Raw genomic sequence first — 117,075 nt, forward strand, 5'->3', positions numbered from 1 at the left:
GTTGAGGCTTTTGCTGGGAGCTGAGTGTGGGCAGAGCAGCCTGCAGGAGCCCCAGTCCTGGGGTGGACAGGAGATAGGTCTCCTAGCCTCCCATTTTACAGATGGGCAACTGAGGCCCAGAGAGGGAGGGGCCCAGCAGCCTGTTCAGGAACACAGAGCATGGAGAGTGGAAAACCCAGGCCTCTGGCTCCCAGGCCTGTGAGCACCTCTCTTCCCACGGAGGCCTGTAGCAGGCCCAGGGGTGGGCAGGCTCTGGCCCCTCCCACTCTCTCCCTGATGACATCAGTGTTCTGTTCTCCCTGCCACAGTTCCTCCTGATTTTCCGCAAGGCAGCAGCCGGGGAGCTGCAGGAGGACAGTGGGCTGCACGTGCTGGCCCGCCTCTCTGAGATTGACGTGTCCACCGAGGGTGTCAAGGGGGCCAAGAGCTTCTTTGAGGCCAAGGTAAGGAATTGAGGGCTGTGGGGTTCCCTGACCCCACTTGAGGATGGGGGTGGCTGGGATCCACCAGGACCCTGAGTTAGCAGAAGGATCAGCATGTCCTCTTCCTGTCCCTGCTGAGGCCACAGACAAGAGGTGGGGAACTGACGCCTATCAGGGCCCATGTCGTTCCTGGCTTCTGTCCCCTCCCATCCAGCTTGTGATCCTTTCCAGCTTCCCCCGCTCCCTCCCCCAGGGCTGGGTGAGGGGTGTGTATTCTTGAAGAGGGAACAAGGACCACTTTGAGATGCCCCTGCCCTGGCACACAAACCCACTACCCACAAAGGACTGGGCTTTAAAAGGTGGGACCAAGAGATAGCAGAACAGGCCCAGAAACACAGCACTGGTTCCCAGGGCCTCTCAGAGACACTAGCCCTGCCAGCCCCAGCCTGGAGGGAGTGTGATGGCCCCCAGAGGCCAACTCCAGGCACGACAGGTTCAGGTGGAGGGGACAGTGTGGTTCCTGGATCCTGTCTCGTCAGGGCCCTGAGGCTCCTGCCTGTTCCTGCTTCTCCCCGTCTTCATGTTGGCCAAGAACATCCCTTCTAAAGGCCTCCTCCCACCTCCTTCTGGGCTTCTAGAATTGATGGGATGTTTCCGGGTTCAGCTGGGCTTCCCAGGACAGAAGCAGGATAAGAATAGCTGCTTCAGAAGCTCCCAGTTACGGGACCCACACTCTGCAACAGCCACTGAATTTATCTTATCGCTTTTAATCCTCTCCATGTACCTATGAGGTCAGTTATTAATCACCAGGCTCTAAATATGGGCTTCCCTGGTAGCTCAGTTGATAAAAAGTCTACCTGCAGTGCAGGAGACCCAGGTTCAACCCCTGGAGGGGGAAGATTCCCTGGAGGAGAAAATGGCAACCCACTCCAGTATTCTCGCCTGGGAAATGCCATGAACAGAGAAGCCTGGCAGGCTACAGCCTATGGAGTCACGAGTCAGACGTGACTTGGCGACTAAGTCACTACCAGGCTCTAAATGGAAGAACTGAGGCTCAGAGAGGTGACTGAAGTGCGGAGTCAAAGTTCTGGATGGTGGGAGGCAGAGCACTGGTTGGGGTGGAATGGAGGGCAGAGCCGAACTAGAAGAGACCCCAGAGAGACCTCCTCCGGTCCTGACCACCTGACTCCCCCCCGGCCCCATCCCAGGTCCAGGCCATGAACGTGTCCAGCCGCTTCGAGGAGGAGATCAAGGCAGAGCAGGAGGAGAGGAAGAAGCAGGCGGAGGAGATGAAGCAGCGGAAAGCGGCCTTCAAGGAGCTGCAGTCCACCTTCAAGTAGCGAGGCTGCGCCCCACCATGTGGCCCCAGCCCTGGCGCCTAGTCCAGCCGGCGAGGGTGGCAAGGATGGGCAGACCGGAGGCCCAGCTTGATCCTCGGCTCTGCCCGAAGGGACCATGCTAAAAAGCTACAGATGTCTGTGAACAAGCCAGCCGAGGGGGTCTCCCAGATCGGCCCGGCCTCTCCCTGCTCCCTCTACTGTTCCTGAGGCCGTGACACCAGCTGCCCAGACAGTCCTGCCCCTCCGCCCCCTGGCTGCCCGCTGCCTCCCCCAGCTGCGCCTGCTCCCGGCTCTAGGGCGCGCCCTGCTGGGGGGGCTGCCCTCTACACACACACTCCTCTCCTCCCTGCGCCTCCCCTTGTCCACCTCGTCCCCACCCCAGAGGCCAGCTGCCCTTCACCTGCAGCCTGCACCGCCCCCACGGCCCTGGGGCCCCTCCCTAGACTGGGCGAGCGACAGAATCACAGCCCCATAGAGCTGATCAGTGGCACCCGGCTCCCCGCCCCCTGCACCTATTCCTGCAGCCCTGCCTTCTCTCTCTGCTGGAATCAAGGAGGGGCGCTTCTATCCTAGCCAAGGGACCCAAGGCCCTGGCCCACCTGCCCATCCCCCTGCCCCCCAGCTGACATGGAAACCCCAGCCAGGCAGGGTGAGGGGGCATTTCTGCCAATCTACCTCACGGGCCCACATTCTGCCGGCTATGCCATGGATCATGGGCCGGGAAGGCTCTGGGGGCAGAAACACCATTCCTTGGTCGCCCCCTCACCCCACACCGGCCCACAGCAGCCAGAGGGTCCCGGGAGAAGAGGGGGCAGGGAGAAGAGCTTGGCCCCTTCATGGGGAAGGAAACCAGCACGCCTCCGTTCTCCAGGAGGTGTCCAAGAAGTGCTTTAAGTGGTTTGCACGGACCAGGTGGTTGGGAGCAGGGGGCCTGGCTGGGCTCTTTCACGCCATCCTTCCCCGAATGACGTTCACCGCCTTGGCACCAGCGATGGGAACCTGTCCCGTCACACTCACCCCCTGAGGGTGCACGGGGACCCCAGCCCCCCCCTGCCCCGTGCCGCTCCCCAGATGGGCCGTGGCCAAGCCTGTGCCACCAGCCAGGCCCTACACGGCTCCCCATGTGCGCGCTCACGTGTGTGCGTGTCCGTGTGTGTGCGTGTCTGTGTCCGTTGCTGTGTCGTGAAGCTGTGCCCGTCCCCCAGTCCAAACAAGTGAATGGCCGCTGAGGCCACAGTTATGCAACTTTCTGTGCGTGTCATGACAGCGTCACTGCTTTTTAAACTCGATAATTCTTTATTTTAGTAAAATGCCCCAAGAGTCCAGACAACTCCTCTTGGACTTGCAGAGGTTTTATTTTTTTGGCCTTAGAATCTGCAGGAATTAGGAGGTACTGACCCCCATGCAGCAGCCTTGGCCCTGGATTGCGTTTGCCTTAGCGGATATGTTTATACAGATGAATATAAAAAGTTCTTTTTCTTTGGGCTTATTGCTTTTTTTCTTTCCTCCCATCTCACCAAAAAAAAAAGCTACTTCTTCATTCGGTGGTACGATTATTTTTTTTAACTAAATAAGATAAAATTCTATATTCTTATGTGTGTGTGGTTCTTGTTGGGGTGGGAGAAGGGAGGGGCTGGCAAAGGAGTGGACAGGGCGAGGTCACCTGGGTATGGGGGCAGCATTTGCTCAGGTGGCTCCCATGTCAGAAGCCAGGGAGAAGAGGGGACTCAGGACTTCTTCCTAAGGGGAGAAGTTGAGTTTGATGCTCACATGGTGTCACCAGGGACTCGTCTAAGCTCTTTTTTAAAAGGAAAATCTACTTGTTTATTTGGCTGCGCTAGGTCTTAGTTGCCACACTCGGAATCTTTACTTGTGGCATGCAAGCGCTTAATTGCATCATGTAGGATCTATTTCCCTGACCAGGAATCAAACCCAGGACTCCTGCACTGGATGCATGGAGTCTTAGCCACCAGACCACCAGAGAAGTCAGTGTATCAACTCAGTTAATCCTCACAGTCAGCCCATGGGAGTGGGGCAGTCTTTCTCAGATAAGAACAGACCCAGAAAGTTTTCAAGAGACACAGGCAAATGGGGCGGCTCCAGCCCGTTCAGTCCACAGCCCGTGTCCCTTCCCATTTAGCCACCCTGCCTGCCAAGTTCATTCGAGGATATGCACCAGGAGTGGCACCAAGGCCACAGGGATTCTGGACTAATGCACCCGGGAGCCCCGCCAAGACTCCCTCACACTCAGAGACACTCCAGGCCTCCTCCGTTACAGACTGGGATGGTGGGGTGATGAGGAACAAGCTGGGGTGCCCCTATAAGAGGACTTTGAACAGATTAGGCTCCCCCTGGGTCTCAGTCTCCCCATCTGGTCAACGTGAGGGTGGGCTAAGGTCTCAAGGTCTTCCCTTCGGTTTCGAGGTAGGGCGTCCCCTTTCCCAGGTACTATCTGGTGAGGGGGGACGGGCAGGATTTTGAGATGATGTTGTACATCGCTGCCCCTAGGTGGACATAGGTGGTACTACAGCAGCCTAATGCCCTACGCCTCTGCCTTCCTGCGTGGAGAAGGCTTCGTCCTTGAAGTGCTATTTCCTGAGAAAGGCCACCCCACGTGCCACCTGTGGCCCAAGATGCCATTAACACTGCATTTGGGTGAAGCATTGTCCTCAATTGCCTTCCCAAGGGAAGAATATCAGAAGCCCTGACATCCTAGCAAAATGGCCTCAGAGCTGAGAGGATACAGACAGGAAAGGGAATTCAAGCCCCAGAGCCCCGGCCCAGGTGGCCCGGTGATGGACATGGGCCTCGAGCCCATGGAATGTGAGATACATGGGCCGCTGGTCCCACGCCAGGCCCTCCACCATCAGATGCAGCTGGGAGGGGCCCTAGCCTCAGCCACCATGAGAACCCCCTCTCCCAGCCTAGGCAGGGGCCACGAGAGGAATAAGAAGTCCTGAAGGGATTAAGGGACCAAGAGTGGGGAAGGGAGATGGCTCCCCAACCCCCAACCATGTCCTGGCCTCTCAGTAAGCCTCCCCACCACCAAGTCCCAGCCCCCAGCACCAAACACCGAATCCCTCACTCAGTGCCCCAACTCCCTACTTTCACTTGGTTTTGAGGAGAAATGCTGCCAGCCCCAGGCCTGCCTGCTTAATGGGCCCCACCCAGGATGTAACAGCTGCCATCCGAGAGTCCTGTCCCAGCAACTAAAAATAATGGGCCCCCATCCTGGCACCTGCCCTGTTTCTCAGGCTCTCACCACCGTCCTCATTGACTCCCAACCTTGGCATCGCTTCTCCTAACACTCCCCACACCCCCAAGCCCAGCCTCTGCCAAGTCACTCCTGTTTACTTTTCCAGCACAGTCTGGCCCTGAGTGGCTGGCTGACATTAAATGCCCTCATCCTGGGAGGCCCCACTTCAGGCCCTGGAATACACGAGGGCCAGCAGTATAGGATGGGGTTACAGCATCCTCATCGCCTCAAGTCCTTAAGTTCATTTGGGGTTTTTGTTGTTGTTGTTGTTGTTATTTTTAATTTTTTATCAAAGTATAGTTGATTTACACTGTTGCACCAATCTCTGCTGTACAGCAAGGAGACTCAGTTATATACATATAGGCATTCTTTTTTATATCTTCTTTTCCATTATGATTTATCACAGGGGACTGAATATAGCCCCCTGCACTATAACAGAAGGGCCTTATTGTTTATCCATCCTATATGTAAAGTTTACATCTGCTAATCCCAAAGTTTCAGTCCTTCCCTCTCCCACCCCCGGCAACCTTAAGTCTGTTCTCTATGTCTGTGAGTCTATTTCTCCTTAATAGATAGGTTTGTTGATGCCATAGTTCAGATTCCACATATAAGTGATATCAGGGTATTTGTCTTTCTACTTACTTCACTTAGTGTGATCATCTTTAGTTTCATCCATGGTGCTGCAATAGCATTATTTCATTTTTTTTATGGTTGAGCGGTATTCCATTGCATATATGTCTTCTTTATCCTTTCATCTGTCAATGGACATTTAGGCTATTTCCATGTTTTGCCTATTGTGAATAATCCTCCTGGGAAAATAGAGCTGCGTGCATCTTTTTGAATCTCAAGTTCATTTTGGACATGGAATCTGCAGAAAAGGGACCCTTTCCCCCCTGTGCCCATCAAGCTCCCCCACCCCAGATTAACGCACTCTCGTTCGGGGCTCCCAGACCTTGGCCCAGAACATTCAAAGGAACGTTTATCACCTTGCCCAGCGGGGAGCTCCAGCGGAGCTGAACAGGGTCTTATCCTCTCTGTGGCCCCAGCCCTAGCACAGAGCCTACACACAGGAGCTGCTCAGCTGGTGCGGGAGGATTGAAGGAACGAATGGCTTCTGTGTACCTACTGAGTCAGTGCCTCACAGTCTGGGCAAGCAAAACACACAGCTTTAAGTTAATCCAACTCCAAGCCCTCTGCCTTCCAATCGCAGCAATCCACTCCCCAGGGCACCCCTCTGCAGATATTCACTAGCCCTCCTGCGGCTGTTTCTTCATCTCGGTGGTCAGAAGACCAGTGGTCTTCTGGTGGTCAGCCAGCCAAGTGTCACCACCAGAACTTTCGGCATTTTGAGCCCCTGGAATGATGGCATTCTCTGGCCGGTGGTTTTCCCTGCATCAGGACCAGGTCAGGAGGGGCTGGCACTAGCCACGCACACTAGCCATGCACACTAGTCGTGCACCAGAAGCAGCTCCCACCTCTGCCCAGTTGCTCCCAGTGAAAGAGCATGGTTAAATAACACCCATGACCAGTAGGCCCAGCTCAGAAAACAACTTCCAAACAGCACATGGAGGAGTTCAAAGAAGAGAAGTCAGGCCTCGGGACAAATGAAGTAAAGCAACTCTCCGAGGTCAAGGCTGAACCCAAACTGCTGAGGCTCCAGGTGGAATTTTGGGGCATCCAGAGTAGCACTCAACCTTTACATCTAAATCATGGAATCTAAGATCTGAAAAGAGCCCGAGAGTTCATCTGATCCTACATGCCCATTTTAAAACCAATAAAATATTGTAAAGTAATTAACCTCCAATTAAAATAAATAAATTTATATTTTAAAAAATAAAGAAAGAACGAACGAGAGACTGAGGGCCTTGCAGGGAGACAACTAAGCTGGCTCCAAGTAGGAATTTGGCCAGCCAAAACCTTCCAGGGTATGCCAGGGCCTCAGCCTCTATCCACAGCCAAGGGGGAGAAAGTGCTGCAGAGCAGGGAGAATCCCAAGATCCGACAGATTTAGTTGAATGAGGGAGAAAGAAAAAGACAGGAAGTAAACAAAGAGCTATAAAGACAGAGAAGGAAGCAGTGCATCATAGCAGTTTTGGGCCCTAGGCTGACATCTGAAAGGCTGACTTCAAACCCTGTTGTACAGCTAGCTGTGTGACCCTGGATGGTCACTGACCCTCTGAGTCTCAGCTTTGTCACATTTAATCAGCAGACAAGAGAATCTACTGCATGTTGTTGGGAGAATTAAGGGACTGCAAGAGTTACTGAGCATGGCAACCAGCACAGAGTAGGTGCCTAGTAAAGGACAGCTAAAAAGAATGAGTCAGGCCAAGCAGTGTGATGGGGCCCCCATACCTGCAAATGCAAGAGTTGGCTCTGTCTGGATATTTGGGAAATCCATGCCTCCAAGCCAGCTCCATCTCTGCCCAAATTAAACAGTAACCACCCAAGGTCAGGGAAAAGGCCTCGGCAGAACAGGTTTCTTCCAAGTGGTGGCTCGGCCTTGATGAGGTGGGCCCACCCCCACCTGCCTATAAGTGCTGCCCTGGCCACCGCAACATTCACCTGATTCTAAGCATTCACAACATGTTGGGCATCACGGTCTTCACCACGCTCCTGGCCTACGGTAAGCTGAGGCTCCGTGACCAGCTGCAGCCATCAGGCTGTGAGCTTGGACAAGGATAGCGGCAGGGGCCCTCTGCTCTCCAGGGCTTTGGGAAAGGAGCTTTGGGGTCCAGTGTGGGTCCAGTTACTACTGATCAGCTGTGTCAAATGAGCTATTTGCCTGCTGGGCAACTCTGCTTCTGTATCTGCGAAACAGGGCTGATGATCTGACCTCCCCAGGTTGAGGATGAGCAATGAGGTGCAGAAAGATGTAGCATCAGCCTGGGGGAACAGAAGCTGCCTCATCCCCGGGCACCCCGGGGACCATCGGGGGGTCTGGTCTTCCCAGCTGGCTCAGTGGTAAAGAACCCACCTGCCAATGCAGGAGACCCAGGTCCAATCCCTGGGTTGGGAAGAGCCCCTGGAAAAGGAAATTGCAACCCATTCCAGTATTCCTGCTTGGGAAATCCCATGGACAGAGAAGCCAGGTAGGCTACAGTCCATGGGGCTGCAAAAGAGCTGGACACCATTTAGCAATTAAACAATTTCGGGGCCTACCTTTCCTGGGATCAGCATCTCTCCTTTGGGGATTCTGTGTTGGCACAGAGGATGGCAGCTTCCTGTGTTGGCAGCCTTCTCCCAGATTGAGAGTCAAGGAACGTGACTCGAATGTCACTCTCTCTCAGCAGGACCTAAACAAGCCATATCACCTCTCTGAAGCTCACTGGCTCTTTTGGCAAATAAGAGCACTTCATTAAGAGTCCTCCAGTTGATAACAACAGTAGTAATAATAACAATAGCTGCTCCTGTGTATTGCATGCTTACTCTGTGCCAAACGCTCTGCTAAGCCCTCGACATTCAGGAGCCAATTTGATTTTCCATCAACCTTGAGAGGCAGGGTCTATTAATATAGACCCATTTTACAGATGAGGACCCTGAGGCACAGTGAAGTTCAGTATCTTCTTCAAGATCACATGGCTGGTTAGTGGTGGAGGCAGAATTTGAGTCCGAGTATGCCCAGCACTTGCTCTTGACCTTTCCACAGCTAAGACAATCTGGAATTCTGTGGGTTCCATGTTCACACATCCCCGCCACGCTGTAGCCTCAAAAGGGACAGCAGGGTAAGGATGGAGAACCCAGGTGTACCTGGGCACTCACACCAAGCCAGCCTACCTTGGTGTTTCCTTCAGTGATTTAACTTTCACTCTATACCAGATCTTTTGCTCAACTCTTCATATGCATCATTTAGTTCTTAGGACAAACTTACCAGGTTAGTGCTATTCTACCCATTTCACAGAAAGGGAAGTTGAGGCCCAGCAAACTCAATGGCTTCCCCAAAGTCTTACAGGAAAATTCAAACCCAAGTCTGCCTAGTCCCTAAATGTGTGCTCTTTCCACCTGTCCCTTCCTCAATGAGATACCAGCCACATTCACCTGTGCTCTCCCTCTCCTGTCTCCCCAGCCTCCAGCTGCGGGGTCCCCATCTTCCAGCCCAACCTATCAGCCCGCGTGGTGGGAGGAGAGGACGCCATTCCCCACAGCTGGCCCTGGCAGGTAAGCTCACTGCAGCGGGTGTGGGAGGCAGGGTGGAGAGGGGCATGGGGAGTGGGCCCCTAGGGGCTGACACGGCGTCCTTCCACATTCTCCCCCGCAGATCTCCCTCCAGTACCTCAGGGATGGCACGTGGAGGCACACCTGTGGCGGCACCCTGATCAGCCCCAGCCACGTGCTCACAGCTGCCCACTGCATCAGGTGAGCCAGAAGCCACCCAGACACCCCGCCCGCTGCCCTTCCAGGGCACACACTCCAGACACGGGGACAAGCAGGCTACGCATATCCAGTAACTCAGTTGTCCATTTATTCATTCAACAAGTATTTAGTGAGCGCCTACTATGTGCCAGGGAACGTGGGAGTAAAAATGCAGTTTGTGCTCTCAAGGAGCTTATTACATTCTAATGGAAGACAGTGACAGGCCATCCAACAAGTAAATATGTAACAAAATAAGTGGTAGTGAAGAAAAACAAAGACGCAGCAAGAGGATAAGAAGTAGGAGGGGTTCGATTTTAAATGACATGACCCCGGGAAGAGCTCTCTGAAAAGGGGATGCTTGAGTCAAGATCTGAAGAAAATAAAGGAAGAAATCTCTGGTCTGGAAGTAAGGTGTCACAGATGGAGGGAAGAGCCGATGCAAAGGTCCAAAGGAGGGAGTCCATTTGGTATGTTTGAGAAATAAAGTGGAAGCCAGTGTGGTAGGAGTGGATTGTGTGAGGGGAGAGGAGGAGGTGGCTAGAGGGGAATACAGGTGAGATAGTGCAGGCCAGCAGCAGTGTGGACTAGTTCATCCTCACAGCATCCCTGGCAGGTGAGTTTTAAGATTATCTCCACCTTACAGGAGAGGAATTGAGGCCCGAGCCTGCCCACCCAGCAGTTAGAACGGACTTGACTCCAAGACCAGGGTCCTTACCCCGTGCCCTAGGAAGGGTCAATGGGGTGAAACGTGCCTTCCCCCAAATGAGTCCCACAATGACCCCGAAGCTGCATTACCAGAGCCCCAACGTCCCTCTCTACCCTGCCGACCAGTGGGGGCAGGACCCTGACATGGCCCCCTTGCTCTGTCCAGCAACACCCTGACCTACCGCGTGGCCCTGGGGAAGAACAACCTGGAGGTGGAGGATGAGGCAGGCTCCCTCTATGTGGGTGTGGACACCATCTTTGTCCACGAAAAGTGGAACTCCTTCCTAGTTCGGTGAGTACCCAGCTAGCCATCACACGCCCCCTAGGGGCAGCTCAGAAGAAGAGGAGGTCCCTGAGCTGGAGACAGAGCTTGTCCCTGGGCCCCGTCCTCACCCTGAACTGCCCGCAGATGATGACTTTACACAAAATAGCAAAATGCTAAGAGGAGACGGACACCCCTCCCATTCCCATCATTGACCAAGGGGCTCCAGAAAGTACACGTGGAATAAGAATCCCGGGGCCCCCATGGTATGTTACCTGAAGTCTGTCAGCCAGGGGATGAGCCAGCACTCCCCATTATTGATGCTCACTGCGTGCCTGCCCGCATTGCAATAAGCACTTTACATGCCATCTCTTATTTAATCCTCACAACAGCCTGAGACAAGAACGCGAGGATCAGAGAGGTTAAGGAATGTGTCTCAGGTCACACAGCCCACTAAGTGGCAGAACCACAAACCAAACCAAGTCTACCTAGGGTTGTCCGCTTTCATTCGGGTGACACGGAAACATTCAAAGTGGAATCTGCAAGTATTTTTACAGTCGTAATTTCCAGTTTGCTTTAGCTTAATTTCGGCTGATACGGTGGTTCAATTACAGTGGCTCAGAAGGCTTCTGCTCTTGGCACTTCTCTGCTAAGGCTGTCGTGATGTGAAGACACAAGTAGGGGAAGGAGCTACACCTGCAGGGTGGGTGACGGGATTAGAAAGCAGATCTTTCGTTCCCCAGCATCTCTGTCCACCAGTAAAACCTGGCAGTCCGGGATGTGTGCAGAGGAGCCCTGGTCACCCTTGGCCTGACTCCCAACTCCCAGGCCAGGCCTCTTGGCATTTGCTTGGTGCACCAGGCCCTCCTGTCATTCACCACCTCCACTTTGGATTCCAGCAATGACATTGCCCTTATCAAGCTGGCAGAGACTGTGGAACTGAGTGACACGATCCAGGTGGCCTGCCTGCCAGAGGAGGGCTCCTTGCTGCCTCAGGACTACCCCTGCTTCGTCACTGGCTGGGGCCGTCTCTACAGTGAGTATAGCCCCTGGCAAATCCTGAGCGTCTTCCTGGAGGAAGCGGCTCCCACAGTAAGCATGCCACCCACATTTGCCCACCAGCTTCCTTTCTGCCTTAACATTTTCACACCTTCTTAAACTGTGTAATGATGGCTAATATTTATTAAGCACATGCCATGTGCCAGACACGCCAAGTGCATATAAGGGATGCTATAAGGATTAAATGGACTAAAATTTGTCAAGGACTTAGAACAGGGCTGGACATCTACTAAGTGCCATGTAAGTGACTACTGAATCAATGAAACTAACCATTTTGGTGTAGGAGATTAGATCATATACCAAGTATATTCCAGTGAATGGAATTCTCAAGTAAATTCCAGCTGAATTTAAAGGTTAAATGCAAATAAATGAACCTACAGAAGACTTAGAGGAAAATGGAGATCAGTACTTGGAAAATTGGGGGCTGAGATAAATCTTTTAACGTGTGACTCCAAAGGTAGAGAACTACAAGGAAACCATTGACAATTAAAACCCCAGAACATAAATTAAAAATAAATGGTAGTTATTTCTTGAGGGTTTTCTATGGGTTGGTTTTACCCTTCCGACCCTTTGAAGGGTCTCTAACCCAGTTTGGGACCATTGGCTCAGAGTCTTGCCTCTCAATAAAAGGCATGTGAGTATGTCCCTTAAAGTCTTGCCAGAACTTGCCTGGCCTGGCCCAGCCCCATTTAGCCCTCTGTTCCCTGAAGGCCTGGGGCCAGGGCTGCCTGGGCTGCCTGCCCAGTCACCACCCATTCTCTCTCCAGCCGACGGCCCCATTGCCGCCGAGCTGCAGCAGGGCCTGCAGCCCGTGGTGGATTATGCCACATGCTCCCAGAGAGACTGGTGGGGCACCACAGTGAAGGAAACCATGGTCTGTGCCGGGGGTGACGGAGTCATCTCAGCCTGCAACGTGAGTGTCCAGACTCTGCACCCCAGCCCTAATGCAGATGGCCGAGTGCTAGGGGCAGGGAGGAGAGCAAAGGAGTGAGAAGTGGGGAGACCCCACAAGGAACCCTCTCCCTGGTGGGGAGACTGAGTCCCGGTGGGCTCAGGGGACTTAGGAAAAGCTTGTCACTGTCCCCCTGCCCCTCCCCCACCAGAACTACAGCCAGAGCAGGAAAGCTGAAAGTCAGTCTCCGGATCCAAGTCCCAGCCCCACCCCTTCACAGCTGCATAGCCTTGGGCAGGCCATTCAACCTCTCCGAACCTCAGTTTCCCCATTATAAAATGGAGCAACAGTAAGCACAGGGCTGCTGTGAGGACTAAATGAGTCTGACGCGTGTAGAAGAGACTTCATTCAAGTCTGGGCACACGTTCCATCATACTGTCAACTCCGTCGGTCCAGGGAGACAGAGCATTCAGGGAATCTGACACAGAAGCAAGAAGCCTCCAGGGAAATCAGAGACTGTCCCATTTTTAAACACAGGACCCTTTCCCCATTTCCACTTCCCTCACTTTCCAGGGTCCCCTACACAACTCCCAGCATCTTCGCCTCTCTGGGCAGCTCAGACACAGGCATGGGACACTGAGGCACAGAGAGGGTTCTCATCATCCCAAGATCACACAACAAACCAAGACTTAATCTGATACTTTAGGGCTCCCCTAGGATAAAGGTCAAGTCACTCCCAAACCATATCTTCTCTGCCTCCCTCACTATGGACAAGCTGAGGCCAAAACAGGAGGTACCAAGGCAGAGAGGCCAACTCACTTGCCCCACTCTGACCACCCCATCCCACCCCGCTGTGGCCCAAACCTTCCTCTGACACCCACCCCATCTGCTGCAGGGGGACTCGGGCGGCCCCCTGAACTGCCAAGCCGAGAACGGCAACTGGGATGTGCGAGGCATTGTCAGCTTCGGCTCCGGGCTGGGCTGCAACACCCTCAAAAAGCCAACGGTCTTCACCCGTGTGTCTGCCTACATCGACTGGATCAACAAGGTGGGTGCACCTCCCAGGCCTCCTTCCTCACTGCCCGCCCCTCACCCTCACTTGCCCTTCCTTCACTTGTTCCTCTACTCATTCCTTCATTCACCTGCTCAAGAAGTATTGAGTGTTTACTGCATGCAGCCTTGAGTCGGGTGCAGTAAAGGAAATGGCCATTGACTCCCCAACCCTTTAATCCATTTGCTTCAGCCAACACTTCTGTCCCAACCCTAGGCTCCCCACCAGGGCTCCCAAAGGTGAAATATGGCCCCAACACAGGAGAGGGGGTGGCATGGATGAACATCTATCTTTTGAGGAGGGACAGGGGGTCACTTTGGGAGCAGGCAGTGTCCTGAGCCCACTTGCACGGTAGTGGGAAGTGCCGAGGGGGCCAACCCTGGGGGCAGAGGCAAGCCTGGCTCGTTAAGGCCTGGTACTACCTGCTGTGTGCCCTTGTTCCTTCCCTCCTGGCTGAGACTCATGCCACCCTGAGTCCCTCACTGTTCTCTGCTTCTCCAGAAACTGCAGCTGTGATTCATCCCCAGGAGCCCAGGCCACAAATCCCAACAACCACAATAAACCTCTCTCCCCCTCAAGCTGACTGCTTTCTTTTTTTTTTTTTTAATTTATTTATTTGGCTGCTGCTGCTGCTGCTAAGTCACTTCAGTCGTGTCCGAGCGACCCCATAGACGGCAGCCCACCAGGCTCCCGTGTCCCTGGGATTCTCCAGGCAAGAACACTGGAGTGAGTTGTTGGCTGCACTGGGTCTTAATTACAGCACTTGAACACTTAGTTGCAGAATGTGGGATCTAGTTCCCTGACCAGGGATTGAACCTGGGACCCCTGCATTGGAAGCTCAGATTCTTAGCTCCTGGACCACCAAGGAAGTCCCCTGCCTTCATTCTTGATTCTCATGTCCCCTGAGGGTTCGGAAGCTCTCTGGGAGCTGCCCCTTCCACACCAAGGATGGAAAGACAGGCCGCCTCATTCAGGCTGGTTTGGCCTTGAGGGGGAGCTGTTGGAGGCGCTGGGGGAGGAGGCGATCCCAGGAGGCAACCTGGTGCCTGAGGGGACGTGAGATTTGCACCCCACCCCCCACCACACACACACATCTCATAAGCTGTGAACCACCACACCCTGGTCAAACAGCAGTGGCTTCCACATGTAGTCACAGCAGGTCAGAGGTGGGCAAGCTTGCACTGCACTAGACAGGCAGGGAAACTGAGGCCCAGAAAAGGAAGAAGTTGGGCCAAGTCACAGGAAGAAACGACCCGTAATGCGCAAACAAGAGGCTCAGCTCAGGCTTCTCCGGTCCTGAGGCCACCTGGAGGGCATGTGGGGCCAGAAAGGCGAGGGCCCAGTGTCCAGTGAGGTGGTCCACGTGGGGCCCCTGATCCCTGACCGCAGTGTCCCTAGTTTAGGGCACTCCTGAGGATCGCCAGGGCTCCTAGTCCAGGGCTGATCTAGGAGGGAGGTGCCCCCACCCCAACCTCTAAAGTCTTCCTAGGAAAACCTTCAACTAGGACTACCTCTGGTTGGTCAATGAGTTGCCCAGTTTCCCCACCAGACTTTGGTTCCTGGAGGTGGGGACCATGTCCTCCCACAATGCCAAGCTCATTCTCAAAAAGTATTTACTCAACAAGCAATGGAGGCTACAAGAAGCCCAGCACCAACTCAGCCCTGGGAATCCAGGGAGAGTCCAAACAAGACCACTGTTCTGCAGGAGACAGACCCATAAACAGATCACTGAGGTCACTGTATAAGTGTGAAGGTAGGAATACAGTCCAGGAGCACAGCTAAGGGACACTTAAACCAGTGTCAGTTGGTGAGAGGAGTCCAGGACACCTTCCTAGAGGCGGTGATACCCCAGGCTGAGTCTTCACATTTGAACAGACATTTCCAAGCACAGAAGATGTTGCTAGTTGCTTGACCCAAGGGCCCCTTGGTCCTGCTTGACCTCCTTCTTTTGTAGTTGTCTCTATATTGGAAGATAGATGTGCTAAACATTAATACTATTTGTCCCCAAGTCCCTTACAATTATAATAATGAAGTAATAACTAACATGTACTGAATACTTGCTATGTGCCAGGCACTGTTCTACAGGCTTTACATGTATTACCTCACTTAATCCCCAAAACAATCCTAAGATATAGTCTATTAATATCATCCCCATTTCACAGATGAAAAAACTGAGGCTAGAGATATTTCATGACTTCCCAAGGTGATTTAACCAGAAGGTGACGGAGCTGGGATCCAGACTTTGTTAATCTGGCTCCAGAGCCCATGCTCTGGATCACCAAGCTCTACTGCCCTGTGATGAATATGAATGTGGATGTGATACCTGGAGCTAAAGCAGCCATCTTGTGGCCAAGAGAATTACAGAGATATGAATTCATATATCATCAAGCTGCAGATCTGATGCCAGCAACCATTTTCTGAATATCAAGTTTTGTGGGAAAAAATAAATCTGCATTTGTTTTAAACACTGCAGTCAGGTTTTCCATAACTTGCAGCTCAGCACACACCTAACTGACACTCTTGGGGATATCATAAGGGGTCACTACTTTCCTGGCTAAGGGAAGGGCATAAGCAAAGTCACGGTGACTGCTCGGAAGGATCTCGAGGCAGCAATTTCTGCTACAGCATAAGGCACGGAACATGGATAGGACGACCAATGGTCCTGGTACCATCCAAGAGCTGCACATACTTGACCTCATTTATACAATAATCTTGACAACCTTGATAATTATCCCCCTTTACAGATGAGCTAACTGAGGCTCAGAGGGGGGTTTAAAAACTCATCGAAGGTCACACAGCTAGTAATGGGGCACCAGGACTTAAACTCAGGTGGTCTGACTCCAGAGCCTGTGTGACTAACAACCATGTTATTCTGCCATTAATCCCCAACTCTCAAGGATTCTCTCACACAGATTCCTCTAAAGGCCATGCCAGGGACGGGTGGAGGCTGTGAGTGTGCTGACAATCCTGAGCAAAACTGGCAATTTAGAACTCAAATAGAAACCTGAGGAGAGAGTTATTGCTCACAGATGTTCACAAAGGCCTTCACCAGCTGTATCAGCTACTTCCGGCATAATTAATAGTGCTGCATAGCAACCAACCACAAACTCTCAGTAGCATCCAAAGACAGGTATTTATTGCTCACACACTTGGGTTCAGCTGGGAGTCAGTTAGGTGGCTTATTTTGGCTAACTGTCGATTTGGGCTGGAAACACTCATATGTTTAGGGGTCAAGTCTGGGTTTAACTGGGGAAGCTCAGCTCCACAGGGCTCTCATCCTCCTCCCAGAAGGCCATTGCAAACCTGCAAGGCAAATGGCATGGATAAAGTGAGAGGTGAAGAATCAGAGCCATCCTGGAAGTCTCTCATACCCTCACATTATCTAAGACACAAATTAATAGCATGAAATATGGCAGAGCAGAAAGGAGGATATTTATTGGCTAACAAGCAGTGACAGCAGCTGAGTCACCTAACCTCTCTGAGACTCAGTTTCCCCATCTGTAAAATGGGCACATCTTCCACCTCCCTTTGGAAGCCAACAGAAGCTTGTGACAGGAGGCATCATTACTACTACTGACCTCATACCTGGACCCCCAAGGGCACATCTGCCCTCTCCCTTTTATTCCTTAGGAGGGGGAGCTTTATTCCCAGCAGGCCCTGGTGGCCAGTTCCCTAAAACTCACTCATCAAGTAGGACCACATATCTGCAAATGTTCACATGCTGATAGGCCAGGGGGCATGTAATGGCAGAGAATAAACACAGAGCATCTTCCCAAAGCACCGATTTCCTATGAAGATTGTGTGGGAAGAAAAAAAATGCACGTTAAGATAAACCCAGCTGTGTGATGAAATAAGCTGCAAAATTCAGATCAAGCTTTCCAGGTTAAGAATGAAACTTCCCAGACATTTGCTGTTGTGACTGCCATATGCTAGACCCCAAATCATTAATCTACTGAACATCAGAGCCTGAAAAACAAATCTGTTTTGTAAATAAAGTTTTCCTGGAAAACAGCTATACCTATTGGGCTGCTTTTTGTCATATAACAGCAGAATTGTTGTAACTGAAACCGTATGGCCCATAAGCCTAAAACATTTGCTGTCTGGTCATTTGTAGAAAGAGGTTGCCAACCCCTGATCTCCTCAGATTCTTTGATGGTACAGTCTGAATAATTCTGTGCTATTCTGATATCTGAGGTCTGCAGGTCTCAGGGCTGAAAAGCAAACATTTTATTGCACATTGACAATTCTCAGTGTTCTAAGTGAATAAACCATTGTTTAATTCTAACAACAACCCTAAGAGCTGGATAAGATTTTTATTATTCTATTAGATAGGTGAAGAAATTGAGTTAGATGAAACTTGCTCTAGCTCAGGTCTTCTCAAATTTTAACAAACAAGAGAATCACCTAGGTATCGAGTTAAACTGCAGATGCTGAATCAGCAGGTGTGGATACACGACTCTGCATTTCTAACCAGATCCTAAGCGATGCGGGTCCAAACCACTCTGTGAGCAGTAAGGATCCAAACCAGAGTCACTACCCAGAATCATAGGGCTGCAAACCCAAGTCTCTAACCCCTGAGCATTGGATTTCTCAGAGGAACCCTTATAAATGAGTCATAAATCTCATGAAATTTCATGTCTGCATCTCCATGGCCCCACTGAGACCTCAAGGACACAGCCCAGGTTAGAACTTCACAGATTGCCTGGTTGTCCATCAACATATAAATGGGGACTGAGCCCCAGTGGGAGGAAGTGGGTTATAAAACTCATCTGTTCTCCCAGCCTCTATTCCCTCTCCAGAAACCTGGATTATTATTTTGGTGCTGTCCCTCCCCCACACCTCCATCTGGAGCCTGGTGCCCAGATCCAGGGGTAGGACTTGTCCTCCAGGTCCTAAACCTGGCCAGTCCACACATGCATCCTGTGGTGTGGGAACTACCAGGAAGCTCTCGCTCATTCCCTGATGGGTTTGAAGATGAGTGATGTGAGGCTACAGCAGCAAAATGGAGGGGATGGTTTTGCTCTCTAGAATACATTCAACAATGAGTACAGACGCTTCTGGTTGTCACAACTTGGAGGAGGAGGGAAGAGACTACTGGCATCTAGTGGGTGGGAACCAGGACTGCAGCTAAATATCCTTCAAGGCACAGGATTGTACTTCACAGGATTCTGGGTCTCATAACAAAGAACCATCATCCAAAATGTCAATAGCACCACAGTTGAGAAACCCTGGACAAGAGATTCTGTAACCTTCTTGTCCCCGTAGGACAACCTGGAGCTCCTACAGGCCATGTAATGGAGCCTGAAAGTGGACTCTCACAGTGAAAAGCAGAGACAAAAGACAGAGATAAACTGAGTGCTGGGGACATCACAAGAGCCCTGGATCCAGCCATGCCTGAAACCAGCCCTGCTCCTGGGCTTTTCCATCTTGTGTCCCAGCGAATGACTCTTTGGCTTAAGCCTATTAGATGAAGATTTTTGTCACTTCCAAACCCTCCCAGAAATGTGATGAAATAGGCTGGGCATATGTCCTTCTCTGTGTTTCATTCATAAACAGCCCCAGGCCAGAGGACCTGTGTGACTTGCCCAAGGTCACACAGCAAGCCCATGGCATGTGCCAAACCGGTATTTGTTCAGTGACCTCCTACAGGAAAATCTTATTTTTATAGTAAAATAAACACAGATACATGGAACAGAATGGCATATTCACATTAATTCAAGATAAAATAGGAAACTTCAGAAACAGTTTGTTGTTGTAGTGACTGCTCGACTACAAACAAGAGCCCAAACTGTTAAAGAAGTTAGGGATGGAGTTGGGACTAGAACCCAGGTATTCTGACATCTAGGGCAATGGGATTCTACACCCCAGGCTCCCTCACCCTCCTCATGATTCTCGGCCAATTACAAATTTTTCTCACCCGTATGACAATCCTATAATACAGGCCTGGATTGTTATTTAGGAAACTCAGGCCCAGTGACTTGTCTGTCCAAGCTGTAACACTCAGTTCTGACTCAATGAGGACTTGAACTCAAGTCTTAACAGTTCAAGTCCACTCTCTGCTCTGCCTTTCTGGCTGGGCAAAAGATAGACTCTGTGGTCACAGGGCAGGTCTGCCTCACCAGAGCCTGGCCTTCCTGGAACTGTGCTCTGATCATAAGCAAGGAGAATGAAGTTTTAAGGAAGAACAAGAACATCCATCAGGAAACCCTCGCTCCTTTTTCCCACCGATGCACCCTGCTACCCACCAAACACAAGGGGCTTATTGCAGTACTAGGAGGACTTTTGAAATGCCACCTTCAGCATCCTCAAGTAAAGGAGCTTGGAAATCAGACCAGCCTATGTTGGAATCCCCCTTGTGCCACTTTAGAAGCTGTGTAATCTTGAGCAAGTTCACTTTACCTCTCTGAAACTCAGCTTCTTCATTTGAAATATGGGACCTTTTGCTAGATTTCATAAGACTTAGGTTAGGTAAGACATGTGAGTGCATCTGACATGTATTTTGGGTGAGTGTCAGCCTCCTTTTCTAAGAAGTTCCTGCTTTGACCTCATTTGGAAGTTACTGGAGAAGTACAAACTGCTGTGGTCCTTGGAGGAGATGATAAATACTCTTGACCCATCCCAATAAAGCCCTCCTCAGCTGCCCATTCTGGGACTGCCCAACCCCACCTGTTCAGGTCTAGTTTGTGCTTCTCCCATGTAAGCACATTTTTCAAATCCTCACCATATCATTGCAAAACAGACTGGGCACGCATTTCTCCCCTTGTTTCATAGACGGGCAGGCCCCAGGCCTTGAGACTTCTGTGGTTTATCCTAGGCCACCCAGCAAGCTGAGGTATGGCCTAGAACAGGCTTCCTCAACGTTGGTGCCACTGACAATTGAGGGGGAATGGTTCCTCGTTGTAACAGGCCCCTGTGCCTTTGTGGGATATTTAGCAACATCTCTAGACTCTACCCACTAGATGCCAACAGTACCCCATCCCCAGCCATAACAACCAAAAATGTCTCTGGACATTGCCAAATGTCCCCTTGGTGGATAATACCAGCACCACTGAGAACCACTGGCCTAGAACTGTTTGTTCAGCATGCAACCTAATGTTTTCTATGAATACACAACTCCAAGGGCCAATATTTTTCTTCTTCTCACAACATATAACATAATCTGTTGAAAGTGGATAGAACCCATATTTCAACATCCCCATTTGGCATCTTTTTCCAAGTATTTCCAGGGTGTCAATTAGGGAAAATGGAAAAAGAATATTGGCCACGGGCCATTTTTCCATTGGGCTTTGAGAAAATCCCCATCTTGAATTTTCCTAGTATATCTCTGTCTGATAAGCCCACTCATAAAACCAGGGCCTTAGCCAGGACCACACATATAGGACTCCTTACGGACACACCATGATCAGGGCCTTACTACTGTCTACGCTGGTGGCTGGAGGTAAGCCCTGTCACCCAGAGGCACTTTTCCAGCCTCCTGGTGGAACTGGGGATGGGATCTCCCTGTACCCGCTGGGCTCAGTCCTGTGGTTGTAAGAAAGCTGGAGTGAAATTTCAGAAAAGAGCAACAAAGGGTAGGACTCTACAACCTGTAAGGATCCTTCCAGAACAGGGATTCTCTATTTGGGGGTTGGGAATTCAGGAAGTGTGGGGTAAATTGTTTGGGTCACTGCTTCCTGGGTTTACAACCCTTTCTCTTTCTACAGCTCTCAGCTGTGGGGTCCCCACTTACCCACCGCAACTGTCCAGAGTGGTTGGAGGTGAAGATGCAAGGCCCAACAGCTGGCCCTGGCAGGTGAGTCCCCCATACTCTACTTCTTGCCTCCTTGTCCTTACATACATAACATCAGCCCTTTACCCTCCGCCACAGGGTCTATTGCACTGGCAAAAATGAGGATTGGTGGGGACTCAAAGGGCAAGATGGGGGAATTCAACAATAAATAATGCATTTCTCTGCCCTTGGTCAACCTTGGGGGTGGAAGGAGAGGGGCCTTCTCTAACATGGATAAACATCTGCCCTAGCCCACAACCCATCCACACAAATTCACAAATACATTCTTTCTGTTAACCAATCAGATGCCTGCTTACAAATATACTGTTATCTGAAGATCCATTCATCACTCTATGCAAATATTTCTTGCTTTCAGGAACCAATCAATGCTATTTTATACAAATTAATTCTTGACTACAGGCAAATCGATGTTACCAATAAAGTAAATGCCTCCTTACCTTGAAATAATTCTAACAATAAGGTGACTAAAAATGCTGGGTGGGGCACAGGCACAAATTACTAGGACCTGTTAGTGGTAGGACTCATGAAAGAAATATGTGAGGCTTACACTGACATTAATAAATATAGTAAAATCTCTCTTATCTGACATGACTGGGATTGATTAATAGGCTCAGTGGTAAAGAATCCGCCTGCCAATGCAGGAGACCTGGGTTCAATCCCTGGGTCAAGAAGATGCCCCAGAGAAGGAAATGGCAAGCCACTTCAGTATTCTTGCCTGGGAAATCCCATGGACAGAGGAACCTGGTGGGCTACAGTCCATGGGGTTGCAAAGAGTCGGACACGACTTAGTGACTAAACAACGAATCGAAAGATTGGTTATAGATAAATTATTAGAAATCACACATATCCTTTAACACATATTTTAATTGAAAACTTATAAATACGCATTTAGTCACCAATCTATCTTGTATAAATCCCCACAATATATCATCTGTAATTCCATTTCTTTAAAGTAGAGTCACTGACTATGAGATACTCAAGAAGCAATCTGACAGCCCTTCCAGATTGTGATGACCTTTTTTTCTCAGTTTTTCAGTTTTTTCATCTATGCTTAATTCACAGCAATTTTTTAAAAGTCATGGTTATCTGGTCTCTTCCAAGCACTTACCTTAGTTTCCATGTAAATCACAGCTATCTTTTAGAACCCATATTTCATTGGTTACATATTTAATTAATACACATGATTACAATATGAGTACAACTGGCATACACAGGTTTGGGAGCAGAAAGGTTGAGTGGGGTGAGTTTACAATGTAAGGGAGTGCTCAGAGCACCCATGCAGCCATCAGTAGGTTTCATGGAGGGAATGCAACATCCATTCATCTTCCGTTCAATTAGGAGAGCTTCAGTCATAGATAGCGACGGACAATTCACAATTTATGTATTGGATTGGCCACAAGATTCATTCAGATTTCTCTATAAGATGTTACCAAAAGAAAACCCAAACGAATTTTTCAGCCAACCCAGTACTTAGCTCTGTGTACTTTTGCCAGTTCTTCTACTTTTCTCACACTGCCACAATATATTTTTTCTGGGAAGTTGGAAGAGGGGCCCTATACCTCCCCCTTAAGTAGAGGTCACCCTTGTGCTGAGAATCAATCAATGCTGCCTACCAGAATAACTCCTCACCCTTTGGACCATTTGCTCCACCTCTGTACCACTTGCTGATACAAACGTATCCTTGCCTTGGGAACCAGTTGATGCTAGTCTTAGAAGGGTCTCACTACACTTCCTGCTTGTGCTTCCCTAGGAGATTTTTTTAATCAGGATGGGTGGGCAGGTCAAGCAGGGTGGGGACCAGGGTGAGGCAAACGAGGCACTCACTTTGGGGGCAAAAGTTAAGGAAACGCCACAAAACTCAGTAACCAAAATGAATTTTTAACGCAATATTTTTTAAAAAAATCAAACTTTATCATAATGAACAAAATATCAAAATTTTAAACAAATATAATTTGCTCTACATTGGCTGAGGGGTCTCTTCTGTTCCACACTCATCTCAAGATTATGATTCTAGGTCACAATCCACTAGACACTGGAAAATAAAGTGCTAGATGGTTTAAAATTAAAGTAGGGTGTGTAGGACTTCACTGGTGGCCCAGTGTTTAAAACTCCTCATCTCCACTGTAGGGGGTGTGGATTCTATCTCTGGGAGGGAATGAAGATCCCACATGCTGCAGGGCATAGCCAAAAAAAAAAAAAAGATAGTAATAAAGTAGGATGTGTAAAGTTTCCACATAGATTCTGGAGCCAGACTATCCATGCTATGGTACATACTAGTGTACAAGTGAAGCAACTCAATCTACCTTTCTCAGTGAGTAATATTAAAAATACACGGCACCCCTTATGATGTGGACCATGTTGTACAAATTTCTATTCACTGCCTTATTTTATTCATCTGTAAAGTGGGAATAATAATAGTGCTTCATGAGATTACTGTGATTGTGATGTGAGCTTATTTATACTCTGAGCTCAGAACAGTGTCTGGTATATGGTAAGTGTTCAAATTATTAGACATTTAAAGTGTTAGCGATTATGATTATTAATAATCCCAAGAGCCCCAGACAAGCATTATAATTCCCATTTTCTAGACAAGGCAACTGGGGCTCAGAAAAGTTATATAATTGCCCAAAGTGACCCAGTTAGCCTGGGGGAAAGTGCAGAGTCAAATTTGGTTTAACCTTTGCTCTTGTGGCCACACTTTGCTGCCCACAAATTATATGTTTACACAGTATTTCAAATTTTCACATCGGTAGGATGATTTCAGCCTATTTAGAGATTTGGGCGTGGGGCATCCTTTTAGGTATCTTTTTAATTTGGTCTAATTTTAAGCATTGTTTTTAAAAAGTCAGTTAATCTAAGTCCCCTTAATGTGAAGCAAACAAGATGTCATGGGGATAATCAGAAATGATGTTTGGAGAAAAGCAGCATCACTCCTGCTTTTCCTCCACAGGAACCATGGTCAGAGCAGGCAATGCTCTGCTGTCACCTCCCTCCTTTCTATATGGCCTGGGCAGGGACTTCAAGGGGAAGGAGATGGGACAGCTTCCACAGAGACCCAAATGGTGCCAAATGCAACCACCTTCAAGTTCCAATCCACACCCATTAAACAATCAAATCTAAGTGGAAACAAGTTTTTCTTTAAAGAAAAAGTTGAGGAGTCGTCAGGGGTAAAGTGCACTTAAGTATTTTCATAATCCTACGAGTGGATTTAGTCTTCAAGGAAAAACTGAAGAGCAATAGGCGACAAGTTCGGCAAGAGAGACCAGACACTTGCCCTGGTGAGTCCATTTTCATTCATTCACTCATTTTCTGATTAACTCACTTGTTCAACTTATGAAGGACCCACTATGAGACAGGAACTGTTCTAGGCACCTGGAATACAGCAGTGGAAATAAAATTCACAGAGCTTATATTAAAGTGGGAGAATGAGAGTATCAACCACTGAATGGGCAAATTCATAGCATCAGGTGATGACAGACACTATCATCAGGTGATGAGAGATGAAGAATAAAACAGGACACGAGGAAAGAGCTGTGCATGGGTGCGTAAGGATACGCATGTACACTTGTGTGGACATGAGTGTGCATACCCTTAGATAAGGTGGTCACAGAGAACCTCCCAGGGAAGAGCACAGACCTGCAGGAAGTGAGGGAGAAACCTATGCTAATACTTTACAGAAGAATAGTTTGGGCAGAAGGAAAAGCAAATGCAAAGGCTCTGAGGCAGAAGTGGGCTTGTTGTGTTTTCAGAACCTCGTGGAGGTCACTCAGTGTGGCTGGAGCAGAAAGGGGAATGAGAGCCTGTAAGGTGAGGGTGGTCGTGTAGAACCTTGTAGGGCATTGTGCAGTTTGGGGTTTACATCGTATGAGAGCAGAAGCCACTGGCAGTTCAGAGCAGAGGAGAAACATAATTAAGCTCACATTTTAAAAGGATCATTCTGCCCACCGTGTTGAGAAATGGGGTGAGGAAGGGGCCAAACCGAGATCAGGGACAATACATAGGAAGCTACAATAATAACCCAGGTGAGATGTGAAGATGGTGGGGACCAGCAGTTGAGGTGGTAGGAGGGAGGCGTTCTGTCCACATATTCTGTAAGTAGAGCTGGTGGGATTTGCTGGTGGGTTCGAATGAGGCAGATGAGAGAAAGAGAAGCATCAAATTCACTGCCAAGAGTTTTGGCCTGAACAGCAGGTACAGCTGGTTTGCCATTTACCAAGACAAGAAAATTTAAGGAAAGCACAGATTCAGGGAGTGGGCAGAAGGGATCAAAATTTTGCTTTACACATATTAAATTGGAGGAATATGTCCTGAAGAAATAGCTCCCAAGAAAGGAAAAATCCCAACAAGTCGCACTACAGAAAGATGTTCAAAACAATTACTTCTTGGACTTCCCTGGCAGTCCAGGGTTAAGACTCCCCACTTCCAATGCAAGGGGCGTGGCTTCCATCCCTGGTTGGGGAACGAATATCCTACATGCCCTGCAGCACAGCCCAAAAAAATTTTTTTAACTAATTACTTCTTAATAGAGTTTTTATTTGCATTTTTGACATTTTGTTCATCATAGATTTTTTTGTGTTAATTTTCTAAAGATTATTAAAATGTCATGTAGCTGGATTAGAGTTTCTTCATGCCCCCTTAGATTTTGCACCTGAGGCGAGTGTCTTGCTTGCTCAACTTCCCCTTACCCCACTGCCGGGGCTGGGATGCTGCAGAGCGGAGGGCCCGGCCCTTTCAGCTATGGGATCACCTGTGCTTCTTCCCAGGTCTCCCTGCAGTACAGCTCCAGCGGCCAGTGGCATCACACCTGCGGAGGGTCTCTGATAGAACAAAATTGGGTCCTGACAGCGGCCCACTGCATCAGGTAATTGCTATTCCCCCGTCTCCCCGCCTGCTCACCCTACTGGCCAGCACTCATCTCTCAGAGTTAGAGCCCGGATGGCCCAAACCACCCCATATAAAGAAGCATCGCACATAACCACTTCCTTGGCCAAGAAATACTCTCTCTTTGATCTATAGTTCAGTCTGTTGGTAGACCCATATATACAATATGGATTGCCCATTCTGTGCAGGGCACTGAGGGGGACTATGGGGAGGGAGAGGCCCATCTTCTGCCCTTTTGGGGCGAACTAGATATGGCCTCTGGATCTGGAACTGGGTTCACTTGAGCTACTTGAATGACTTCTTCAAGTCTCAATACCATCACCTGCAAAAAAGCAGATAACAGTATTTGCAGTAGTTGTAGTTTAGTCGCTCAGTCGTGTCTGACTCTTTGTGACCCCATGGACTGTAGCCTGCCAGGCTCCTCTTCCCATGGGATTTTCTAGGCATGAATACTAGAGTGGGTTATCATTTCCTTCTCCAGGGGATCTTCCCGACCCAGGAATCAAATCCGTGTCTCCTGTGTTGGCAGGCAGATTCTTTACCACTAAGCCACCAGGGAAGCACCCATCGGTATTCAGTGTGGATTCAATGAGATGATGCATTAAACGGGCCAGCATAGAGTAAGTGCTCAATAGAAGTGAAACTAGCACCATTATAAAGGCCCACAGGGAAGGGAAAGGCTCTGTGACATCCATTGTTCACCTTGTCCTCTTCCTTCCCTACAGCCTCTGCTTGGCTTACCCAGGCTGGCGCTCACTGGAGTTTCCACTGGGCCAGTGGGACACTCATTGTCAGGGGTGGTCCCTTCTCTCTACCTAATTTACAAATTCTATGAGGTGGGGGGGAAATCACAGCGGTCTGGGGTTCAGGAGTCCTGCTTCTACCTCTGAGTTGTACTAACGAGCTGGAGAGTAAGACTTTGGACCAGTTAGTCCTTCCTAAGCCTCAGGCTGGCCTCCTAGGTGGTTCAAGGGTAAAGAATCCGCCTGCCAAGGCAGGAGACACAGGAGATACAGGTTTGATTCTTGAGTCAAGAAGATCCCCTGGAAAAGGAAATGGCAACCTACTGCAGTATTCTTGCCTGGAGAATCCCGTGGACAGAGGAGCCTGGCAGGCTATAGTCCATGGGGTCACAAACAGTCAGACACAACTGAGCAACTGAGCACGCACTCACGCATGCAAGCCTCAGGTTCCCCATTTAAAAGCAGGAAATGAAGAGTTAAACTAAAAAAAAAAAAATGGCCTTGGGAACTTCCCTAGTGGTCCAGTAGTTAAGACTCTGTGCTTCATTGCAGGGGGCACAGGTTCGATCCCTGGTTAGGGAAGTTCTGCATGCCATATAGTTGTGGCCAAAAAAGATAATAAAATTTTAAAATTAAAATTTAAAATGCCCTTTAAGTTAAATGACTGTGGTTATCTGTATCCATCTTACTTCTCCTATAGTAATATAGAGCTTATATTATTATAATTTTATTTTATATTATAGTTTACAGTTGGTATCATATAGTTGTAATTACTGTTTTGTTGTAGTTTTTATGTTATGTTGTAACTAACCGATTGCTCCAAGGAAAGAAAAATTACCAATGCCAACTAGTGGCTCTTGGAGCAGGAGCTGGCTCAGGTCCCCCAGCACCGTCCAGAGCTTGGTTTCTAACTAGTACATTCATTGGGGTGTCCCAGCCCATAGTGCTTAGAGAGAGGAAAGGACAGCCCAGAGCTCACCTTCCCTGCCCGGCCCCCTCTCCCCCAGCTCCTCCAGGACCTACCGCGTGGTGGTGGGCCGGCAGAGTCTCTCCACCATTGAGCCTGGCTCACTGGCTGTCGCAGTCTCCAAGTCCGTGATACACGAGAAGTGGAACTCCAACCAGCTCGCCCAAGGGTGTGTTCTGTCTGGGTGCACTTTGGGCGGTGGGTTGGCAGGGACACAGACTGGGGGTGGGCTATCTCACAGAAAGCAGTGGGTGCTGTCCCATCCTTTGCTCCTTCTGGAGGGAGCGGGGAGAGATTCTCAGCCCCAAAGAGGCCTGCGCTGGCATGTGACTAGGGTGGCGGGGGGAACCTAGATCTCCTGTCAATTAAGTCTACAAGGTTCCGGTCCACCCCAGGCACTCACTGACCGTGGATTTATTCTGTGCCAAACCCTGAGGACACAGAGATGGGTCTACAGGCCCTACAACTGGGAGTGGAGTCCATGAGCAGAGTGGGACATGGTCCTTCCTGCCTTCCTCCACCCTGTACCTTCTCCCAGCAAGATGTTTTAAAAACAAAGACTCCCTGAAACCCTGCAAAGCAGCCTTGGTAACAGACACAGGAAGCTAGTCAAGGGTTCAGAGCTCTGCAAAACCCTAGTGATGGCTCCCCAACCAGCAGGGAGACTCTACTCCCCAACTCATTAGACGAACCCATGCCACCCCATGCTCACCCTGAGCCTTTGGTGACCATCCCCCAACCCATGTTCCACATACCACACTGAGTGCTGGACGCATAGAGATGCATAGGTCACTGCAGCAGCTCTCAGGGTGCCCATGGCCAGAAGTGTGGCTGTGAGGCAGTGCAGGGGGTGGTTAAGGAGCCTGCTGGCTTAGATATGAATAACGACCGTGTGGCATTGCTGACATCTCCCCACCAGGGACAGAAAGTTATCTTCTCTTTTCCTGCTTCCCCATCACCATCCTGGAACCCAGAAGTATCCATCATCCTCTCCCATCCCCCAAGAGCACATCTGCAGTTCCAGAAGGGCCTTTAGAAAGAAGTACCCCAGCCAGCTCTTCAAATTTGCATCCTTTAACCACACACAAGGCCTCTTCTGCAGCCCAAGATGCCACTCTTGAATGGCTGCCCAGAAAGCTCACTCACCAAATCTTCCAATGACGCTGCATCACAGCCCAGGAGACAGCAGAGGATGCTTTGTGGCCGTAACTCTCTGCGCTCTTTCATCTGGGCAGCCTGCTGTGGTCCAGCACTGCTGATGGCTCACAAAGGATGCAAGGAGTCTGGGAGTCATAAGGCAGTCTCTGCCCGCAAAGGGGCTAGTCAGCTAGATGAAACACACACAGACAAGACATTGGAAAGCCAAAAAATGACACGGAATGTGTCCAGAGAAGCTTTAAGAGATGGGAAGGAGATGGCTGGGCAGAGAGTGGAGAGAGAGATTTTTAGCTACATATGGCCTCTCCATGTGGCCTTGGCTTCTTCGTGGCACAGAGGTTAGGATCTAAGGAAAGAAATCTTGAAAGATCATACAGAAGCTTCATCTCTTGTCATGACTTAGTCTCAAAAGTCACATGGTGTCACTTCCTAAACATCACAGGCCCCCCATCCCCACCCAGGGGGAAGAAACTGAAACCCCCAGCTCTCAATGGACAAAGTGTCAACATCACATTGCAACAAGCACCAATAGGTGGGAGATCTCATTGCAGCCATGGTCGAAAATGTGATTGGCCAATTGCTAAAGGTTTCCTAGACAAGGACATGAAGTTCAGGGATAAATCTGACAGCAGAGCTCAAGGTGGAAGAGAGAGTGAAGAATAAAGGCAAAAAATCCTTTTGGTCTGAACATCTGCTGTTTTCTAAACCAAACACAGGAAGTACAAGGCCAGCATGGACATCACCAAGCAATAATGGATTTATTCCCTGCTGATCCTGAAAAGAACTCAGAGTCCTTGTCAACACAGCCTGCCAGGCAGCCACAACTAATCCATCAGAGTGGACTTTGCAAGACAGACTTACTTGCCCTCTCTGTTTTAAACAGTCCCCTGAAAGGCCTTTAGGAATTTAGGGCTTCAAGCTCCACCAGGGACAAAATACAGTCCTGGGGGGACTTCTCCAGTGGCCCAGTGGTGAAGACTCTGCCTTTCACTGCAGGGGGTATGGGTTCAATCCCTGGCAGGGGAACTAAGATTCCACACGCTGCTGAATGTGGCCAAAATTTTCTTTTTAAATACAATCTTGGGGTTTAACCATAGCTGCTCCCAATCCCTCGTAACCCCAACAGCAGGAAGAGTCAGCATCAGTCCAGCCATGGATGGGGTTCAGTGATCCCAGCTGGGGCTAGAATCAGAAATATAACTGGGACAGAACCAGTCAACCCTCTAGTTATGCTCCACTTCTTTTCCAACCCAGGAACGACATTGCCCTGCTCAAACTGGCCAGCTCTGTCCCCCTGACTGACAAGATCCAGCTGGGCTGCCTGCCGCCTGCCGGCACCATCCTGCCCAACAACTATGTCTGCTACGTCACGGGCTGGGGAAGACTGAAGAGTAAGTGGGTGCTGGGAGCCCCATGGCTCCTAAGGGAAGGGGGCGATGTCACCCCAGTTCAGTGAGGGGTTTTCTCTCCGCTCATTATCCAAGGAGTCTGGAAGAAGTGCCTGCTGCCTTGGAGAAGAAGGATAGTGTAGACAGATAAGGCCTTCCCAGGTGGCTCAGTGGGTCAAGAATCCACCTGCAATGCAGGGGATGAGACGCAGGAGACAAGCGTTCATCTCCAGGGTCGGGAAGATGCCCTGGAGGAGGGCATGGCAGCCCACTCCAGTACTCTTGCCGGAGAGTCCTACGGACAGAGAAGCCTGGTGGGCTACAGGCCACAGGGTCGCATAGAGGTGGACATAAAGCGACTGAGCACACACACGTGCGTGCACACAGATAGGAATTCAGAATGCCTGGGCTCAAATCCAGGTCCTCCACCTATTTGCTGTGTGGCCATGTGCAGATTGCTTAGCCTTTCCACGCTGAAGCTTCCTCATTTGTAAAATGGGGATAATAACAGGCTCTGTATCACAAGGTTGTCGATAATCCATGGGAAGCACTTAGACCAGTGCCTGGCACACGGTGCTGTGTGTTACCCGTTGTCACTGTCACCATGACTACCTGACATCTGGCATAGAAGTCCCTCCTATGGCCCAAAGCCAGGGCCTAAAATAGCACTCACTCTGTGACCTCAGGATTCTACAGCTCCACAAAGCTCCTGGGGCCCTCATCAGAGGACCTTCCCATCTCAAACCTCACTTGTCGAGTGCCGCCTTACCGTGCCACTCAGACCCTGAGTATGTGTGGGTCTCCCTAAGGGTCAGAAATCCAATGATAGTAAGTCACCAAGAAGGAGCAGAGGACCTGCCTTCCCCTTGGGAAATCACCAGAGGTTTGGAAAATTCCAGGAAGGCCCATGAAAGTAAGTGACTATTTTTTCTCATAATGACAAACCTGTAAGTGACATTTTTTTACAGAGGTACATCAACACACATACACTCAAATTGATATCACCCTCTTGTCTGGCTTATCTGCAAAAACAGGACTCATGGACACTTAGCAGAAGTGAGAAGTGGAGATGTATCTCTTACTTATTGAGATACAAATTCAGCCACTGGTTCATTTATCAGAAAACACCCAGGGAGAATGTATTTCCCTGGAGGCAGCAAGAGCCAGGGAAGGGTCCAAGTGCTTGACTTTATTCCCAGCTATGTTGGCCACTAGCTGCGTAACCTCAGGCAAGCCATGTTGAAGCCTCAGTTTCCTCATCTGTAAAATGGAAATACCGTTGGTGAACATTTAAAGAGATGTGAAAATGCCCATACACTTGCAAAATGTAACACAGGTTGCTGCTGCTGCTGATGCTAAGTCGCTTCAGTCATGTCCGACTCTGTGCGACCCCATAGACGGCAGCCTACCAGGCTGCCCTGTCCCTGGGATTCTCCAGGCAAGAACACTGGAGTGGGTTGGCATTTCCTTCTCCAATGCATGAAAGTGAAATGTGAAAAGTGAAAGTGAAGTAACACAGGTTAGAATGGAGTTAATTAGAGTGCTCTTGGGAAAACCGCTTAACTTCTCTTGGCTTCAGTGTCACACCTGTCAAAACAGGAATAAATATCATGAGGATTAGCATAGCATTTGAAAAGCCTAATAAAATGCAAGTGAAGAATACTATTAAGCCTGGCCGTTAGTAGCAGTGGTGGTAGTACTGAAAGTGTGATGGCAGTGTCATTGCGAACAATTAGGAAAGCTCTACTTTCAACACATTCAAATATTTTTCCCAACCTCGGGCTCCAAATGCCAGCAGGCTCATTGTTATATTATGTTAAGTGGTAGAAATCCATGGAGCCAACTCAGTCAAAAGGGGAGTTTGTTTTAAGGATTTAAGAAATTCAGTGCTCACCTTCAGCCACGAAATTAAAAAATGCTTACTTCTTGGAAGAAAAGCTATGACAAACCTAGACAGTGTATTAAAAAGCAGAGACGTCACTTTGCTGACAAAGGTCCATACAGTCAAAGCTATGGTTTTTCCAGTAGTCATGAACGGATGTGAGAGTTGAACCACAAAGAAGGCTGAGAGACAAAGAACTAAAGCTTTTGAACTGTGGTGCTGGAGAAGATGCTTGAGAGTTCCTTGGACAGCAAGGTGATCAAACCAGTCAATCCTAAAGGAAATCAACCCTGAATTTTCCGTGGAAGGAGTGATGCTGAAACTGAAGTTCCAATACTTTGAACTCCTGATGCAAAGAGCTGACTCACTGGAAAAGACCCTGATATGGGGCAAGATTGAGGGCAGGAGGAGAAGGTGGCAACAGAAAATGAGACAGATGGATGGCATCATCAATACAAGGGACATGAGTTTGAGCAAACTCTGGGAAATAGTGAATGATAGGGAAGCCTCACATGCTGCATTCCATGGGGTTGCGAAGAGTCAGACACAACTAACTGAACAAGAGACTCAGTCAAGGGCAGAGAGAGCCAGGCTTAATGAACAGGAGAAAATTGGACACCGATTGTTAGAAACTCAGGAAACCCTCTCTCAGAATTTCTTTTCTTCATGGGTCTATTTCATCCTTCTCTCCCTAGAAGAAAATGGCGGCCAGTACCAACAGCTCCCAGATTTATATCCTCTCTGGCTGGGATTTCTTAGTCCCAACCCCAAATTCCCAGGAAAAGGAGCTCATTGGCTTAGCTGGAGTCAGGTGTTCACCCCTGCACCAATCAGCAGTGGCCAATCAACTGTGAGGATACAGTGTAGGCAAATTGGCTGCTTCTATGGCAACCCTATAGATGGAAGGAAGGGAGAGGGACCAAAGGAAAAGGGGCTGGGCAGAAAATTCAGTAGGCATCCCCTACTTGCTTTTTCCCTTTGTCGCTGTAACACCTTCTCTCTTGTCTCATGCAGCCAATGGAGCTCTTCCTGACATCCTGCAGCAGGGTGAGCTGCTGGTTGTGGACTATGCCACATGCTCCCAACCTAGTTGGTGGGGCAGCACTGTGAAGACCAATATGATCTGTGCTGGGGGAGACGGCGTGACCTCCAGCTGCAATGTGAGTCCAGAAGTCACCGCCCCCACCCACCCCCCACCCCCCGCCAGCAAAATGGAGCTGAAGGTGGGGAGAGTCTTTTGGGGTCCTAGACTGTATCCTCCCACCTGCCGGCAGAAGTGCTAGGAAGCAGCTTCACATGTTTGAGACCTTGACCTTTGTCCTTGCAGTCTCCAGAAAAGATGTTTTGAGATTCTCCTTGTAATAGTGTCTACCCTCTCACTGCTGGAAGGTCCTGCCTTGAGTCCCATTGAGGCCTCTCATTACTGTCATCACTTACTCTTTCCTCTGTGTAGGAAGAGAGACAAGGGGACCTATTTGCTGAGTCAGGATCTTTCCGAGATGATTTCAAGTTTATCTGTTGAATTAACCCCATTCATGATGGTCGCTTCAGGGTAGCTACGACACAGCCTTTCTAGACACACCATCTTAACCAAACAGACTTGCTATGTGGTGGGCTTTGCAACATGAGCACAGGGCAGGAAGGAGCCTCATGTGTCCTTCAGTTTACACTGGAGACCTCCACTTTCTGCCCATGCAGCCCGGCTCCAAGGAAACTCCCTTAGTGGGAGGAAACTCCCAATGGTGGTGGAGTGCATCAATTTCTAACTCAGGGACACATCTCAGCTCCTTCACTTATTGCCTGTACAACCTCAGACTGAGGGGTTTTGCTTTTCTCTTCGGTGAAATGGCGTGTGTGTTAGCCGCTCAGTCGTGTCCAACTCTCTGCGACCCCGTGGACTATAGCCTTCCAGGCTTTTCTGTCCGTGGGATTCTCCAAGCAAGAGTACTGGGATGGGTTGCCATTCCCCTCTCCAGGGGATCTTCCTGACCCAGGGATCGAACCCAGGTCTCCTCCATTGCAGGCGGATTCTTTACCATCTGAGCCACCAGGTAGCGATACTTACCTCGTAGATTTTTGTAAAGATGAAATGGAATAAGGCCTATAAAGTGCTCAGCACCACTCCAGGCACCCAGGAAGAGCAAGGGCTAGCTCCTATCAGTATTATGGTGCCATCTTGAGCTGTGACTGTGAGGGCTGGCCTCAGGGAACTTGGCAACCCACATGGAACAATATCAATACACTGCCAATGTGTAAAACAAGGGCTCTGAAGAGCAGCCCCTGCCCCTCCCACGCCCCTGCCCAAGCCCCCAGGCCCCTCCTGGCACAACTCTGTTCTTCCCCAGGGGGACTCCGGTGGGCCACTGAACTGCCAGGCAGATAACGGCCAGTGGCAGTTGCACGGCATAGTCAGCTTCGGGTCCTCCCTCGGCTGCAACTACTACCGCAAGCCCTCTGTCTTCACACGGGTCTCCAACTACAATGACTGGATCAATTCGGTAAGAACTGGACAAGCCGTGAGACCCACGGGCCCTGCCCTCCCCTGGCCCAGTGAGGGCCATGCCCACCTAAGTTCTAAGAATCCCCTCCCTCCTCCTGAAAGCTAGAAAGTGCAGACTTGAGCGACCTCCACAGGGTTCCCCATGGGCCTTCACAGTTTCTGTGTAAGTTGAGTGAAAAGGCATGTAGAGGAGAGCTTTGTCCAAAGAGGTTGAAAATAAAGGTTTCCTCCAGCATTAAGAGCAGTTTTCCTAGGATTCATGGAGTATTTTACTTCTCTTTATCTATGTGTAAGCCCAGACCCTACTGCCCAATGCTACATTTATCTGCAAAGCCCAAAACCCAATCATTTGAGTCCCCCACAGCCTTAATTGTTCGAAACTAGTCCTTCTAAAGGGGTTCCCCATAATTTTAGCAATTAAAGAGCAGTGTTAAACCTTAATGACCCCAATTAAGTGATACATCAGAGTTAGTTACCTCCACTGTAACTTTACATTTAATTTTATGTAGAACCTCTGATGTAAAATATCATTGCAATTTTCTTAGATAATTACAGGAGAGGTAAGAGATTTTCAGAGGCAAAAAGACTTCTTGAATTCAGGAAAAGAGAACCAAACCATTTTTTAAAAAAGCTGAATCACATGTTCTGGGGTTACATGTGTGCTGTGCTGTGCTGAGCTTAGTCACTCAGTTGTGTCTGACTCTTTGCGACGCCATGGACTGTAGCCCACCAGGCTCCTCTGTCCATGGGGATTCTCCAGGCAAAAATACTGGAGTGGGTTGCCATGCCCTCCTCCAGGGGATCTTCCCAACCCAGGGATCGAACACAGGTCTCCTGCATTGCAGGTGGATTCTTTACATCTGAGCCACCAGGGAAGCCTTGGTTATATATTCAAAAAGCCATATCTGTGTTAATGGGGAAAGATCTACTATAGGTTATTTTATAGCCCAAAGTAACAAGACTAATATATGTTATTTTATTAGCTGGTAGATAAAATTTTTCTAAATGTAAGCAATGCTTGTTTATAGTGGTAGAATTTTTCATTAAAATCAAACAAGTTTAAAACGTAATAAAAAATAAACCAAAGGGTCCCCCAGATATTCTGTAGGGTGGCCAATCATCTCGGTTCGCCCTGGACTGGGAGGTTTCCTGGGTGCAGGACTTTGTGTTTCAGACCAAGACAGTCTGGGTAAATGGAGCTGAGTTGGTCCCACTACAACTGTGACTGTGTCCCCAAAGAGCTTGATCCTGTGAGCTCAAAATCAGTTCCTCACAAACTTCCAAACCAGCTCAATTCCTATTTTTTTTTAAAACAATGGATAAACATTCGTTTATAATGAAAACCAAAAAAAAATTGTATTTAAAAAAAAAAAACAAGCACCAATCTTGGGAGCTGCCATGGATATAATCAAGAGTAGGTGGAAACAGCCAGAACATGGAGAGATGTCACAAGAAGGGCAGGCCTGGGGGGTACCTGGGGGAGGGATTAAGGTGTCGTGCCTGATGATGGATGTTTGGGCGAGGTGGGAAGAGGAGGACACTGTGCTGATTGGGGGCACTTTTCTTTTTTTCCCTTTTTTGTTTGCGCTGGGTCTTCCTTGCTGTGCACAGGCTTCCTCTAGTTGCAGTGAGCCGGGGCTGCTCTCCAGTTGTGATGTGAGAGCTTCTCATTGCAATGGCTTCTCTTGTTGCAGAGCATGGGCTTCCGTAGTTGCAGCACATGGGGGTAGCTGCCTCTCGCATGTGAAATCTTCCTGGACCAGGGATCGAACCCACGTCCCCTTCCATTGGCAGGGGAACACTTTTTTACCCACCCCCCCAGCATTGCCACCACCTCAGTTTGCTCTTCTGTAAAACGGGACTTGAACTAGATTAAGACTCACTCACTCTTTTAGGAGCCAGAACAAGTGGGAGTTGTAGTGTCAGAGCTCTCAAAGAAGGGAAAGTTGGCATCTGATTTCATTATTTTAAGTTGAATTTACAGAGAGCTGTTTAATTAAACCAAACCAACGCTCCATTATAAAATCAAATATGACACCACAGCTGTGAGCATGCGGTCCCAGGAGGAAGACAGCACTGTCAAATGGGCACTGTCAAAACAAGCAGGTGGCTGTCTCCGAGTTTTCCCATTAATTCTTGCCGGCTCCTTGCTCATTTGTCTGTCTGTTGGCGTTTCTTTTGCCAACAAGTGGTTATAGGCACCAGAGGTTCCAGAAAAGTTTGTTAGAGAAAAGATAAAATCAAGAAGAGAGTGGCCATTAATTTACAAGGTTTTTTTCAGTCAACTGGGGAAAAGCTATGATCTCATCCTGGCAGAGGAAAACCCGAGTCTGACTTTGGAGGTACCACCAGCATTTCAAAGGAGCCTGGCCCAGGACGGATTAGATGGGAGGATAAGTAGGGTGTTTCACAGCCAAATCCAAGGATGCTCTCCAGCCCCAGCTGCTGTGTGAGTCACCAGGCAGCTGGCCCTGGCAGCACCTTGGGGGCCCCAAGCAGGGACTGGGAGCAACTGTCCCGTCTTCTGGTCCCAATATCAGCTGTTCCCAGCCACAGACACACGCACAACAGAGCAGGCCTCAGCTGAAAGCCTGATGTCAGAGGGAATCAACAGGGACAACAAGGCTTGCGAGGCAGCTGGGCAGGGGTCCTGCGTTCCTGCAGGGTAGGCACATGTGCCCGTGACAGGTTCCAGGAGCAGCAGAGCCAAGCTGCCAGCTGTCCTCTGGGGGAGGCCACCCCAGCAACTGCAGAGGGGCCCGTGGAACCTTGCAGTGGTCCCAGCCCAGGGGCACACTGTGTGCAGCCTGGAGTTCTAAACCCAGACAGGTGACAAACTAAGGTCAGGAGCTACCAAGTTGACAGGAGACAGGTGGCCGGGGGCGTTCATCCTTTCAACAGATATTAAATGAATCATCGGTATTCACCAGCTTTATAATACAGACTCTTGGTAAAAAATATGAAAAGAAAATAGGAGTGTATCAAATCAAGAAGTAGACACCCCTCACTTGCATGACACCTGCAATCCCAGCATCCAGAGATAATCATAACCAACACTTGGTGTGTGGTCTTGATTTATTTAGGTTCATCTATAAAACATTTATATATGTACATATAAACACACTGTCTTCTAACCAAAAATAGGATTTTACTTCTCATACTGTTCTGCAACTTGGTATTTTCACTTAACACCATATCACACTATACATGAGCCCATATATATCTATTCATTCTAAGTAAGATTCCATAGTATGAATATAATGAATGAAGATTTCATCTCTTTCCTATTTTCCCCTCTCACATGGCGGCAATGAACATCCTTGGACATACATCCTTGCACTGGTCAGAGTCTCTACGTTACACAGATCCTGCAGCATCAAAGGATCATGGAGTTGGCACATTAGAATGTTTAATAGATGTCAAATAGCTTCTGAAAACGGGTTACAGCCCCTTCCACAGTGCACAACAGTGCCTGGCAAACAGCAGCAATTGTTAACAATTTCCGGTCTCTTAAATCTTTTGAGAAACAAATCACATGTACAGATATGCCCATAAGTTCCCAGCCCCACTCCACCTCCACCCTGAAGCCCAAACTGAAATGCTTGGCTAAGACTCCTTTTTTACAGGAAATCCATTTAAAGCTGTGATGACATCTTTTCTCCCAAGCGTCATTAGAGCTCCTCGGGAGAGCTGCTTCAACTCCGGCTGCCCGATTCACACAGGCAGCGCAGGGTCGGGAGGGAGAAAGCTGCGAATCGGCACACAAGGCTCTGCTCTGCTGAGTTAATCTGATTATTTCCTTGTGTGTCCTGCAGGTGATTGAAAATAACTAACCACCAGAAGTCCCTGGGACTGTTTCAGACTTGGAAAGGTCACAGGAGAAAAATAACAATAAAGTGACAACTACTTGAATCACATCTTGGTGAGAGTCTTATTAGCAAACCGTACTCATGTCTAGGGCCCTGAAAGCAAGAAACAGGCTCGGGGTCTTTAAGCTGAGCTTACAGGCTCAGCAAGTGGGTGGGGGACGAGGGGGACGAGGGTCCTGAAGCCAGGAAGACACAGGCTGGACTCAAGAAGGCCCAAGTCTGGCCATGTCTCTCCACTGGTTAATTGTGTTCCGTGGACAAGTGGAGGTTAAGTACCTCCCCCAACACACAGCTCCCACCCCAGTCACTTCTTGGGATGGGGTAGGGGGTTCAAAAGAAGTAAGAGCTGGGAAAATATTTCCCAAAAAGCCACAGTCTCCTTTATATAAGAAACAATAAAAAGTTAGAGCAAAATAAGGGGGAAATGGGTGAAAGAGAGTCCATATTCAACTTTTTTTTTTTTTAAAGAACACTGCAATATAGAAAAATGATAATTTTTAAAATTTCACTTAGGATTTACAGATTCTAGCTCTTCAGATTCTGGTAGCCTTAAACTGATCTAAGAGAGATGCTGGTTTGTTTGTAGCCAAAATTTCCTGTAGATCAGTGGTTCCCCAGTAGGGGTCTATGAGGAAGATTTGGCAATATCTGAAGACACGTTTCGTTGTCCAGACTCAAGAGAGGTGGGTGGAGGCCAGGCTGCTCAACATTCCACAGTGCACAGGATGGCCCCACAACAAAGGATTCTCTGGCCCCAATGTCAGCTGTGCCGAAGCTGAGAAGCCCTGATGTAGAGAAAACACAGGGGTCACAGGCCACAGCCACTAGCCATGAATGGGTCACGGGCAAAAAGCCCCATGGTGTCCATGGCGTTCTGTTCCTCCTCCTCCATCGCTGGTCATTTGGCTCCAACTTGGAAGCTACTAGGACTGTCTGCCGCCCATGGGGAAAGAGCAGACCCTCTACAGGCTACAGAACCCTCCAATGGATGTCAGCCACAGTTGTAGGAAAGTCCAGGCCTTAGCCACAGCCAGAGCTGGAGCAGGAAGGTTTCAGGGTGAACGGTAAGGTAGGGTGAGGGGTCCTGATCTCATTATGTTTTAAAGAAAAGTTTTTTCCGGAGGAAATTAAAACAGCCAGGGATCTGTTTGTAAATTCCTTTCACTGAAACAGCATTAGCGACCTGTGAAAACACAACCACAGGGAGGCCTGTGAGTTCTCTCCACCGAAGGAAGAATTCCAAAGCAGGGCTGCGGGGAATGCGCACCGAGTCAGAACTTTAAAAACAACTCTAGGGACTTCCCTGGTGGTCCAGGAGTTAAGACTTCACCTTCCACTGCAGGGGATGCACGTTCGATCCCTGGTCAGGGAGCTAGGATCCCACATGGCCAAAAAACCAAAACAGAAAACAGAAGCAATGTTGTAACAAATTCAATAAATACTTTAAATATGGTCCACATCAAAAAAATCTTTAAAAAATAAAATAAAACAAAAAAATGGTTCTGGCTGCAGCCTTCTTGAGTGTGTGTATACGTACGTGTATGTGTATACGTGTGCTGGGCAGGGGGTGGAGATAAGGGAACAAGCATCTCAGTTATAAGTTTAGAAAAGTCAAAATTCATCATAAAAATAACAAAATAATGCCATTTGCAGCAATATGGATAGACTTAGAGATTGTCATACTGAGTGAAGTCAAACAAAGACAAATACCATAAGTGAAGTTGCTCAGTCGTGTCTGACTCTTTGTGACCCTGAGGACAACAGCCTACCAGGCTCCTCAGTCCATGGAAATTTTCCAGGCAAGAGTACCCGAGTGGGTTGCCATTTCCTTCTCCAGGGGATCTTCCCGACCCAGGGATTGAACCCAGGTCTCCCACATTGCAGGCAGACGCTTTACCGTCTGAGCCACCAGGGAAGCCCATATACACATTACTATACATAAAACAGATGACCAATAATTGCCTACTGTATAGCACAGGGGACTCTACTTAATACTCCGTGATGGCCTATGTGGAAAAAGAATCTAAAGAAGAGTGGATAAATGTACGTATAACTGATTCACTTTGCCGTTCACTTGAAATTATTAATAACACAACATTGTAAATCAACTATACTCCAATAAAAGTTTTCTAAAAAGAAAATTCAAAATTCAAAAATTCACAATATTCAAGTCAGATTAAAAGGTCTACATGAAGAAAAGTTGAGAGAAGAGACGGGGCCCAGGAGTCGAACACATTGCTTAGCCCTGATGGGCCCCCAACTGCCTGTGAGACTTTCTCCTCCACGGCCATGGCTCATGGCACCCCGGGAGTCCTGCCAGGGATGGCCCTGCACCTGCTTTTCTCCTCTCCTCTGCTCAGCAAAGCTCAGAGCCAGAGCCTCCCCAGGAGGAAGGAGTGGTCGGAGACCTCACAGCCCCTTCTCATGGCACAAAAAACCTGAGCAGAGCAGGAGGGGACCCCACATGTTCTGAGCCCCTTGGAGGAACAGCCACTCTGAGTGGGGCATTGTCCAGCCATGCTTCGCTCTTCTCACCGGGGCCTCCCAAGTCAGGAGATACTAAAGGGATTCCTGATTCTTGAGGGTCAAGAGTGAAGACTACACAGAGGGGCAGAGGGTACAGCCCTGCAACCTGCCATCAGGGGCTGTGCTCGGGTACTGGGCCATCCCACACTGGCAATGAGGACTGGCTCCATCAGTGGGGAGTGTGGGAGGTGTCAGCCTGGCACCTCAGAGGCCAGGGAAGGCTGTCTTTGGCATAACGAGCAAATGTCACTGCAGGCAGCATTGCTGTTGGTTGTTTTAGTCACTTAGTCGCGTCTGACTCTTCTCAACCCCATGGACTGCAGCTTGCCAGGCTCCTCTGTCCATGGGATTTTCCAGGCAAGAATACTGGAGTGGTTTGCCATGCCCTCCTCCAGGGGATGTTCCTGATCCAGGGATCGAATCCACATCTCCTGCATTGGCAGGTGGATTCTTTAGCACTGAGCTACAAGGGAAGCCCCACTACAGGCAGTAACTTCGTGCACTTACAGAAGCAAAAGCATCAACCCTCAGGGCAAGCCTTTGGCTTGCAGAAGAAATCTGTGGCTTGGGCTTGGGGTCCTGCTCACTCCCACCCTGGGGAGGACACACTGGCCCTCCAGCAGCCTCACCCTGAGGAGGAGGGTCTGAAGGTCCTCACAGTGAGCCCACTGCTCAAAAATGCTGTCCAGGGTCTCGATGTACCAGGAGCCGCTCTTGGGATCTCTCCAGGAGACAAAGCCTGTGGAAGGAGAAAGGCTGAGCTTCACTGGGGAGCCACCCTCCCCATGTAGGTGGGCCCACCCCTAGACTTTGACTGATGTCCATAGCCCTCCAGAGCCTGTATCTCTGGGCTCTGCGTGATCTTATTTCATCCTCGCCACTACCCTGTGACTTTGGTTAGGGTTCTTGTTTTCCCAACAAGGCAATCTAGGCTTGGAGAAGTCAGGTGAGTCTTCCAAGGGATAAGAAAGAAGGAAATAAACATTTGTCACACCTGCTGTGTGCCAGGCACTGGGCTCAGCAGTGGGCCAGCCACCTTGTTAAAATCACCATGATGATCCCCAAGGTAGTTAATATTCCCATTTTAAAGATGAGAAGACTGAGGCAGGGCCAGGACAAGGGTGAGGAGACCGAGGCACACCGAAACAAGGGTGCTTGCCTCCTTCCATTGTGTGTTCTAGGCACCTTGACTGCCTCGCCCTGAGCTGAAGCTCAAGAGGTGAAGTAACTTACTCAGGGTCACAGAGGCAACAAAGCGGCAGAACCAAGACTCACACCCAGGTCTCTCCTTCACAGCACTGCTGCCTCCAGGGCAGATGAGGGGACTTGCCGGCCAGAAGGACGAGGTCTCTGGATCCGCTCACCTGGGAAGGTGGAGTAGGACACCAAGATGTCGCTGGGCGTGGGCAGACTAGACACGGCATCTGGCTCGTCAATGGAACGTGGGCCTTCCTGGAATGGGGTAGCATCCATCTCAGGGTCGCTACTGGGGGTCTTATCTTCAGGGGAAGTGGAGGCCACCTCAAACCCATGGTCCTTCTGCTCTGCAGGAAGCGGAAACAGACACAAGTTGTCAGTGAGACACTCAGACCAGAGCTCCCACTGCTCTGTGCCACCAGCCCTGAGAGGCCTGATTTCCTCTGGAGCCAGGGGCCTAGTGCCGGGCCAGCATGAGCAGGAAGCCTAAACAGGAGCTTTACTTTTACTAAAACAAAATTTCTACATGTTCATTCAATAAAGTCGGGGCAGCGGGGAGCAAGAATGCAGACATTTTAAAAACAGCAAAAGAAACCAGTTAGAAGATATACACGCCAAGGAACTAGAAACAGGTGTTCAAACAAGAACTTATGTAGCAACATTCATCATATTATTCACAGCACACAAAAGGTAGAAACCACTCACGTGTCCAGGGACGGATGAATGGAGGTATAAACATCCAATAGAATATTACAAGCTTAAAAAGGGATGAAATATGCATCATAATACAATGTGGATGGGCCTCCAGAGTGGGCTAAGTGAAAGAAGCCAAATATCAAGGGCCACATAATATCCTATTTATATGAAGTATCCAGAAGAGGCAAATCCAGAGAGAAGAAAGCAGATTAGTTATTGTTAGGAGGGGGAATGGAGTGACTGCTACCGGGTATGGAGTTTCTTCGGGAGGAAGATGAAATGTTCTAGAATTAGATGGTGATGATGTTCCCACAACATCTTGACTGTACTGACAACCACTGAATTGAACAATTTTAATCAGTTAAAATGGCTGATTTTATTTTATGTCATTAAAGATCAAGTCACAGGCTTCCCTGCTGGCTCAGTGGTAAAGAATCAGTTTGCCAATGCAGGAGACACAGGTTCAATCCCCGGTCTGGGAAGATCCCACATGCAACTGAGCCCATGCACCACAACTATTGAGCCTGTGCTCTGGAACCCAGGATAACTACTTCATAACTACTGAAGTCCAGACACCCTAGAGCCCAGCTCTGCAACAAGAGAGGCCACCTCTATCAGAAGCCCATGCACCGCAACTAGAGAATGGCCCCCCGCTCACTGCAACTGGAGAAAGCCTGTGTGCAGCTACGAAGACCCAGCACAGGCAAAAATTAACAAATAAAAACTCAAGTCACAACAGGGAGTTCCCTGGAGGTCCGGTGGTTGAGTTACCACACTTTTATTGCAGGGGCAAGGGTTCGATCCCTGATTGGAGAACTAAGATCCCACAAGCTACACCACCAAAACAAGAGAAAGAAGGCCCCTAAAAAGAGCTTCAGTAAAGACAGGCAGAGGGTGGAGTGGCCCAGAGGCTTCTGGAGCAGGCAGCTGTGATCCAGTCTCCCTTGCAAGAAGGGAGAATAGTCCTGCAAGGAGAAACGGCACCTGTCAGGCAGGTAGGTCCCAGGGCAGGAGAGCGGGAGGATTTGTGTGGCTGGATCCATGGTGGGTAACAGCAAGGAACGAGGGAGGTCACGGTTCACGGGACAGAGATAGGACAGATGGCTCTGGAAACCCTACAATAACCCCAATGTCGAGTGACCTCTCACCTGAAGCTCAGAAACTTGGTGATCTGTCTGTGATCTCACGGCTAATATGCAGGGGACCAGGACTCCAGCCTACATTCTTCTGGCTCTCAACTACCCTGCTGCTTCCCATGGGGGCCCCCCAAGCCTGCACAGGGGGCTTCTTAGATCTGTGAAAACTGGACTGCTATCCCAGGTCACTGCTTTCAGTTGTCTTCTTGACCAAGATTCTGGAATCCACCCTGGGTTCCGGGAAAGACTTGAAGTGGCATGGGGAAGGGCACCTGGGATGGAAGGGTGGGGCTGTGGCTGGGTCCGCCCAGGGCAGCAGGGTGCAGTGGGGGAGGGGGCACTTCAGTGAGGGGGATGCCACAGGAAGGGCTGAAGGCGATGGGGCGGGCAGAGGGGCGGCCTCTGAAAATGGAGCAGAGACAACGGGCTCCAGGAGGGGAGGATGGGGACAGAGGAAGAAGGGGTCCAGACAGGGGATACCGGCTGTGTCTCGATTCACGCATCATCCTCCTACAAATCTGAGGGGGAAGACCTCACCTACGGGTTATGCAGGTAAGGCACTGCTTTCTTCTTAAGGAGCCTCACTGATTCAAAACTCCTGCGAGGAAGCCTGACTTCCCATGAGAATAGACACAGTGGGACGAGGAGCCATTCCCTCAGGACATAAAATCCACAACCACTGTCGTCCATAATTCTTCCTTTCTGGCCTCTCAACATGACCTCCAAAGTTCTGGAGGGGTCACCCCCAAATCTCAGGCCCCTCTGCTCTGGCCAAGTTCATCACACGGCTTACTCACTGACATTTCACACCAGAGTTACTGACTCTGAGTTGCGTTCTTCCACCTTGGTGCCCACGCTCTCTCTTAATGAAGGGGCAGATGACATTTAGAAGATTTTTAAACTGTTTTAAATTGCAACAACAGCGAATCTTAAAATAGCAACACGAGTCACCAAAACCCAGGGCAGACCAGTTCAGAGACATGTAACAGCAGGGCACCTCACCAGACACTGGCAGAGATCCGCAGCCTTTGGGTATTTCTGGTCTCAGCTGATGGTGGCGCCCTCACGTGGCAACAGCGTTAAATACATGATCCCGCGACATTAACACAGGGGGCGAAGCAGGGACCCGAATTTCAAAGGTGGCACCTTAACACTGCTTTCCAGCTCTGGAGTTCTCCTGTTCTCAGTTAGTTGTTTGGTTTAGTTTTTATTGGTGGGAGTCTACATTACTTCAGATTTTGCTCACAGATATTTTTATATGGTTTTATTTCTAAGTCAAACAATTAGAAGGCACAAAAGATGTAAGCATACTGTGGGCTTTGTGTCAGGCAGGGGCCTAGCTGTAGGGCAGGTGGGACTACCCTGCCCTCAGAGGGCTGACCAAGGGATGAGGCCATCTCAATACTAGGTGAAAGTGCTAAGACGAGGGGCTACAGGAGAACAAGGGCCAGAGAACCCTGACTCTGTGCAAGGAAGGGGATATTCAAGGAAGACTTCCTGAAAGCAGTGACAATAAATTGTAACCAAAAGGATGGATGGTTAAGAGTTGGCCAGGAGATAAGGCAGAGGGATGGCACATAGGAAGGCTGAGGAGTAAGCCAGAGGACCTTGAGCAGTGCTGGGGTGGGCACTGGGGGAGGCAAAGAGGTCAGGGCCAGTTCACCTGGAGATGACCTCATGTCCCAAGGACACACAATGTTCTTCTCTTCCCTCTTTTATTTTATAAGAAAACCAGGTAATGGTGAAGTAGGGCTCAGGTTTAAAATCAGACATATAGCAAAGCTACAAACAATCTAAATAATCCTTAAAAATTACTGACTCCCTAATACCTAAGCCTTTGAGAATTCCAACAGTTAATCCAGCAGTGGCTTCCCTTTCTCTGTAACAGTGGGAGGGGGGCAGGTTGATGGAGGTCAGGAGAATGACAGGAGGTAAGGAAAATGAAAGAAGTTTCCTCTTTCCTCTGTGTTGTTTGTTTTCACCAAGTCTGAGGTTGAAGTGGCCACAGTTGAACGATGCATCATGAGATGCAAACCTCTAAAAGTTAGACAGGGTTCAGGCTACTCCAACTAGATGGAGGTGCCACTTTCGGACAGCAGTGACCATGTTTGGGAGCCCCTGGATGCCTGGATCGACCTCTACTTTCCCACTAGCCTCATCAGCAGCGATGCTGAGGACTGGCTTACCTCCACCACAGGCCTGGATGAAGAAGAGCTTGGGCTTCCCTCCCAAGCTGGGGCAGCCAGTACCATTGAAAGTGTTCACAATTCTCTCGACGGACACAGGACATCCGTCTGTGCCATAAACAGCCCCTGGGAACTGGAGGTGGCTGGCCTAGAAGACCAAGAACTCTGGTGACAAACCCAACAAGTTACCGTAGGAATCCAATGGCCTGTTTGTGCAGAGGCTTTGTGGGGACCAAGCATTTAGAAGGTTCCACCAGGGGCACAAGGCTGAGTGAAACACAGCAGGTTGGTCCTGGGCAGCCTCAATTCCAAGGGTCTCAAACTCACATGCCTATAAGCATCAGATAGCCTAACTCAAGAACACTGGCCAGCCTCCTCTAGACTGGTTGTTCTCAAAGTGTGGTCCCTGGACCAGCAGCATCAGCATCACCTGAAAACTTACAAGACATGCAAATTCCCACCCAGACTTCCCAAATCAGAAACCTGGGTAGTGGGGACCAGAAATCTAGCCCTTCAGGTACCTCTGTTACAGCTAAACTGAGAATGACTACGCTAGAACAATTCCTCTTAAACTTTGTGTTTACAAGGGTCTTGTTAAGGTACAGGCTCTGAATGAGAACCTACATTCTCCTGAGCTGCCAGGCGATGCCCATGCTGCCGTCCAGAGGCCACACTGTGAATGAAAGGACCAAAGGGGTGGCCCCAGCCCAGCCACAGGCCAGAGTTTTGCTCTTTGAGGATAAGGGCCTGATGGGTCAGACCTTTGTGGTTTTTCAGGACAAGCTGAAAATCATGACTTCCGTGCTACAGTCGCCAGTTTTGAAAACACTGTACAATCCACTGGGGTTGTTACCTCTGCTCTGTCCAGCCCCTCAACTGAAAAGATGAGGAAACTGAGGCCCAGAAAGGGGGAGAGTCTTGGCCACCATGACCCAGCACATTAGTGGTCAAGGCCAGAGTGGGTCCCAGTGTCCCAACTCATAGCCAGCACCAAAGGGCCCAGAACAACATCCAGCAGGACCAAGACAGGAGCTGGGAGCTCTTGTAAGCTGTGCCCGGCTCAGAACAAAATCCAGCTTACCTCTTCCTGCCTCTCCCAGATGGTTTCTCCCAGGGTCGCAGCCCTTCCACCCAGGAGGAACACCCAACTCCTCAGAGGGCCAAGTGGCTTCTGAGAAAACAGCAGGAGGTGGACAGGGCCCTGTGGCTCTCCCCACAAAGGCCAGGGGGTCTCGGACACAGGAAGGGACGAGGTTCCTGCAGGGCCTCTCGGGGCAGCCTTCCTGGGCGCCTGCTAGAGAAGCTGAGGCCACCAACCTGACAGCCGTGAGAGAGGATGACCACCACACAGCAGTCCAGAGCGCCGTGGTCCCGCCGCGCCAGTTGAGTCAAAGCCTGGACCATTTGCTACAAGAGAGGGCCGGGGGTGAGCCCGACCACTGATGGATCAGGTCCTCATCCTCGGCCAGTCCCCTGCTCCCAGGGCCAGTGGTGAAGTAAGGACAGTCACAGTGATCTCAGGAGAAGATAGGGAAAGAGATGCTGGGCTGGGCACTCTTTATCTCCTCCTGCAATGTCCCTGGTGGCTCAGACAGTAAAGAATCTCCCTGCAATACAGGAGACCTGGATTCGATTTCTGGGTCAGGAAGACCCTGGAGGAGGAAATGGCAACCCACTCCAGTATTCTTGCCTGGAGAATTCCATGGGCAGAGGAGCCTGGTGGGCTACAGTCCATGGAGTCGCAAAGAGTCAGACATGACTGAGCGACTAACACTTACCTAACCCAACCGCAGGACATGAGCATGGGTCTTGATTTATAGATAGAGAAGCTCAGGCTCGGGAGTCACGCGGGGAGTGGGGGAGTCAGTCCTCAACCCGGGTCTCCGAGTCTGCAGCTCTCGCTGGTAACCACTTAGCCACACTGCCTCGTGCGGTCCTACAGACTGAAGGGCTCGTCTTGGGGAGTAGCTGGCTTTCAGGGGCCCTCTTTAGGACACTACCCCATGAGCCCCCGTTTCCGTCCATGCATAGGGCCCGTACCTTGGCCGTCAGGTCACATTTCACCTCCACCGCAAACTGCAGCAGGTGGAAGCGTCGCTGCATCCTCTCACAGTCGATGTTGGAGCCCGTGCGGGTCATGAGTCCCGACTCGCGGCAGAAGTTCACGTTGTTGATGATCAGGCAGTGGCCGCAGGGGTCTGCGTTCAGGACATAGGCCTGCCCAAGCAGAGGGACCAGCATAAACCGGGGTCTCGCTGCACTCCTCGGGAGAGAAGGCGACCCCCTGGGTCTCACCATGGGGAGGGCAGTCTGGAGAGATGGGACAGAGCCCGCAGTCTGCCTCCCTCTGAAGCGGGTGTCTGGCATCCACACCACACACACGCAGCTGTGTGACACATGATCAGCTAAACCTGGGACAGAAGATTAGCTCCCCTCAGAGTACTCAGGATGGAACCGCTAGCTGAGAAATCCAGCTCCCCTAGACACTGACCCCCAAAGGACCAACAGGTCGCCCAGTCCTGGAGAGTACTGACAATCGCGTGATCAGCTCTGCTGACAGACTCCTGCCCAAGTCACCCTTGGAGAGTCTGAGGCCACTTCCTCTCAAGGTTCAATGTTTCTCTAGTAATTCTCTCTCACAGCAGCCTGGGTTTTTTTTGCTGTTCCTGGTGGCTCAGAGGTTAAAGCGTCTGCCTGCAATGAGGGAGACCTGGGTTCCATCCCTGGGTAGGGAAGATCCCCTGGAGAAGGAAATGGCAACCCACTCCAGTATTCTTGCCTGAAGAATCCCATGGACGGAGGAGCCTGGTGGACTACAGTCCACAGGGTCACAAAGATTCGGACACGACTGAGAGGCTTCACTCACTCACACTCACAATATTTACGCTTATATATTTCTTTGTGTGACTAGTCTCCACTAGGCTGATGGCTCCACGAGGGCTAGAAACTTGAGTGGTTGGTTCCCAGGTGTCCCAGTGCAAAGTCCAGGCTGACACAGGGAAGTCACACAATAAATACTGTGACTGAGACAGGGAGTGACTTGGTCCAGGATAGGTGCCCCAGCCGATTCTCATACTGACTCTTCCTTAGATCTAACCCAACTTCACAGATGAGGAAAGAGCAGGGTGAGACAATCTGCTTCAGGAGAGCTGTACCAGGGTCAGGGTGCTATAGGGGGCTCAGGACTCAGCTGGGCTGAGCTCCTGGGGCTCCTGACACAGCTGCAGGAAGGACCTGGGAAGCAGAGAGCGGAAGAGCCGAAAGCCAACACAATCGGCCCCAAATGACAGGAAGACTCACCAGATCGGCATTTCCCTTGGCTCTGTCCTGAGGACCTGGAGAGAGAAAGAGGGAAAACGTGAATGTCAGGGCCCAACAGGGAAGGGACAAGGGACCCTGTGAGGACACCTCCCACAGAAACGCAGAAACGCAGAAGAGCAGGAACGCGGGAACTCCCGGGGACTGCTGGTGAGGTCAAGTGGCACAGCCACCTCGGGGAACTATTTAGAAGTTTCCAGGGGTTTCCCTGGTGGTACAGTGGCTAAGGATCCACTTGCCAACGCAGGGGACCCAGGGTTGATCCCTGGGATGCACCACAATGACTGACGACTGTGCACCTAGAGCCCGTGCTCCGCAACAAGAGAAGCCCCTGCGAGGAGAAGCCCGTGCGCCACAAGAGCAGCCCCTGCTCGCCTCGACTAGAGAAAGGCCACGCACAGCAATGAAGACCCAGCACAGCCAAAAACAAATAAATCGTTTTTTAAGACTTTTTTTTTTTTTTTAAAAAAAAGAAGTTTCCAATAAGGTTGAACACACACCTACTCTCTGACCAGCAACTCTACTCCCAGGTACAGATCCAAGAGAAATGACCACAGTGAGCCCCAAACAACTTGGCCATGAATGATCATCAAAGCCTTATTCATACTCCCCGAACTAGAAACAACCCAAACATCCATCAGCAAGTGGATGGGTAAGCCAACTGTGACACAAGTATACAAAGGGACACGACAGAGCTTAAAAAGGAAGGAGGTACATGCAACGCCATGGATACCTGCAAAAACACCACTCCGAGTTTTCAGACAGCCAGCAGAGTGCACACGGTGTGACTCCATTTACGTGAAATTCTAGAGCAGAGAGACAGGGAAGCTCCAGCTCTGCTCCCTCTCTGTGGGATCCAAGGAGGCCAGCACACAGTAAACTGAAAGTGAAAGTCGCTCAGTCATGTCCGACTCTTTGCAACCCCATGGTCTATACAGTCCATGGAATTCCAGCACATACCAACTAGCTGAAGGTCCTCACCAAATAGCTGAATAATGAATAAAGGAGTAAAGATGTTATTTTCCTTTCCGTATCAAAAGAGTTTTCATTTCAATTAGCAAGAAGTCAACTGACCACCAGCCTACAAGGTTATGGGACTTTTTCTTTTTTAAATAAATAGACATGGACCATCACCCAGTCATGCCAGAGACTATACTCATGATCCAACCATGGTGCCATGCATCGCTCAGAGCGGGCCTGGACAGCTATTCTTTTGCCAGTTTAAAAGTCATGCCATATATGCATTTACATTCCATCTTTTAAATTAGAAACGGTTTTACCTAGCCTGAAGACTCCCATTAGACCACAGACTTATTCTTAAACAACTGCTCATTTCCAAAATTCCACTGCACTCCCAAAATACCATTATCTACTACTGAAAATACCATTTTCAGTATTAGAAAATGCCAATACTATGGAACATTACAAATGTCAATACTACAAATACCAATACTACTGAATATACCATTATCTACTACATATCCAGACGTGAGAACTGGACCATAAAGCAGGCTGAGCACTGAAGAACTGATGCTTTTGAATTGTGGTGCTGGAAAAGACCCTTGAGAGTTCCTTGGACTGCAAGGAGATCAAACCACTCAATCCTAAAGGAAATCAACTCTGAATATTCATTGGAAGGACTCATGCTGAAGCTGAAGCTCCAATACTCTGGCCACCTGATGCTAAGAGCCAACTCAATGGAAAAGACCCTGATGCTGGGAAAGATTGAGGGCAAAAGGAGAGGAGGCAGAAGAGGATGAAATTAGATACTGACTCAATGGACATGAACCTGAGCAAACTTGGGGAGATAGTGAAGGACGGGGGAGCCTGGTGTGCTGCAGTCCATGGGGTCACAAAGAGTCAGACATGACTTAGCAACTGAACAACAGCAGCAAGTACTGCTGAAGAATGTGTTTATTTCCTGAACTGGCAGTAATGATCCACAAAGTGAGAGAGTAACACCATCAAAACGGCAGAATAAGAGTTTTCTACCACCTTCATTCTCCCAAAGAACACTGATTTTTGACAATCACCCACAGATAAGAATGCCTTTGTGGAAGTCCAAGAGTCTAGCAGAGAAGCTGCAGTATACCGTTGGTACAAAATTCTAATTACATAGGACACATTGAAGAATAAAGACTAGAGGAGACTGCTCCTTCTTCAAATTCAAAGACAGCAACACAAGACTTTGAGGAATATGAAAAATTAAGGAAACAAGATACCACCAAAAACACACAATGGAAATCTATGATTTGCCCAATAAAGAATTCAAAATTGTTGTTTTAAGGAAGCTAAGTGAGCTATAAGAAAACATAGAAAGACAATATATATACCCAGAAGTGGAACTGCTGGATCATACAGTATTACTATTTTTTTTCAAGTATTAGGGCTTCCCAGGTGGCTCAGATGGTAAAGAATCCACCTACAATGCGGGAGACCTGGGTTCAGTCCCTGGTTTGGGAAGATCCCTAAAGAAGGGAATGGTTACCCACTCTGGTATTCTGGCCTGGAAAATTCCACGGACTGTATGGTCAATGGGGTCACAAAGAGTTGGACACGACTGAGCGACTTTCACTTTCACTTTCATACCTGAAAGGTGCTGAGCAAGTAAATCTTAAATGTTCTTACCACATATACAAAAAAAAGTGTTAATTATGTGAGTTGATGGATATGCTAACTAGCCTTAGTGTGGTCATTTTTCCATAATACATCCAAGTATCGAATCATCACCTTAAACTTACACAGTGTGTTATACATCAATTATATCTCAATGAAGATGGAGAAGTTTTTTCAATTTTTACCTAAAAAAAAAAATCTACAAAGCAAAGTGATTGCTCTTGAGAGGTCCACAGGCCACAGCAACACATAGAGGGAGTAACCTGATAAAGGCACCAGAAGAAAGAGGTAGGGGGGAGTTCCCCAGTGGTTGACAAGAGTTCATTCCAGGAAGATCCCACATTCCTCGGGGCAACTAAGCCCATGTGCCAAAACTACTGAACCTCGAACCCTAGGGCCCAAGCCCCACAACAAGAGAGGTCACTGCAATAAGAAGAGTAGCCCTCACTTGCTGCAACTAGAGAAAGCCCCGAGTGCAGCAAGACCCAGCACAGCCAAATAAATAATTTTTAAAAAAAGAAAGAAAAGAGGTAAGGAAGGCTCCAGGCAGCAGTCACTGCACTAACAAAGGCAGGGAGGGTTCTAGTCCCACACGGAGGATAAAGCAGTCAGATATAACATGCATGAAACCCACTTCTCCCAAAATGACAGCTTCCAAGGGGACAAGAAGCACGTATGGGCACGTGTGTGTGCGAAAGAATCAGTCGGCCTGAGCATCACTGAGCACATGCCCATGGCTCCCGCAGAGAGAAAAGGCGGGAGACACAGCCCCTCTGCTGCCTAAGGGAAGAAAGGGTAGATGTCCTAGTGCTGGGCCTAGGCAACACAAATCACACACGGACACTTCCCTGGTCGTCCAGTGGCTGAGACTCCAAACTCCCAATGCAAGGGGCCTAGGTTCGATCCCTGGTTGGGGAACTTGATCCCACGTGATGCAACTAAAGATCCCACATGCCACACTCAGTAAAGTTAACCTTTACTACTAATATTATTATTAGCATCCATACCATGGCAATGGCCAACTGGGCAACCATGAAATAGAAAGTGCTAGGTCTCCACATGCTGCCATGGAAACAAAGCCCTAAGAAAAAACCACATGCGCATCAACAAGAGAATGGTTAAATAAACTGTGGATGATTCAGAATAAGAACTACCTCGCAATGAAACAGAATTAACTTCTGATACACACAACAGCATGAGTGAATTTCACAAATATAATGATGGCAAGAGAAGCCAGACTCAAAGAGTACACAGGATTTCATTTTCACTGAAGTTCAAGGACAAGCAAAAGGGATCTGAGGCAAGAGAGATCAAAATAGTGATTCCTTTGGAAGAGGGAAGAATGGGAATAGACTGGCAAGAAGTACAAGAGAGTCTTAAAGGACACCAGAATGCTCTATATGGTAATAATCTGGAGTGTGGTTATCTGTGTGTTGCTGTTTGGTCGCTAAGTCATGTCCAGCTTTTTGCAGTCTCATGGACTGTAACCCACCAGGCTTCTCCATCCATGGGATCTCCCAGGCAAGAACACTGGAGTTGCCATTCCCTTCTCTAGGGGATCTTCCCCATGCAGGGATCAAATCCACACCTCCTGCAGTGGCAGCTGGATTTTTTACCACTGAGCCACCAGGGAAGCCCAATTGGGCAACCATCCAGCTGCAGTCTTTGGATTTATGTATTTTACTGGATGTAGATTTGTGACCACAGGCAATTATTTCACCTCCCTGAGTCTTGGGTTCCTTATCAACAAGAATGGGTCTAATGATGCCCTGCCTTGCAGGGTTGTTGTGAGGAGAGGAGGTAAGGGTGCGTACAGCGCCCACTTGAGACAGACTCTAATAGACGCCTCCTTCATGCCCCCAAGCCTGCGCTATTCCACTTGACTCACCTGGACCCAAAGGCAAATCACAAACACTAGATCGATCTGGAAACACTGATCAAAACCCATGACATGAAAACCAGACTTCAACACATGCTTTTCAGAGGAGGGGCTCTCCTGAACCCCTACCGGAATATTCCACCCATCCCCTATGAGTACACAGAAAGACAACACCAAAATTAGCTATACCACTGGTCACTTGTCAATGACCGCTTGGTACACCCACCCACCACTCCCTCTTGGTACTCACAGACATCAGTGAATCCTCCAGAACCAATGCCCCCTGGCCTGGGTACCTCTGGTCTGAGAACCTCAGGCCTGAGCTTGGCTGGCCAGAGCTCCTCCGGCCCCAGCACCACTGGAGCAAGTTTTCCTTGGCTCGGCTTTGATGGGTCCTGCTTCATCACTCTCAGCTCCTCTGGTTTGAGGCCCTCTGGTCCGAGCACCACCGGCTTGAGATCCAGGGGTCTGATGGCCTCCACATCCTGTTTTGCTGCTTGTCTGCTGGTCTTCAATAATGAAGCCAGAGTGTCCTGGCCTGTGTCCTCCAAGCAGGAGATGAACAAAGGAAGGGCCTGACTCCCTCGAGTCTCTAGATCTAGGATCAGCTGCCTGGCCTGATCACGCCGAGATCCTGAGCCTGCCCTCTGTTTGGAAAGAAAGACATGTCACTATTATCCACACACTTTGCTGTGATTCTCATCCTGACTCCCCAGTTCCCATCTACCTAAGTCTAAACAATCAGGCACATGGGCAAAAATTGAGCCTGAGGTTACTCTGAGCATAGGCCACCTGCCAGTCTTCATTTATCTATTCAGTCTCTATGTCGGGGATGTCTACTGTGTGCCCAGAATGGGCCAAGTGCTGAAAATGCAGGAGAGAACAGTCTGTCTTCATGGAGTGACTTCTAGTGGAGGATATAAACAGGAGTTTCCCTGGTTGTCCAGTGGTTAGGAGTCTGCCTGCCAATGCAGAGGACACAGGTTCAATCCCTGGTCCAGGAACTAAGATCCCACATGCCACGGGGCAACTGAGCCCGTATGCCACAGTTACTGACGCCCACATGCCCTAGAGCCTGTGCTACACCACAAGAGAAGCCACTGCAATGAGAAGCCCATGCACCACAACTGGAGAGTAGCCCCCACTTGCCACAACTAGAAAAAGTCCATGCATAACAACAAGAAGCCCATGAACTGCAGGGAGAGGTCTCAGCCCATGAGACCCAGTGCAGCCAAAAACAAAAACTGAAAAATAATGGGGAAAGAAAAAAAAAAGACAGTGACACAGCAAAGACAGAAATGCCAGAAGGAAAACCACATGGGGCTGGAAGGGCACAGGTGCACTCAACCCAGACTTGGGAAATCAGGGAAGCCTCCAGGAGGGGCTAGCTTGCTTGAGCCCCCCGAACACCAAGAAAGGAACAGTGAATTCAGAGAAATGGAGATGAAGTTGGGTGGGAGAGAGATCTTTGCACAGTCATGCCAAGAAAGCTGTGAAAGCTACGTTAAGAGAGAAGTGACAGTGTCCGATCTGCCTTTTAAAAAACTCATCCTGGGGGCAAAGTGGACAATGGCAGGGATGGCCACAGCCACGGTAGGTGGTGGCAAAGACTTGCAGCTGGAATGGAGAAAAGTCAGAGGACAGACAAAAGAAATGAGGGGAAATCCACAGACTTGGGCATTGATTGGGTGGACTGTGAAGTTGCAGGAGTGGTCGAGGTTGACAAGTGTCGGGATGGTGAGATCAGAGGAGATGGAGCAGGAGGAAGATGCTGGTTATCTGCTGGTTCTCTTTGGAGGCCCATCTCTGGGCAAGTTCCACAGGGATAAGATACCATCCTGTTCGCAAATATCCTACAGCAGTGTGATCCAAGAGAATTTTTCATGACAATGGAAATCTTTATCTGAGCTGTCCAAAATGGCAGCCATTAGTCACATGTAGCTACTGAGCACTTGGGTCATGTGACTAAGGAACTGCCTTTTCTGGGTTCAATTTTAATTACTTCATATTTACATTTAAATAGCCACATGTGACTAATGGACACTACACTGAATAGCACGTGCTTCAGTCAAGTCCAGCTCTTTGCAACGCTATGAACTATAGCCTGCCATGAGATTTTTCAGGCAAGACTACTGGAGTGGGTTGCCATTTCCTTCTCCAGGCGGTCTTCTTGATCCAGGGATTGAACCTGTGTCTCTTATGTCTCCTGCACTGGCAGGTCATTTCTTTACCACTGGCACCACCTGGGAAGCTCCTTGAATAGCACATATTTGTACTATCACTGAGATGATTAATTTTCACTAGCGAAAGTTGGCTACATGCCTACTTTTCTACAAGTAAGTCATGGGGTTTTGATCTCTCTCAATGTTTACAAACACTCACAGACATGTGTTAAATACATCATTTCATTTAGTCCTCCTCAACAACCTTGTAAAGAGGTTAAATTACAATTACCCCCACCTTAAGGATGAAGGAAACTGAGTCTAAGAAAGTGGCTGCAACTTGCTAACATGTAATATGTCACAGAGCCAGGATGACAGCCCAGATCCACGTGGTTCTGCCATACTAGGAGTGGAAAAATGGTGGCCCATTATTCCTAACACATTCTTTAAAAATTCTGAATTTGTTGCTAACATTTATTTTTAATTTCATATTGGAGTATATTTGATAATAATGTCTTAGTTTCAGGTATACAACAAAGTGATTCAGTTATACAAGTATCTATTCTTTTTCATATACCAGACCACCTTACCTGCCTTGTGAGAAACCTGTAGGCAACAGTTAGAACCAGACATACAATAACGGAACTGGTTCAAAATTGGGAAAGGAGTACATCAAGGTTTATATGGTCACCCTGCTTATTTAAATTCTATGCAGAGTACATCATGTGAAATGCCAGGCTGGATGGAGCACAGGCTGGAATCAAGAGTGCCAGGAGAAATTTCAACAACTTCAAATATGTAGATGATACCACTCTAATGGCAGAAAGTGAAGAGGACTAAAGAGCCTCTTGATGAAGGTGAAAGAGAAGAGTGAAAAAGCTGGCTTAAAACTCAACATTCAAAAAGCTAAGATCATTGCATCCAGTTCCATCACTTCATGGCAAACAGATGGGGAAAAAATAGAAACAGTGGCAGATTTTATTTTCTTGGATTCCAAAATCACTATGGACAGTGACTGCAGCCATGAAATTAAAAGATGCTTGCTCCTTGGAAAAAAAAACTATGACAAACCTAAATAGCATATTAAAAAGCAGAGGTCTATATAGTCAAAGCTATGGTTTTTCCAGTAGTCATGTATGGATGTGAGAGTTGGACCACAAAGAAGGCTGAGTGCCAAAGAATTGATGCTTTCAAACTGTGTTGCTGGAGAAGACTCTTGAGAGTCCCTTGGACTGCAAGGAGATCAAACCAGTCAATCCTAAAGGAAATCAACCATGAATATTCATTGGAAGGACTGATGGGGAAGCTGAAACTCCAATACTGTGACCACCTGATGCAAAGAGCCAGCTCATTGGAAAAGATCCTGATGCTGGGAAAGATTGAAGGCAGGAGGAGAAGGGAGTGACAGAGGATGAGATGGTTGGATGGCATCACTGACTCAATGGACATGAGTTTGAACAAACTCCAGGAGATAGCGAAAGACAGGGAAGCCTGGGGTGCTGTAGTCCATGGGTCCACAAAGAGTCAGATACAACTTAGCAACTGAACAACAATTCTTTTTCAAATTGGTTTTCCCTTTGGATTATCACAGATTATTGAGCAGAGTTCCCTGTGCTATTTTTGCTAACATGTAAAATCAGGAAACAGGAATTCTCTGGTGATCCAGTGGTTAAGATTCCTCACTTTCACTGAAAGGGCCTGGGTTCAACCCCTGGTCAGGGAACTAAGATCCTGCAAGCCTCAGGGCGTGGCCAAAAAAAACAAAATACTTTCCCACTTGAAATGGCAACCCACTCCAGTATTCTTACCTAGTGAATCCCATGGACAGAGGAGCCTGGGCTACAGTCCATGGGGTTGCAAAGGGACAGACATGACTGAGTGACTGACACTTTCACTTTTCTCAATATAAAAGATCCGGCAACGCTGGGCCAGCATTCTTGTATAACCATACTCAGCTGGAGTCGGAGGGCAGGGCAGAGGCTGCCCATTCTAGTGTCCACCTATTGTGCCTCCAAGGATATTCAAGTTTATCACTCCTGTGAATGTTCCTGGTAGCAAGCATACGGCCTCAAATTATTTCCACTCCTTAGTACACAGCAGATGCTCGTAAGACTACTCTTAATATTATACATTGGTGACTTCCCATATGATATTTGTCCTATTAAAGACTTCCTCAGTGGTCAGGCCAACTTCCTGGATGATGCAGAAACTGGCCTGCAAGCAGCCTACAGGGTGCTATGCAAGAGCCTCTAGGAAGTCACACATTCCCACTGTATCTCCTGGTAAGAAATATATCCTGTTCCTTCCTGACCTCACAGGCCTGTGATGAGGGTCAAATAAGACGAAGATATGACAGTGCTTTTAATGAGAACCTCAGGGACTTTCCTGGTGGTCCAGTGGTTAGGGATCCACCTGCCAATGCTGGGGACATGGGTTTGATTCCTGGTCTGGGAGGATCCCACATGCTGCAGGGCAACTGGACCCACGCTCTGCAACTACAGAGCCAGCAGTCTAGAGCCCTTGAGCTGCAACTAGAGAAGCCACTGAAATGAGAAGCCTACCCACTGCAACTAGAGAGTAGGCCCACTTGCCACAACTAGAGAGAGCCTGTGCATAGTAACAAAGACCCAGAACAGCCAAAAATAAATGCTTTTAAAGAGAACCTCAAATGTTTGCTTTTATTATTCTCTTCACTATCTGCAGTAGGCCCCTCATCTCCAAATCCCTTAAAAGACACATAACACAAGAGGGGCTGGCCAAGGAGGACAGGGCAAAGACAGGAACCATCTGATGTGTCCTCATTCTGTGCCTGAAGCTTTTCTGTTTCACAACCCTTATCTCTTTTAGCCCTCAGGGCAGTATGATGTTTTTCCCGTTTCACAGCATGGGAAACTGAGGACAAAGAGGATACAGTGCCTCTAGGCAGTCAGACCTCCCTAGTGGGTGCTCTGAACCTCCACCCTCGTGCATGCTCAGGAGCTCAGTCATGTCTAACTCTTTGGGAACCCCATGGATTGTAGCCCACCAGGCTCCTAGTCCATGTGATTTCCCAGGCAAGAATACTGGGGTGGGTTGCCACTTCCTTCTCTAGGGTCTCTTCCCCACCCCGGGATCAAATCCATGTCTCCTACCTTGCAGGTGGATTCTTTACCACTGAGCCACCTGAGAAGCCAGAACCTCCACCCCAGAGGAGGAAAAAGCAGGTATGCCTCTAGACAGGCACCCAGCACTGCAGCAGCTCACGGGTGTACTCTACTCGTCCAAGGCGTGTAATCGCTTTAGCAAACCCTCAAAAAGGTGTTTGGGGGTTGTTTGGTTCCTCTGGGAAATTTAGCAGGCTCGACGCCCTGGGGGGAAACGGGGTTCCCTCACGATGGTTCCCCAAAGGGAAGGGGTACTGTGTGGCACAGACCGAGGGGGACGCGCCGGGGGAAGGCGAGGGCGGGAGCCAGGCCATTAAGTCACGATGTGGCTTCAGCAACCCTCTCCGCGCGGCCTCGCAGTCCCCAACTGTGACCTGAAGTCTGCGCTGCGCGGGAAGCTGGGGACCGTACCTGAATGTCCTCGATCATGTCGGGAGTGAAGAGCTCGCGGCTCAGCAAGGCGTCCCAAAGCGAGGCAACCTGCAGCTCACCGACCAGCGGCACCCGGTACCGCCGCAAAAGCAGCCGGTCAGCCTCGTCCATGGCGGACAGACTGCAGGGACCCCCGTAGCCTCTTGTCCGCTTCCGGGCTTCGGCCGCCGCGCCCCGCCCTCTCCCCAGGACCTGCCCCCGCGTTGCGCCCCGCCCCCATTCACCCACGCCCCCGGGGTCCAACCGCCCCCAGGAAACACCTCCGCGTCACTGCACCGCTCCCAGGCACCGCCACCCCGCTACATCCAGGCTATTCAGCTTCGTCCCCGGAGCCCCACCACACCTCTAGAGCCTGAACCTCCCCAGGACACACCTCCGCGCCGTTGTCATGAGCTCCTAGCCAGGATTCTCTAGCACTTCGCTTTCTGGTGGCGCAGTGGTAAAGAAAACGCCTGCCAATGCAGGAGATCCAGGTTCCATCTCTAGACTGGGAAGATCCCCTGGAGAGGGAAACGGCAACACACTCCAGCATTCTTGCCTGAAAAAGTCCATGGACAGAGTCTGGTGGGCTACAGCCCATGGGGTCGCAAAGAGATAAAGAGGCACGCACTATTCATAAAGTCTCGGGGCGGGGTCGGGGGGTGGTCATATTTCTACTAAGAATGTCGTGCCTGGAGCCATGTCGCGTCTGTCCCGCTCCAGGGCGTCGTACCCCTCTAGCCCTGCCCCCTGTCCGCAGTGCAACTGATTATCCTTTAGCATGCCGGGATCTCCTTGTGTACTGTGGTTACTGTCCCAAACTTGTCCGATCCAACCAAGCCCACCGTACAGCATTCCATTCCCTTCCTCCCTCCCACCCTAGCACCTCCCACAAGGAAAAAAAAACGAGCAGAAATCTTGTCCTCTGAATTACCAGTTTGTACGGCTCATTTCCTCATTTTAAAAATTGCTCATACGTCAACTATATTTCAATATTTTAAAAAACCTTCTCACAGACAACATAAAAATATGAAAAAAATCGCTGTTTGTTGAGCGATTGCTAAGTCCAGCATTGTGCAAGCCATTTTACATTGTTTTATCTAATTTCTCCCTGACTACAATCCTACAGGGAGATGAGATTCTTTTCCCCTATTTTTCAGACATGGACTCTGGGGCTCTAGGAAGTGAAGTCACCATTCAAGATCACAGAGGTAGTAGTAGTAGAGGTTTAAATCCCAACCCAACTCAAAGTCCACTCGCAACTGGGAATCTACTTTAGAATATATTCTCTTGAACAGCTAAACTTCAACCCCATTCACTTATTTATTCCACGAATATTTACTGAGATCCTATCTATGCCAAGGTCTGTAGAGGCACCAAGAATATAGAGGTGAACAAAAGAGACTTTAAAAGTCCTGCTTTTAGGTGCTTATATTCCAGTAGGAGGAGACAGGTGATAAACAGCATAAATAAATGAAAGATATAGTATGTTAGATAGTGATAAATGCAAAGGAAATAAAGCGTAAATAAGCAAGGCAGGAGAATATAAAATCTTCATATCCCCAAGGAATCTATGTCATTGGCTCATGGAAAGCTTATCACATTTACTTGTGCCTCTCCCCCATCGCCCTCCCCACCCAGCATCACCACACACACATCCTTTTCCCGTGGTTAGGACAGGATCTAGCACATTATCTAAAGTGGAAATCGCTTTTTTGGGATATAGGATTAAGTGACCTGGATTCTAAGCCTTGGGCAAGTCTCTACTCCTCTCTGGGCCTCAGTCTCCTCCATCAGGATACGGAGGAGTTGAACTAGAAACGATCCCTAAGGTCCCTTCCAACTCTGACGCTCTCGGAGTCTAAGAATAGGGTTAAAGAGACTAGGGAACAGCGAAAGCTTCCCCACCCTAGCAACTGCTGCTAGACAAGGGCCATCTCCTGGCAGAGGAGGAAACTCCTCCCTGAATCGGGGAGGTCTTTTGGCATCCCATCATGCATCGCGACTTTGCCTCTCTAGGAGGCACGTTTCGGCCTCCTTGGTCACCACCTTCCCTTTGGATCCTGCCGGAGAGTGCTCCTCGTTCCTATGGCAACCGTGCCAGGTCCACGCGCAGACGGCGGGTGGCAAGGGTCAAAACAGATTCACAGAGTAGAAGACCTCGACTTGTTCTGTCCTCGCCTTTGGTGCGCCGGGCCTTTAAGTATCACGTGACTACCCTCCGGCTCGTCCCTTCTCTTTCCCCTCCCCAGGCCCCGGCGAGCGCTGGTGTGGACCGGAGGCTCCCGGCCCGGCGGACTAACTGGAGCACGGACGCTGCAGCCGGTTAGGCCGGTGCCCTTTCCCGGTAACTCCTTCCCGGCGTGACGCGCGGAGCCGCGGACGCGGCGGGGCCGGGCAGGCTCAGGGATCTCCAGTCAGTTCTTCCTCGTTCCGGGTCCCCGCTGGGCCCGGGGAGAACCCGGAGCCGATAGGGCCAGACCCAGGGCTCTCGGGGGCGGCGAGGGATGCGGCTGTCTCCTGGAGGGTTGCGACGTTCGGCGGGAGCTCGAGGCGGGGCTCAGACCTAAGCATGTCTCTGGGAGCGTCTGCCTGGTCCTGGGGATACTGCCCGAGGGCGATACCTACCTGTTGGGCAGGTTGTTTCCTGTCCTGAGGCTGGTACGGTCGAGCTGTCAGCAAAAGAACACAGCGCCCCGGCACTTGGGCTCTCTAAGTGGAGGCGACTGACACAGTTGAATAAGGCACTGGTTGCACTGCATGGTAGAAAAAATAATGGTAATAAATACTGCTTATTGGCTGCTGACCCCATGCTCAGTAAATCCTTTACCGTTTAACTCCCATGTCGAGCCTTTCAAGGTGGTATTATTTTCACCCATTTTATGAAGGAGGACACTGAGGCTTAGCAAGTTTTAAGCAATTTGTCCAAGGTCATAAAGCGATGGAGGACAGATCCCAATGTTAGTCTGATTCCAGAGTCTATGTGCTTAACTAATAGCTACATCGCCTTCTCAGTTTTTAGTTTTTTGTGTGTGTATTTTGTACGACAGAATAGGTTATAGGTTGCCTTAACAAATAAGAAGCTTCTTTTTGTTTTAGGGTTTTATTCGGCATGCTTTCGGTCTTAAACAGTGGCCATCAGATTAGTCTTTGGTGAAGACTCCGAGGTAGCATTTAGACTCCCACTTGCCAGAATCCACACTGTTACAGCTTTGCCTCCCTTAAGTAAGATATCACATTAGATGCTTGATCCTTAAGATGTTAGTGATTGTGAGAAACCAAGATAAATATGGGGCTTCCCTGATGGCCCAGATGTTGAAGGATCTGCCTGCAATGCGGGACACCTGGGTTCCATCTCTTGGTTGGGAAGATCCCCTGGAGAATTCCATGAACTGTATAGTCCATGGGGTCGCAGAGTTGGACAGGACTGAGCAACTTTGACACACAAGATAAATATGACCTTTGAAAAATCACTGTGTGATATCACAAAGATCATGATCTCCTGGAGTGTGTAAATATGTCCGTGCAATGGAGCACTACCTTGTTAACTTGACAGGATTACTTCCAAAATCCACAGTGAACTCAGTCACTACCCTCAGCAGAGATGGAGCTTTAACATTTGAAGACCATACCTGGTCTACAGTCTCTGCCATTAATGCCCCTCTGATGGCGAACTAAAACTCTTCTCACCACTTTTTCTCATCTGAGGTCTCCACTTACAATTACAGTATTGCTAGTGATTAAAGACAGCTTCCTGTTTTCTTGTTTGAATAGGCATGGTGACAAAGAAGAGAATTGGGGCATGTGAGGTTATAACTCCAGTTTTATTTTAGAGTATTTCACTTTCATCTTTGTACTTATTTAACTCCCAAGAACATCACAACTATCTTATTTTGTAGTTTTGCATATAGTAAATTTTACGATTTCATGAATTTATTTAGCAAGTGCTCAGTAAGGGATTCTCTAACCACATATTTTAGGTTTAAACTATTATTGTCAGACAACTTCCCCGTTGGTCCAGTGGTTAAGGCTCTATGCTTCCTCTGCATTGGGTGCAGGTTCCATCCCTGGTTAGGGAGCTAAGATCCTACATACTGTGTGATGTGGCCAAAGAAATTTTTTAAATAAATAAAGATTAAACTGTTAACTGTCATAATATGTGAAATAGTATGTTAGAGATGTAGTTGCCTAGATTTCCCTATGTATGTTTTCTTGCGTTTGCTTATTATTTCTTCATCTCATTTGTTTTCAGTCATTTCTCAAGCTTTTCTAATCCAAGGATTTTGGAGAGTTGCTATCTTATTGCTCGTCTCTTCGTCTGTAATAGTTCTTATTTGTGATATTCAAAAATAGTAGCAAGGGTGTTCATTTAAGAAGGTGGGGTCAGACAGCTTGGTACTTTTCCTGCAAAATATCTTTTGTTTTGTTTTTCATCTATACATCTTATACCTTTACATAAAAAGTCAGACTGTCCAGATTTCTACCACTGAAACTTATTGCCTCTTCAATCATTTCAGCTCTGGAAAGGAAGAGAAATGGAAGTGAAAAAGTTGAGCATTTCCTGGCAATTCTTGATAGTTCTGGTTCTGATCCTGCAAATTCTGTCTGCGTTGGATTTTGACCCATACAGAGTCCTAGGGGTCAGCCGAACAGCCAGTCAGGCTGATATTAAAAAGGCTTATAAGAAGCTCGCCCGGGAATGGTAGGTGAAACAAAGAAATAGAAGTTTAAAATAAGCTAAGCAGTTTTAGCAGGAGAATGAAGCCTAAATTCTGGTTAGCTTTTATTTGTCTCTGTTTCTGTGTTCATTAAATATATAATATATGTTTGTCTAACATATTTTATATGGGAGAACGTATATTCATGTTATTCTACAATTTTTTAGAATCCAAAGCCCAGTTACTATGAAACCCCTTTTAGGAATTCTTTGGCTTAAAGAATCACCTTGATACTATTTGCTTATTTAATATTAAAGTAAGTAGGAGGGAACTTTAATAAATACATTTTAATATATATTATATAAATTATATGTATAAATATATATAATCAACAATAGATAAGCTGCCCTTCCCATGATATGTTATTCATAAAGTAACTCTTCATGAGTATCATTGCTAAAGGGAACACTACCCAGTCCTATTCTCTAGATTATTAATTTCTAAGCTTTAAAAAAAATTTTTATAGTAAGAGCTTTTTGCTCTCAATTTAAAGAGAATATTCAGGAACTGAGTACATTACTTAAAAAAATTATCATATAGAAAAGTCTTAATTTTTACCTGTAGATGTTGTATATGCTAGGGAATATGCCAGTGTTTGTGATTTAGCAGGAAAGCAATGAATTTAAAGCTTATTTTGGACAAACATTATCAGTGCCTTGGACATGACAGTAGAAATGATGGATTATATAGCTGGAGGGGAGCCACGGGGCAGGAAGGGACAGTGAAGACACAGGTGACAAAAGCTGGGTGAACCAACCAAGTAAGGAAAGAAAGTTAGGGATGGGAGCCATCATCCTGCGCCAACTGCATGCTAGGCTCCAGGTTCTATACTGTTTTATCTCATTTAAGCCTTATTATTACCCCCATGAGGGCAGATATTGCTGTCCCTGTTTTTTGGGTGAGCAACTAGGCTCAGAGTTGGGAAGTCTGTATTTCCTCTTGGTTCCATAGGTTGACCTTCTACACCAGCAGGTTTATTGCGGTTTTGTTTTTTAATCACTTGCCCATCTGGGCAGAAGTGAGAGTGAGTGGGTTAGTCTGGGTGGGTAGGAAGTTAACACAGCAGCAAAGCTGCCACGTGCAGATGACAACTCAGGCTGTGCCTGACTTTGCCTGATACCATTATTCTTCAGTGAAAAGTGCATCTTAGTATCCAGTTGGTGGTGGTAAAGGTGAAACGTAGTTTAAACTATAGTTTTGAATGTTTTGAATACCTGACTATTTTAGACCATATTCATATCATGAGATACCCAGAACTGGATACTAAAAATGAAGTCTCTGATTGTGCATGGCCTCTCCAGGGACTCTACAGCAAAGTCACTTTCTTTACTACATCATTTCAGTCTCTTGCCTCTTTGTATTTAAAGCAAAATACATAAATCTGTGATTAATTCATGAGGTAGCAACATTCTTTTCAACAAGGTATAGCCTTTGACAAAATCGTAAAAGCAAAAATGGTAGCTTGGTTTTATGGATCCTATTAAAATGTATAGCTTTGACTTTTCTGTCTTCCAGAGCTGAAAAAGTTGTTATAATATTAATTAAATGAATCATATGCTTCACTTCCTTAATTAGATTCTCTTTAGGAGTGTTATGTCACCATACATATAAATAAACTATCATCTAGTGAAAGTCTAAAATTTCACTTTACCCTCATATTTTCACTGTACTATTATTTTCTGCTTTTTAGGCTCTGGTAATATTTTATCATTGAAACTGTTTCATTTCATAGTGGTTTCATATGCAGTTGGCCCTCAAACAACATGAGTTTGAACTGTGCAGTTCATCTGAGCCCCCGTGTTGTTCAAGGGTCACTTGTACACTGAAAAATAGCAGTTTCCTTGTTTGACTTTTCATAATGAGCTACTCCATGGGGAATGGTTAATTACTGAATTTGATTTGTAGCTTTCCCCTGCTGTTTTATCACTTAATAGTATTTCTTACCCTGCTCAGGGCTTCCCTGGTGGCTCAGTGGTAAAGAGTCTTCCTGCAGTACAGGAGATGCAGGTTCTATCCCTGGGTTGGGAAGATCCCCTGGAGTAGCGGGGCTACCTACTCCAAGGAGAACTCCAAGGAGATACTCCAAGGAGAATCGCTTGGACAGAGGAGCCTGGTGGGCTACAATCTATGGGGCTGCAAAGAGTCAAACACAACTGAGCGATTAACACTTAACATGTTCAAGAGCTTTCTCTTTGCTTGGTAAAACCATTTTAAATTCCTTTTTAATCTCAGAAAAATGACATTTCTCTCCCAATAATTGTCTTATCATAAGTACTTTTCTTGTGTCACCTACATTGGCAAAATAACTCCTCCAACCCCAAGAAAAAGGCATCATAAAATTTGATTTGAAGCAAATGGGTACAACATGGTCAGTCCCCTAAACAGTAAATCGATTTGTCTGATACTTTATTATTTTTTTCTATCTTCGTTTTTAGTCCCTTAAAGGTAGCACCTTTGTTTTTATTCCCTATTTGTAGATGCTCAATGGATACCAAATACAAATTTTTCTTTACTTTGAAATTTAAAAGTTGCATATTGTATTGTGGGCTTTCCTGGTGGCTCAGACAGTAAAGAATGTGCCTGCAACGTAGGAGACTGAGGTTCAGTCCCTGGGTTGGGAAGATCCCCTGGAGAAGGGAATGGCAACCCACTCCAGTGTTCTTGCCTGGAGAATTCTATGGACAGAGGAACCTGGCGGGCTACAGTCCATGGGGTCACAAAGAGTCAGACATGACTGAGTGACCAACACTTTCACTTTCATTATATTGTAGTCTGAAATGTTGCTTATATACTGAACATAGCATTGGATGGTGCTTTCCTAGAGGTGAATTTATCCTTTTCTAAATGTTTTCAACTTTGCGGTATTTTCCCATAGTCAGGAAAATACTCCTTATAAGCTGAAACGGTCTCGTGGTTTCCTGCCTGTCCTCGGGCCTTGGCTTCCTCTGTTTCAGGATCTGTGGTTTTAATCCAGCCCCCAGTACTCTGTCTTCGATTCAATCTCCTTAAAAGCCCCTTCTTCCCTTCTCTTCCCCCGCCTACCGAGTTCTGTATGTTAAATCTGCATTTGTGCAGTTGCATGATTTTTATCCTCTTAGCCTTCGGCCTGAGTTTGAATATTGAAAGCGCTTTTCTTTTTTCCTTTGGTCGCCCAGAAGCATATTCTGGAACCACCATCTTGTTTCCTTAAATCATTATTTTCATCACATTTAGCTGAGTTTTTTTCCCACTAATATTCATAACAAGATTAAATACTCAAGGGAGGAGCGATGTTTAAATTCACCAGCCAACAATTTGAAGTTCCTTTATTTTTAGAGAAGTCAGAATATTATAATTCAAATATGCTCTTGCTAGAATAAGTTGGTCAAGTTGTAAATTTTCTTATTCAAATATGCTTGGTACTGTTTTTAGTAGTCATTTGCTTCCCAGTGGATTGTTTCTCTTTCCAGAACCTTTGCTAGAAAAAATTTACTAGAAGTTAGCAGTAGTGATTATTTAAAAAATAAGCTCTGTAATAGAATCTCTTAATAAAATGAACATTGAAAAATCAGTTGGTATAAAACACTGATTTAGATGTTAGAGAGTTCTAGGGAAGTAAAACCCGGCCCCTACTTTCCAAGACTTTAAAATAGCCAAAGCTGAAATTGGTAAATATAAGAATATTACAGAATAATATATGACAGCAAGATAGATACAGTTAATTGCCAGCTGTGTATAATAGCAAATGTTAGTTCCAATATTAATTGAAATCACTTTGCATAAACTGTAGACTTTCCTCACATTTTTAAAACATGTGACCTTGAAATCATTATCTATTTGTAAATAAAAGGCACTGGGGCAAAATGGAATAACCAAGATAATATTGAAAATTAAAACGTTCTAGTTTGAACATCAGCAACAAGATACTGTTTGGAACATGGTTATTACAGATTCATGGAGTATCCTAAAAACTGCTTTGTCCACCTGAGTTGTCAGAAGAAACATCTACATTGATATCATTCTAACATTGGGATGAAATGCTGCCATCCTGGGAAAAGAAGTTGGTTCTTATTAATAAGTGACCTTAGCCTTGGGCTCCAACGGTGTTCAAGAGCAGTGTAAAGACAGATATACATTCCACCCTTCCTCAGTGAAAGCCTAGAACGCTATCTGGTGCTTTGAAAATGTGCCTGGCTAAAGCACTGTGGGAAGAAATTGCCTGTTTCACAGTTTCATTTACTGGAATCACGTGAAGCAACTAATTGCTTCTCCCACTTATTTTTAAGGAACTGTTCTAGCAAAATGCCCTTCCATTTGCCTCTAACGTAGTGAACTCTGTGTACAAGGATGTTAATTAACCATGTGTAAAACATTAAATCCACCGTCACCACCTGCCCATTTGTGTTTCAGGCATCCTGACAAAAACAAAGATCCTGGAGCAGAAGACAAGTTCATTCAAATTAGCAAGGCTTACGAGGTATCGTGTCAAACTTTATGATGCATCTATTGGCTTTTGTAAAATTTATCTTAGATGATCAGTTTTGTAAAGTCCTCTTGGAAAGGGTATGCTCCCCATGCCCTTGACCCAGTCTAAATAGTGGTAGAGACAGCATTTTTTACTACATCCAATTTGTTGAAACCAGTGCCTACACACTCTGCTCTTAGAGAAACTGCCCTATTTTAAAGGCTTTAATTGGAGTTTTAGAGTAACCCTGAATGTCGACTTCCTTATGTCACATGCTCAATTTGGCAGCACAGGAGATTCGGGTTTGATCCCTGGGTCGAGAAGATTCCCCTGGAAGAGGAAACAACAGCCCACTCCAGTATTCTTGCCTGGAGGATCCCATGGACACAAGGAGCCTGGTGGCCTGCAGTCCATGGGGTTGCAAAGAGTCAGACATGACTTAGTGACTGAGCACATATGCATACTAGAAACTTACATTAAAGAAACACAGACCAATTTGCCTGTATTTGTTAAAGTGACTCAAGGTTACAAATACATTTAAACACGAGGTTTTTAACAGTTTTCCAACATATCAGCTTAAGTAAGTTCATGTGGAATATGTAAGAAAGATAAGTCCATGGCTTCCTGATTTGTGTTAGGGTAATGTTCTTCAACAGAAAGTGCTTAGCTCATAGAATGATGCTTCATCCTAAAATAGGTTCTTGAATTAGACTTCAAAGTTATTTCTCAGTAAGAGTCAGCTAACATACAATCACAGAATTCAACCCTATAGCTACTTTTTGGTGTTCACAACTTTTCATAACGTTCGTTTGAATGAATTATTCCAACTTAGATGATACGACTAAGTCAACATTCTCATGGCTGAGCCCTAATGTCAAAGTTATGTTAAATTTAAGACTTCCCTGTCTATCCAGTGGTTAGGATTTCACACTCTCACTACCAAGTGCCTGAGTTCAGTCTGTAGTCGGATAACTAAGATCCAACAAGCCCCACGGCACAGCAAAAAAAAAAAAAGTTTTCTGATTTATTGATGTGTTTAGTATTATGATAGTTCAGAATCTTTAAAGCCAAGATGAGCCTGAGTAGCTAGCTACACAGTTGAAGTATTTTGGTCTTGAAATACTTAATTTTTCTATTAAGAGTTTCACAGTATGTTGAGTGACTGCATTTAAAATATCAAATTGTGTTGTATCTTTACATTTATTTTCTTCCTTTATCTTCAGAGGTAAATATTTACAGGAAAGTCCTTTGTGTGGCCCTTTTTTTTGCTGTTTTATTTTCTGGACTTCTTATTTTCTTCCCCTTTCTTTGTAGATTCTTTCCAATGAAGAAAAGAGATCACATTATGACCACTATGGAGATGCTGGGGAGAGCCAGGGCTACCAGAAGCAACAGCAGCAGCGAGAGTATCGCTTCCGCCACTTCCACGAGAATTTTTATTTCGACGAATCTTTTTTTCAGTTCCCTTTTAATTCCGAACGGCGGGACTCAATTGATGAGAAGTATTTATTGCACTTTTCACACTACGTGAATGAAGTGGTTCCGGACAGCTTCAAGAAACCCTACCTCATTAAGATTACCTCAGACTGGTGCTTCAGCTGTATCCACATTGAGCCTGTCTGGAAAGAAGTAGTTCAAGAACTCGAAGGTTTGGGTAAGAGCATTTTATTCCTTGGAAGACATTTATATAAGAGAAGGTAACTTTTATGTCTCTTGAATTTTGGGGGGTATTGGAGAGAAGGAACAGTTAGTGTGATTTCTCTTCAGAAATTCATGGTGACTGGAGTTTTCTGAGGACACATTTTCAGAGGGGAAATGGGTAAGCCACTTTCATTCTTCATTACTAACTTGAAGTCTGTATGGTCTCCTGACATCTATTTGAGGGCCTGATATAGAGGAGAAACTTCAAGATTATCGGTTGAGCAGAGCAGCCCTCAAGTACCAGTCTTCATGCTGGTAGGTTATCCTTATGGTATTTGTGAGTTCACTCTGTATATTAATTTGCTAGGGGAGCCATAACAAAATACCACAGACAGAGTGGCTGAAACAGCAGAAATTTATTTTCCCATAGTTCTGAAGGTTAAAAGCTCAAGATCGAGGTGTCAACAGGTTTGCCATCTTGTGAAGCCTGTCTTATTGGCTTGCAGGTAGCCAACTTCGTCTGTGTCTGTGTGTTTGGGTCTGGTATCTCATACTCTCTTTCTGTGACCCTGTGTTTAGTCACTTGTCATGTCCAACTCTTTGCAACCTCATGGACTATAGCCCATCAGGCTCCTCTGTCCATGGGATTCTCCAGGCAAGAATACTGGAGTGGGTTACCATGCCCTCCTCCAGGGGATCTTCCCAACCCAGGGGTGGAGTTCAGGTCTCCCTCAAGCCCCGTTTTAACTCGGTTACCCCTTTAAAGGCCCCATCTCGAAATATAATCACACTCAGAAGTACTGGGGATTAGAGGGTCAACCTCTGCATTTTGGGGGCAAATAGCTCCACCTGTAACAAATAATATTCTAATTGTCATAGGTTACCACTCTCCATCACAGATTAGCCTTTCTTTTGTTCAGAGATATCACTTAGCTCCAGGAAAATTTTAGTTATCCGGGGAGGGTATTTATTTTAATAACTTATAAAAGTTGGAATTACTAAATTAAATGTATGTCTGTTTTGTAGGCATTAGCAGGCCTACTTATATTTATTTTTTTATTTTTGGCTGCACAATGTGGCTTGTGGCATCTTAGTTTCCCAATCAGGCATAGAACCCACAACCCCTGTATTGGAAAGCCAGAGTCTTAACTACTGAACCACCAGGGAAGGTCCAGGTCTTTGTTTTCTTTTTAACATCGATTTATTTGGCTGTGTTGGATCTTAATTGCAGCTCTCGGGCTTTTCATTGCAGCACAGAGGCTCCAGAGCATGAAGCTCAGTAGTTGCACTGCACAGTCTTAGTTGCTCCATGCCATTTGAGATCCTAGTTCCCTGACCTGTGTCCCCTGCATTGGAAGGCAGATTCTTAACCACCAGGGAAGTCATTGGCACAGTGGTTCCCAGCCTTTTTGGCACCAGGGACTGGTTTTGTGGCAGACAGTTTTTCCCATAGACTGAGAGAGAAGAAGCGAGGATAGTTTCAGGATGATTCAAGGGTATTACATTTATTGTTCACTTTTGAGCTTGTTTTCCTGCAACTGGATGGTCCCATCTGGGGGTGATGGGAAAGCAGTGGGGAGCGATTGTAAATACAGATGAAGCTTTGCTTGCTTCCTCACCCACTGCTCACCTCCTGCTGTGTGGCCTGGTTCCTAACAGGCCACAAATCGGTACCAGTTCATACCAGTCTACGGCCTGGGGATTGGGAACCCCTTCCCTAGCAGACCTATTCTTGAGTAACTAGAAAGGGACTAATAACCAGAGGGGCTGAGAGGCCCGGGTTGCTCTGGAGAACATGCACCACTGAAAGTCACCAGTTCAATTATTCTGAAACAGAACATTTCACCCTGCTGTTCAGAGGTACTCAGGTGCTCAGATATGCCATAATGCTTTCCTGTGATGGAATCAAGAAGTTCTTAGAAGTTGAGGAACATGGGGTTTTAGCACGTGGTCTCACATGTGGTAAGCAGCAGATTTTTGCTGTGGTGCCTGCTGAATAAATGAGGGGCCCAGGTCAGCTGTCAGATTGGACAGCTTCTTCATCACACAACACAGTCACACTTTGTGCCATGTGGGGTGATGTGCTAGAAACCATTTAACCTCTTCGGTCCAGGAGCTGACCTTAAGATCCCATAGCAGAACATAGACACTGGACCATTGCATAATTTAGAATGGTAATGCATGTACACCAAGGTCAGATCAGAGCCAACATGTGAACTTACACAATGTGAGACAGCATAGCACAGTGATCACTGTCATGACCACGTGCCTTGGAGTCAGATGCACCAGTCTTCAGATCACAGATGTGTCGTTTATAACACTTTGTGTCCTTGGACAGATTACTTAGCCTCAGTTTCTTCAACTCTAAATTGGAGTTATAATGTCAAACCAACAGGATTGTTATGAATATTAAATGAGAAAAGCATATATGAAGTGCCTGATACATGTTGAATACTTAAAGGTCCATCTAGTCAAGGCTATGGTTTTTCCAGTAGTCATGTATGGATGCGAGAGTTGGACTATAAAGAAAGCTGAGCGGAGAAGAATTGATGCTTTTGAACTGTGATGTTGGAGAAGACTCTTGCAAGTCCCTTGGACTGCAAGGAGATCCAACCAGTCCATCCTTAAGGAAATCAGTCCTGGGTGTTCTTTGGAAGGACTGATGTTGAAGCTAAAACTCCAATATTTTGGCCACCTGATGTGAAGAGCTGACTCATTTGAAAAGACCATCATGTTGGGAAAGATTGAAGGCAGGAGGAGAAGGGGACAACAGAGGATGAGATGCTTAGATGGCATCACCGACTCAATGGACATGAGTTTGGGTAAACTCTGGGAGTTGGTGAGAGACAGGGAGACCTGGCATGCTGCGGTTCATGGGGTCACAAAGAGTTGGACACGACTGAGCGACTGAACTGAACTGAATCAGTGAGCTTTAGAGAATTTTTGATTAACTGAGTTTTCTGGCTTACCAGCATTAAGTTTTTGAAAGCACCTATTTTGCAAATTCCTTTTTAAAATCTTTTCTAATGTTAGTTTTCTACAGCTCACAGACTATAAAGCACTGAGTTTTTCCTTATTTTTAGCTAAGTCTTGAAAGATGATTAGAAGTTTTGTACTCAGTCACTTAATCATGTCCAGCTCTTCATGACCCCCATGAACTGCAGCCCACCAGGCTCCTCTGCCCATGGGATTTTCCAGGCAAGAATACTGGAGTGGGGTGCCATTTCCTCCTCTAGGAGATCTTCCCAACCCAGGGATTGAACCTGTGTCTTTTGCATCTTCTGCATGGGCAGGCTCGTATTCTCTACAACTAGTGCCACCTGACCGGACAGGAAGTGGAGGAGTAGCATTCAGGCAAGAGGGAACAACGCAGACAGGAAGCAAAATAGCCAGTAGCAAGGGGTGACTGAGTGCAGATGAGAGGGGAGAAAGCAGGAGGAGCAACCTGGGAGTCAGGTGGTAAGAAGCCTTCAAGTCCAGACCAAGGAAGCTGGCCTTTACTTTATAGTATGTAATAGAGCCAAGAATGATCCTATCAGATCTGTGCTTTAGAAAGCTAACAGTTCAAGCTGCATGAAGTATAAACCAAAGAAGGTGAGAACAGAGGCAACAAGGTTACCAGTCCTGGCAAGGCAGCAACCATTGGCCTGAGCTCGGTCAGTAGGAACAGAGGGGGAACCGGTATCGGATATTTTGAGAGAAGGATCATAGGAGGACCTGGCACCTGGGGACCATTTGAATGTAAGAACTGAGGAAAAGAGAGGGGGTCAAAATGGACTCTGCATTCTCACTTGAGCTACTGAGTGGGCAGAGGATACAGGGAAGAATTGAATTGGGAGAAGTTGTTCTGAGTAATGATTGTGGTTTGGACTACCAAGTGTGGTGACATGACACTAATAGTATAATAATAGAAGCATAATAATAATAATAATATAACAATCGTAGTGAAATATTGTTTCACAAAAAGACACCAGGATTCTTGGCCTCCGGAGGAGAAGAATTCAATCCGGCGCCAGAGACGAGGCTTGATCGCTCAGAGCTTTGTGTAATAAAGTTTTATTAAAGTCTAAAGGAGATAAAGCTTCTGACATAGGCATCAGAAGCGGGCAGAAAGAGTACGCCCTTGCTAGTGTTAGCAATAGGATTATATACTCTCTAATTAGTTATTACAGTGAATCAAAAGAATGTCTGGAGGTTGTAAGGACCTTACTAGACCTACTCCCATAATTTACATTTTAAGATAACAGGATTAGCCAGAAAGTTTTTTTCCGGAGACTGTCCTCAAGCAGGATACATTATTGTTATATAATCCTAAGGAATGTAGAGGGACAAAATAGTTTGTCCTTTCTTCCTCCTTGAGAATTCCAGACCCCTCTCCCCTTGGGGACCCCTAGACTTCTTATCAACCTGCCTAGGAAATGACTCTCTCAATAGCTTGTATTATTACTGTATGCCAAGCACTAATGTAAGTGTCAACTCATAAACAACTCTTTTTGAGGAGAGTGCCGTTGTCATCTCTCTTTTATAGAGACTCGGCTCATTTTGGTACCTCTTCCAAGGTCCCACAGTTGGTACATGGCAGAGCTGGGATTCAAGCCCAGGGAGACTGGCTCTGTAATCCACGCGGTGAACAGGATGCTCCGCTGCTTTTCAGGGTCCTTAAGTCTGTGATGATTGAAGGTCTTGCCATCCTTTGGGATTGTTGTGCTCTATAATCCTAAATTAAAACTTAGAAAATTTTAAATCATGAAATTAAAAAACACTTGCTTCTTGGAAGGAAGGCTACAACAAACCTAGACAGCATATTAAAAAGCAGAGACATCACTTTGCCAACAAAGGTCCGTATAGTCAAAAGCTATAGTTTTTCCAGTAGTCATGTACGGATGTGAGCGTTGAAACATAAAGAAGGCTGAGCACCAAAGAATTGATGCTTTTGAATTGTGATACTGGAGAAGACTCCCGAGAGTCCTTTGGACAGCTTAGAGATCAAATGAGTCAGTTCTGAAAGAAATCAACCCTGAATATTCATTGAAGGCTTGATGGTAAAACTGAAGCTCCAATACTTTGGCCACCTGATGTGAAGAGCCAACTCGTTTGAAAAGACCCGAATGTGGGGAAAGATTGAAGGCAAAAGAAAAAGGGGGTGGCAGAGGATAAGATGGTTAGATAGCATCACTGACTCAATGGACATGAGTTTGAGCAAACTTCAGGAGATAGTGGAGGACAGCGTGCAGTAGTCCATGGGTCGCAAAGAGTCAGACATGACTTAGCAACTGAACAACAAATAATCCTAATAAGTCAGGACTCCAAATGACAAGGATGGAAGAAGATGGATTTGGATTCATAGAAGTAATGTTTAAGAATATTTAATCTGTTCCCGCGCTTCACTTCCCAGGTCCCCTAGAAAGTGGGATTTGACTAAATGTATTAGATCGGTTTAGTTTTCCTCTTTGGAACATTCAGATTCGTTGCAGATTCCTAACACTCAAGTTCCACTTGGTTACAGTTGGATTATACTGAGATGAGATCCTGACAATATCCATGGCCACTCCCTGTCCAAGCAAGGCAGTGTTATCCTTTAAGACAGTTACTGTAGAAAATGTTTCTATTCCGAGTTGACAGAAAAAGCAGACAGTCCTAAAGATTAACTGTGATCTAGGGAAGCCTGGACATGATTTCAAAATAACATAAAATGCCTGAATTGTAGTAAATGAAGGAAATGAAACAGTTCACCCAGAGCAGAACTGCTGTAGCTATTTAGGTGGAATCTACAGTCGTGCCGTTTGGTAATAACTAGTGTGCAAAAGCAGACCACGTTTATAGACTGCCATGCTGTGGAGGAAGGCCCAGAAATAGTCAGCTCTGCTGTTGACCTTGAGGATCTTACTCTTACTGGGAAGAGAAAACAGACACTCAGGAAATTCACAGCAGCCTCGCACGTGCGTGTACAGAATAGTACGGTACTATAGGAGTAAGTAGAAAATGATAAGGAATTCATCCATGTTCTCATTTAAGACATTTGTCTTAGAAATTCCCTGGCGATTCAGTGGTTAGGACTTGGCACTTTCACTGCCAAAGCCCAGGTTCAATCCCTGGCCAGGGAACTAAGATCCTGCAAGCCACACGGCACAGAGAAAAAAAAAAAAACTTTTCTTAATGGACCAAGTACTATATTACACTAATAAGTCTTTTTGTTTGCTTGTTTTGTTTTTTTAGCATTTTACTTATTTTGCATTGTGCTAAATACTTTGGATTGTCTTTATTCCCAGAGTAATCCAATGAAAGAAAGACTATGATTATGCCTGTTTTACAGATGAGGAAAGTGAGGCTCACTTGTTAAAGAACAAGTGAGGTCACACTGTTCATAACCCACAGTGTTAAGGTATGGACCCAAAAGTCTGACCCCAGAGTTCACTCTTAACCACTGTGCTGCACTGCTCAGAAATAAGTAAAACCTAGTCCTTACCCCAGGAAGCACACGTAAGAGACAGACCTAAATCACCGTGGCATACACAGTGCCCCCTGGGAGGTGCCAACAGTTACCAGGGTATCAAGGAGGTTGGTGTCTTGAAATCAGATAATTTCTCTCTTTCAAAGAGTTATTCCTAAAAGTAGCCAAGTGTATGACAACTTCTTTTGTGTAGGTTCTGCTTAGATACTGGTAAAGTTTTTTATTTTCTCCTACTGAAACTCCATGTTCTTGATTTTGTGTTATTTCACATCATTTTTCATCTTAGTAGTTTATTGACAGATTTGTATTTAGCCAGATTTGACAGTGTCGTGTTCTTCCAGTTGGCTCTGTACCATCCCTTTAGGCATATGGAAAAGTTGAAAGATGAATATCTGTATGCAAGAGAGAGGGAGATGAGAGAATTTCCCTTAAAGATAGGATACGTATTTAAGATGGCATAATAAAAGCAAATATAATTTGATGCCTCAAAGTAGAGATCTTTAGTACTTTACGGAAAAAAACACTGTCTTACAAACTCAAAAAGAGGAGAGAGTATTTATATTTTAATTCCCCAGGATCTGCAAATTAGCCAGAAACATCGATCCATAGAAAAACCAAATGGTTCTGAAAAAAAGTCACATCCGCTTTGCCTTTCTTTTAAATTTGCAACTCAGATTTGTCTAGAGACTGGTGTGTCCTTGTCATCCAGCCAGGTTATGCTGACTCAAGATAAGAATAGATGAGCTGTACTTCTGTCGGCCCAGCTGAGCTTGCATTATGAACCCAGAACTTTGGAGTGTAGAGAGTTTGAAGGCAAGAGGAGGAGTCATAAAAACCGTGTTGTGCACTGTGATTCAGAGACGCTAAGTCACCACCAGTCATCACAGTCATTTCCCAGCCTGAATCTCAGGGAGAAAACAGTGCTGCTGACTTTTCCGACTCTTTCTTCCCAGCTTGGATGGGGAGCGAGGGAAGGATTAGGGTCTGGACTTCAGAGAATTTTGGAATTCCTGTTATATTCTTAAATATCTTTTCAGGAGGAAAGATGCCACAATTTTAACTATCAAATGTGTATCATTCTTTATGCTATTCTAGTTTATGTGATAATTAATCTATAGGAAAGAAGTAGCATTCTTCCAGAATTTAGAAATGGGATGATAATATTAAGAATCGAAGTGCTTTGTAGAAATGATCCGAAGAAATAGCCTTTATAGGCTGAGAAAGGCTACAATGAAGGTGATGTAGGTAATTCCAAGAACTCAGTGGTAATTTTAAGTAAGATAAATGAAGCCGATCACTTGTATTCTGTTTTAACCAGAAAAAAGCTATATTGATGGGAGTATAGGAATGTTGTGGGGAAGATGACATAAAGAGTGAAAGTGTGACATGGTTCATCCCACTCCATGTATGAGAGTTTTGTGGAGGTTATAATTCCATTCACATGAGAGACAGTCTGTAGATCAGACTTCACATGGTCTAGATGAAATAATACCTGATAATAATAGTTATAATTAATTAGGCACCTGCAATATTCCAGGCTCTGGGCTAGGTTCTTTTTTATATTGCCTTAACCAAAAAGTTTGTTTGGGTTTCTCATAACATCTTGTAGAAAAACCAAAGTGAACTGTTTGGCCAACCCAGTGTATCATTTAATCTTCACAACAATTTATCTTCATTATTCAAATAAGGAAACTGAGGCTCAGAGACATTAAATGACTTGCCTAAGATTGCACACCTAATGCATAGCAGAGCTGGGATTTGAGTCTGGTTCTGACTTTGAATACTTTATTCATTTACTTGTTTTTAGAAAATTGAACGACTACTAAGTGGCAGGAACTATTCCAGATACTAAGGATTATAAAGCAGTAAACAAAATGCCCCAAGCCCCTACATTCATAGAGCTTATATTCTAGTGAAGAGACACAAAGAAACAAACAAAATATACAATCTGTCAGCTGGTTGGTAGAGTATGATTAAAAAAAAAAAAAAGGCTGGGCTCTAGGGAATGCCAGGGTGAGAGTCTTCAGTTTTAAATCAGGAAGCAGTAAGACTTCCCTGGTGGTCCAGTGGTTAAGACTCCTTGCTTCCACTGCAGGGAACATGGATTTGATTCCTAGTTGGGAGACTAAGATCCCACATGCTTCACGATGCAGCCAAAAAAAAAAATCCAGCAGAAGAGGAAGATCTCACTGAGCAGGCATCCTGCAGGGGCTAAAAGAATGAGCTTCAGGAATATCGGAGGGGAGAGTGGGATAAACAGCAATCTCAAAAGATCTCTTCAGTTTCCTTTGCTCTCCCAAGACCTGCATCTCCTGTCCTGATCCTGGGCCCACCAGCCACTGTTCTGATTACTGATTCTAGTCCCAAAGTCTGATAGGGAGCCCCTCTGAATAGTTACTGGAAAGGCATATTCTCCAGAACCAATTTAATATGGTGGCTTCTGGCCTATATAGCAGTCCCTGGTAAGGTCATTGGTGGTGAGTCCATCTCTAAGAATTTGATCCCTCCAGCATTCAGAACCTAGTGGTAGAACCTACTGGGGACAGGAAGGAACCAGGCTTTGTGGTCAGCTGCAGGTCAGCTTTGAACCAGGGTTCAAATCTTGGTCCTACTGTACACTGTGGTTCCAGGAAGGTTTCCTCAGCCTCTCCAAGTACCAGCTTGCTCATCCATGAAGGTGACAATACTTACCACTCAGGGTTTGCTGGTGTGAACAGTGATAACATCTTTAAAGCTGTATGCATGCTGCCTAACTTGGAAAGGGCTCAAGACATGCCAAGTAGGCTGAAGGGGATCCTGCATGTGGGGGAGCAGTTTTCAACATGGGAGCTGCTCGGCCTCATTGAGAAGGACTTGCAGTTGGTGAAGGAGTCAGCTACTCAGATGTCCAGAGATGTGCCCTCCAGGCAGAAGGACCAGCCAGCGCTGAAGCCAAAGGCAGGAACCTGCCAGTGTGTTTCAAGAAGAGCAGGGATACCAGGGGCTGGAGTAAGTGAGCATGAGGAGTGGGAGAGGAAGGGGGCCAATGGCCAAATCACAGAGGGTCTTGTCAGCCTTGGTGAAGACTGACTTTTATTCTGAGTGAAATGAGGAGTCTGTGCCAAATTTGGGCAGAGGAATGACATGATCTGTTGTTTATGTTTTAGAAGGGACCGTCTGGCCACCATACTGAGGACAGAAAGTGTGGGGAGACAAGGAGAAACAAGACACCGTTGAGGAGGTTATTACAGCAGCTTGGGAGAGAGAGAGAAAGATGACCGAGAGACAGGATACAGTGCAAGTGGAGAAAAACAGTTGAACTCCCACTGTATTTTGAAGACAGAACCCACTGGGCTTGCTGACAGACTGGATGTAGGGTGTGAGAGATGAGAGGAGTCAAAGATGACCCTTAAGACAAAAGTCCTGAGTAACAGGAAGGAACCACCATCGATGGAAATGGTGAAAGCCCGGGTGGATCAGGTTTGAGAAAGAAGATGAGGGGTTTGTTTTTGAAACTTAGAAGTCTGTTAGACATCCCAGGGAAAAAAGAATATTTACTGGCTATTAACATTTAATGTATCTCCAATGTTTAGCAAAGGATCTAGCCGTCCAAATATATTGTTTGAATGAAAGACAAGAAAAGTTATTCAAACACTAAAGTGAAATAGGTATCAGATGATCCCATTTTATGTGTAGACAAACACATACACACTTATTTGTATAAGAAAAGATACAAACAGATACCAACATATTAACAGTAGTTATATGGGATAGGGCCTAATGATTTTTACCTAATCTCTCTCTCTGAGAATCTGTGTAACATCTCTATAAAATAAAAGGGAGACATGCTCTGAAGAGTGAGAAGACTGATTCTAGCTTATCAACAAATCCTAGGGTTTTTTCAACCATTGCCAAGTCGATGAACCCTTGAATTGTTTACAGATGGTGTCCTTTATGAATAGGACCATTGTGGACAGGTTGTTCTTTTCTTTTGAAGTATTTCTTCTTGATCTACTCCCAAAATTAGAAACAACAGACTAAAAGATAAAAAGATTTGTAGCTCATCTTAAACATTGCCAGATGGCTTTGCAGAAAAATTGAACCAATTTAGAATTCCAACAGTGAAGCGATGCTAGACAGTCTGTCGGGAAAGTTATCCCCTCCTACTAAGTCAGGATTTCAGGTTCACACCAGAAAATTACTTAGCAACACTTTTTCACCTGCCACAGGGGCATAAAAGGCCTTCATGGAGGTCTTTGTATTTTTCAGGAGTAGGAATTGGCGTGGTCCACGCTGGGTACGAGCGACGCCTGGCCCATCACCTGGGAGCACACAGCACACCCTCGATCCTCGGAATCATAAATGGGAAGATCTCCTTCTTCCACAATGCAGTTGTCCATGAGAACCTTCGGCAGTTTGTAGAGAGTCTGCTTCCAGGGAACTTGGTGGAGAAAGTAAGTATGTGGCTTAGAAGTAGTTTAAGAGCACCTAGGATTGCTGGCTGCTCTGAACTCAACCCTCGGTCATCCTCAGACCTGAGTTTCATTTTGAGCAGGACAAGACACATATTAATTAATTGCTCAGACTAAATCATTTAAATGAAGTCTGCTAGAGGCTGAAAATTGAAATAGGTGAAGTGGAGAGACTGAAAGGATTATCCCTGTTACAACCACTGGGAAGACTGATGCTGTTGTAGGAAGTCCCTCAGTCGTGTCCTACTCTTCGCGAACCCATGGACTATAGTCTGCCTGGCTCCTCCATCCATGGGATCCCCAGGCAAGAATACTGGAGTGGATTGGCATTTCCTTGTCCTTGGGATCTTTCTGACCCAGGGATAGAACCCAAGTCTCCCACATCGCAGGCAGAGTCTTTACCATCTGAGCCACCAGGAAAGCTTCCCTTCCCTTCCTGTCATAGGAATCTGAGCCTAAAGTGAGAGTTCGTCTTATTTTCTCAACAAAAAGTTAGATCACAGCATAGGATGAAGAGTTTCTTTCCAGCTTCATGCATTTGTTCATTTGAAGATACTTTTCTTAAGAGAGTATTCAAATTAAGTTCTATTTGGTTATATATCTAAGGACCCTAGCTATTGAAAGCACTAGATTCCATGAAATCAGATGTTGTTTTTGGAACTTTCAAAGCACATATGATGCAACAGTATGAATAAATTTCACAAACAAAAGACTGAGCTGGAGAAACTAGGCACAAGGAGTTCATGCAAGCGAAACTGTGATTTTTATATTTAAGAAGCGTTTTTCCCTCAGTTTCTTAGGTTAGAACAGGATTCCTATTTTGCTTTACTTGAAAATAATTCATATGTATACCTGTGGCTGATTCATGTTGATGTTTGGCAGAAAACAACAAAATTTTGTGTAGCAATTATCCTTCAATTAAAAAATAAGTAATTTTTTTTTTCTTAATGATTTTTGATTTAATAATAACAAGAAGAGTTAAACACCCAGCTGTTTCTATCCTATTCCTACACAATCTGTCCCACCAGGATCATTTCCCACAAAAGAAACATTTGTTGGAGTTAGCTTGAAATTGTCAGAGTGCACTGTAGCCTCCTAAAACCGTGACAGGCTGTCTTGGTAGGTCCTCAGACCTTTCCAAATACCTGTTGTATGTTGGGCACTATGCTAAGTACTGAGGATACTTCTCAAGAAGCTCCCGATCTAATGGTGACTGTTTCCATCCTTCATGCAGAGTGTCCATCCTAGAGACTTGAGAAAGGCTTCCTGGCAGAAGTGACCCCTGTACTGAGTTTGCTGGGTGAGGAAAGTGAAGTAAGGAATGAGTTCAGGCAGGCAGAGGTCTGGAACATGAGACAGCCTGTTTTGTATGAAATAGTCATTAGTGAGTGGGAGAGGACAGGCTAAACTAGTTAATGGGGAAGGAACAGGGGAATCTCACCATGAGAGTCTCCTTTAAAGAGGCTTGGCCTGCAGGTGATAGAGCCATTGAAAGAGGCTGAGCAGTGGAGTGAAATGATCAGATTGAAGTTCTATATAGATCATTCCAGGAGCACAGTTGAAAGATAAATTTTGACCTGTGATAAAAATTTTCTAGAAAGTAATTTACTCATGTTTTTGTTTTCTCAGGATTATTTTAAGGCATAAACAGGGAAGCACATAAGTATCAATTCAGACTAACACAACATTGGAAAGAAGTTATACTGTAATTTAAAAGTTTTTTTTAAAGTAGCAATTCAGATGGCAATGAATGAAATTATGTAATATAGAGGTGGGGTGGGCCCACTTATTTTTATTTAAGTCATTTTGAAAGAGCAATTATTTCATTGACTTAAACTAAAAAGTCATCTATAACTAAGCAAACCAGCTTCAAAAGCTCAATTTTTTTATGATATGGTCAGTAATAACTTCAGAAAGATTATGATTTCAGTCTGTATGAGTTGGATCACATGAAAATATGAAATCAATATTTATGTTAAAATTAATATTTAATTAATTTTAGTTAAATGAAGGCAAAAAGATTAGTTGCCTGCATTTTTTATTTTTTACAAAACAGTCTTTTACCCTTATTTGATTCTGTTTATCTCCTGACTGGATTATAACTGTTAAGAATTAAATGTTGTAACTGACATCCTCTTTTCAATTCAAGGTTACAAACAAAAATTATGTCAGGTTCCTCTCTGGCTGGCAGCAAGAGAATAAACCACGTGTCCTCCTGTTTGACCAAATGCCCACCATACCACTGCTCTACAAGGTACTTTAGGTGTCCCGGTAATGTTTCCTCTTATTTTGGTGATTTTCCATTTTATAAGTAATAGCTCACCCCATGAGAAATGTTTGAAGACCAACAATTTGCCTTAAAGCACCGTACGTTGAGGACCTACTGATGCTATTACTAGGCTAGCACTTTCCACACACACAATAGCAGTTAATCTTCAGAAGAACCCAACAGTACAGATTGTGATCCCTATTTTATAGACCAGAATACTGAAGTTTATATGGTTGTATAACCTGCCCAAGGTCTCCCTGCAGTGGGTTGAATATTGACTCCTTTGAAGCCTGATTCCAAACCTGCTCTCTGAATGATACTCTGTACTGCACTTGCACACCTCTGATTATCACTGTGAAGGAGATGGGAGAGGAAAGTGCTTAACCGTTGGCATGGTCACGGCCATCTTACGCCCTTGGGGTACAGGTTGTAGAGACATGGATGGACCTAGAGTCTGTCATACAGAGTGAAGTGAGTCAGAAAGAGAAATATATATAGCATATATGTGGATTCTAGAAAAATGGTACAGATGAACCTAGTTCCAGGGCAGGAATAGAGATGCAGACGTAGAGAATGGATGGGTGGACGTAGCGGGGGAAGGGGAGAGTGAGATGAGTTGGGAGATTAGGTTTGAGATGAATACACTACCATGTGTAAAATAGGCAGCTTGTGGGAACTTGCTGTACAGCACAGGGAACTCGGCTTGATGCTCTGTGACGACCTAGAGGAGTGGGATTGGGGGTGGGGGAGGCGGAGGGACATCAAAGAGGGAGGGGATATGTGTATACGCATAGCTGATTCACCTTGTACAGCTAACAACATTATAAAGCGGTTATACTCCAGTTTAAAAAAATAAACAGCAGTTGGGGTACAGGTAATTCCTCAAACCTCTCACCCCCAGTACAGATCTCAGTAAGATGAATATCTTGCTCTATCTGAAAAACAGAGTTAATTGTTATTCAGCTTTATTGGTGTGGTTTTTGCACCTAAAGGACCATAGAGTTCCTACAAGAGTACAAGGGCGTCACAGCCTGCGTGGGCCCACGTAAGCTGGCATTCGTCTCCACCCACTGGTTAGGACGGGTCACACTTAATTTAGATGCTGTGCCACCAATTTCATTCCTTCTTCTCTGTTACTCCCTAACAGTTGACTGCTTTCGCACACAAAGATTACTTGTCATTTGGATATGTGTATGTCGGTTTGAGAGGGGCAGAAGAGATGACAAGGCAATACAGCGTCAATGTCTATACCCCCACCATCCTGATCTTTAAAGAACACATCCACAAGCCTGCAGATGTTATCCAGGTACGTGGGTGTCGCCTTGTTTCAAGATGGCCCTCCCGTTTTCTCTCAAGGTGTCATACACAAATAGCAAAATGGAGCAGAGTAGGAGAGGAGAAGAAACTAGTTTTAATCTCTTCCTTCAGGGACTTCCCTGGCAGTCCAGTGGTTAAGACTCTGAGTTTCTGCTGCAGGGGGCACAGATGTGACCCCTGGTCAGGGAACTAAGATCCCACATGACTTGTGGTGCAGCCTAAATAAATAAATAAAATAAAGCTTTCAAAAAATCTCAGACCTGTCTGTTGTATGTCAGACAGTATACTAAATACTGAGGATACTTCTCAAGCAGCTCTCAATCTAATGGGTGACTGTTTCCTTCACAGAAGGAAATTCTTAAAGTCATAGAGTTTAAAAATGAGTTTTTTAAAAAATTTGATTTGGTACTATTCTGCTTACAAAGGTAATCTTTTGACGGAAAGTAGAATGGCGGTGGCCAGAAGCTGGAGGAAGAAGAAATAGGGAGTTAGTGTGTAAGGAGCACGATTTCACTTTGGGAAGGCGAAAAAGTTCTGGAGATGGCTGGCGGATGATGGTTGTAGAGCAGCGTGAATGGTTAATGCCACAGAATCATACACTTGAAAATGGTTAAAATGGTAATTTTATGTACTCTGTAACCACAAAAACAGAACAATAAATAATAGTCATCTTTGACCTCTAAAAGCCTCCTATTTGAAAAAAATCAATAATCTCATTCTAAAACAAGTTATAAAAATAATTTTAAGGCTTCAGTATAGAACAGTAATTAAAAGGAATAAGAAAAAAATATTCTTTCATTTCATCCCATTAATCCCTTGGAAGTTTTTAGTTTTATAATTTAATATTCAAAAGTGGGTAGGTGTTGAATTGCGAGGAAAGCTTTTAAAAAGACTTTCATTGTACTGAGATCTTGCAGGTGAGTAAAAGTTATTTGATCTTACTCCAAAATATATACATTAAAATCACTGAGGAAAAAAATGTATACCCTAACTCAAAGAACATACAGTGAATATTTATCTGATCTTAAGATAGGAAAGGGCTAAAAGTGTTGAGAAAAATCTTTTTGGAAAAATCTTAATAACTTGATTATAAGCTTTACATTTTTATAGAAAGACTTAAATTTTTTGATTAAACAATAAGGGAAGTATTTACAACCAATATAAAAGGAATCGTTATCTTTCATTTCTAATGAGCTGCTTCTAATCAAAGAAATCAATCCCAAACTTCTTGAGAATAACCACTTAATGAGTACAGAGTTTTCTTTTGGGATGATGAAAACATTTGCTACTAGATAGAGGCGAGGGTTACACAACACTCTGAATGTACTAAAATGCCACTGAGTTATACACTAAAGTGGTTAGTTAAGAGCATTTATTTACTTATTCAGCTGTGCTGGGCTTTCATTGCAGCGTGCAGGATCTTTAGTCGCAACTTTAGTGTGGGATCTAGATTCCCTGACCAGGGATCAAACCCAGGCCCCCCTGCCTTCAGAATGTGGAATCTCAGCCACTGGATCACCAAGGAGATCTCAATAAACACTTTAAAAAAGTAAATCTCACTAATAACCAGAGAAAAGCAATTTACATTTCCTTCTCTCATCAAATTGTTAACGATTTTTAAAGTAAAAATACGCAGTAGAGTTGAAGGTACAGAGAAACTGGCACTTCTCTTCCTTGCCTTGCTGGAAGAAGCTTCAGAAATTCTCAGGGGGAAAAAAAAAAAAGTTTTCAGGAAAGTGTTTGGGTGATAAAATATCAACTGCCTAGCAAAACAGCACTCCTGAGTACCTGCTGTGTGCCAAACACTGCTCTGTGTGCTGAGGGTACAGCCCTGAACAAATCAGCAGAATTCCCTGTCCTGGGTTCTAGTGGGGACAACAATCATTATGACACACTCTGTCATGGTATATTATATAGTGATGTGTGCTAAAGAAAAAAATAAAATGGGAGAGGAATTCAGGGTATTAGGGGAAAGGGCTCACATTTTTAAGGTGGACCAGCCAAGAAGGGCCTCATTAAGGTGACACTTGAGTAAAGAATTGAGGGAGATGAGATTACCTTTTAGGACTCTATCCTAAAGGAATAGGAACTCAAGCAAAGAATTACATACGGAGATGTTAAATATCATTCATAATATCAAAAATGAGGGGGAAATATAAACATCCAATGGTAGGGTAATTATTGATACCTCCTAGATGTGCATGCTCAGTCATTCAGTTGTGTCCGACTCTGCAACCCCATGGGCTGTCGCCTGCCAGCCTCCCCTGCCTGTAGATTTTTCCAGGCAAAAATACTGGAGTGGGTTGCCGTTTCCTTCTCCAGGGATCTTCTTGACCCAGGGATTGAACCCCAGCCTCCTGCTGCTCCGGCATCGGCAAGCAGATTCTTTACCACTAAGCCACTTGGGAAGCCCCACGTCCCCAGTGGGGACTATTATATAGCCATTTAAAATGGCAGCTTGCTTGGACTTCTTTGGTAGTCCAGCGGTTAAGAATTCGTCTTGTAATGCAAAGATCACAGGTTCGATCCCTGCTCAGGGAACCTAAGATCCCACATGCCGCAGAGCAACTAAAACTATGTACTCAGGAGCCATTGAGACACAACTAGAGTCCATGCACCCCAACAAAAGATCCTGTTTGAGGCAACCAAGATCTGATGCAGCCGAAATAAATGAATAAATAAAAAATTTTAAAATAAAAGTTGAGTGAGTGAGTGAAGTCGCTCAGTCATGTCCGACTCTTTGTGACCCCATGGACTGTAGCCTACCAGGCTCTTCTGTCCATGGGATTTTCCAGGCAATAGTACTGGAGTGGATTGCCATTTCCTTCTCCAGGGGATCTTCCCAACCCAGGGATTGAACCCAGGTCTCCCGCATTGTAGACAGATGGCAATTTGAGAATAATTAATGTTGGGGATACTTTTCATAACATAATGTTAACGAGCAAGCAGGATGCAAAATTGTATATGCTGTTTATAATACACTGCTCTCAATTTGTAAAGTGAATATTATTTCAATATTTGGGTTTCCAGAAATCCCTATAATGAACATGTACTTTTTAATGTTACTTTTAAAAAATCAACAAGAGCCCTTTGGTACTTTCTCTTATAAGAGGCTAGACTGAAAAGAAAGAGATATTCTATAAAAATCCTTTATTTCATTCACTCAATACATTTATTGCCTGCTTGCTGAGTACTAAATACAGAACAACTCTGACATCCAGAGTTAGTCTTTGTCCTGAGTCTTTATCAGACTCAGAGTCAGGGAGGAGAAAGACCTAAAGGCAGTTTTCATCCACTGTAGTAGGTGTCTGCCTTAGATGCAGGGTGCACTCTGGGTGCCGTGTGAAGGAGGAAGGTTGCCTGAGACTATGAGACTAAGGTAAGGAGCCAGACAGGGAAAGTGGATAGTAAGGGAAAGAGAGCAGGTTTAAAAAGAAGACAATGAGTTCAGTTGTGGACATAAGAATTAGAACTGCCTGGGAGCTCCTTGGCAGTCCCGTGGCTAAGACTTTGCACTCCCAATGCAGGGCGCCAAGGTTTGATCCCTGATCTGGGAACTAGTTCCCACATGCCAAAAGTAAAGATCCCGCATGCTGCGACAAAGATAGAAGATCCCACGTGCCACAACTAAGACCCAGTGCAGCCAAATAAATAGATAAATATTTTTAAAAAGGAAAGAAAGAACTGCCTTTAGGAAATCTAAGGGGAGGTATGCCTCCTTAGATTTCCTAAGGAGGCAGGGATCTAGATCTGAGGAAAGGCAGAAGGTGATCTCCCAGGCATCGTATGTCATGTAAGGAGAGGAGGGAGCCAAGGATGAAACTCTGGACAACAACCAGCAAATAAAAAAGAGGGGGTGCCTGACGGCAGCCAAGCAGGAGCCAAGAGAGAGTCAGGAAGCAAGCAAACGCCAGTTGTGGAAGAGAGGAAGGAAGGTCATCTCGATCCAAGATTAATCTATAAGATTTCCTAAATTGCTTTTCAGTAATAGCATGTATCCTTGAGAATTGTTATCTACTTATTCCCTGGGGAAACTTATAAATCAAATACATTAATAAAATTATCAGAATAATGGATGCTTTACCAGTTTGCTCTTTTATTTTCAATAATCTTACTTACTTTCATGTATGCATTTTTGGCTGTTGCACTGTGTCTTCACTGTGGTGGCTTCTCTTGCTGCAGAGCACAGGTTCCAGAGCACACAGGCTTCAGTGCTTATGGTTTGGGGACCCAGTTACCCACGGCATGTGGAATCTTCCCAAATCAGGAATTGAACCCATGTCCCCTGCATTGGCAGGTGGATTCCTAACCGCTGGACCACTGCAAAGTCCCCAGTTTGCTCTTTATGAATGAATATAAAAATGCACTCTTAACATAAACCGAGTCCTTGCAATGGCGAGAGGCTTAGTGTCACACTGGAAGCACCAGTGGTTTCCCCTGGCTCTAGGTGATTTGGTTTTACTTGCTATATCATGTATGGCCACATGAGAATGGGTTTATTCATGCTTCTGTTGATGGACATGTGAATATTTGCATCATGAAATGAGATGGGACGTGTCCTCCCTTCTTTCCTTCTCAGAAAGACTTTACAGAAGATTAGATTGTCTTCCTTGAAAGTCTGGTTAAAACCACCTGCAAAGCCATCTCAGCCTGAATTTGTGTTTAAGGAAATATTTTTGACTATTGACTCATCTTCTTTAATGGTTATAGAACTATTTTCTCTTTTTTGCAAGTATTGTTTTATTTTTCCTAGAGATTTTTCTGTTTCACCTAAATTTTCAAATTTAAATATATATATAAATACATGTATTTGTGTATACTTTTTTTTTTTAGTTTCGGCAACATAGGTAGTGATTCCTCCGCATCATCCTTGGTAATGGTTACCTGTGCTTTCTCTTTATTTTCATGACTGGTTTTACCAGAGGTGTGTCAATTTTGTTAGCTCCAAAGAACGAATGTTGGTATGTTCTTATATTTTTATTTTGCTTTATTGATTTCTATTTTCCTCTTTATTATTTCCTTCTTTCTACTTTTGTATTTTTTTGTAACTTCGTGATAGGGATATCTAGTTCATTAATTTCTTTTCTGTTATATTCATTTTTTAATATTTATTTGTTTTATTGTTTGGTCTTCATTGCGGCAGGTGGAGTTTTTCGCTGTGGCGCCCAGACTCCAGAGCACGTGGCCCTGTAGTTTGCAGCACATGGCTCAGTTGATGGGGCCCCAAGGGCTTAGTTGCCCCACAGCATGTGCAATCTTAGTGCCCTGACCAGGGGTCAAACCCGTGTCCCCTGCATTGGGAGGCAGGTTCTTAACTACTGGACCACCAGGGAGGCCCCCTGTTGTCCCCTGGAGTAGGAAATGGCAACCCACTCCACTATTCTTGCCTGGAAAATTCCACTGGACAGAGGAGCCAGATGGGCTACTATAGTCCATGGAGCTGCAAAGAATTGGACAGGAGTGAGCAACTGAGCACACACACCCTCCAAATACTACTTTATCTGCATCCCAAAGTTTTGATAAATAATATTTTCACTGATCACTCCAAATTCAAAGTATTTTCTTACATCTGATATCCTCTCTTCTCAGATCAATAAGTTACTCAGAGTTTCCTAATTTCTAAGCATAAGGCGATTTTCTGGTTCATATCTTGCGTTGATGTCTTGATTCATTGTGGTCAGAGAACCTGCTATATATAATTTCAGTTCTTTGAAATATATGAAAATTAATAATAATAAAGTGGTCATCATACGGTTTTGTAGCCCATCTTTTATACTCAATAACATTGCTACTTTGAAGTTTATTTTTAATTACTCAATTTACTATAAATCTCGAATGGAAGTAAATTTGCCTAAAAATTCAAAATTAGTGACTTTTTCAGTCTACCAGCATAAAGCAGTCTACAGAAATTCCCCAAGCACTTGATTTTTCCTTTGACCTGAAGTAGTTGCATCATTGCTTTCAGCCCCACATTGTTGGGAAAATATCACATGTTTATTTGTTCAAACAGGTCTAACTTTCTTGGTTTTATTGCTTTAGCCAGGCTCAGCCACATTTTTATTAAACTGTAAGTCAAGCCCATTCTCGGTGAGAAAATTGAGTAAGAATCAACTGTCTCTTGGTTTTTCTCCAGGCCCGAGGTATGAAGAGACAGGTCATTGATGACTTTATCACCCAAAACAAGTATCTGTTGGCAGCCAGGCTCACCAGCCAGAAGTTGTTCCATGAACTCTGCCCCGTGAAACGGTCTCACCGACAGAGGAAGTAAGGACTGAAGGCCTTACCCCTGCTCATCATGTCACATGTTACTGAAAGGCAGTTAAACATTGACCCTGGGACAGTCAGAATCTATGCTTCACGTTGCAAACAGATGAACATAGATGAACAGCTATGATAGTAGAGGGGTATGTCACCTTAGGACCAAATGATTGGCTGTGCCAGAGAAGATCCCCCTGAGAGCTGAGCCCTGAAGAGTGAGTAGGTTCTGCCAGGTGTCAGGGAGAGCCCGTGAAGCTCGGTGAAACAGTGTGAAGTGGGAGACTGCTGCTGTTGCTACCAGAGTGTCCCACACAGGGCAGACCTCTGCAGATCTAGGGGAGGAGCCAGGTAAATGACCCAACAGTAGGGCAGTGAGGGTGCTGAGGAAATGGTAAAATAATTAGCTGGGCATGGCATGGCTGAGGCATCCTCATTCATACAAAAAATCTGAAAAGTCTGGAAAGACAGGGAAAACACTTCTTATAGCTCTTTCAGATTAAAAAGCTGGTGCCTTTAAATTGGGGAAGGAAATGGCAACCCACTCCACTGTTCTTGCCTGGAGAATCCCAGGGATGGGGGAGCCTGGTGGGCTGCCGTCTATGGGGTCGCACAGAGTTGGACACGACTGAAGTGACTTAGCAGTAGCAGCAGCAGCCTTTAAATTTAGGGCTGTTTCATCTGTGAAAGGTGTCTGGATATGAAAGGAAACCATTTTGACCACATTATTTGAAAATACAACTAAAATACTGTTTAAAATAGGAAACATTCCCTATGTTTCCAGACTTTTCAGATTCCTGTATAGACTAAGATTTAATTAAATATAAGGAAGATGATCCTGGACTTTGAGGATTCTTATTTATACAGCCTTCAAAAACTATCCCGGTCCACACACTCCTCCCCTTTGTTTCCACCGCCACCCTAGCCAGGCCAGTGTCACCTTTCGCCGAGGCCACCGTGTTGCCTCCGACCCTCCTGTGCCTCCACTCCACTCTCACACCCTCGTGACTCCTCCACAGCAGCCAGTGATCGTCCTCCTCACACTGTGAATTGGACCGAATCCCCCTCCGTCTCTGGGTCTTTGCACTTGCAATGCTCTCAGCCTGGAGCGCTCTGACCTCCCTTCCTCTTGTGGCACCTCATTCAGGTCTCTGCTCCAGCGTCACCTTCCCAGATGACATTTCCCTGGCCAGCCTGTCTGATGGAGCATGACTCCCAACCCACCCTGCACTCTTTCCCCTTCACTTTTTTTTTCCCCCTAACACTTAACCACTACTTGTCATGATCTACCTGCCTATCTATCTATCTGTTTTTTTGTCTGTCCTCCCCACTGGAATATAAGTTCCACAAGGGCAAGAATGGGGCTTCCCAGGTGGCTCAGTAGTGAAGAATTCGCCTGCCAAAGCAGGAGACACGGTTTGATCCCTTGATCAGAAAGATCCCCTGGAGGAAAAAATGGCAACCCACTCCAGTAATCTTGCCTGGGAAATCCCGTGGACAGAGGAGCCTGGTGGGCTACAGTCCATGGAATCGCAGAGTCAGACACAACTGAGTGACTGAACATAAGGGCAAGAACATTGTTTGTCTTACCTGGCATCATCTAGGAAGTGCTCAGTAGTATCTTGGAGAAAGAATGCCTGATTTGAATGATTAGATGAATTTGCCATTGGAACCACAGCATAGGAAGCCCTTCAGAATGAGGCCCAGTGGCCCTGGCCTGAGATAGGGTTAACCAGCCCTGCCTGAAGTGGAAGAATTAGAACAGGTGCCTTCTGCAAGGCCCTTCTGCATCAGCGGTTCAGTGACTGTTGCCTTCAAGGGCATTTCCAAATGTTGTGAAGTTTGATGTGAGGAGAGCATCAGCAGTTTAGAAAGAAGCAGGTCCTTAATGCCTTGAACATTTTATCTCATTGGTGACCCTCATGCAGCTTTGGTTTCTAAAATGTACTGGTTCTCTCTGTGAATGACTTCTCCTCTCCTTCACCTTCACTTGCCATTCAGGCATTCATGGCCTCGGGCTTTAGTTACATAGTCTTTTCTTTTGTTGACATGCAGGTACTGTGTGGTTTTACTGACCATTGAGGCTACCAAGTTGAGCAAACCCTTCGAGGCGTTCCTGTCCTTTGCCCTGGCAAACACACAGGACACCGTGAGGTTCGTGCATGTCTACAGCAATCGGCAGCAGGAATTTGCCAGCACCTTACTGCCAGACAGTGACACCTTTCAAGGAAAATCAGCGGTGAGTCATGGGTTCTCTCCTGGTCTCAAGCTCTTCACAAGCAAGTGGCACTTAATTCCATGTTTGCCTTCCTTAAGAGTTTTGAATATATTCTGGGAAATCCAGAAATCTCTGAAGCCTGTTTTGTTTTATTTTTTTCTGAGTGCTTGGAAACCATTTGACCTGTTTTTTTGACCCTGGCCTGTGGCATGTGGGATCTCAGTTCCCCAACCAGGGATCAAACTTTTGCCCATTGCATTGGAAGCAGAGTCTTAGCCACTGGACCACCAGGGAAGTCCATGAAAGCATTGTTAAACTAGTCTTTTACCCTGCTGATTTCACCTCCTAACTTTTCAACCTTGGACCTTCACAAAAGGCATCTTTCCTCTGGGTAAAGATTAAAGAGCATCCCCAGTCCCTTTCACCTGTCTTTCTCCTGCGCAGGTCAAGTCTTACAGTATCTAGTTTGTAGAATCTACCTTAGGCAACCATTAATATGCTTTTCAGTGTCTCCCTCCTGTACTTCTGCCTCTTTTATTTCATCCTAATTGACCTTATCCTTCCTTTCCTCCTTTGTCATCACTCTCCACAGAAGCATGAAATTCTTTGTCATTTTCATCATCTTGGTAATCATAGGAAGTGAAAGTCGCTCAGTCATGTCTGACTCTTTGTGACCCCATGGGCTATACAGTCCATGGTATTCTCTAGGCCAGAATACTGGAATGGGTAGCCTTTCCCTTCTGCAGGGGATATTCCCAAACCAGGGCTTGAACCCAGGTCTCCCTCATTGCAGGCAGATTCTTTACCAACTGAGCCATAAGGGAAGCCCAAGAATACTAGCGTGGGTAGCCTATCCCTTCTCCAGCGGATCTTCCTGACCCAGGAATTGAACCGGGGTCTCCTGCATTGCAGGCAGATTCTTTACCAACTGAACTGATTTTCATGGGGAAATCTCTGAAAAAAACAAAGGCTTGCTTTATTATAACATTAAGTCAGGGACTTCACTAGTGGTCCACTGACTAAGACTCTGTGCTCCTGAGCCAGTGCGGTGAGCCAAGTTTGATCCCTAGTCAGGGAGCTGGATCCCACAAGCCACAACTAAGGGTTCACATGCTGCAGCTAAGACCCAGCAGAGCCAAATAAATAAATGTTAAAAAAAAAAAAATTAGAAGTTACAGAACAAAATCTATTGAGAAGAAAGAGCTTTAACTTTTCACAAAGTTAACTTTGAAAAGTCACCATAAAACTAATTTCTTTTGTCAGAAAAGTGGAAATCTCTTGCAGATATGGTATACTCATTCGTATCTGTGCTTGAGCTTCATTAGACCCTTTTTTCCATCGTCTCTGGAAAAAAAAAACCAACAGTAATTTCCCATTCTTTTGAAAATTCTAATGATTTTTTCGCCTCTTTTTCTCCCAGGTGTCTATCTTAGAAAGGCGTAACACAGCAGGGCGGGTGGTGTATAAAACCCTGGAGGATCCCTGGACCGGGAGTGAGAGTGATAAATTCATCCTTTTGGGTTATCTGGACCAACTTCGAAAAGACCCAGCTCTTCTGTCGTCGGAAGCTGTGCTCCCCGACTTGACTGATGAACTTGCCCCTGTAAGCACACGGCCCAGGCGAGTGGGTGCTGGGGAGGGCTCCCGAGCTCCCAGAGCTGCAGTTCCCTGTCGGGGAGGGGGGCTTCTCCCTCCAGGGCTCAGGGTCCAGTCCTGACCCCTTTTCTCCTTCCACAGATTTTTCTTCTTCGGTGGCTCTACTCTGCTTCTGACTACATCTCAGACTCCTGGGACAGCATATTTCACAACAACTGGTAGGAATATTGCCAGATTGAATTTCTTCTCTTGCTATTACTTACCAGGACTGCTGTTTTTCATTTGAAAAAAGGTCCACTCTTCTTTGATTTCAGTGTAGACTCCATCTGGGCAGGTGGAAGAGTGTTTCCATGTTTTCAATGAATATTCCCCTTTCTCTGTCTTTCAGTAACTTCCCTTTTGTAATATTTGCTGGTTTGACCCTTTCCCATAGGTTAGGAAAGAAAGGATCACCCCAGCTTCCCTTCCATATAGCAGAGCCTGGGACCACACTCCTCACCAGAACACCTTGGTGCCCAGCACAGGGCTGACGCACATGTAGTCCAGTGAATCGAGACACAAACGAACCAGTGAATTAATCAGAGAGGGCAAGGGCATTCCCACCACCCCCTCCCCAATGAGACCATGAGCTCCTGAGGACAGACCACGTCCCACTCACGTCTGTGCTTCCTGGCCACCAGCCCAGCTCCCGAAAAACAGCAGGCCTTTGATGGGTGTCTGCAGGTGAATAAAATTTCAGAACACCTAGAGGAGCTCTTAGAGAAGTCAACTTTCTTCTCCCCTCTGGACCACATCTGAATTAGTCTGACCAAAAAAAAAGATGAAAATAAAAGAAGTCATCCCACAGACTTTCTGGTCAACTCGTATTACCCTTGATGTCAGAATGTTCCTCCATGTTCACAGCTTAAATCGTTTGTTACCCCTCTTGTCGTTTCCTTCTGCAGAATCCATCCAGCACAGCCACAAAGTCAAACTTTTTAAATAGGTGATCTGTGAATTCGAACACTGAGGAAAATAATCTCTACTTTCACCACTACTGCAAAAATATCCTCTATTTGTATGAAATTAGAAAATGTTTATTGATGTGAAAGCTTTTTGGTTTGGGGTCATGTAGCGGTTTTTTGAGCCAGAGAGAAGAAACCTGAAACCATTAACTGATGCGTCACAGTAGCACTGACCAGAACTTGTGAACTTCATTTCAGGCGGGAAATGATGCCCCTTCTGTCCCTGGTTTTCTCTGCCCTCTTCATCCTCTTTGGCACTGTCATCGTTCAAGCTTTCAGGTAAGACCCCCCCCCCCCCACCGTGCTCCTCAGTGCTACATCTGAATGGTGAGGCCTACGCTTCCTCGGCCATTTTTCTGTAAAATCTCTTTTTCTTCAGTGACTCAAACGAGGAGCGAGAGTCCAGCCCTCCAGATAAAGAGGAAGCCCGTGAGAAGACAGGGAAGACCGAGCCAAGCTTCACCAAGGAGCCCAGCAGGTTGTTCTCACCAGATGCCAGTCCCTCCTCCTCAGCAGCAGCCCCACAGACCGCAGAGGCTGATAAAGCAGGATCCAAGTGTCTAGCACAGCTAAGAACTCTGGCTCCGCTCCTTGTGTGTGATGTGGATTTAGGGAAGAGTCACTGCTAATGACAGCTTCCTAGGTGGCCCAGTGGTAGAGAATCCACCTGCCAGTGCAGGAGACTTGGACTTGATCCCTGGGTCAGGAAGATCCTCTGGAGGGGGAAATGGCAGCCCACTCCAGTATGCTTGCCTGGGAAATCTCATGGACAGAGGAGCCTGGTGCGCTACAGTCCTTAGGGTCACAAAGAGCTGAACACGACTGAGCACACACACGCTGCTGATGAGCGTTGACTAAGACCGTAGAGGTATCTAGACACACATCTAGTTATCTTCTCCTAGGTACCCTCAGTTTCTCAATCTCAGGTTTAACAATGAAGGCAGGGAGCAAAGAAGCATGTCAGACAGATGCTAGATGAGCCAGGAGCAGAGATAAATAGCTATGTTGACAGCCTTCATCCTGTACTAAAGCCACTTCTACACCAACTGTGTGGTAATACCTGCAAGGCTATTTGTAGGCTACGATAGCCAGATCGGGGTCAGTCCCGCCCTGCCCTTATATATAGGCTCAAGGATAGTTAATAATGTACCTAGTCTGGCTAGAACATAGCAATTTCTTCCACTTATTCCTTTTAAAAATATTGGCATTCCCCTGTCCTCTAAGATCTTAATTCCTCAATATTTCTCCACAGCAAGATTCCTAAAAAAGGCTTTGTGGAGGTAACAGAACTCACAGATTTAACATACACCAGTAACTTGGTACGCCTGAGGCCCGGCCACATGAATGTGGTTCTCATCCTGTCCAATTCCACCAAGACCAGCCTGCTGCAGAAATTTGCTCTGGAGGTCTACTCATTCACTGGGTGAGTTCCTCTGTGCACCGGAGAAGGGGCAGGACGGAATGTGTGGAAGGAGGAGGGACGAGCAGGCACACTTGAGTGAGCCGGGGGCAGGGAGGGGGTGGCTGGAGAGGCTTTATCCAGGCAGCATGGTGTTGGTTGTTACCTGTCCAGCCCCAGGATCCATCCAAGCCATCCTGCAGGGACCTTTCTTCCCCTTGACTGTCACTTCTGGACAGAAGAGCTTGAACTCAGTCTCCCCTGAGCCCTTTCAGGAAACTCTTCTCTGGCTCCTGTGTTTTCCTGAAGCCCGACACTGAGAGTGACACCCAGCAGGGACTGACCCCCAGCAGGGAACTGGAAATGGTTGAGAGGCTGCTGCCACCTTGTAGAAACCCTCCAGGCCCCGCAGAACTCCTTCATTTCTCCACACCCTACCCAACACAAAGCCTTTTCCTGTTTGAAATCCGACTGAGAGTCTTAAGTTCCCTGTGATTAAATGTGCCCAGAAGTACCCTAAATCCTCATTCTGTCCTTCCTCCAGGAGCAGCTGCCTACACTTTTCCTTCCTGAGTCTAGATAAACACAGAGAATGGCTTGAATACTTACTAGAATTTGCTCAAGATGCGGCCCCAATACCAAACCAGTACGACAAACATTTCATGGAGCGTGACTACACGGGCTATGTGCTGGCTCTAAACGGCCACAAGAAATACTTCTGCCTCTTCAAGCCCCAAAAAGCAGTGGAAGAAGAGGAAGCCATGGGGCCATGCAGTGACTTTGACTCCTCCCTCCATCTGGGTGAGTGTCGAGGAAAGTCTTCCTCTGGCCTCGGACCCAGGCCCATCAAAGGAAAATTGAGCAAGCTGTCCTTATGGATGGAACGGCTGCTGGAAGGCTCCTTACAGAGGTTTTATATCCCGTCATGGCCTGACCTAGACTGACAGGGCTTCAAAAAAGAGACTCGAACTCTTCAGACTTTTTAACAGGCCCCTGTGAACAGGTATTTTTCAGGACTCAAACCATCACAATGGACAGAGTATAGATTTTAGATTATTCTTCCAGAACAATGGCTAGAAGAATCTTTCCTTTGTCCTGTCCTATCCTAGGAGTGAAAAACACCACACGTTGACTTCCCCAGATCAGAATATTTTCCTTTGGGTCTTTATTTCCTCATTTGAATGCCACACTATTTAAAACAGACTGTTCCTTCCCTCTTCCTTTGTCGTCTCTCCACATGCTCGCCCCACCCTCCCCTGCCCCATCTCTGTATCTCTCTGCTGGGCCCTGCAGTGGAGGTGTTGGGGGGGGGGCCTCTCAAGCCAGGTGTGCTGGGCGGTCACCTGCCTCCCCCATCCGGCCTGGGCTGTGCTTCTGCCCCAGTGCTTGCTCTTCCATTGGCACAACCCACCTCAGCTTCTGGGCCCTGCATCTGCATCTTGAAAGAGGCCTAGTTCCAAGCAATCCTACGTCAATGATTTCTCTGGTAGTGAATAGCTAAAACTATATTTGGGGGGCATCCCCCTACAACAGCTGGTCAGCCACAGTTTTAAAGGTTAAGGATGAGTGGGGGCTCTGCCTTTCAGTTCAGTTTTCTTCCCAAGACAAGAGAGGGGCAGGCTGGGCAGGGCCTGAGGCAGTGCCTCTCTGAGCGCCCCATCGGCTGCCCCCCAAGCACTAAAGTGTCCTCGGAGGGGTCCGCAGGGCAAGAGGTACTGTAATGACCTTGAACCATTTACCTGTATGTTTTCAGATGCTTTTCTGCCTCTGTCAGTTCTAGGGTATGGGTATTAGGAGCCATAACTTGTAATCGTGTTCTCAGAACGTAGAGATAAGCTGCCATAAGCCAGTAGATGTTCAGCTGAAGACACGTTACTCCCAGTGTGAGTCAGGTTCAAGGAACCTCTTCGCTCCAGTAGTGTCTCCTTAGTAAAATACCAGACACATCTTTGTATCAAGGAACTTGAAATTTCTCAGCAGTTGTATTTGAACCCTGTTACCCCAACAGTCCTGTATCTTCAAGTCCTCTTTCATGACAAGTGAGCCAAGACACGTTCTAGACTCCTGTTTTGCTCACTTTGAGCTTCTGGCCTATATTTCAATGTCTCATCTTAATTGTTTTCACTCTCAACAACTGCTTCACCAGTAACAGGATCAGACCTGTCGTCAGCATCCCAGCTTGCTAGGTTCTGGTGAACCATGGACTCCAGGCGGGATTCTACCAGCCAGTTAGAAAGCTTTCCTTTTCTTTTAAGAGCAAACTGCCTGGAGTTTGGACAACCTCAAAGAGTTCAAATGTCAAAGCAAATTGTCCTTTTGTAAAGTGAAGGCTCAAAATCAGTGATGGGACAAAATAGATTAATAACTGCTATTTACTTTAATCATAATTGCTTTAAACTAAGCCATTTGGATTGAGTGACAGTGGCAAGTAATAAATTGAGTCCAGAAATTCTTGTAGTTAATGGAATCTATAGCTTTATTTAAAAAAAAAAAAAAATGAAATCACTGCCAGGCTTTATTTTTTCCACATGATCCTCTCCAAATGGGTGTTTATTTTGATTGCCTTGGCGTGGCACCTGGCCCAGGTGGGACTGATCAAGGAATTCATTTTTGGCTCTGTGATGCAAAATTATTTTCTGCATCTCCTCTGGCCAAGTTGCTTATATGAGGAGTGGTTTGGTTCAATGGTAAGTTTTTCTTTTTTTAGTTTCTGCTACTAATGGGATTCCTGACCTTAATTTCTGAAAACCAAAACACCCCAGATCTGTTCATTTTCAAAAATTTTATTTAAAAGCATGTTCAGACTGCTGCACCTTTCATTTGCACAAAAAAAGGAAAGCAATAATGATGAAAACATTCCTAGGAAATATTTCAGTCCAAAAAAAATCATCTAGAGATCTCTTTGGGGACTGGTAGATAATGTCCCCCAAGAGGACACTGATAAGCTTTTATTTTAAACTGACCTTGACTCTTGACTACCTAAGCCTTTCCTCCTGAATGTTTTTTCCATGAATTTCTTTACTTCTGTATCAAATGTATGAGCCACCATCTTGCTCAGCAAATGCTACTGTTTCTCTTTGTCACATATGTAAATCAAACAGACCCAATTTTGGCTTTAAGTTAACTTCTTGGTCTTTGGGTTTCTTGGAACTGACAACACTGATGTTGTTAGAGGTAGGTTTTTCTGGTTGATACAGTTTATGTCTCATGTTTAACAGATGCAACAGTCACTGACCTAAAACGAGCCTTTGTAGACACGTGGCACCCATTTAAAAAATATTTTTTCATTAGGCCCAGGTGTTGGTGGCATAGTCTGTAACGTAAAGTTCATCAGCTCCAACCAAGCAACGTGTCAGTAAGCAAGCCTGCCCTAAGTCCCATGAGGCACCACAGTCTTGCTGCCATCCCTGACTAATCATGAAAATTTGGCTGTGGTTTTGAAATAATGGGTTGATTTCCTCCTCATTCAGTACATACATTTTTCCTGATATAAAAAGAAGTGGGATCTGACTGTGTTTTAAGTGGTTTGTGTTATATGGGGCAAAGGATTAGGAGCAAACACTCAAACGTTTTTTCCTAAGTGGAATTACTGGAAAGCTGGTGCAGAACAACTTGACAAATGAAACGCTGCTCACATCCAAATACCTGACTGTGTCCCCGGAAAAGAAACGTAGCCTGGCAGCTGCTGAGTCTCTCTGTTCAGTGTGTCAAGGAAGATGATTATACTTTCAAGACAGATCTGAAAAGAAGGTGAATATTTTGCACTTTTGATACTCTTAGGAACAAATAACTTATTCGGCAAATGGTGTCTTTTTATGTTGTTTTTGTTTTGTATTGTGAAACAGGCACTGAAGCTGATGTTATTTTGTTTTAAGAATCTTACAGACTGGAAACAGAAATAAACTATTTTAATGTGTGAAGATTACGGGTAGCTCTTATGTCACGAGGTGATGATTTGACAGTGTTCACATGATCCCCAGAATCGAATCTGCATGTTACTCAATACATGCTTGAGATCATCACACCTTCAGTGCAGATTTCGGGTACTGCTGTCCTAGAGGGTGGGTCAGCTTGAAGAGAAGATAATGTAACATAGGCTTAGAGGGAGTAAGTTGAGGAAGTGTATAAACAGCCCTTCGGAGGCCAGCTGATGTTAACTGGTTTAGAAGACATTCCTGCATCTTCCTGGGGTTTTGAGTGGGAAGTCTCTTTATTAGGATCTGCACATTCTTTTCCTTTCACACTTTGTTTAATGTTCACAGAAGCCCTAAAACCAAGATGCAGTCCTAGGCTCCTCAGAGTAGGGGCTATATTTGAAAGGAAGATACTATAGAAATCTGGAATGTTTCTACAGTATAATTTCATAGGATTTTTTCATTCCATCCCTCCAAATTGTAGATAAACTGCATTCTCCATCCCTTTCCCCTTTATCCTCCATCACCATTCTTCAAACGAGAAAACAGCACAAGTACATCTTTTTTTTAAGTTAATTCAAACTCCTGAGGAATATTGGCTGTTTGGATTCGAGTTTCACTGAATGCCCTGATGGTACAGCCACCAATGACGTTTTTAGCAGAATGTTTTATTGGCATCAGCTCTTCAGTTCTCAGATTTTGCTTTCACCCAAGTGCTTCTGGAGAATTATCATCTGTGCAAGCTGTTGTTTCATCTTGAAGAACCTCAGGACAAGGTTCAGGCGACTGTCACTTTGGGGAGAACACACAGCATCTCAAACAGCAGGTTAGCCGCCACCAGGGCTGTGTTACCTACAAAGAGGTGAAACCCAAGCATGAGCAGCATGCAGACCACTGCCTTAGGTCAGCGTCCTGCCTGTGCTACCTGACCACCCCATGGACATGCTTTCCCCAGCATTCTCTCCATCCAGCACCATTCAGAAATAGTATTTTTAAATTCAGAAGGCTCTGTTTACCCTGGGAACAGATTTCCCCAAAGGAAAACCTATCATCATGGTGTGTATTGTATTTATTATCTATCCTCTGAATCTAATAGGCCCAAGTCTGTAAGCTGCTACATTAAAATTAGTGGGATGGCATCTGCTTTGAATCTCTCTCCTAAACCAGCTGACTCTCCTGGTTTATTAATATTTATAAATATGATTTGTGCCTTGAGAATTCACTGTTCAGTGAAATATCAAAGGTGAATGGCACTGTGCCACCCCATCACTGAACTGCAGGCTGGCTTCTCTTCTGCTGATGGGTGGGGCCAGCTAATAAGCCTTAGCCGCCTCCCAGGGGTTCTGTTAGGGTTCATTAGCTCACATCTGTAGTGTGTGTTAATAGGTTTATTTTCTTCACTGTAGGAGGTACTCGGTAGGTTCCCGAGTTGTCTAAAAGGACCCATCCATCTACTTACTAATTAGAGGAAGACAGTTTAAACTAGCAGCTGCCTACAGATCACACTTGTCTCCCTTACTCACCAGAAGGATCGTAGGGTGGTGAAACTTCCACGAGGTCACAACCCACCACATTCAGGCCTTGACAACCCCGGATGATCTCCAGAGCCTGTCCAAGATCAAGTTTGAGTTGTCCACAACGGTAACCAGTGACAACGGAAAGCCACCAGTAGAGGCCTCCATGGATTTCTCCCAACCCAGACCCCCCCTTCGACTTGAAACTGTCACTCTCCCTCAATAAACATTCACTCACCACCAGGCACCCTGAGGGATGATAGAAACCAGCTAACCAATCGCTTCAGTGCCATGCATCCAGGCAGCAGTCCCCATTTTTGGCACCAGGGACAGTTTCATGGAAGACAACCTCAGAGGTGGGGAAAGGCCCCTCTAAGGTGGAAGCACTTAGCTCAAAGAACTGACTGAGCAGAGGAGCAGGGAGAGGGCGGCCCAGGCAGAGGGAAAGACGTGCAGAGGTGCCATGATGGAAGAAGTACTGTAGTTAGAAGACAGGATAAGTGAGGGGGGTGGTTGCAGGAGCATCACTTTGCCTCCATTTTGCAGGTGAACAGCTGAAAGGATGAAAAGCTGAAATGATGAAAAGCAGAGGAATGGAGTGTGTTCTAGAAAACTAGCGGGAACCAGGAAAGGCTTTGAGAGAGGCAGATATGACCATCCTCCTTTCTGAGAGGATAGATGATAATCAGTTCAGTTCAAGCAGTCTTCATTCATTTACTCCAATATCTGTGAGTACATCCTACTTATATGTCAGACACTATCCTCAGTTCCAAGAAGAGTGACCAGAACAAAGGTCCACCCCCTGGAGCTTTCCTTCCGGTTATAACCACACCCCAATTCTGCCTCCCTGTGTGTATGCTGAGCATACCTATGAGAGCTTTATTTGAGGATTTCCAAAATTCTTGAACTACCTTGGGAGGTGGTTCATCCCACTATGCATATTTTTTTTTAATTGAACCCCCCAAAAAATAAAGTTTGGTGTCTTAACATGGGTTACTACAATACTGTCCCCATAGACAGGTGGACCAGAGGCAGAAAGACCAAATAACAGACTGTTGTTATATCCAAGAAAAGAAAGGAGAGCCCTTGCCAACATCAATTGCTCATCAGTAAGGGAAAATCCAAATCTCAGCCCTGAGAACAATAAAGGCCCAAATGCTCTGATTTTAAAATCCCATCTGATTCCTGAAGACTCAGTTCAAGTCCCAGGAAAGTGGGAGACTCAGTGTCCTCACCCCAAAGATGTGTCACTGGTGAAGTTCCTTACCTGACCAGGAGTAAGACCGGCAATTTCAGGTGTCCCTGTGCCCGGGGCGTAAGCAGGGTCCAAGCCATCAATATCAAAGCTGATATAAATGGGTCTGCCTCCCATCTGCTGCCTCACTTCCCCCATCAGAGGAACCAGTGACTTCAGCCAGCAGTCTTCAGCCAGGACCACCCGGAAGCCCTGGAAAGGTAGAAATTGGAGCAGAAGGTTGATAATTTGGCCTGGAGTATTTACAAGGCATTGTCTATGGGCCCACTGTATTCTCTGCTTACATGCACCTCACATTTGATCCTCAGTCTCCATGAGGAGGGAACTGTCATCCCCATATCAGACCCATTGACTTGTGTCTGGACCTCCTTGGCTCTTTTCCAAGCCAGCAACATCTAAGGGCTTCGTTTGTTTCTGCTTGTCTCCCTTCCCCAGCAATAAGGCCTCATCTGCCTCATCAACTAGCACCCTTGCTCCTCTCTGCTCCACATGATGCAAACTCAGCTTCCATCCCCACTTTGGGAACTTGATCAGCAAAACCCCATTGAATCCATAGTTGCCATTGAATGGCTGATGGAGAGGAAGGCAGTGTGAGGGGCTAGGGACAGCAGGAGGGGCTTTCAGTCTGTCACCTGGCTCCGGCTGTATCTGTAGGTATCCAAGGTCGTGGAAGAGCCCCGGATGCCGATCTGCACCACACGCTTGCAGTCCAGGAGTCCCTCATCCACGCACCGGCGGAAAGGGGTCCCGTGATAGAGCTTCTCCCCTAGGGCCTTGTCAGCTGTGTCCATGTGAGCATCCACATGCACCAGCCCCACAGGACCATGCCTGTTGACAACAGGGCAGCTCAGAGGCCAGGCCTCCCAGTAGGGCCCAAACACAGCAACCCTCCAGGCCACCAAAACCTAGTGACAACTCACAGCCATAGAGGGAGGGAAATCTGGCATCAATTACCAGCCTTGCAACTGGCTTCTGACTTCAAATCCCTGAGCATCTCAGAAGAAAAATAAGCTCAGAGGAATCAGGCAGAAAATAGTCCTGTGCTTTAGCTGACACTCTCTACCTCTCACCCAGAATTTTCTTTACTTAAAGACAGAGAGTGCTGGTAGGATGAGAAGATAGGGTGGTGGTTCAGGTGAGCTCGTGTGAAGGCTCAGCAAATCAACGCCACCCTTTCTTCAACTGCAGTACCGAGAAGCAGCTTCCCCTGCCCCCCCAGCTCTCTATAATTTCCATCAACCCTTCCAGGCACCCAAAATAAACAGACAATCCAAATCCATGCCAGGCTAACATAGCTTCAAGAAAAGACTTGGCCCCACCCACCCCCAGCCAGAAGGCTACCCACACATCTCTCCTCAATTCTGGAGCAGCATCACCTCCGCCCATCTGTCTCTTTCTCAAAGTAACCAAAATTAGCCAACGCCTGGTAGACTTTCACTACTGGAAAAATCCATCTCCTCAACTTCTGGGAAAGGGGGCCTTTCAGGAAAACACAGGGCCTCCCCTCAGCAAGAAACACCACAGTGCTTGTCAGTATTTGTATTTGGCCTTTGAGGCAAAACAGAAACTAAAGTTAACTGGGGTTGTGTATTTCAGTAAAGGCTCATCTTCCAAAAACAGAGGCAAACGCTGAGCCTGCATAACAGAGCAGATCTAGGGCAAGCGAGGGTGGCCAAGGCATTAATAATAAATTGTCTTGGCTCCCAGCTGGTGACTGACAGACACACCTGGAGCTCGACATTAATTTTGATCCATAGGAAATTCCCCACCGAGTTGCTTCTATCACTCCCAGTAACCTGAGCCAGCAGAAGTCACCTGACGCCCTCTAGCAGCAAACAACTCATTCTCCAGCTCCTGAATTCTGAAACCTCACTTGGGCTCCACCTTTTGGGACTTACTTTTCTGCTATCGCTTGCAATATAGGGTAGGTGATTGTATGATCTCCACCTTCAAAGAGAAAAAAAAAGAAAGAAAACTTGTAATATGGATTTGGAATAAGATTTGAGAACCATGTATCCCACCTGGAACCATCTTCAGTTTGCCCAATTCTGCCACCTTTTCAATTAGACTGGAAGAACTATAACCATAGCTAAAATAAGATCTTGTTCAGTGATCAAAAAATGGCCACTAAATGTCTAACATTACATTGTCATTTAAAAGAGAAAATTAAGGGACTTCCCTGGGGTCCAGTGGTTGAGACTCCATGCTTCCAATGCCAGGGTCTTGGGTTCAATCCCTGGTTGGGTAACTAAGATCCCACATACTACATGGCGTGGACAAAGAGTAAAAAAAATAAAATTTATAAAGTAAGAGAAAATTAAGGCTTATAATTTAAGCCTTAATATAATCAAAGCTATGGTTTTTCCAGTAATCATGTGTGGATATGAGAGTTGGACCATAAAGCAGGCTGAGTGCCAAAGAATATATGCTTTTAAACTGTGGTGCTGGAGAAGACTCTTGAGAGTCCCTTGGACACCAAGGAGATCAAACCAGTCAATCCTAAAGGAAATCAACCCTGAATATCCGTTGAAAGGACTGATGCTGAAGCTGAAGCTTCAGTACTTCAGCCATTTGATGCGAGGAGCCGACTCATTGAAAAAGACCCTGATGCTGGAAAGATAGAAGGCAGAAGGAGAAGGGGATGACAGAGAACAAGATGGTTGGATGGCATCGCTGACTCAATGGACATGAATTTGAGCAAGCAGCAGTCCATGGGGTTGCAAGATTTGGACACAACTGAGCGACTGAACAACAACAAAATTAAGGCTGATGGGGAAAATGGTCAGAACCAGCTCTGCCCAGGTAAACTTTCTGCAGTGACACACATGCTCTGTATCTGCACTGACCAACATGGTGGGCCCTAGCCATTGGCTATGGAAATGTGGCTCATGCAATTGAGGAACTGAATGTTTATTTTATTGCAATTCAAACAGCCACCTATGACTAGGGGCTACCATACTAGACAGCACAGGCCTAGAAAAGTATTAACATTGATAATTATTAATAATAACAAAAGCTATTATAATTGAAGCTTAAAACATGCCAGTCACAAATCTGGGCACTTTATATGCACCTTAGTTATATGCCTCTGACACAATATAAAAAGGTAGGTGGTGGTGTTACTATTCCCATTTTACAGATAAGGGAATGAAGCATGAATAGTTAGTGAAAGGTAGAGCTGAGATTTCAAGCCATGACAGCCAGAAACTCCACTCCTTACCACTGTGCTTTGCAGGCTGCTGCTGCTGCTAAGTCGCTTCAGTCGTGTCTGACTCTGTGCGACTCCATAGACGGCAGCCCACTAGGCTCCCCGTCCCTGGGATTCTCCAGGCAAGAACACTGGAGTGGGTTGCCATTTCCTTCTCCAATGCATGAAAGTGAAAAGTGAAAGTGAAGTCGCTCAGTCGTGTCCGACTCTTCGAGATCCCATGGACTGCAGCCCACCAGGCTCCTCCATCCATGGGATTTTCCAGGCAAGAGTACTGGAGTGGGGTGCCATTGCCTTCTCTGGCTTTGCAGGCTAGGCCCTCTTATTTGACAAAAATAAATTTGGAGGGACTTCCCTGGTGGTCCAGTGGTTAAAACTCCAAGCTTCTAGTGCAGGGGACACAGGTTTGATCCCTGGTTGGGGAACTAAGATCCACATGCCAAATGGTACACCCAGTAAAATAAACAGGGCTTCCCTGTTGGCTCAGTAGTAAAGAATCTGACTGCCAATGCAGGAGACAACGGGTTCAGTCCCTGGTCTGGAAGATCTCATATGCCACGGAGCAACAAAGCCCTTGTGCCACAACTATTGAGTCTATGCTCCAGATCCCAGGACTCACAACTACTGAGCCCGCGGACTGCAACTACTGAAGCCCACGCCCCCTAGAGCCCATGCTCCGAAACGAGAGAAGCGATGAGAGAAGCCACCGCAGTGAGAAGCCTGTGCACCACAACTAAGAGGAGCCCCTGCTCGCTGCTTTTACAGAAAAGCCCGTACAGCAACGAAGACTCAGCATAGCCAGTGAAGAAATAAAATTATCTTTTAATTCCAACTGGATATTTAGAAAAAGGTACAATTTTGACTATTTGTGAACTGAAGGAGAAACTCTAGAGTGACAGAGGGGCGGGATGGCCGGGGGAGGATCAGCAGAAAGTTGCCCTATAGATTAACATAGACGCTGATGCGAGAAAAAAAGGCCCCCTTGCAGTTCTCGCAAATCAAGTCATTAAAACAACACCCTTGAAATAGTTAAAAAGTCACAACTAAGCCCCTGCTAGCAGCTTTCCTCAGGCACAAGATCAAGGGTTGGGACAAGGTGAGGTGGGTAGAGGCACTTGCCAAAATTGAAGGAATAAATTGAAGGATGCAAAATTGAAGGAACACTAAAAAAAAAACCACCCCAAAAACAGTAATTGGGGAATTCCCTGGTGGTCCAGTGGTTAGGACTCCACACTTGCAGGGGACCAGATTCAATCCCAGGTTGGGGAACTAAAATCCTGCAAGCTGCAAGGCCATAAAAAAAAAGAGAGAGAGAGAGAGAGATAACTACTCAGTCATCAAGATAAATACTATTTTAATGTAACATTTTTAAAAATCAAAATCAGTGCAAGAAAAAGAATCCATAATAAAATTTTTAAAAAGATAGGATCAGTAATTATGCTATTCTGAGCCATACTGGAGCATGAAGCAAAAAGAGAAAATCAGTTGTGCATATTGTTAGCTTTTTAGGAACCCCTTAAATTTTGCACCAAGATAAATGCCTCACTTGCTTCCCCCTGGCCTATCTCTGTCATCATACTAGTCCCAAAAATGTAAATATCCTCTCCCCAGGGGCTAAAATAAATGAACTAAAAATGTTCCCTTTCCTTCTGTCCCCATATTCACAGTGGTTTGCCCTGGAGAAGTAACTCTACTCCAGCTCACGATAAATAAACCCTAAGCGCAGAGAACTACACTAGCCTTGCAGCTGCCATTACCCAAGGTCAGAGGAACACAGCCAGCTGCTACGATTTTCTGATAGTCTGCTCGAATCAGGCGGCAGCTGTCCTGAAGGTTGTAAAGATTAACATTCACATCGCCTAGGTCTGCAACCTTGAGGAATTGGAAGGGAACAGCTCCTGTGCTAGGATTGGCGGTCCTAAGCATCACTGATTCTTCTCGGATCCGTCGGGGTCCAAATCTGGAAGAGGAAGAATCACTCTATGAGTCATCTGTAAAGGTTTAGAGACTCTCCCTGGGCCAGAGCTTTCCAGGCTCTGTGCTGGGGCTGAATGAATCTTTGTTGCAGAGTTGGGATTCATCCTATACATTGCAGCAACCCTGGTCCTTGCCCACTAGATGCCAGTAGCACCTCTTCCCACATGTTGCCATAACCAAAACTGCCTACAGACTCTGCCAAATGTGGCCACTGAGGGGAGAGACACACCCCGATCCTCCTGCGGAGAACCACTCAAAAGTTCAAAGCTCAGTCATATCTGACTCTTTGTGACCCCATGGACTGTAGCTCACCAGGCTCCTCTGTCCATGGGATTTTCCAGGCAAGAATACTGGAGTGGGTTGCCATTTCCTTCTCCAGGGCATTTTCCTGACCCAGGGATCGAACCAGAGTCTGTGGGAGACGCTGCAGGAAGACGCTTTACCATCTGAGCCACCAGGGAAGTCCCTGGGAACTACTGATCTGACCTATATAGTCAAGAGATTAAAGGCACAGACTTAGAAGCCCACCCATCACCAATTTACTAAATGGCATTAGATTAATGCCACCAATTTACTTTAATAGCATTAAATTTCTTAATCTCTGAGCTTCAGGTTCCTAATCTGTAAGTAATAATGACATTTACCTTACTCTGCTGATATAAGTAAATTGCACTCAGTACCCAGTCCAGTGTTCTTGCCTGGAGAATCCCAGGGACGGGAGAGCCTGGTGGGCTGCCGTCTATGGGGTCGCACAGAGTCGGACACGACTGAAGCGACTTAGCAGCAGCAGGAGGCATTTAACCAAAGGTGGCAGTAATAACTCAGATCAGTAGTCAGCTGGAATATTGCTGAGCTGAGTCAGAAATAGCTCATGATCAACAATTGGGAAAATCGGTTTTACTGCCTCTAACTTAATCTTAGGGCTTTCGGTAAGATTGGCTTCAGATGGTAAAGAATCCACCTGCCAAAGCAGGAGACTCGGGTTGGATCGCTGGATTGGGAAGATCCCCTTGAGAAGGGAATGGCAATCTACTCCAGTATTCTTGCCTGGAGAATCCCACGGACAGCGGAGCCTGACGGGCTGCAGTCCTTAGGGTAGCCAAAGAGTCTGAGAGGACTTCAGCTACTAAACAAAAACAATTCGTTCTTAAGAAAACTGCCTTAATTTGGCGGGCTTCACTGGCGGGCCAGTGGTTAAGACTCTGTGCTTTCACTGCAGGGTGCGCCCGTTCCATCCCTGGGCGGGGAAATAAGATCCGGCATGCCACCTTGGCGCGGCCAAAAATACCTGACTTATTTTGAGCAAATTTTGGAGTCAGGTGATATCTAGAGGTTTTAGGAAAGGGCAGCCAGCTTCTGTTCTCAATTTAATGTCCCCTGCTTTTGTAAACCGGAAGTACCCACTGCCACCATCCCAGCTAAGCCAGGGAATGGAGAAGGCTCGGTCCCTAAACTCCCTCTTTCTTTACCAATGGGTGACACACGTGCTGAGCCCTTGGGATTACTTGAGGCAAACCGACCTGCTTCTCTGCTCCCAAAGGATACTCTGGGGCCAGACTCTGACTTCCAGCTCCACTGGGTGAGTGAAAGCACCTCTCCATGAGTTTTGTATGCACGGTGGCCGCCAGGCTGCCCAACACGTGTCCCCGAATCCTGCTGGCCTTACCTCGCCCCAGGCCGGTTGGAGGTCCCAATGTCCAGCGGTACCCCGACGAAGGCGGCGTCCAGCCCCTCTGGAGTGGCCTGCACCGGCAGCCGCATCATGGAGCAGATGCCCACCGATCGGGCCACGAACTCGGAACTAGGGGGTTGGTTCCGGGGGGCGTCGGAAGCCTGGCGGCTCAAGCGGCGGCTGGGGTCGCAGAGTCCCGCGATCGGACGCGCTCGGCCCCCGGGAACCAGCCTCCGCGAGCCCCCGCAAGCCCCCAGGCCCCTGGCGCAGGTGGACGCCACCAGCCGCAGCATCCCGCCCGCGTGCCCGCCCCGCTGGTCCCCGCAGGAGCCAGAGCCCCAGCCACCTCGGGCTCAAAGTGCAGGGGCGCCCGGGGATTACGGGCAGGGGAGGGGCTCCAGGGACCCGGCCGCTCGCTTCCCTTCACCCTTTTCTGAACTTTGGCCTCTAGCTCTTTCGGTAAATAGAACTAGGACCGCGGTTCCCCGCTGACGTCCAGTGCGCTGCCCCCAGTGGGTATGCGCCCCCCAGAATCCGGCCCTTAGCAGTTTCCTCTCCCAGAGTAATACTTTTAAAACCTGAAAGACATGAAGGGGAAAGACCTTTCTCTAAGCGAGAGAAATTGGAGCTTTTTTAAGTACCAAGAAATGTCTGGATGGGAGTCTCAGGAAGCAGAAAGTCTTTCTTAAATAACCTTTTCTAAAAAGGAGTTAGAGGCCAGTGCCTGCCCAGTCGTGTCCGCCAGACTCCTCTGTCGATGGAATTTTCCAGAAGAGAATACTGAAGTGGGTTGCTATTTCTTACCCCAGGGGATCTTCCCGACAGAGGGATTGAACTTGAGTCTCTCTATTTTCTGCATTGCCAAGCAGATTCTTTACCATTGCACCTAGGAAGCCCCTGAGAGGTGAGCCCACTGGTTAAAAAAAAAAAAAAAAGGATTAGATTTGTAATGAAGTTATGGAGCCATTGGATGGTATTATATATTTTTAATCTCTAGAAGTTGAGATTGAACGGGAAAGACTGGCGTTTGCATTAGATTGGCCCCTTTAAATAAAATCACAAACATTAGGGAATTCCCTGGCGATCCAGTGGTTAAGACTCTGCAGAATCCATACTGAGGACCCAGCCATTTCCTTTTCCAGGCGATCTTCCTGATCCAGGGATCGAACCTATGTCTCCTGCATTGGCAGGTGGGTTCTTTACCACGGTGCCCTAAGGGAAGCCCCTACATATACATATACATGTACTTTTTTAGATTCTTTTCCCATATAGGTCATTACAGAGTATTAAATAGAGATCCCTGTGCTATATAGTGTGCGCACGCTCAGTTGCTTTAGTCGTGTCTGACTCTTTTCGACCCCATGGGACTCTCCAGGCAAGAATACTAGAATGGGTTGCCATTTCCTCCAGGGGATATTCCCGACCTAGGGATCAAACTCACATCTTCTGCGTCTCCTGCACTGCAGGCAGAGTCTTTACCGCTGAGCCACTGGGGAAGCCTGTGCTACACAGTATAGGTTCTTCTTAGTTTAACACATTTTTGCCCAGATTCTACCACTATTTCTTTCACATGGCTTGTCCTGAATGTATCCTTTTCTTACCTTTTTTTTTTCTTTCATTCTCCTCACAAATATTCGCATGCCTATTATTTGCTAAGCACTATGCGACAACGACTCCAGCCTCTCCATCATTCGCTACTGCTGAACACGCCTGTCCCTTACACTTTCTGCAGGGGCCTCTCTGATAGGTGTGCCCCTGCTCGCTCGTCTGCTCTGTGATGGCTCCTTCTCTGATGACAGTCTCTTCCAATATTAAGATAACCACTTTCACCTGGATTTCCCTGGTGGCTCAGATGGTAAAGCATCTGCGTACAATGCAGCAGTCCTGGGTTTGATCCCTGGATCGGGAAGATCCCCTAGAGAAGGAAATGGGAACCCACTCCAGTACCCTTGCCTGGAGAATCCCACGGATGGAGGAGCCTGGTAGGCTACAGTCCATGGGGTTGCACAGAGTTGGACACAACTAAGCGACTTCACTTTTACTTTCTCTCACTTTCACCTAAGGCTTCCCACGTGGTGCAGTGGTAAAGAATCTGCCTGCCACTGCAGAAGAGGCAAGAGACACAGGTTCAATCCCTGGGTGGGGAAGATGCCCTGGAGGAAGAAATGGCAACCCACTCCAGTATTCTTGCCCGGAAAATTCCATGGGCAGAGGCCTGGCGGGCTACAGTCCTTGGGATTGCAAACAGTCAGAACCTAGGGGCAGATAATTCACAAACCAGATCCCAGCCCTGGGCTCCAGGCACTCATTTGCTAACTCCCTGGATGTTTTGGGGCGTGGATTTCTTGTTTGTTTGTTTTATTTGGCTGTACCTGGTCTTAGTTGTGGCAGGCAGGAACTTTAGTTGCAGCATTCAAACTCTTAGTTTAAAAAAAATCTTGGGTCCACTAGTAGTGTAACCTTAATCATCACTGAAAGTGAAAGTCTCTCAGTAGTCTCTAACTCTATGTGAACCCATGGACTACATAGTCCACGGAATTCTCGAGGCCAGAGTACTGGAGTACTGGAGTAGGTAGCCTTTCCCTTCTGCAGGGGATCTTCCCAAACCAGGGATTGAACCCAGGTCTCCCCCCTTGCAGGCAGATTCTTTACCAGTTGAGCCACAAGGGAAACCCAAGAACACTGGAGTGGGTAGCCTATCCCTTCTTCAGAGGATCTTCCCGACCCAGGAATCAAACCGGAGCCTCCTGCATTGCAGGTAGATTCTTTACCAATGTTGGCAGAAGACAAAACTCATCCCCATCCCCTGTAGGTCTGGGGGCCTTGCTCAAAGTAGCCCTCCATGAAGCACAATATTTCTTTGGTGTTTCATGTTTGATCTTGCAAATTTGTGCAAGGTTTTCATTCCATTTGATAACGCATGTTTATTTTAGCATAAAAATATTTTATTTATTTTTCTTGGCCACAAAGCTTGTAGGATCTCATTTCCCCAGCCAGGGATTGAACTCACACCCTCAGCAGTGAAAGCACAGAGTCCTAAACACTGGACCACCAGGGAATTCCCAAATACTTTATATTATTTACCAGTTAAAATTTCCCCAGGGAGTTCTCTGGTGGCCTCATGGTTAGGATTCTGGGCTTTCACCCCAGGGCCTGGGTTCAATCCCTGATTCAGGAACTGAGATCCTGCAAGTCTCAAGGGGCAGCCGAAAAACAAGAAAACAAAAAAATTTCCCCAAAAACTTTCAAGTAAAGCTGTCACTCCAGTAACTCATCCTTTAACCCAGCCCACCAATGTGTACATCCTTGAGGCACCCCAGTCATGGAAGGGTGGACTTAACATAAGTCAACCTGAGCAACTTACTCTTCTAAATCTATTTCCTACTCTGTAAAGTGGGAAGATAATTTTTAGTGGATGTTCTTATGAGGGATAAATGAGGTCCACTGTGAAAGCATTGATAAATAACAGGTAGTGTCATCATTGTCTGTTCTGTTTCCTCTGCTGCAGAGTTTCCCAACCATGGTCATTACATACGAGTGTACTGCAATTGAGTTACAGGTGAAATACAACATAAAGACCCCATGGCTCTTGGGCCTGCCAGCTAGAACAGCCTGTGGATACACACAACCCATGGGGAGAGCTCCCCTTGGGATAATCCAAGCAAAGCAGAGTGTGACATCCTGCCTAGCAATCACCACAAGTAGGCAGAAGGTCAGCAGTATTTGCTGCTTGCCATGTGTTACCACTTGGACATCAACTTCAGAGGCTAGAGCAGCACAGTGCATTGCTGCACGTTATAGACAAGGGTCCAGGGCCCTGCTAGAGGAAGTGAGTTCCAGGGGCCAAGTAGGAGGAGCTGCAACCCAAGGTGGTCAGGGATGCAGGGGCAAGGAGACTGGTGGGAGGACTCCGGCCAGAGCAGCTCGAGAGGGCTGACCCAAATCTTGTCTTCACATGGTATCAGATGTTTCTGTCCACTTTGGGCTGGTGTCCAAGCAATGTCCAAGCTAACTGCAGGGTGGCTGCTTTAACAATGCTTATAGGCAAGGGCTGGTGGCTCAGACAGTAAAGAATCTGCCTGTAGTGCAGGAGACCTGAGTTCGATCCCTGGGTTAGGAAGATCCCCTGGAAGGGAATGGCAACCCACTTCAGTATTCTTGGCTGGAAAATCCCATGGACAGAGGAGCCTGGTAGGCTACAGTCCATGGGGTCGCAAAGAGTTGAACACAACTGAGTGACTAAGCACACATAGGCAAGGTTAACGTGAAAAATACTTAACATCTGAGATGGCACAGACATTACCAATCAGAACAGACGCCAGCTAACCATTAACAGTGAATACTAGTACATACTAGGTGGGTATCAACCCTGAAGGAATGTGCATTAAAACAGAGCTGTGTCATTATTTTTAATATTTATTTATTTGGCTGAGCCAAGCTGTAGATGCAGCAGGCTGGATCTTTAGTTCCTGTACATGGGATCTAATTCTCTGACCAAGGATCAAACCGGGCCCCCTGTAATCAGCCCCCACTGAACCACCAGGGAAATCCCATGTGTTGTTATTTGTAAATGTTTGACATGAAACAGTTTGATTGGATTCAAGATACACTAATGGAATCACAAGAAATTTCAATTGACAATTTTAACGAAAGAAAATAAGACATTTCTTTAACTATTTTAACTTTTATACATTTTTTAATGTTGAAATTTCATTTTAAATTTTATTATCTATTTGAGTAATTCGTCATGGCTGTCAAGAACTTAAAGACATCCTTCTGGAAAAGTTCTGGTCATTATTACAAGTAGCTATTTTAAGCTTACAACCTGATACTGAAAAGTTACATTCATGGGTGGGGGGTGGGAAGGCGGCTCAAGAGGGAGGGGATATATGTATACATATAAAAAGCCTCTTAATGAAAGTGAAAGAGGAGAGTGAAAAAGTTGGCTTAAAGCTCAACATTCAGAAAACTAAGATCATGGCATCTGGTCCCATCACTTCATGGGAAATAGATGGGGAAACAGTGGAAACTGTCAGACTTTTATTTTGGGGGACTCCAAAATCACTGCAGATGGTGACTGCAGCCATGAAATTAAAAGACGCTTACTCCTTGGAAGGAAAGTCATGACCAACCTAGATAGCATATTCAAAAGCAGAGACATTACTTTGCCAACAAAGGTCCGTCTAGTCAAGGCTATGGTTTTTCCAGTGGTCATGTATGGATGTGAGAGTTGGATTGTGAAGAAAGCTGAGCGCCAAAGAATTGATGCTTTTGAACTGTGGTGTTGGAGAAGACTCTTGAGAGTCCCTTGGACTGCAAGGAGATCCAACCAGTCCATTCTAAAGGAGATCGGTCCTGGGTGTTCATTGGAAGGACTGATGCTGAGGCTGAAACTCCAGTACTTTGGCCACCTCATGCAAAGAGTTGACTCATTGGAAAAGACCCTGATTATGGGAGGGATTGGGGGCAGGAGGAGAAGGGGACAACAGAAGATGAAATGGCTGGAATGCATCACCGACTCGATGAACATGAGTTTGAGTAAGCTCCGGGAGTTGGTGATGGACAGGGAGGCCTGGCATGCTGCGATTCATGAGGTCGCAAAGAGTCGGACATGATTGAGCGACTAAACTGGACTGAACTGAACTGATAGCTGACTCACATTGTTGTACAGCAGAAGCCAACAGAATATTGTAAAGCAATTATCTGCCAATTAAAAAATAAATTTTAAAAATAATAAAAATAGTTATATCCAAAAGAAAATTTTAAAATAAAATAAGAAAAAATAGTTGCATTCACAGAAGAAAGTGAAAATTTGGAATGTATTTTATTTTATTTATATCAGCTCAACATTTAATGCTGTCCCTAATAATTTTATTTTTTAAATCCTAATTATACAGTATGTATTTTTGTTGTAGTTGTTGTTCAGTCTGTAAGTTGTGTCTGACTCTTTGCAACCCCATGAACTGCAGCACACCAGGCTTCCCTGTC

General features: G+C 46.5%; 6 protein-coding genes, 1 long non-coding RNA gene and 1 other non-coding gene across 11 annotated transcripts in view; 5 read left to right on the forward strand and 3 right to left on the reverse strand.

The window, feature by feature from the left end:
* Positions 1 to 3,247, forward strand: part of EFHD2 (EF-hand domain family member D2) — a 17,859-nt gene extending 14,612 nt beyond the window's left edge. Inside the window, exons 3-4 of the mRNA XM_040263991.1 lie at positions 309 to 443; positions 1,631 to 3,247. Of these exons, the coding sequence (XP_040119925.1) occupies positions 309 to 443; positions 1,631 to 1,762 (267 nt within the window). The 3' untranslated portion in view covers positions 1,763 to 3,247. The remainder of the gene's footprint in view (positions 1 to 308; positions 444 to 1,630) is intronic.
* On the reverse strand, positions 168 to 2,476 carry LOC120880580. The gene is made up of 3 exons (XR_005725061.1): positions 2,398 to 2,476; positions 589 to 590; positions 168 to 187 (listed from the first exon to the last, which is right to left on the reverse strand). It is a non-coding gene; the product is annotated as an uncharacterized LOC120880580 (long non-coding RNA).
* A 4,295-nt stretch (positions 3,248 to 7,542) lies between the features above and the next one.
* CTRC (chymotrypsin C) lies at positions 7,543 to 13,915 on the forward strand. The gene is made up of 8 exons (XM_040263992.1): positions 7,543 to 7,641; positions 9,082 to 9,173; positions 9,274 to 9,371; positions 10,240 to 10,365; positions 11,235 to 11,371; positions 12,162 to 12,307; positions 13,182 to 13,334; positions 13,839 to 13,915. The coding sequence occupies exons 1-8, from the start codon at positions 7,602 to 7,604 to the stop codon at positions 13,851 to 13,853; spliced, it is 807 nt and encodes a 268-aa protein (XP_040119926.1). The 5' UTR covers positions 7,543 to 7,601; the 3' UTR covers positions 13,854 to 13,915.
* A 6,820-nt stretch (positions 13,916 to 20,735) lies between these two features.
* Positions 20,736 to 38,478, forward strand: LOC120879819 (chymotrypsin-like elastase family member 2A). The gene is made up of 8 exons (XM_040262816.1): positions 20,736 to 20,775; positions 21,041 to 21,129; positions 25,890 to 25,987; positions 27,758 to 27,886; positions 30,130 to 30,266; positions 33,160 to 33,305; positions 34,491 to 34,643; positions 38,461 to 38,478. Exons 1-8 carry the CDS (start codon positions 20,736 to 20,738, stop codon positions 38,476 to 38,478), a joined length of 810 nt encoding a protein of 269 aa, XP_040118750.1.
* On the reverse strand, positions 36,032 to 59,965 carry CASP9 (caspase 9). Of its 2 annotated transcripts, none has more exons than XM_040263993.1 (9): positions 59,785 to 59,965; positions 54,319 to 54,715; positions 49,556 to 49,590; positions 48,296 to 48,472; positions 47,573 to 47,662; positions 46,256 to 46,403; positions 42,405 to 42,584; positions 41,670 to 41,779; positions 36,032 to 39,697 (listed from the first exon to the last, which is right to left on the reverse strand). In XM_040263993.1, exons 1-9 carry the CDS (start codon positions 59,914 to 59,916, stop codon positions 39,608 to 39,610), a joined length of 1,359 nt encoding a protein of 452 aa, XP_040119927.1. In that variant the 5' UTR covers positions 59,917 to 59,965; the 3' UTR covers positions 36,032 to 39,607. The 2 variants fall into 2 exon arrangements, with proteins under 2 accessions (XP_040119927.1, XP_040119928.1); XM_040263994.1 differs by having other exon boundaries at positions 48,320 to 48,472; positions 59,785 to 59,948.
* Positions 59,966 to 61,878: 1,913 nt separating this feature from the next.
* DNAJC16 (DnaJ heat shock protein family (Hsp40) member C16) lies at positions 61,879 to 101,467 on the forward strand. Of its 3 annotated transcripts, none has more exons than XM_040263995.1 (15): positions 61,879 to 62,562; positions 64,302 to 64,486; positions 68,892 to 68,958; positions 70,261 to 70,600; positions 81,287 to 81,471; positions 83,639 to 83,743; positions 84,906 to 85,064; positions 91,209 to 91,339; positions 93,386 to 93,569; positions 94,969 to 95,151; positions 95,286 to 95,362; positions 96,347 to 96,427; positions 96,528 to 96,626; positions 97,401 to 97,571; positions 98,092 to 101,467. In XM_040263995.1, exons 1-15 carry the CDS (start codon positions 62,545 to 62,547, stop codon positions 98,489 to 98,491), a joined length of 2,385 nt encoding a protein of 794 aa, XP_040119929.1. In that variant the 5' UTR covers positions 61,879 to 62,544; the 3' UTR covers positions 98,492 to 101,467. The 3 variants fall into 3 exon arrangements, with proteins under 3 accessions (XP_040119929.1, XP_040119930.1, XP_040119931.1); XM_040263996.1 differs by having other exon boundaries at positions 61,880 to 62,131; XM_040263997.1 differs by lacking the exon at positions 64,302 to 64,486 and having other exon boundaries at positions 61,895 to 62,131.
* Positions 76,620 to 76,691, forward strand: TRNAE-UUC. The gene has a single exon. It is a non-coding gene; the product is annotated as a tRNA-Glu (tRNA).
* Positions 101,468 to 102,035: 568 nt separating the features above from the next.
* AGMAT (agmatinase) lies at positions 102,036 to 111,473 on the reverse strand. Its single transcript, XM_040263998.1, has 7 exons — positions 111,082 to 111,473; positions 109,196 to 109,398; positions 106,129 to 106,177; positions 104,863 to 105,058; positions 104,243 to 104,422; positions 102,985 to 103,069; positions 102,036 to 102,313 (listed from the first exon to the last, which is right to left on the reverse strand). Exons 1-7 carry the CDS (start codon positions 111,378 to 111,380, stop codon positions 102,240 to 102,242), a joined length of 1,086 nt encoding a protein of 361 aa, XP_040119932.1. The 5' UTR covers positions 111,381 to 111,473; the 3' UTR covers positions 102,036 to 102,239.
* Between the last annotated feature and the right edge of the window lie 5,602 nt (positions 111,474 to 117,075).

The sequence above is a fragment of the Oryx dammah genome, unplaced genomic scaffold (genome assembly GCF_014754425.2).
Source record: "Oryx dammah isolate SB20612 unplaced genomic scaffold, SCBI_Odam_1.1 HiC_scaffold_21, whole genome shotgun sequence".
NCBI classification, from domain to species: domain Eukaryota; kingdom Metazoa; phylum Chordata; class Mammalia; order Artiodactyla; family Bovidae; genus Oryx; species Oryx dammah.

What these genes read in the sequence shown, in the direction of transcription:
- CTRC (XM_040263992.1), top strand. Translation starts at nt 7,602, where the DNA reads ATGTTGGGCATCACGGTCTTCACCACGCTCCTGGCCTACG. An exon ending in TGGAACTCCTTCCTAGTTCG is followed by an intron (nt 10,366 to 11,234) that starts GTGAGTACCCAG and finishes TTTGGATTCCAG; the next exon opens with CAATGACATTGCCCTTATCA. An exon ending in GAGTCATCTCAGCCTGCAAC is followed by an intron (nt 12,308 to 13,181) that starts GTGAGTGTCCAG and finishes CATCTGCTGCAG; the next exon opens with GGGGACTCGGGCGGCCCCCT.
- LOC120879819 (XM_040262816.1), top strand. Translation starts at nt 20,736, where the DNA reads ATGATCAGGGCCTTACTACTGTCTACGCTGGTGGCTGGAG. An exon ending in ACAGCGGCCCACTGCATCAG is followed by an intron (nt 25,988 to 27,757) that starts GTAATTGCTATT and finishes CCTCTCCCCCAG; the next exon opens with CTCCTCCAGGACCTACCGCG. An exon ending in GGGCTGGGGAAGACTGAAGA is followed by an intron (nt 30,267 to 33,159) that starts GTAAGTGGGTGC and finishes TGTCTCATGCAG; the next exon opens with CCAATGGAGCTCTTCCTGAC.
- CASP9 (XM_040263993.1), bottom strand. Translation starts at nt 59,916, where the DNA reads ATGGACGAGGCTGACCGGCTGCTTTTGCGGCGGTACCGGGTGCCGCTG. An exon ending in CCAAGGGAAATGCCGATCTG is followed by an intron (nt 48,473 to 49,555) that starts GTGAGTCTTCCT and finishes CTGCTTGGGCAG; the next exon opens with GCCTATGTCCTGAACGCAGA. An exon ending in AATGTGACCTGACGGCCAAG is followed by an intron (nt 47,663 to 48,295) that starts GTACGGGCCCTA and finishes CCTCTCTTGTAG; the next exon opens with CAAATGGTCCAGGCTTTGAC.
- DNAJC16 (XM_040263995.1), top strand. An exon ending in CCATACCACTGCTCTACAAG is followed by an intron (nt 83,744 to 84,905) that starts GTACTTTAGGTG and finishes ACTCCCTAACAG; the next exon opens with TTGACTGCTTTCGCACACAA. An exon ending in AGCCTGCAGATGTTATCCAG is followed by an intron (nt 85,065 to 91,208) that starts GTACGTGGGTGT and finishes GTTTTTCTCCAG; the next exon opens with GCCCGAGGTATGAAGAGACA.
- AGMAT (XM_040263998.1), bottom strand. Translation starts at nt 111,380, where the DNA reads ATGCTGCGGCTGGTGGCGTCCACCTGCGCCAGGGGCCTGGGGGCTTGC. An exon ending in TCCAACCGGCCTGGGGCGAG is followed by an intron (nt 109,399 to 111,081) that starts GTAAGGCCAGCA and finishes TTCCTCTTCCAG; the next exon opens with ATTTGGACCCCGACGGATCC. An exon ending in CTGTGTTCCTCTGACCTTGG is followed by an intron (nt 106,178 to 109,195) that starts GTAATGGCAGCT and finishes TTCTCTTTGAAG; the next exon opens with GTGGAGATCATACAATCACC.